This window comes from Bubalus bubalis, chromosome 16 (assembly GCF_019923935.1).
Source record: "Bubalus bubalis isolate 160015118507 breed Murrah chromosome 16, NDDB_SH_1, whole genome shotgun sequence".
NCBI classification, from domain to species: domain Eukaryota; kingdom Metazoa; phylum Chordata; class Mammalia; order Artiodactyla; family Bovidae; genus Bubalus; species Bubalus bubalis.
In genome coordinates, this window is record NC_059172.1 from 38,401,544 (window position 1) to 38,545,094 (window position 143,551).

The following is a 143,551-nucleotide window of genomic DNA, read 5'->3' on the forward strand; positions in this document are numbered from 1 at the left end:
GATGCTTACTCTTTGGAAGGAAAGCTTTGGCAAACTTAAACAGAATATTAAAAAGTAGTACATCTCCTTGCCAATAAAGGTCCACCCAGCCAAAGCTATAGTTTTACCAGTAGTCATGTACAGATGTGAGAGCTGGACCATAAACAAGACTGAGAGCCAAAAAACTGATGCATTTGAATTGTGGGGCTAGAGAAGACTCTTGAGAGTCCCTTGGACTGCAAGGAGATCAAACCAGTCAATCTTAAAGGAAATCAACCCTGACTATTCATTGGAAGGACTGATGCTGAAGCTCCAATACTTTGGCCACATGATGTGAAGATCTGACTCACTGGAAAAGACCCTGAAGCTAGGAAATACTGAAGGCAAAGGGAGGAGGGGGCAGCAGAGGATGAGATGGTTCGATAACATCATTGACTCGAAGGACATGGATTTGAGCAAACTCCAGGAGAGAGTAAAGGCAGGGAGTCTGGCATGCTGCAGTCCATAGGGTCACAAAGAGTCAGACACAACTCAGTGACTGAACAACAACAACAATATACGTAGATATAGAGATTTAAATAGATAGATAATCTAAATATAATGTTTAAATATATATGCTTGGAATTAGCTAGCTGGACTAGGTTTGCTGCTGCTGCTGCTAAGTCACTTCAGTCGTGTCCGACTCCATGCGACCCCATAGACGGCAGCCCACCAGGCTTCCCCGTCCCTGGGATTCTCAAGGCAAGAACAATGGAATGGGTTGCCATTTCCTTCTCCAGGTTTCCTTCTCCAGGATTAGGTTTAGATGATCCCAATTTTATTGGCAACATCCAACGCACCATAGTCAGGAGTCAGTAGAACATATGCCTTCTCTCCATCAAGCCAGATCAGGGTATTCACTTTGGCCACTTCGGTGTCATAGAGCTTCTTCACAGCCTGTCTGACCTGGCATGTGTTGGCCTTGATATTCACAATGAACACAAGTGTGTTATGTTCTTCTATATTATTCATGATTGACTCAGTAGTGAGAGAGAACTTGATGATGGCATAGTGATAAAGCTTGCTTCCCCTTACAGGTGTTCTTCTGAGGCTGCCTCCAGAGACTCAGTGTTTTGGGTCATCAGAAAATGGGTGATATCTGGATCTTGTGTGTGTGTGTGTGTGTGTGGCTGTGGACTTCTTTCTGCCCTGCTTTCTTGGCCTTCAAAGCCTTTGCTTTGGCTTCAGTTTTGGGAGAGGCATAGGCTTCCTTCTTCAACTTTGGCTCCATCTTTGTAAAAAGCTATATAATGATTAGCATGCAAAGCCTTCCACAATCCCACTGTTACTCTCTTCTCTAGCTTCAGTCCCCTTTAGGCACTCTAGCACAGCTGAATTAGACCATAATCCATTCTCCACACAAAATCTGAATTTTCCAATCTTCATAGCTTTGTTCAAGCAAAGTTTAAATATTTATCATCTGGGAAGCCTTCCTCAGGTTCAAATTCTGAGTTTTTTTTCCAACTTTCTGATTATTAACAAAGAGCAGGTTTTTCACATCTCAAAAATGTAGCCATATTTGTGAAATGAACTATTCATTCTTATTTTGCAAGGATTAAATTAAATACTTTCTGTAAACTGCCTGGCATAGAAAAACTAAACACTAGTTACTGTTATCAGGCGAATGAGTACTGCTTAATAAAAAGACTGCTGCTGCTAAGTCGCTTCAGTCTTGTCCGACTCTGTGCAACCCCAGAGACAGCAGCCCACCAGGCTCCCCCGTCCCTGGGATTCTCCAGGCAAGAACACTGGAGTGGGTTGCCATTTCCTTCTCCAATGCATGAAAGTGAAAAGTGAAAGGGAAGTCGCTCAGTCGTGTCCGACTCTAGTGACCCCATGGACTACAGCCTACCAGGCTCCTCTGTCCATGGGATTTTCCAGGCAAGAGTACTGGAGTGGGGTGCCATTGCCTTCTCCAAATAAAAAGACTAGAAATGCCTATATTTAGAATTTCAAATGTGATAAAGTTGGGACTTCCTGGTGGTTGAATGGTTCAGACTCCACCCCTCCACTTCAGGGGGAATGTGTTCTATCCCTGGTCAGGGAACTAAGATCCTGCAGGCAGGAGAAACCAAAGAGAAGTGGAGGGAATATGACAAAGTAGCATTTTAACTTAGTGAAGAAAGGAAGACCTATTCAGTTAATGGTATTGGGCTGTTGGACTACGTTACTGTTGTTAAGGAAATAAAATCAGTTCCCATCTCAGTAAAAAACAGAAATTCCAAATAAATTAAAGATGTACTTGTTTTAAAAACTACAAAAATGTTAAGAATTAAAATTAAGACCTTAAGAAAAAAATTAAAAGAAAATGTCTGGGAGGTTGGAAAGCTCTTCCTGAGATAATAAAACCATATTTCATAAGCAGTAACAATTGAACAATTTAATTATGCAAAAATGTAGTCAAACATAAATAAAAGTCCTAGGGAAAAAAGTTACAAAGCATGTAATACACTAAAAGTTAACATGCTTAAATACCAAAGTGTTAGTCGTTCAGTTGTGTCCAACTCTTTGAGACCCCATGAACTGTAGTCTGTCAGGCTCCTCTGTCCATGGGATTTCCCAGGCATGAATGCTGGAGTGGGTTGCCATTTCCTTCTCCAGGAGATCTTCCTGACCCAGGGATCAAACCCAAGTCTCCTACATTGGAGGCAGATTCTTTATCATCTGAGCCACCAGGGAAGCCCGTGAATACTAAAAGTCGGCATAAATGAATAAGAAAAAATAGGAAATGTGCAAAGAATCAAAATAGGCAATTCAGACTAGAAGAAAAACAAATGGCCAATATATGTATGAACAAATGTTCAAAGATAAAAAAATGAAAATCAGTATCATATTAAAATATAGTAGTTTTGTATTGTTTGGAAAACATAAAAATAAATGATCAGCCTCCAGAGCTGGTGGTTCCACATGAAAACCTATAGATATATCTATAAGAATATTCATTGCTACATTGTGGCAATAGTAAAAAAAATTTTTACAACTTCCATGTTCATCAATAGGACAATAAATGAATAATGGTACACTTATTACAGTGAAATGTCTTGTTTCCATTTTTTGAAAAGGAGTAGAATTGATGCTTTCAAATTGTGGTGCTGAAGAAGACTCGAGAATCCCTTGGACTGCAAGGAGATCAAACCAGTCAATCCTAAACAAAATCAATCCTGAATATTCATTGGAAGGACTGATGCTGAAGCTGAAGGTCCAGTACTTTGACAACCTGATGCAAAGAGCTGATTCATTTAAAAACAACAACAACAACAACAACAAAAAACCCTGATGCTGAAAAAGATAGAGGGCAGGAGGAGAAAGGGGTGACAGAGGATGAGATATTTAGATAGCATCACAATGGACATGAGTTTGCACAAACTTCAGGAGATAGTGAAGGACAGGGAAGCCTGGCGTGCTGCAGTCCATGGGATCACAAAAAGTCATATATGACTTAGTGACTGAATAACAAAAATTAACCATGCATATAGTTAAGTGAAAAAGCAAATTGAAGATTAAAATGCATAAGATTTTTTTACTGTGTTTATTAATAAGACACTTTATGTTATAATTAAGAGAAAATCCAACCCTGATTTGGCTTGAGCAAGCACAAAGGGAAATGTCTGTTCCTGAAATTGAAAAGTATGTTTCTAGTATCAGATTTATGTAAAGATTCAAGATATCAACCAGGGTTCCATTTCTTTATGACTCTCTGCTCTGCCCTCCAGATGTTGACTCTTAAGGTGAGGTTCAGTACAGGAAAGGTGCACTGAACCACATTGGAACCCAAGACAAAAGGAAAAATGGGAGCCCTTATGTAGAGCTGACCTTTGAACAACTCAGGCATTAGGTGCACCAACCTACCAAATAGTAGAAAATCTGTATGTAACTTTACAGTGGACCCTACCTATTGGAGAAGGAAATGGCAACCCATGGTAAGTGGAGGCACTTACCTTGGGTGCAAAATTTACAAGGGTATCCAAAAATCAGTAAGCTAGATAAATACTTTAATACAATCTTTTTTAATTTTTATTTTCAGTACATTAAATTTACTCATAAAAACATTCTAAAAACATACAATTTTTCCTTTATAACCACGTCTAATAAAACATAAAAACACCCAAAAGAGAATACTTGACACTTACAATTCAAAATCAAATTAGCAGAACATTAAATATTTACAAAACTATATCATTAAAAATATTTATAAAGTTACATGCAATTTTGTAGAATTGACATAAAGTGAAAAGTGAAAGTTGCTCATTAGTATACGACTCTTCTGTGACCCCATAGACTGCAGCCTGCCAGGCTCCTCTGTCAATGGAATTCCCAAGGCAAGAATACTGGAGTGGGTCTTTCTGACCCAGGGATTAAACCCAGGTCTCCCTCATTGCAGGCAGATTCTTTACTGTCTGAGCTTCCAGAGAAGCCCTGGGAAGCCCTCGAGTTACATGAAATTTCATAGAATGGCATAAAAGAATGGCTCAAAAATGGGAGAATTTTTTTTCATTCCTAAAAAGGAACTATGTCCAATAGAAGCTGTGAAGATTCTCAAGCACATGAGGTCTTCAGTTTTAGTACCAACGCCTGTCTTTGTGCATCTAAGAACTTTACCCTGAGAGGGGCTTCTTACAACACCAGGATGGACTGGGTGGTGTGCTCCTCCCTCCAATAATTGTGTAGAAACATTGACCTTTGGCCTCAGCCAGCACAGCACGAAGTTTGCAGGTGTTGATTAAAGGTACGCACTTTGATTCAGAATCTCAGGACTTTTCTGTAATTGAGCCTTTTCAGAACCTATGGTTTTAATTTTTTTAATAAAAATTATATGAACTATCACAATGAATAAAACATCAGAATTTTAAATAAAGATTGGACTGATAATGCTGTACTCAACCACATTGGAACTCAAGACAAAAGGAAAAATGGGAGTCCCTACATAGAGCTGACCTTTGAACAATGCAAGCATTATGTGCACCAACCTACCAAATAGTAGAAAATCTGTATGTAACTTTACAGTGGACCCTCCCTATTGGAGAAGGAAATGGCAACCCACTCCAGAGTGGGCAGAGGAGCTTGAGGGGCTATAGTCCATGGGGTCGCAAAAGAGTCAGACACAACTTAGTGACTAAAAAACATCCATGGATTCAACCAACCATGGATGGTTTTGTACTGTAGTATTTACTATTGAAAAAAAATCTGCATATGAGTGGACCTGTGCAGTTCAAACCTGTGCTTTTCAGGGCCACCTGTACATGTTTTCTGTGGTTTTAATGGTTAAATGTTTCCATAATTTTATTTTGAAAAATATTATTTGAGTTTCTTCTATTGTGGGCTTCCCTAGTGGCTCAGATGGTAAAGAATCTGTCTGCAATGCAGGAGACCCAGGTTCAGTCCCTGAGTTGGGATGATCCCCTGGAGAAGGGAATGGATACCCACTCCAGTATTCTTGTCTGGAGAACTCCAGGGACAGTGGAGTCTGGTAGGCTACAGTTAAAACCAGTAAAATTGTAATACTTTCTAGTTTTCATATAAATATTTCAACTTACACTAAGTTGTGAGTTTCACTATACCTACTTTTCAATGTTCCACTGTTTTTTATACTACTGTAATATTCTGGGGTGGGGGCGGGGAATTTAGCTGTAGTCCCAGCACCATGTACCAAAAATGCTTGCAGCAGTTCAATATGTCAAGATATACACACTTCTGAATAGTGTATATTTATACTACTTTATACAGAGGGCCTGAGAAGACAGTGTCTGGATCAACAGTTTATTGGATTTTATTCCAGGAAAACCTAAAAATCCTATGAGACAAATATTTATTCCCTTCCCAGAAACTTACCCCAGTTTCATGCATGCTTCCCCAACACATGACAGGAGATGCCAGATGCAGACTGTGGAGTGAAATAGGACAGTATTTATACCGCAGCTGCAGGAATCCCTTAGGCAAGGAAAGAGTTTCTACCCTACTAAGTCTTTAGGGAGCATCTCATTTAATTGGACGAAGCAGATCCCCTTAGGAATAGTCTCCAGACGTCACTGACCAGAGAGGGTGGGTAATCTATTCCTAGCTACAGCAGTCTGTCCAAACTCCACCTGCTAACAATTCCATTTCTCTGGCTAACATACAGACACAGAGTGGACTAGTGGATATAATTGCTGCTAGTCAGTACACAGAATGTTAAAGCCCTGCCGATATTACTGGACCTCAATGAGCATAGAAACCTGTGGGTATATAGAAGAAATAGTAGGTCAGGAGGAGCTAAGCAGTGTGTGTGTGTGTGTGTGTGTGTGTGTGTCCAAATGATTCTCAGTCATAAAATTAGATACTACTTAATAATGAAAGGTCCAAAGGTCAACGACCTCACCAACATTTTAAATTAATCAATCCATTAATATACACAGTGACCTCTATGCCAGATTCGAGAACCATAATAATGAATGAGACAAATTCTCTGTCCTCACAGAACTCAAGTTCTTGTGGTTTCATAGAGTGATTAATAATTAACTGAAGCCATAAATACCATTGCTGTGAGACCCAGAGAACAAGATGATCACCTCTGAGTTGGGGGAGATTGGCAAAGACTTCAAAGAGGAGTTGACATTAGGGCTCTACCATTTGCCAGCTGGGTGGTCTTGATTATTTATCCTAGCTGAGCTTTTGGTGCCCCATGTATAAAATAGAGGTAGCAACAGTACTATCTCATGAGGTTGTATGAGGATTAAATGAGTTAATGCAGCAGAGCACTTAACATGGTTCCTAGCATACAGTGATCTCCTACTAAACATTAGCTTTTGTTATAATTATTATTATCATTAGTATTACTATATTATATATTAATGTACTACTACTACATGGTGATGTGTTTTGAGGTAATGATAGAAAAGTAAATCAGGGCTAGGTTATTAAATTAATATTTAGTCTAGATATTACTCTATGGTCCTATGACTTCCAAATTGTGGCTGATCAAACACTAGGTTACTTTACCAGTGTAAATTGATGTGCTATCAAGAAGTTATTTAACATGAATACAAATATCTATGGTCACAAATGTGTGGGAAAGGCTGAAAACCAGCCCTCTCTTGGATAGCCATGTGCATGACTCACAGTGTCAGCATTTTTCATGCTTATTTGAGTACGGAACTTTTCTGTAAAACATCCATTATGATACCTATTATTTCTACAGAATATTCTGTGGAAAACACTTCTGTAAGTAATGAAGACTAGTTGAAAATATTTGACATAAAGTAGTATGATTGGCCAATGGCACCCCACTCCAGTACTTTTGCCTAGAAAATCCCATGGACGGAGGAGCCTGGTAAGCTGCAGTCCATGGGGTCTCAAAGAGTTGGACACGACTGAGCAACTTCACTTTCACTTTTCACTTTCATGCATTGGAGAAGGAAATGGCAACCCACTCCAGTGTTCTTGCCTGGAGAATCCCAGGGACTGGGAAGCCTGGTGGGCTGCCATCTATGGGGTCGCACAGAGTCAGACACGACTGAAGCGACTTAGCAGCAGCAGCAGCAGCAGTATGATTGGCCATGCCTTTTAGAATGCTTAACTTTGGGTCAATTTATAGTTTAGGTTACACTGTAAAAGATTAAAAACATTGAAATCAATTTAAAAACTAATGCAATATCTGATGTGAAAGATGACAGGGGATATAAGTAATGGATAGAAACAGTGTTAAAAAGAAACCTAACAATACTGATAGCCTTAGTGAACTATTTCTCAGATACGTATTACTATGAGCTAAAAATAAGTGCTGTATATATGGTTTATTTCATTTAATCTTCTCAACAACCCCACAAGTTTCTCTTTCCACTCTCATTTTACAGACTTAAAAATTGAGGACTAAAAACATTGAATAAATTTCACAAGTTCACACAGCTGGAAAATGATGGGGACAGAACTGGAATCCTGATACAACTCCAAAAACTACCCAGATATCTATTTAGTAATAGAATCAATATCAGTAACAACCAATTCTTGGGGAGCAGGCTAGAGAGGAAGAAGTTGAGTAACTCCCCAGGGTTTCCAGCTCAATGAAGTTGATACAATTATCATAATCTAGTTTCTAAGAAAAGGAACAATAAGAAAAGCTACCATGAATGGTACTTCTATATCCTAGAGATGATAGGATATAGATCCAGTCAGTTGATAGGTGGATTTTTACGCATCTGAAACTCAAATGAGAATTCTAGGATGGAGAGAGAGATGGGGGACCCATTAGCACAGTTTGTGGTTGAGGAAATGAGTATATATGGCCTTTTCTGAAAAAGCATGAAAGAATTAGAGCCAAGATCGGTAACTTCAAGAAACTACTCCAATTTTGCCAACCTGGCCAGGAACAATGCGCTATAATTCCTAATATTGAGGTTAGCCAGAAGCCAAGTATAAGAGAATATCAAGAGTACCCTGTTTCCTCCACCCTTGTTATTCCCTGGTCTCTGAGATATGGCAAAGGTGTGAGAAGTAAGAAGAACTGTGCTGTGTCAGCAGCTTATTTGTCTCTAAGATGCCAAACTACCTTTGTAAGGAGATGGTTTACCAGTCACTGGGTTTGTGGACTAATTTAGCAGATCATTCAGTGCATAATAGAGATGCACTTTCTAATTTTGAGGAGGTAAATGTGCTGTCATTCATTTTTCAAACATTTATTATGTTCCAGGCATTTTGTGAAGTACTGAGCATACAAATATGACTGACACACACTCTTCTGATTTCAAAGAGTTTACAGTCAATTAGGAGTACAAATAAAAACCCATAATAACTCAGTACATACATTTTGAGATCTGCACAAGATTCAATAGACGTACAGAGACAGGAGGCTTGGAGTGTCTGAAAAACCCAGGAGGAAGATGAAGAAAAAGGAAGAGAGAGAGGAAGGGAAGCAAAAGCTCTCTCAGTCCAGGAAATCTTGTGCTTCACACCTAGTTTCCTTGGTAAAGCTGGGAGTGAGGAGTCAAAGGAAGCCGTTAGCCCAGAGAGGAAGCAGAGCACCAAGCCATAATACCAAAGAACCGGTGGGCTACCCCATCCTGGATCTGCTTAGTCTTTACACCATAGACAATGGGGTTGAGCATCGGTGGCACCACCACATAAAGATTGGCTAACAGGATATGGACATGTCGAGGTATGTTACGTCCAAAGCGATGGGTCAATAATGTAAAGAAGGAGGGGACATAAAACATGAGGATGACACAGAGGTGGGAACCACAGGTGCTGAGGGCTTTGTGCCGAGCATCCTGGGAGGGCAAACGAAACACCGCTTGGAGGATCAGTGAGTATGACACCGCGATGAGGATCACGTCCAAGATGACCATGACAATGGGCACTGAGAAACCATACCAGATGTTAATGGTGATGTCAGCACAGGCCAAGCGGGCCACTCCAATATGCTCACAGTAGGAGTGCGGGATGACATTGGTCCAGCAGAAAGGCAGTCGATTCAGCAAGAAGATTACCGGGAAGATGATACAGAAACTTCGGGTGACAATGGCCACAGCAATCCTTCCCACCACAGGCCATGTTAGCATTGTCTTGTAATGCAGGGGGATACAGATGGCCACAAACCGGTCAAAGGCCATGGCTAATAGGATGGCTGACTCCCCCACAAACATCATGTGGACAAAGAAAACTTGGGTGACACAGGCATCAAAGGCAATGTCATGAGCATGGAGCCAAAAGATGGCTAGGGCCTTGGGGACAGTAGTGGTGGACAGCAGGATGTCCGTGATGGCCAGCATGGAGAGGAAGAAGTACATGGGCTCATGAAGGTTATGCTCAGTGATGATGACCGCTATCAGGATACTGTTGCCCAGAACCGCAGTGATATACATGAGGCAGAAGGGTATTGACAGCCAAACATGATAAGCCTCCAACCCAGGGATGCCCAGTAGGACAAAAACTGCAGGGTGGAAGATGGTGAAGTTGGTGTGAGTCATGATGTACTTTAGGATCACCTCTATAATGACAGAAGCGAATGAGTCTGCTGAAAGACATAGGAACAGAAAGCACCTCTGAGTACATCAGAGATCACAAAAGATAGCATTGGTTTCTGAACCATGGGACTCTGCAGGGGAATGTTCTCCTAGACAATGCTCAGTTGGGTGTAGAAATGACTTCTGACCCTTGATGCTTGATTTGCAGGGAGAGCTTCTGTGGTGATCACTCTTCAAGAATCAATAGAGGCTTCACCCTGCATCCAGCCACTCTGCTTCCAAACTTTGGTCCCATCCTACCTTTCTGACCTCATTCTACCATTTCCACCCAACCAGCATTTGCCCTCTTACCTGTGTTGTACTTTTTTCTTCCCACAAGGTTTTTTCCCCTTCTGTGTTAACCTGAATTTCCCTTCCCTTTCCTCTCTGCTTACTCAAATTTTAACCTTAAAATACTTTCTTAAAACATATCACTTTGTAATGGCCCATGTTCATAACAATACATTTCCTTCCTGAACACCTATTAGCTAAACTATATTTAACTTGATTATATTTAATCACATTAAACTTATCTGGCTATTACTTTGAACATTTCACATGAAATTTGCCTAATATCCTGACACTCATGGAAATGGAGCAGCAAATGGCAATCCAGAAGGAGTCTGAAAAATATATTCCTTCATTCTGACCCAAATTAAAACTTTCCCTAAAGGCTGTAAGGAGTGGAGCAGTTGGTGAAATTGAGAGGGGTTCATATTCATTGCTTGCTCTTCCCCAAAATGATTCCATAAAAGTTGTGTTTAAATCTCCTTATCCTTAAGAGCACCCAAGGAAAAGTATCCTGAGTACAGGAAATCAATACACACCTCTCTGGCTCTGCTAATATAGCCCTCCTTTTCATCCCACTTGTTCCTTCACTCTCAAAAAATTCAGATTTCCCTTTGGCTAAGAAAATTTAGGCAAAGGGCTTTCTTTGCCTTCACTCCTCCTACCACTCAGGTAAGATTTATTTCCTTCTGAAGCTGTGGACTGTCAGCTCTTAGGATTAGGGAAGGAATGAGTGATTTAAAATCTGGAAGGGAATATGGAGGAAAGAGACCATAGAGAGAATAAGGGAAGAATTTGGGGTATGGTATACTATTAATAGATGGACCTACTGATAATGGCATTCAGATGGTCCCAGTGAGGAGGGCATCCAAAGGAATGAAAGCCCCAGTTTATGAGTCCATCCCCCTGCCTTTATGCAGATACACTTGCTCAGAGCATAATGGGCTGTGGAGAGGATGCAATAGGACTCCAGTTGGGCATAGGGAAGGGACCAGGGCCAGATTCAAACAAGTAAGGGCCTCAGAGGAGTTAATAATTTGACATCCTTCCAGCACCATATATTTTAGATACTCATTTTACTTCTATTCAGAGGAGAGGCTGAGCTTTCCCGGGATAAGCACAGAGATGAAGGGCCACTGGTAGCATTGCTCTGCCTCTATTCTGAAGCATGAGCCCCAAATTTATATAAACAAAAGACCCATCAGAAAGGCTGAAGAGGGAGGGAATATATATATATATATATATATATATATATAGTTTTTCATGTTGTCGTACAGCAGAAATTAACACAACATTGTAAAGCAATTATCCTTCAATTTAAAAAAAAATAAAAGAGCCCCACTAGAAAACAAATTCATTTTCCTTAGAAGGAAATTTACTGAAAATTTTTCTCACCATTTCTCCCGACCCTACTAGTTGTTAACAGACACCTTTTCAATAAATGATACCTGATATATGACCTCATAACAACCTGGGCTCTCTGCCTATAATTCTAATAATGTCTTATGACCTCAGTAGTGAGACACCAAATTCAAGACTGGAAGAGGGACTGTGAGGCCTGGTTGGCTGTTTATGAGGTTCTGGAAAAGGCATCTGCCTGTGTGAAGAAGGACTTTCATTTCATTCAGTGCCTTCCCAGGGCTCTGTCTCATCTCTGCTGAGGGTTCTAAGCAGGAGAGGTTTAGACTCATTTAGGAAAGAGTCAGAGATCACAGGCACAAGGCACACATCGAAGTCTCACAGTGAGAACCTGCTCAAGCACTCAGAGTATCCAGATGCAGATGAGCAAGAAAAAAGAACAGCAGAGATGAGGCAAGGAGCCACGGTGAGTGGGAGAGAATATGGTACTATATTTGAGGACCCTGACTTCTGGAGACAACTTCTGGGTTAATTTCCCAGTTCTTCCCTAACTAACTTGATGATCTTAGGCAAGCCACTTTACTTCTGCATGTTTCCATTTTCTCCTTTGTAAGATGTGGATAACAATGAACTTGATGAGGTGAAAAGTGAAAGCTTTAGTCACTCAGTCATATCCAACACTTTGCAATCCTATGGACTGTAGCCTGCCAGCCTCTTCTGTCCATGGAATTCTCCAGGCAAGAGTACTGGACTGGGTAGCCATTCCCTTCTCCAGGGGATCTTGCTGACCCAGGGATCAAAACTGAGTCTCCTGCACTGCAGGCCAATTCTTTACCATCTGAGCCACCAGGGAAGCCTTTATGAGGTAATTAAGAGGATTAAATGAGTTAATTCATATAAAGGGCTCAGAATAGTAGATCATTATTATTTATAAACCTGTTTGGCCATCATCCTATTGTATTATTTTCATTAAGCAAAACACATTAATGAATATTCAGCAATATTAAATCATCTAACCCTAACCAAAGGAAGGGTTTCCTTTCTAGGGATAAATAAGAGGGAAAGGGATGAGAGAAGTGCCCAAGGAGAGAAAAAAGAAAATATATCTCTCAGATAGTATCTCAGAACCAAGACCTGGGGGACTTCCCTGGTAGTCCAGTGGTTAAGACTCCACACTTCTGCTGCAGGGGATGAGGGTTCAATCTCTAGTCAGTGAAGTTCCACATGCCTCTCAATTCAGAAAAAAAAAAAAAAAAAAAAAAAAGGTCTGAGGGCTGGGGTGGTACACCAGGAAAGTCCACAGTGATGGACTTAGTTGGGTCAGAACTTCCTGCTAGGCTTCCCTCAAGTGCTTTGAAAAACATGTATCTGTCAAAGCAGAAACAGAGATTATCTCCATTATTTACAGAATCCCCAGGGATATGGCAGAATGATGGGCATCAGAGCTTCAGCTCCAGGACCGAGTAGAACTAGGAGTGGGAATTATAGGGAAGATTCAGTACAGGCAGGAGAAGTTAAGCCACTTCTTCCCTGCAGTCCCTGACCAGACTCTGCTCTCTCTCTTCCTAGTGTCTTCTTTTCTTCCAATGAGTCCCACCCAACTCTATTTTTTTGGTTATGCCTACTATCTCTCTAATAGATGGGGAAACAGTGGAAACAGTGTTAGACTTTATTTTGGGGGACTCCAAAATCACTGCAGATGGTGATTGCAGCCATGAAATTAAAAGACACTTACTCCTTGGAAGGAAAGTTATGACCAACATAGATAGCATATTAAAAAGCAGAGACATTACTTTGCCAACAAAGGTCCATCTAGTCAAGGCTATAGTTTTTCCAGTGGTCATGTATGGATGTGAGAGTTGGACTGTGAAGAAAGCTGAGCATCAAAGAATTGATGCTATTGAGCTATGGTGTTGGAGAAGAGTCCCTTGGACTGCAAGTAGATCTAACCAGTCCATTCTAAAGGAGATTAGTCCTGGGATTTCTTTGGAAGGAATGATGCTAAAGCTGAAACTCCACTACTTTGGCCACCTCGTGTGAAGAGTTGACTCATTGGAAAAGACTCTGATGCTGGGAGGGATTGGGGGCAGGAGGAGAAGGGGACGACAGAGGATGAGATGGCTGGATGGCATCACTGACTTGATGGACATGAGTTTGGGTGAACTCTGGGAGTTGGTGATGGACAGGGAGGCCTGGCTTGCTGTACTTCATGGGGTTGCAAAGAGTTGGACACGACTGAGGGACTGAACTGAACTGAACTCTCTTTCTAAGGGGTTATATAAAAGCCTTTCATGTCTTTATGCATCTTTATTTTGGAAGATTCTTCTAACTCTCATAACAACATACTAAAATGCACCCACAAACCACATCAGATATAATTGTTAGATAAATGTATAGGAGTTGAGTCAATTACTTTTTGCCTAGTTGTATTATCTAGACATTTACTTCAACAAGTATTAATTTTATTTTGCCATTTTTCTGGGGCATGTGTTTCAGATCTCATGTGCTTTTCACCACTCTCAGGTTCTTTACAGTGCACAGGGTCTAAACACTGAAGCCATGTATCTAACAGATAGAATAGCCTTCTCCCTTCTACTCTAGATTATAAGGCTGGCCTCTGTGTCCAGCACAGTATATGGAAGCATAGTTGGGGGATGTGTCACAAGAAGTTTGTTTCTAATAATACATAAAGTACCAACATTTATAAATGGCTCACTATTTTAATAAATTGGAGCAAATTCAGATTTACACCTCTAATAGCCTCACTCTTGCTCATGTGCACTGAAAGCTGGCATGTAAAATGCTTCATAATCTAAAGCCAGTGTTATTTATGTTGCAGAGACACTGATAATAGAGACTCATGTTTTTTTAGTAAATAAACATCTCAAGAAAAATGTCCCACTATCCCATTTGTTTCACTCCTCATAAGCATTTTGAGGATTTTGTCAACATTTAAGTAATCATATAGTGGGGTATCATGTGTAAATGTTGCAATAGTCTTATGATGTGATGGCAAAAACAAGGAAGACCCCAGTTCCAAGACACAAGCTCTTCTCCCAATTTCTGTATCCATTCTGCAGAATGTAGGATGGCAGAATGAATGAGAATTTTTCTGCTTTATACACACCTGACACCCAGATTACCTGATAACCTTTCCTTAAGAGTCCTCCTTACTTTGGGATTTGGGAGTTCATAGTACTAAGCACAGCATCTGGTTTAGTGGAACTTAGAAAACATTTTAACAAATGGACCATGGAATTAGTCAGTTAACCTTTCACCAGTAACTTTGGTTGTTTTTCCAAGGTGGTGCTCAAAATCTGAGCCATTTTCATGAACAGCCCCACTTATATCCTCTGTCCTAGTACAGTCTGATTCTGACTGCTGTATGAACTGCCTTCAAAACTTTCAAGTCTCTCTTCTCCCATATTCTTCTGGTGCTTTTCCTGGCCACTTTCTGCATTCACATTCCTAACCAGTGTCACCTCCTTGTCCCACTGACATCTCCCCCAGCACTCCCTACCCTGAGCTCTGTCATGCTGCAGTCTCTCTCTCATCCTTTATCTCACTGACCTCTTTTCTCCTACACACCCATCTCCTCTCTCCCAATTCATTTGTGTCCTTTACTGATACTCCTAAATAGGCACATAAACATACTCTCCTGCCAATCCCTCCCCCTACCACTCTCAATGAAACTCACCTACAATACCACAGTATCTGGTGAAGAATTGAGAAAGTAGCAGAGAACAATTGAAAACCTTGTTTGCTCTGAGAGAAGAGGAATGAGATGAAAAGAGAAAGTTGGAGCTTGACCATGTTAGCATGAGGGGTGTCACTAGTCCTGCTCTGTATAAAGTGCCTATATTTAGAGACTGGAGACACCACATGCTTCTTTCTTCTGGAGGCAGGTGTTAGAGGCACCCCTGGGATCAGTTCTCCTTCAATCAATGAAGCAAAGGAGAAATTAAAACCCTTCCCCTCATGCCAAGAGGGAGCAATAATTCTAGAGATCATTATTAGCTCCAAAGTACACACAAAGTATTTGAAGACACAGCATAAGAGCAGTGACAGAAATCCCAGGCATAAAAATAACAGCTAATGACTGTTGAGCCCTTACTAAATCCCTGCCAAATATGGTGTTAGAGTTTAATATAAATTACCACATTTAATTCTCGGAACAACCCACTGAGATAAAGCATGATTCTTATATCCACTTGGTAGATGAGAAAACAGAGGCTTGGAGAGACTAAGTATCTGATAAGAAGAGAAGAAAAAAGCTCACTCAGGTGAACATTTCAAAGTATTCAGATTCAGTCTAGAAACATTGATTAAGGGAGCTGAGAGGTAGAATTTTGGAGCTACCCTGAAAGGTCAATCACTTCAATTGTCAATCTGCCAATCACAGAAAAAAAGAGACAGAATAAACGAAAGTTTGATTAAAATTTTTACACCATTAAAGGCAAATTTCACTTTGTGTGAGCACTTAACTAAAGTACTCTAACACTGTTGGGAGGAGAGTAATTCTTCCCAGCTATCTTGCAAATTTTGGAGCAAATATGTTGCTAGGAACTCTATAAGGAAAAAAAAAAAAAAACCACAAACCCGTGCTTTAGGTTTTTATCCAAGTGAAACAAAAACACAAATTCACAAAGCCTCATACAAAAATCTATGTTCATAGGAGCTTTACTCATAGTAACCCAAAACTGGAAACAATCCAGATGTTTATCAAAAGAAGACTGGATAAGCAAATTGTGATATATTCATATAATGGCACACAATTCAGCAATTGAAAATGAAAAAACCACTAAAACAGATGGAAAAAGATATTCCAAGCAAAAGAAAATCAGAAGAAAACTGGAGTAGCTATACTTATATCAGACAAAATAAACTTTAAAATAAAGACTGTTACAAGAGACAAAGAAGGACACTACATAATGAAAAAGGGTTCATTTCAAGAAGATATAACAATTATATATGCATCCAACATAGGAGCACCTTAATATATAAGGCAAATTCTAACAGCCATAAAAGGAGAAATTGACAGAAATACAATAATAGTGAGAGACTTTAACACCCCACTTTCAGCAATGGACAGATCATCCAGACAAAAGATCAATAAGGAAACATAGGTCTTCAATGGCACATTAGACCAGATATACTTAACTGATATTTGTACAGCACTCCATCCAAAAGCAGCAGAATACACATCCTTCTCAAGTGCACATGCAACATTCTCCAGGATTGATCACATGCTGAATCACAAAGCAAGTCTCAGTAAACTTAAGAAAATTGAAACCATATCAAACATCTTTTCTGACCACAACACCATGAGATTAGAAATGCTCAAAATTCTCCAAGCCAGGCTTCAACAATATGTGAACCGTGAACTTCCTGATGTTCAAGCTGGTTTTAGAAAAGGCAGAGGAACCAGAAATCAAATTGCCAACATCCACTGGATCATGGAAAAAGTAAGAGAGTTCCAGAAAAACATCTATTTCTGCTTTATTGACTATGCCAAAGCCTCTGACTGTGTGGATCACAATAAACTGTGGGAAATTCTGAAAGAGATGGGAATACCAGACCACCTGATCTGCCTCTTGAGAAATCTGTATGCAGGTCAGGAAGCAACAGTTAGAACTGGACATGGAACAACAGACTGGTTCCAAATAGGAAAAGGAATACATCAAGGCTGTATATTGTCACCCTGCTTATTTAACTTAGATGCAGAGTACATCATGAGAAACGCTGGGCTGGAAGAAACACAAGCTGGAATCAAGATTGCTGGGAGAAATATGAATAACCTCAGATATGCAGATGACACCACCCTTATGGCAGAAAGTGAAGAGGAACTCAAAAGCCTATTGATGAAAGTGAAAGAGAAGAGTGAAAAAGTTGGCTTAAAGCTCAACATTCAGAAAACGAAGATCATGGTATCCGGTACCACCACTTCATGGGAAATAGATGGGGAAACAGTGGAAACAGTGTCCGACTTTATTTTTGGGGGCTCCAAAATCACTGCAGATGGTGACTGCAGCCATGAAATTAAACACGCTTACTCCTTGGAAGGAAAGTTATGACCAACCTAGATAGCATATTCAAAAGCAGAGACATTACTTTGCCAACAAAGGTCCGTCTAGTCAAGGCTATGGTTTTTCCTGGGGTCATGTATGGATGTGAGAGTTGGACTGTGAAGAAGGCTGAGCGCTGAAGAATTGATGCTTTTGAACTGTGGTGTTGGTGAAGACTCTTGAGAGTCCCTTGGACTGCAAGGAGATCCAACCAGTCCATTCTGAAGGAGATCAGCCCTGGGATTTCTTTCTTTCTTTTTTTTTTTTTAATTTTATTTTATTTTTAAACTTTACAATATTGTATTGGTTTTGTCAAATATCGAAATGAATCTGCCACAGGTATACATGTGTTCCCCATCCTGAACCCTCCTCCCTCCTCCCTCCCATACCATCCCTCTGGGTCGTCCCAGTGCACCAGCCCCAAGCATCCAGTATCATGCATCGAACCTGGACTGGCAACTCGTTTCATACATGATAGTATACATGTTTCAATGCCATTCTCCCAAATCTTCCCACCCTCTCCCTCTCCCACAGAGTCCATAAGACTGTTCTATACATCAGTGCCTCTTTTGCTGTCTCGTATACAGGATTATTGTTACCATCTTTCTAAATTCCATATATATGTGTTAGTATACTGTATTGGTGTTTTTCTTTCTGGCTTACTTCACTCTGTATAATAGGCTCCAGTTTCATCCATCTCATTAGAACTGATTCAAATGAATTCTTTTTAATGGTTGAGTAATACTGCATTGTGTATATGTACCACTGCTTTCTTATCCATTCATCTGCTGATGGACATCTAGGTTGCTTCCATGTCCTGGCTATTATAAACAGTGCTGCAATGAACATTGGGGTACACGTGTCTCTTTCCCTTCTGGTTTCCTCAGTGTGTATGCCCAGCAGTGGGGTTGCTGGATCATAAGGCAGTTCTATTTCCAGTTTTTTAAGGAATCTCCACACTGTTCTCCATAGTGGCTGTACTAGTTTGCATTCCCACCAACAGTGTAAGAGGGTTCCCTTTTCTCCACACCCTCTCCAGCATTTATTGCTTGTAGACTTTTGGATCGCAGCCATTCTGACTGGTGTGAAATGGTACCTCATAGTGGTTTTGATTTGTATTTCTCTGATAATGAGTGATGTTGAGCATCTTTTCATGTGTTTGTTAGCCTTCTGTATGTCTTCTTTGGAGAAATGTCTATTTAGTTCTTTGGCCCATTTTTTGATTGGGTCATTTATTTTTCTGGAGTTGAGCTGTAGGAGTTGCTTGTATATTTTTGAGATTAGTTGTTTGTCAGTTGCTTCATTTGCTATTATTTTCTCCCATTCTGAAGGCTGTCTTTTCACCTTGTTAATAGTTTCCTTTGTTGTGCAGAAGCTTTTAAGTTTAATTAGGTCCCATTTGTTTATTTTTGCTTTTATTTCCAATATTCTGGGAGGTGGGTCATAGAGGATCCTGCTGTGATTTATGTCGGAGAGTGTTTTGCCTATGTTCTCCTCTAGGAGTTTTATAGTTTCTGGTCTTACATTTAGATCTTTAATCCATTTTGAGTTTATTTTTGTGTATGGTGTTAGAAAGTGTTCTAGTTTCATTCTTTTACAAGTGTTTGACCAGTTTTCCCAGCACCACTTGTTAAAGAGATTGTCTTTAATCCATTGTATATTCTTGCCTCCTTTGTCAAAGATAAAGTGTCCATATGTGTGTGGATTTATCTCTGGGCTTTCTATTTTGTTCCATTGATCTATATTTCTGTCTTTGTGCCAGTACCATACTGTATTGATGACTGTGGCTTTGTAGTAGAGCCTGAAGTCAGGTAGGTTGATTCCTCCAGTTTCATTCTTCTTTCTCAAGATAGCTTTGGCTAATCGAGGTTTTTTGTATTTCCATACAAATTGTGAAATTATTTGTTCTATCTCTGTGAAGAATACTGTTGGTAGCTTGATAAGGATTGCATTGAATCTATAAATTGCTTTGGGTAGTATACTCATTTTCACTATATTGATTCTTCCAATCCATGAATATGGTATATTTCTCCATCTATTAGTGTCCTCTTTGATTTCTTTCACCAGTGTTTTATAGTTTTCTATATATAGGTCTTTAGTTTCTTTAGGTAGATATATTCCTAAGTATGTTATTCTTTCCATTGCAATGGTGAATGGAATTGTTTCCTTAATTCTTTGGAAGGAATGATGCTAAAGCTGAAACTCCAGTACTTCGGCCACCTCATGTGAAGAGTTGACTCATTGGAAAAGGCTCTGATGCTGGGAGGGATTGGGGCAAGAGGAGAAGGGGACGACAGAGGATGAGATGGCTGGATGGCATCACTGACTCAATGGACATGAGTTTGGGTGAATTCTGGGAGTTGGTGATGGACAGGGAGGCCTGGCGTGCTGCAATTCATGGGGTCGCAAAGAGTCAGACATGACTGAGTGACTGATCTGATTTGATCTGACAAGAAAAAATAAAAAATGCAGACATGTAGAGATTAAACAAGATGCTACCTAACAACCAATGGATCATTGAAGAAATAAAATGGGAAATTGAAAAATATCCCTTCTGAGAGAAGAGGAATGTGAAGAAAAGAGAAAGCTGGAGCTTGACTATGTTGGCATGAGGAGGTGTTACTAGTCCTGCTCTGAACAGGGTGTTTATATTTAGAGACTGGAGACACCACGTGCTTCCTTCTTCTGGAGGCAGATGTTAGAAGCACCCTAACTCTAACATTTTCTTCATAGAGACAAATAATAATGAAAGCACAACAATCCAAAACCTATGGGATGTGGCAAAAGCAATTTTAAGAGGGAAGTTTATACCAATACAATCTTACTGCAGGAAGTAAGAGAAATCACAAATAAACACCCTAAGCTTATACCTAAGCTTACACCTAAGGCAGCTAGAAAAAGAACAAACAAAGCCCAAAGTTAGTAGAAGGAAAGAAATCATAAATACCAGAGCAGAAATAAATGAAATAAAAATAAATAAAACAATAGAAAAGATCAATGCAACTAAAAACGTTCTTTGAAAAGATAAACAAAATTGATAAAACGTTAGCCAGAGTCATCAAGGAAAAAAAGGTGGGGTGGGGAGGGCTCATATCAATATGGTTAGAAATGAAAAAGGAGAAGTTGCAATGGACACCACAGAAATACGAAGAATCATAGGAGACTATTACAAGCAACGATGGGCTTCCCAGGCGGCACAGTGGTACAAATCTGCCTGACAGTGCAGGAGCTGCAAGAGATGCGGGTTCAATCCTTGCATCAGAAAGATCCCTTGGAGTAGGAAATGGCAACCCACTCCAGTAATCTCGCCTGTAAAATTCCATGGACAGAGGAGCCTGGAGGGCTACAGTCCATGGGGTTGCAAAGAGTCAGACACGACTGAGAAACTAAGCATGAATGCTTACCCATATATGCAAATATATGCCAATAAAATAGACAACCTGGAAGAAATGGACAAATTCTTAGAAAGATACACTCTTGTAAGACTGAACCCAGAAAAAATAGAAAACATGAGCAGACTAATCACAAGTACTGAAATCAAAACTGTGATTTAAAAACTCCCAACAAATAAAAGTCCAGGACCAGATAGCTTCACAGGCAAATTCTCTCAAATGTTTAGAGAAGAGTTAACACCTATTCTTCTGAAACTATCCCCCAAAACTGCAGAGAAATGAATACTCCCAAACTCTTTCTATGAGGTCACCATCACTCTGATACCAAAATCAGATGAAGATATCACCAAAAAACATGTTTTTTTGTGATTAAAAACGTTTATCACTGAGAAACATAGACACAAAAATCCTCAACAAAATAGTAGCAATCCAAATCCAACAAAATTAAAAGGATCATATGCCATTATCAAGTGGAATCTAACCCAGAGATGCAAGAATTTTTCAATATCCACAAATCAGTCAGTGTGATATACCACATCAACAAATTGAACAATAAAAACCATGTGATCATCTCAATAGATGCAGAAAAACTTTTGACAAAATTCAACACCCATTTATGATTTAAAAAAAAAAAGCTTTCTAGAAAATGGGCATAGAGGGAATGTACCTCAACATAATAAAGGCCATATGTGACAAAGCAACAGTCAACATCATATTCAATGATGAAAAGCTGAAAGCATTTCCTCTTAGATCTACAAACAGTAAACGCTAGAGAGGGTGTGAAGAAAAGGAAACCCTCCTACACTGTTGGTGGGAATGTAAATTGGTACAGCCTTTATGCAGAACAGTATGAGTACTCCTTTTCAGAGAAGGCAATGGCAACCCTCTCCAGTACTCTTGCCTGGAAAATCCCATGGATGGAGGAGCCTGGTAGGCTGCAGTCCATGGGGTCGCTAAGAGTCGGCCACGACTGAGCAACTTCACTTTCACTTTTCACTTGCATGCATTGGAGAAGGAAATGGCAACCCACTCCAGTGTTCTTGCCTGGAGAATCCCAGGGACGGGGGAGCCTGGTGGGCTGCCGTCTATGGAGTCACACAGAGTCGGACACGACTGAAGCAACTTAGCAGCAGTAGCAGCAGCATGAGTATTCCTTTAGGAACTAAATATAGAGCTATGATGTGTGTGTGTGCTAAGTCACTTCAGTCATGTCCAACTCTGTATGACCCTATGGGCCATAGCCCGCCAGGCTCCTCTGTCCACGGGATTCTCTAGGCAAGAATACTGGAGTGGGTTGCCAGGCCCTCCTCCAGGGGATCTTCCTGACCAAGGGGTCAAACTCTCATCCTTATGTCTCCTGCATTGACAGGGAGGCTCTTTACCACTAGTGCCACCTGGGAAGCCCAGAGCTACCATATGATCCAGCAATCTCAATCCTGGGCATATATCCAGAGAAAAACTTGGTTTGAAAGGATACATGCACCCCAATGCTCATTGCAGCACTATTTAAAATAGCTGAGATATGGAAGATATCTTTTCCAAGATATCAATTGCAAGATATGGAATTTAAATATCCACTCATAGATGAATGGATAAAGAAGATGTGGTACACATATACAATAGAATGTTGTTATTGTTGTTTAGTTGCTAAGTTATGTCTGACTCTTTTGCAACCCCAAGGACTATAGCCCACTGGGCTCCTCTGTCCATGGGATTTCCCAGGCAAGAATACTGGAGTGGGTTCCCATTTCAAAACTTCTCCAGGGAATCTTTCTGACCCAGTGATCAAACCTGCATTTCCTTCATTGGCAGGTGGATTCTTTACCATTGAGCCACCAGGGGAGCCCACAGTAGATGACTCAGCCATTAAGAAGAATGAAATAATGCCATTTGCAGCAACATGGATGGAACTGGAGAGAGTCATATTAAGTGAAGTAAGTCAGACAGAGAAAGACAAATGTTGTATGATATCATTTATATTTGGAATCTAAAAAATGACACAAATGAACTTATTTAAAACACAGAAACAGACTCACAGACTTAGAGAACAAATTTATGGTTACCATGGGGGAAGAATCAGGGGAGGGATTGGGAGTTTGGAATTGACATGTACACACTACTATATTTAAAACAGATAACCAACCAGGACCTACTGTTTAGCACAGGAAATGCTGCCCAATATTCAGGAATAACCTAAATGAGAAAAGATTTTGTAAAAGAACACATACACGTATTGGTATAACTGAATCACTTGCCGCGCACCTGAAACCAGCACAAACTAGTTAATCGACTATGCTCCAATGTAAATTTTTTTTGAAAACTGCTAAAACATACAACACAGGTTAAACTCAGGGTCATTATGTTGCATGGAAGAGACCAGATACAAAGGGCTATATATTGCATGATTCCATTTTCATGAGGTTCCACATAGATAAAAACCAGCCCATGGTGATAAAAATCAGAATAACGATTGCCTCTAGGGTAGGAGGAAGCAGAAGGCACTTCCTCTGGTAAAAAAACATTCTATATATTGAGGGAAGTGTGGGTTACATGGGTGTCTACATATGTTAGAATAAAGATTTTTTTGGAGCATCAAGAAGGAATAAAGAATAATGAAAAAACAGGAATGTGTGTAAATGCTTCTTCCCATGAGTTTTTTATATCATATGCAATGATTAAAACAAAAGTGATTACACCATCTGACACTCAAGACAATAATATTTTAAAATAGGAAGAGTAAAGGGACCTAAATGGAATGAAGGTTTTACCACTAAAAGTGCCAAAATGTTGTTGCCAGTGGACTATGAATAATTGTCCACAATAATTTTTAATAGAGCAACCACAAAGAAAACTACACAAAGCCATATACTCAAAAAGTAAATCATGAAAATAATCCTAAAAATGTTCAAGCAATCCACAGAAAGGCAAGAAAACAGAAACAGAGGGCTGAGACAGAGAAACAAACAGAAAACAAATAATAAAATATCAGATTTAAGTCCCAACTCATTAAAAACTACCTGAACTGTAAATGGTCTAAACACACAAGCTAAAAAACAGAGATTGGCAAAGTGGACTAACCAAAAAAAAAAAAAAAAACCGAATTCTATTCTGTTTACAAGAAATTCACTTCATATTCAGTGACATAGTTGGTTGAAAATAAAAGGAAAATATATATATATATATTATGCAAACATTCATTTTAAAAAAAAGGAGTGGCTTATATTAATAACAGATAAAGTACACTACAATGAGTTTCCCAGGTGGCTCAGTGGTAAAGACTATGCCTGCCATTACAGGAGATGCAGGAGATGACGGTTCAATCCCTAGGTCAGGAATATACCCTGGAGCAGGAAATAGCAACACACTCCAATATTGTCACCTGGAAAATTCCATGGACAGAGGAGCCTGGCAGGCTGGAGTCCAAGGGGTTGCAAAGAGTCAGATGCAACTGAGCAATTGAGCACACATGCATGCACAAAGCAAAAATATTTCTAGTGACAAAATGACATATTCAGTTCAGTTCAGTCGCTCAGTCGTGTCCGACTCTTTGCGACCCCATGAATCGCAGCACACCAGGCCTCCCTGTCCATCACCAACTCCCAGAGTTCACTCAGACTCTCGTCCATCGAGTCAGTGATGCCATCCAGCCATCTCATCCTCTGTCGTCCCCTTCTCCTCCTGCCCCCAATCCCTCCCAGCATCAGTCTTTTCCAATGAGTCAGCTCTTCACATGAGGTGGCCAAAGTACTGGAGTTTCAGCTTTAGCATCATTCCTTCCAAAGAAATACCAGGGCTGATCTCCTTCAGAATGGACTGGTTGGATAAGTGACATATTACATAACAATAAAAGTATCAATTAGCCAGGAAAATATAATGATCCTAAGTATGTACACACCAAACAACAGAGCCTCAAAACACATTAAGCATAAACTGAGAAATGGAAAGAAAAATGGACAAGTCACAATTATAGTTTAGGACTCTAACAGCCCCCTCAGTATTGAAGTTCTTCTATCTCTACAACTGATAAAACTACTAGACAGATTATGAACAAGGATGTAGGAGAACTGATCAACACAATCAAATAAGATCTGACTGACATATGTAGAAGACCACCCAACAAGAGATCAAACTTTTTTTTTAATCAAGCATCCATGGAAAATTACCAAGATAGCCATTATTATGAACCATAAAACAAAACTTAGCAAATTTTTCCAGTTTTATGGAGAAATAATCAACATACACAACACTAAAGTACACTGCATAAGGCAAACAGCCTGATGATTTGATTTACATACATTGTGAAATGATTATCAAATAGGTTTGAGTAAGATACATCTTCTCGTACAGATACAATAAAAAGAAAAAAAAGGGAAAAAAATTCTCCTTGTGATTAGAACTCATAGAATTTACTCTCAACTTCCCTACATATCACACAGTTGTATTAGCTGTGGTCATCATGTTTTACATTTCATCCCCAGGACTAACTTATATCTAAAAATTTGTAACTTTTGACCACCTTCCTCCAATTTCTCCTGCCCCACCCTCCTCCTCAGGTAACCAAAACTCTGATCTCTTTTCCTATGAGTTTGGGGGATATTTTCTTTCTCCTTTTGGTTGCTATTTTTTCTTTAGATTCCACATATAAGTGAGATCATATAGTCTTTGTCTTTGAGTTATTTCACTTGGCATAATCCCTTCAAAGCCATCCATGTTACCACAAATGGTAGGATTTCCTCATTTTTATGGCTGAATAATATTCCAGTGTGTATCTTACAACTTCATCCATTCATTCATCAACATGCACTTAAGTTATTTCCTTGTGTTGACTATTGTAAACAATGCTGCAGTGAACATGGGGCGAGATATATATATATATATATATATATATATATATATATATATATATATATATATACACACACATACATACATATACATACACACACACACCAGTCTGTTGTTCCATGTCCAGTTCTAACTGTTGCTTCTTGACCTGCATACAGATTTCTCAGGAGGCAGGTAAGGTGGTCTGGTATGCCCATCTCTTGAAGAATTTTCCACAGTTTGTTGTGATCCACACAGTCAAAAGCTTTGGTGTATTCAATAAAGCAGAAGTAGATCTTTTTCTGGAAGTTTCTTGCTTTTTCAATCATCCAACATGTCAGGAAGCATTTAACAGGAGGCTTCCTGTGTGCTGTTTTGGATCTGTCAGGAATTCTCTGTTCCTTGGAATTAAGAGGAGGGGCTGAGAAATCCAGGCATTTCCTTCATTAGTGCTTCTATATGGTGATAAGTACCCTCTTCCTTCTTGTGAACCATACGGTAAAAGTGATCGTTTACAAATCTCTGTCTTTAATATGGATTGCCTATGTTTTGTAAGTCTGGAATTTTAATCTTTTATCTTTGCTGAGAATAACTACTTTGTAAGACGGTATATATGCCCACACCATGTTGATTAAAACACCTTTGCTCCATCAGAGCTCTGGTCCCCATGTCTTTCTTTCTCTCTCTCTCTCTCTCTCTCTCTCTCTCTCTCTCTCAGGCTGATCCCCTGGAGCGCAGAGGCCCTCTGAGTTCACTTTCCTGCTCGGGCTTCTAAGACCCTCTTGAGAAGGCACTCTGCATCTTCACCCCATTGAGAGGGCGCCTGAGGCCTCCGTGAACAGAGCAAGTCCCATGTCAGGGGCTTTATTGGCTTTCTGTGTAAACCAAGGAATATCAGCCTCTTTCTCTCCTTTACTTTCTTATCGTCAACACCAGACCACCAAGTTCCGTCCATTAAAGGACCTCAACACCAACAGATGTTGGCAATTTGATCTCTGGTGCCTCTGCCTTTTCTAAATCCAGCTTGAACATCTAGAAGTTCACAGTTCACATACTGTTGAAGCCTAGCTTGGAGAATTTTGAACATTACTTTGCTAACTTTTGAGATGAGTGCAATTGTGTGGTAGTTTGAATATTCTTTGGCATTGCCTTTCTTTGTGATTTGAATGAAAACTGATCTTTTCCAGTCCTGTGGCCACTGCTGAGTATTCCAAATTTGCTGGCATATTGAATAAAGCATTTTCACAGCACCATCTTTTAGGATTTGAAATAGCTCAGCTGGAATTCCATCACCTCCACTAGCTTTGTTCATAGTGATGCTTCCTAAAGCACACTTGACTTCTCATTCCAGGATGTCTGGCTCTAGGTGAGTGATCACACCATTGTGGTTACCTGGGTCATGAAGATCTTTTCTGTATATTCTTGCCACCTTTTCTTCTTATCTTCTGCTTGTTAGGTCCATGCCATTTCTGTCTTTTATTGTGTCCATCTTTGCATGAAATGTTTCCCTTGGTATCTCTAATTTTCTTGAAGAGATTTCTAGTCTTTCCCATTTTACTGTTTTCCTCTATTTCTTTGCACTGATCACCAAGGAAGGCTTTCTTATCTCTCCTTGCTATTCTTTGGAACTCTGCATTCAAATGGGTCTATCTTTCCTTTTCTCCTTTGCCTTTGGCTTCTCTTGTTTCCTCAGCTATTTGTAAGGCCCCCTCAGACAACCACTTTGCCTTTTTTCATTTCTTTTTCTTGGGGATGGCCTCCTGTACAATGTCCTGAATCTCCATCCATAGTTCTTCAGGCACTCTGTCTATCAGATCTAATCCCTTGAATCTATTTGTCACTTCCACTGTATATCATGAGGGATATGATTTAGGTCATACCTGTATGTGTGTATGTATGTATATATACAGCTGATTCACATTGTTGGACAGCAAAAAACTAACACAACATTGTAAACAAATTATACTACAATTAAAAAAATAAAGAAAATGTCAATGTATGGCCAAACCAATACAATATTATAAAGTAATTAGCCTCCAAATAAAATAAATTTATATTTAAAAAATAAAAAATTTTAATGAAAAAAAATAACAGTATGATAGTGGCAGAAAAGTAGACAAATAGATCAATGGAATAGAATTGAGAGCATAGGAATAAACCCAAGTATATACAGTCAACTAATATTTTACAAGGAAGCTAAGAATACTCAGTGGAGAAAAGATAGCTTCCCACTACCTAGCTTTTTTACACATGGTAGTGTATATATGTCTATACTACTCTCTCAATTCTTCCCACCCTCTCTTTCCCCAGTGTGTCCACTGTTTTGATAACTATAGAGTATAGCTTTATGATCTTCTTTCTCGGGATGTCTTTAGTTATTCAAGGTCTTTGTGGTTCCTTATAAATTTTAAGAGGTTTTTTCTACTACTGTAAAAAAAAATGCTATAGGAATCTTGATAGAGATTGCATTGAATCTATAGATGACTTTTGGTAGTAATGACATTTTAATAAAATTAATTCTTCCAATCCATGAACACATTTCCCATTTATCTGTCTTGTTCAATTTCTTTCATCAATGTCTTATATCAATAGCTTTTAGAATATTCTATTTCTCTTTTCCTCTTCTTAGTCAAATTTTTTCCCTATTTTATTGTTTTTGATGCTATTGTAAATGAGATCAATTTCTTTTTCATAAAGTTTGTCATTAGTATATAAAATGCTATTGATTTTTGGAAGTTATTTTTGTATCCTACAAGTTTATTGAATTCATTGGTCAGTTCTAACAGCTTTTTGATTGTTTTCAGGATTTTCTATATGTAAAAATCATGTCATCTAAAACTAGAGACCGTTTTGCTTCTTCACACTTCAGATACCTTTTATTTCTTTTTCTTGCCTTCTTGTTCTAGCCAGGACTTCTAGCGCCATGTTGAAAATGGGTGCTGAGAGTGGCTGACAGTGGTGAAACTGTCTTGTTTTGATTTTAGAATACAAGTTTTCAACCTTTCACCATTGAGTACAGTGAAAAGTTGATATAAGCTTGTCATATATGGCCTTTTTATGAGATATATTCCTTCTATGCCTAATTTGTTACGAGTTTTTATCATAAGAGGATGCTGAATTTTGTCATGCTTTTTCTGCATCTATTTAAATGATCATGTGATTTGTTTTTCATTTTATTAACATGATGTATCACATTGCTTCATTTGTGTTTATGCTGAATCACCCTTGAATCCCAGGAAAAACCCTATACTTGATCCTGGTTTATGATCCTTTTCATGTATTGTTGAATTTGTTGCTAATATTTTATTGAGGATTTTTGCATTTTGTTCAACTGACCTATAATTATCTTTTTTGTGCATGTGATATCTTTGTCTTCCTTATCCTGCAAGATTTTGGAATAGTTTGATTTGCTGTACTTTACTGAGAATCTTTGCATTCATATTTATCAGGGATACTGGCCTATAGTTTTCTTTTCTAGTAGTGTCCTTTTCTGATTTTGTTATCAGAATGCTGGTCTTATGAAATGAGTTTGGGAGTTGTCCCTCCTCTTCAACTTTTTTGAAAGAGTTTAAGAAGGCCTGGGTTAATTCTTATTTAAAATATTTGGCAAAAATTTACTAGTGAAACCATCCGGTCCTGGACTTTTCTTCATTGGTAGAATTTTGATTACTGATTCAACCTCCTTACTAGTAATTGATCTATTCAGATTTTCTTTTTCCTGATCCAGTCTTGAATTATAGGTTATGCTTCTAAGAATTTTTCCATTTCTTCTAGGTTGTACAGTTTGTTGGTATAGTTCATTCACAGTAGCCTCTCATAATTCTTAGAATTTCTGTGGTATCCATTCTAATGTCTCCTTTTTATTTGTACTTTTATTGATTTGATCTCTTTTTTGTTTCCCTTGGTGAGTCTAGCTAAGGATTTATTAATTTATCTTTTCAAAGAACTAACTTTGGTTCATATTTTCTATTTTCCTGTTCATGTCTTTCTGTTCTAATCTTTTCTTTCTTCTGGTAACTTTGGGCTGTTTGTTCTTTTTCCAGTTCCTGCAGGGGGAGAGTGAGGTTGTTTAAATGGAATCTCTCTTGCTTTTTAATGTAGGCATTTATTGCTGACATTCCCCCTTAGAACTGCTTTGGCTCATCCCACAAGTTCTGTTACATCCTAACGGTTTAACATGTGTAAAACAGCACTACCACTTGTACTAGGTTCACATTCTTTCTCAAATGTTTCACTGATGAAGATTTTAATGTTATGTCCCTACTCCTATTTTTTCCATAGTCCCTGTGATTTTGTTATTTTATCTTACATACTGTGGTGATTTTTAGAGTATGTGTCATCATAGCAGAAAGAATTTTACTCGGTGGACTTGTGGTAAATGGTGAGTCTTTTTCATTTCCATGGATACTGGAGGCTTCTGAAACTGTAGGCACCACTGTTAGCAAATGCTGTCTGGGTGGCCGTTTGGGTCAGCAGTTTTGTCCCACAATTAAGAGCAATAAATATTTATTTATTGACAATTAACTACCAGATATTATGATAAGTGGTGGTTATATTGAGGCTAATAAGAAACACTGCCTGTAACTCTTTCAGTCTAGTGGAGGAAAGAGAGACAATTACAATAGAGGGGAACTGATGCTATTAAAGAAGAAAGCAAGCAAGGTCTTATCTCTCCAGACATCAGTGAGTCAGCAAAGACCTCCCAGAGAAAGTTTCCTCTAACCCAGATCTTTCAATGCCAAAAGTCAGTCTCTTTGATCATTGTCCCCATCTCTGCCTCTTTACACTACTTCCTGAGTTACCCAGGCTACCAGACACAGTACAAGGAAGAGTTAATATGGCCCAGGTGGGAGGGGTAAGGGCCCTGAGGGAAGCAGGTAGAACAGCCACATAAAGGGCCCCACAGGCAGCAGTCAAGGTGAAGAGAAGTTGCAAACCCATGGTGCTTAGGAGCTTTCCTCAGTCAAGTCTTCTGGGGCTTTTTTCCTCCTTCATTTATCCATCCAACCTTCACTAAGTTTCTGCTGTGGGCTAGGTTCTGGGAGAAACTGGTTCTACTCACCCTGCCTCCTCCAACACCAGAGATACTTCTTCCTCCTCTGGCTGCTAGTCTGTGTTGAGTGCCATTTCCTCCCCCTCTGTCACCTGCTCTGCCCCTGGCACCCCAGGAAAGAGACTCAATTCTGGAATGTGACCCCCCTTCTGGAATGTGAAGGAAAGGAGACAGAGAAGTTCCTTTCTTTACTGCCGTCTCTCTTTCTCCGTTGCTTGCGCAGCGTCAATTCTCCAGCCCATGTTCAAGTTCATTATTTCAGCATGGAGTGAAGAATAACAGAAGAACCCCACACCCCAAAAGCCCACCAGGTTTTCTCCCATCATATCAGCCTCCCTACTTTGCTCCAGGCCCCTTCTGCCTCCTCCTCCTGTTTCTCCCTTTCTCTCTCTTTTCCTTTCTTCTTAGAGGGCTGGTGACCAGAATGTTAAAGCTGGGCAACACATAAGATCATTGTGCCTACCCCTGCTGTAGAGCTGAGGAAGCTGGGCCCAGGAGTTCTGCCTAAGATACAGTCAGGAACAGGACCAGCCTGAGGCCTGATCGCCACCCAGTACTGGCTTTCTCTCCATCTACAGAGACTGAGACTGACTCTACTTGGACTCTGAGGAAGAAAAAGTCATCTCAGCTGAGCCCCAACTGGAGGGCTCCAGCTATTCTAGCACTGCAGCAGTGACACCCCCACTTCACTTCCACTGTCTCCCTTTGCTCCCCCAACACTCATGGACTTTCAGGCAAAAGGATTCTTCCACCCTAGCTAGGGTTGTGACCCTGATTATCCAAGGTTATATCTATATAACCCCAATCAAAGGTTATACCACTGCCTCCCAGCCCTGCATGACTCCTACACATATGGATGGATCTGTGCCACTGTGACACCCCCAAAATCTCTCCCTTTGTCCTTTACCCATGATGAGTCATGCTTCCATGAGCCCAAAAGCTCTGACCCCACAGGATGACAGAAGCTCCACAGCCCAACTCTACTTTCTCACGCCCAACCTTCTTCATACTGACTGGCATCCCAGGGCTAGGGGGTGTGCAGGCCTGGCTGACACTGGTCTTTGGGCCCATGTATCTGCTTTCCCTGCTGGGCAATGGAGCACTGCTGGCAGTGGTGCAGACAGACTCCACACTGCATCAGCCCATGTTTCTGCTCCTGGCCAGCCTGGCAGCCACAGATCTGAGCTTAGCCACATCTATAGCTCCAGGGCTGCTGGCTGTGCTGTGGCTCGGGCCCCGGCCTGTGCCATATGCTGCCTGCCTAGTCCAGATGTTCTTTGTTCACGCACTGACGGCCGTGGAATCTGGTGTACTGTTGGCCATGGCCTGTGACCGTGCTGTGGCAGTAGGGCGTCCATTGCACTACCCCATCCTAGTCACCAAAGCCCGTGTGGGGTATGCAGCCCTGGCACTGGCACTAAAAGCTGTGGCTATTGTTGTGCCTTTCCCTCTGCTGGTTGCACGATTTGAGCACTTCCAAGCCCAGACCATAGACCATGCCTACTGTGCACACATGGCAGTGGTGGAGCTGGTGGTGGGTAACACACGAGCCAACAACTTGTATGGGCTGGTGCTTTCGTTGGCTGTGTCAGGTATAGATATTCTAGGCATCACAGGCTCCTATGGGCTCATCGCCCATGCTGTGCTGCAGCTGCCTACCCAGGAAGCCCGTGCCAAGGCCTTTGGTACATGCAGTTCCCACATCTGTGTCATTCTAGCCTTCTATGTGCCTGGTCTCTTCTCCTACCTCACACACCGCTTTGGTCGTCACACCGTCCCCAAGCCTGTGCACATTCTTCTCTCTAACATCTACTTGCTGCTGCCACCTGCCCTTAACCCTCTCATCTATGGGGCCCGCACGAAGCAGATTAGGGACCGGCTCCTAGAAATCTTCACATTCAAGAAAAGCCAGTTTTAATGAACAATGAAAACAAGGGAGCCTGAGGGTGGGAGAGGGGGGACATTCAGAGGAGTCTGTGGTCTGGAGGTGTGGTGTCCTCTTTGTCCCATGATCTGTGTATGACTGTGACAACCACTCAACAGATATTTGCTGTGAAGTCTCGGTGTACCAGTGGCTCTGTAGACTGGTCTAGCCATGCATCCTGCTTGGGAGGAGACAGGAGATGGGCAACCATGTTGCCATGCAGAGATAAGAAAAGGTGCCAGGGAATAAACCTGGGATCACAATACACACGATTTAACTTAAAAACACCCTCCTCCTTCTCCCCCAGCTCTGCTCCATCATTTTAACCTGTCTGCCCACGTTCCTACACCAAAGCTTCTCTACAGATCCTGGACCCAGGGGTCTGGAAAGAGGGACACGGCCTCTGGAAGTCCTTGGGCACCTGTCTGGGATTATAGCCTTCCCTCCATGCCTGGAGCCTGATTCTGTTTTCAGCCTATCCTTCGGGAAGGAGTTAAGCAGGCTTATTCCCCACTTTCTAATAATTGGGATAAGGCGCCCTGGATTCCCAAATTTTTCCAAGACCCTGATCCTGAAGACATTCTCAGTTCAGAGAACCTTCTGGGTCTCTATATGTAAACCACTATTCCCCCTACCCTCACTGCTCTGCCAAAGTCTCAGATATTGATGACTAGAACTTCTCTCCCTGGGCCTATAGCTTCAGGGGTCAGGGGTTCAACTGAAAGAAACTTTGATAGCCCAGAAAATCATTGTAACCACTTCACCTGTTTGCCAGAGATCATTATCTTCTCTTACCAACATGCCTTTTTGTGCACCCTCAAACAAGAATATAGAATTCTCAAATAAAATTTTCATCAGCACCTCCATTTGTCCTGGCCAGCATCATGAGAAACACACGATGTTGGTGCAATATGATGAAATAGGAATACTTCACACTGTTGTGGCTGCCAGAGAACAGAGATATTAAATAGGAAGTGTCGTGGTGTTGCCTAACATGGGATTCACTTTCTGTTAAAAAAAAACTCCAAACTGCAAGGACCTTGCACAGAAAGATCTTTCAAGCCAGCATTAAGTCTGGGTGCGTGTTCAGTCATGTCCAACTCTGCGACCCCAGACACTCTAGCCCATCAGGCTCTTCTGTCCATGGGCTTTCCCAGGCAAGAATACTGGAGTGGGTTACCATTTCCTCCTCCAGGGGATCTTCCCTACCCATCTCCTGCACTGCAGGAGGATTCTTTACTGCTGAGCCACCAGGGAAGCCCGGCGTTAAGTCTAGAATGAGTATATTCTCACATAAAAGGTAGGGAGACACTGTCACGCAGTCAGAGAAAGCTGCGGGCTGCACAGCCAGACCTAAGCTCTCCGGGAAAATGATCATAACAGTGGGTACTGGAGTTAATCACAAAGACCTGAACCAGGAGCAGTCGGACCACTCAGCACAGGCAGCTGGACCGAGCATCATGGGATGCCACACGGGAGGCTGTGGATCTGAAGAAAAGCAAGTGATGCCATCTCCAGGTCCTCATCAACAAATAACTACAGAGACAGCCCAGAAGCTGTGTGATTTTCAGAGTGCTGTCACACTGAAGCCAAGTGGACAAGGAGCAAATCCAGTTTTTCTCAGCCCAAGTATGGACTCCGTCTTTCTCAAGGCTAACCTTTTTCATGAAGTTCTGAGGTAAAGAACCATCCAGGCAGTAATTTTGCAGATAACTTTGATAAAATTCTAACCCTAATAATGGGTCATCAGTCTTTTACATCTTTCTCTTAGTGAAACCTCCTCAAAAAATCTATATTGACAAAATAATTAGAGATGTGAACAAACATGTATGCAGTCAGATATTTATTACAACATTATTATAAAGAAATATAAAGATATGTGTGACAGTCCTGTGTCACACACACACACACGCACGCACACGCGCACACACACACACCTTCCCCCTCTGGTACATGAAAAGGGAAATCATATGCAGCCAATGTTCAAAAGCAATGAATCCTGTTCCCCACCCACCACAGGAAGCCTCTCTTCTAAGGCACCTTCACTCTGTGGTTGTGCACAACTCCCAAGGCAGCTGGGTCCAAAGCCGTACATTGTCCACTGTAAGTCAAAAAGTCCACCCCCTTGGACATTTGTATTTTGTTTTGGATTGAGATTGCATATATACCTACCATGTGGTGTGTTTAGAAGGCTTTTCTGGCACGCTTACTCCTCCACAACAACCTGAGAACAATTATAAGCCCATAATCCCTTATCTATAATTCCAAAATAAAAAATCTCTGAAGAAACAATAGTTTGTTTATAACTCTGACCCAAAATCTGGCCTGACCCGTCACGATCATATTTATAATATCTATTTATCTCACTTAGTGTGAATATTCATATATTTAGCTACAGAAACACTGATAGATTTGGTTACAGTAGGGCACTGCCCTGAATCCCACTGGGGTATTCCTTTACGTATCATAAAGGCACTATATTCCCTTTCTAAAATCTGAATCATCCTGAATGCCAAAACACACCCATCCCAAAAGATTTCAAATAAAGGATTAGGGACCTGTAGGATCATCCCTGTAGCCCAAGAGAAGTGAAGAGACCTGTTAGGACTCTTTGTCACTCTGAAGTCTTTGCTCCCAACACCATTCTATACTACCCTAGAAGTTCTTGCAGAAAGCAGCACTGTTCTCTGGATAACAGCCCCCACCTGTTTGTTCCCCTCAGGCTCTCCACTCTGGTCACTCCTTAAATACGCTGACGAGCTGTGCCCTTTCGCAAGGGAGACCACAGAAGGTGCTACAGTGGTGGCAAAACCCATGAACAGGATATGGCCCAAAGAGCCCAGTCCTTGGGCTCAGCAACTCCACCCAGAACTCAGCTGTCATCTCTTTTCCTTCAACAATTTTCAGTCTCAGATTCTATGTGCCAAAAGGAAAGACAGATTTACTTAGGGTAGGGCAATAAGGGATTAGGGAGTCTGGAGAATCATGGTAATAAGACAGCAAGAGAAAGAAGACAGAGGCATAGGATTCTGGCCAAGGAGTTGAACTGTACACCGTTTTACCTCTGAGCCCCGGCTATGAACAAAAATCTGAAAAGAGAGCCTCATCTGATTTCACCAACAGCACATCATCCCTGCACCTGCTTCATCCACCTGCTTCTCAATCTGGATTCCCCCCTCAGGAGACAGATGTGTATTACTCCCTGCCTCTGTCTTCCAGCAGCTCTCACTGTCTCTGTCCCTCTGCCTCTGTCTCCTTGCACTGATGGCCAGCCTTCCCCCAAGCATCTTGTCCTTGTCTGCTCTCTACCTCTGTCCTCCTCACTCAGAATTCCTTTCTAAGAGAAAACAGGTGCCAACTATACTTTATAAGGTGACCTCTCCTCATCAACCATAATTAAAAATGTGCCAAAGGGGCATTAGAAGGAAGAGACTTGGTTTCTCGTAACAAGAAACTTGGGATTTCTGGTTTGGTCTACTGCATCTCTTCTCTCATCCTACCCATTTCCTTTTCTCTACACCACACTGTACTTCCACCTGCACAAAGCTCTCCCAACACACTCAGGTGAGCAGAAGGAATATGTTGATCTCTCCCTTCACCAAAAAAGAACTACTGGTTAATGGTTAAAGCTGGAGTCAGGCAGGCATGAATTTGAATCTCAGATCCTCCAATAACTCACTGTATGCCTTGCACTAAATTTATTTAACCTCTCTGAGCCTGTTAATTCACCCATAAAATGGAAATGACACTATCTACTTCAAGGATTACTAAAAGGATTCACTAAGATAATTCATTTGAAGTGTTTGGAATAGTCTCTAACACAATTTTAACAAATATTTGACTATTAATTCTTCTCCTGGACCATGGCGCATGCTCAGTCAAACCTTTGCTCAAAGACCTGATATCCTAGCTCTGTCTAGGAAGCTAGACCGACCCTCTCCTGTGGCCAGTCACTGCTCCTCTAGGAAACTTTTCCTGGCAACACTCTCCCACCATGGTAGGACCCTTCCTAGTGCCTCATACTTATATCACCTCAGCCAGCTCAGACAATGGCCAACTTCGTGGGGTAACCCTACATGCTGGGGAAGGATAGGGGAGGATGCACCCCACATGCCAGGGGTCTTCGCAGGCACACAGGAGTGGAGTGGGAAAGTAGCTACTAGAAAGACTCTCTAGAGTGGTTCTTCTCCAGGGGAAAAACCACTCTTCTTCAGCAAAACAACAGGTTGAGATTTTGTGGCAGAGACACAATTGAAAACCAAAGATTAGGGCCATAAAGAGCATCCACCAGATACAAAGCAGCCTAGGAAAGGGAACAGAGGATGAAGAAAATTCTTCTTAAATTCACCTGGGAAATTCTGGCTTCCTGAAAATTCTCTCCAGTTACTAAGGCAACACTATCCCAATTCAATTCTTATCCTCCACACTGTCACTGCTCAGCTTGGCACCCTCCTACACACATTTGGTTTTTATTGCAATTGTAACCCACTCATTAATAAAGGGTTTCAACCTAGGCTGCACATTAGAATTGCCTGGGAGCTTTAATAATTCCTGATGCCCAGGCATATTCCTGACGCCCAGGCATATTCCTGACCAATTAAGTCAAAATCCTTGGGCATAGGATCCAGGTACTAATAATTTCTAAAGCTTTCAGTTAGTTCCAAAGTACAGCCAAGGTTCAAAGCCACTGCTTTGTTCTCAGTTTAAGTCCTGATCTGTGCTTCTCCCATGTCTTTCAAGACCCCAATCCAACCTCACAAAGAAGTCATTTGCAACTGACAACAGAGCATTGCAAATTGCTTTAAGGAGGAAAGGCTTGACCCTGTTTCCTTAAAGATTTCAAACCAAGAACTACACACACACATAAACACATCCTAATGGATACCTGAATCTTCCTCCCCCGCTAAAGCAGGAGAATGAAGGGGTTGACTAAAAAATATGCACTCAGGCTGTGGGTACAGTAGGGTTATGAAAGTGATTGCCCTCTCCCCACCCAAGGCCCCAACACCCAGCAGGACCTCTATGACCTCATGCTGCAGTAGGTCAGAGTCTGGCACCGGGGGCCTCACCTCCCTGGGCAGCTTGGGGTTCCTGCAGCAGCCACTGCCCAGCCTAACCCCTCCCACACCCCATCATGTTGGTTGGTACCCCCCACCTGCTGACACTGGATGAAGCTGATGCCACCTGGACTCTCATCAAAGATAAGGTAGGAAAAGAGGGCAAAAGAGGAAATAACACAGTGTAACCTACATAGGTCTCAGCAGCTTGTAAGTAAGAAGAGGTTGGAAGGGTGAAGACAATAATAACTAATATTTACTCAGTGCTGTCTCCTGTGAGAGGTGCTGCACTAAGTGGCCAATTTGATTACAATTGCAAATATAGTACAAAAGCTTCCTTGAAAGACAATGGATGGAGAGCTGAGAGTAGGAAGAAGTGCTATGTTGGAGACAGACTTAGGTCAGGAAGGCTTTCTGGAGTAACATTCTAGCTCTACAAGTAGTTATTCACATGGAGGGAAGAGGAATACCTGGCACATAAAGAGTGAGTACGCTACGCTACGCTAAGTTGCTTCAGTCGTGTCCGACTCTGTGTGACCCCATAGACGGCAGCCCACCAGGCTCCCCCGTCCCTGGGATTCTCCAGGCAAGAACACTGGAGTGGGTTGCTATTTCCTTCTCCAATGCATGAAAGTGAAAAGTGAAAGTGAAGTCGCTCAGTCGTGTCCGACTCTTAGCGACCCCATGGACTGCAGCCCACCAGGCTCCTCCGTCCATGGGATTTTCCAGGCAAGAGGACTGGAGTGGGGTACCATCGCCTTCTCCAAGAGTGAGTAATAAACACCTAAATGGGGGGGAAGGGGGCAGGAGTGAGTGAACAGTGTACTAACTAAAGGTAGACTATGTGCAAAAGCCAAGAAAGGGAAAATAAAAATGTGTATTAGTGAACTGCAAATAGTCCTCTGGAATAGAGTTCAAAGAAGTAGTGATGAAAATGAGGAAGAAGAGGTACAGGGGCTAATGGTGAAAGGCCTTTTACATTTTCTAAAGAACCTGAACTTTACCTTTGACCTCTTCACAGATATTCCCTCCAGTTTAACTTCCACAGAATGATAAACTTGGGTTTTGAACCAAAATATACAGATTTTCAGGAGCAGGCAGATTTCAGCTCTATCTGAGTTGCCAGTGTCCAAAAAACCACACCAAATTTAGATGGCCACTAATTTCTGAGATTAGAGAGTTTAGGGATCAATTCTGGTCATGTTATCTGAATTAAAGTGAATTTGAAGCATTTGCAGAAGGCAACTCACCAAGTTTAAAACAATCATCTTGAAGTATCCAGTAAACTCAAAGCAGCCTTAATGGCATGTAACTCCCATTTGAAATGGAGTACTTGCTCACCACAGAGGTCAGCTTCCCAGGCAGAAAGAGAAGAGCCAAGGTCCTCCCAAGAATGAGAGCAACTAGTCTCAGCAATGGGAAAGGATGGTCCTGATCAATTGGGGTGAAGTAAATGAGCTCTTTAACTATCAGAAAGCTACACCTCCTCTGACAATCAGAAAAACTCCCTGTTCTATTTAAATGGAAAATTGTCAGGAAAGTCAGGGTAGAGACATACAGGATAAATCACTGGTGATATGTGACAAATTCAAGGAGTAGGACACATTTGAGTGACCTGGTTTCCTCTCCAGAACTGCTGAGTTAGTGGGCACTCATAGGACATCTCACTAAACAGGATGTGGCTCAAGGGCTCCCTATTCAGAACTCAAACCACCAAGGTACCTCCAGGAAGATAATCTTCCACCATCACTTTCATGGGCTGCCCCTGGAAGAGGCTAACTTTGCAGGCCTCTAAGTCCTCAGAACTTCCACCCAGAAGTGCAGTGGAAGCAGGCAGTGGTCTCAAATGATGACTCTGCCAAGAACACACTCACCCTAGCACAGAGCTGAGCACTTTAGGATAACATTGGGGCCCTCAGGGTAAGAATAAGGGCCTAATAAATTTTCATGGCAAAAACCAAGCACAAAAAGGCCAAGACAAGAAGGACCAAACCAAGAGGAACTGTGATCCATAAAAGCCTACAGGAACTAGTACTAACAACATGAGGCCTCAAATCCACACAAGAACTATCCTTCAGCTCAGGCAGAAGGTGTATACTAAGGGGTTATAGACATAGTATAAGCATGGACTTCCAAACCTATTTTGTGTATCCACTCTTGGTTAATAACAGCACGCATTTAACCAATCACCTAAGAATAACCGTTGAGGATGCCTTTTCCCTCACCCCTTAAGTGACCAAGTCCTACTAATTCTATAACCTAAGTATCTTCCCCCAGGGTTTTACTTCAGGGCCTTACCATGTCTTGCCTGGAATTTTACAATGCTCTTAACTGACTTTTCTCTATTTTATGCCTTCTTAGATAAAATTAACTTTCTAAAATGCCTACTTGAATCGTGCCCCTCCTAACCAGAGCCCTTCAAGTGGCTTCCCACTGTCCTCAGGATAAAATTCCCATCAGTTAGCACATAAGGCCTTGAATAATTAAGCTCCTGCATTCTTGTCCCTCTCCATACCCTACACTTAATATGAAATTATATGTTCCTGATTATGCCCCTCTTAGTTTGTAAGTTCAAGTTTTTTCACTGGCTGTTCCCTCTGCATGGACTGACCATTCTGTTAGCTTACTAATTCCCTCAAAGCTAAAGTATTATCACCTAGAAACTATCTTTGGTCCTCTTCAATCAAAAACAAAGGCTGTTAAATCATCTGCTCTGCAGTTTGCTCTCTGAGCTGTTTTAGGACAAGGACAAAGTCTCTTGCATCTAGCAGAGTCTGGCACACAGGAGACATTCAGGTTTTGCTACAGGGAAGAACTGGGAGACAAGCAAGAAGCACCACACTTTGAGCATGTTGTGGAGTGTAAAGAACACTGGCAGAAGGAGGGTCCATCTAGAGCAGGCTACCAGGTTAACTAACTCCTAACCTGGCCCCTAACTCAGTCTCTGACCTATATACTGACTGCCCGCAGGTTATCGAGGAGCGCTTTGGGCCCAATGTAGTGGCAGTACCTTTTCTGTCTGATGCAGCGTGCTATGACCTTCTGGGTGTTTTAGTGAAACAGTCCCGCCCAGCCCACAGCCGCCTGGCTCTGCCAGGTAGGCAGGGCCGGCGGGCACTACAACCAGTGGGGCTGCTACCAAACCTCCTGGAACAGGCAGGCTCTGAGGGTGCCTTCGCGCACTGCACTCGAGAATACTCACCAAACAGCCGAGCAGAGATAACCTATGAAGAAATGCGACTGCTGGATGGGCAGCCCTGCCGGATCCGCTTACACATGGGGGGTCTACGCAAGAAGATGGCCTTCCTGCTGCTGCCACCAGGGCAGGTGAGCCTACAGCCGTCTCTTCCCTGGCTCCGAAGCACCCACAGCATCTACATCATCTACCAGGTCTTCTCCTGTTCCTGGCTACAGCTGGGGCTGCTGCCGACAGCCCATGAGCCCCAGCTGCTCCGGTTACAACGGTCACTGCCTATTGCCTTCTCCTGCCTCAAGTTTTCACTGCAACCCAAGGGAGTGCTGGGACCACAGAAGCCCCTGATCAAAGACCCACTGCCCCAAGGGGCCAGCTGGGCCAGACCCAACCTCAGCATCATGCCACCTCCGGCCCCTACATCAGCCTCTGATGATATCCCCGAAGCTGCTGATGTGCCCCAACCTGTCCCAGCCCCACCTACACCACCTCCCCAAGAAGGGCCAGAGTGCAGACCAACCAGATTCTCCTACAAGGGCCGAAACCCCTTCCGAAGGGGGCCCCAGATGCTGTCAGGTACTGCTAGAGGAAATGAAGATGAGAGGGCTGGGATACGGTGGAGGGAAAGTGCATGGGGAGTATAGCCCAGGAATGTGTGGGCCACACATAACTCCACACTGGACCCTGGTCAAGGGGATGGAGTAAGGGAGCCAGGGGAGGGTGAGACGGAAGCATGGTCCTGGTGAGGGGGTGGGTACAGCACAGAAGACCAGAGGGAGGGATCAGGGAGGCAGAAAGACCAGGGCATGAGTCAAGCTGTGACTATCCCCAACCCTGGCAGAGAACTGGCTGTTCAGCCCCCGCAGCCCCCCACCAGGAGCCCAGGGTGGGGGCCCCGGGGACCCCGACCGGCACTCCATGTCCCTGCCCCTGCTGCAGGGTCTATCCTCGGAGTTCGACAGCGACGAATGAAGCTGAGGCGAAAGATTCAGGGGGCGAGGCCCCCAAGATCTGACATGGGGTACTGGTCCCTAATAAACATCAACTGCTGCTCCCCCAAACATCCTGGGCCCATGCTGCTTCTTCCTGTGGGGGTCTGGAGGAGGAAAGTCCCAGCTTTTTTCCCTAGGCTTCCTTTCCCCTCACCCTCTAAAGGCATAAGAAGTACCTTGAAACCTTGGCATCATGTCCTCACCAGAGAGAACACACCCTGACCACTTCCCCATCTATTTACAACTTTCTTGGGGCCCCAGCCCCACAGATAAAGGGTGGGAAAGAAAAATGAGCACAGAATAGAGATTTCCCTTTTATACATATTGCAACAAGTTCTCCAGAAAACATTCATCAGAAATAAATTAAAAAGTCCTCTTGCCACTGCCTCCAAACATAAAAAGGAGCCTACACCCTGGCCCCAGCCCAGGCCACTCAAGGCCCTGATTGTCCATGGAAGAAAGTTAAGGATTGAGGGGCCCAAAGCCTGAGACAGGAGGGCCAGACCCCTCCTCGGAAGTATCCAACAAGAAAGGCGAGGTGACAGCATGTGCCTGGGAGATGGCAGCCAACTCCTTGAGAAACTCAGGGAAAATGACTGCACAGTAGACAGCATTCTTGACTCGCAGAGCCTCACCTTGGCGCTCAGGGGCCCCACCCCGGGCGGGTAGGACCGGCGTCGAAGCCCCAGGGGAGCCCCCACCTAGACCAAGTCCTGCGCCACCATCTCTCCCAGGCTGGAGAACCATCTGTGCCGCCTGCCGAGCCCTGGTTGGACTGTGTGCATGCCGCAGGAGTAGCTCCCCCAAGGACGGCCTCCGGCTCTTCACTGGGAACAAACAGGAGTGTCGGGAAGGTGCTGAGGTCAGGCAGAATCCCTTGGCCTGGGAGAGGAGAGGTCCCCACCTTACCCTACCCCCACCTCCCAGGTTCATGAACTTTTCAACTAGGACTCTTAACACCTAAGTGCTGCCTGCTCAGCCTCCTTCCCTCTATCCAGCCATCCTACCAGTCAACCATCAGGCTCAGTCAACCCTTCAGACACTTCACTCCCTTCAGACACTGCACAACCCTTCAGACACTTCAGACAGGACCACTCCCTTCTCCAGGTCCCTTTACCTTAAGGGGTTCTCTTACTGCTCCTCCCTTTCCAATCACTATTCTAGATCATTAAGCTCTTTCTCCCCTGTCTGTAACATGCCCTTACTTCCTGCTGCCCAGCATGCTCCTGTACTGGAATCAAACACTTCCCCTTTCCCCCTGCCCATCTATGACACCTCAGCCACATCCTCTGCTCCTTCAATACCCACAGGGGCTATATATGCAATCAGAGTTCAGTGACTTTATCAGATCTGTCACATACTGCTATCCCTCCAAGATCTACTCTCCTGTGCTACCATTTGGCCTTCCACCAATTCCTTTCCTATAACCACCAAAGCTACCCTCCCACTGGTTGTGGCCAGACAACTACATGTCAGTTCAAATGAACCACTGAAAATACTGCCTTTTTTCCTCTAATTTCCTGCCGACACTGCTGGCCCTGGATGTATTCTTGTCCCTTCCAAGACCTAGGGCCAAGACTCTGGGGATCTAGTCTCCAGATCATGATATCATTCCCATTCTCTCCCTCTAATACTGGTGACAGATATACACTAAACAGATACATTAAATGTGGCTTTTAGAGCCCATTATAACCAGGTTCACACACTTCCTCCCACCTCTTCTTGAGACTCTACAGAGCCCCTGGCTTTGGCATCCACATCTATCTGCTCCCCCCTGGAACCCTCCAGGCTCTTCTCATGCTTCTGTAGCCCCTTCTGCCTTAATTTTGTTCTCCTTGTTTTCATCCCTGGCCTAATCCCCCTAACCCCAACTCTCCTCTAATTTGGCCTCCACCAACTTCCCATTTTACTGCCCTATCACATTGCATTTCAATAACTTGTTCTCATGTCTTCTCCTCAAACATTAATCTGTGAGTTTAAGGGCTTGCACTCTGTCTTATTTACCTCTATATCCCAGTGCACATAGTACCAAGACTGTGGAAGCAAGAATACTTCCTGGCACTAGACCATGAGGAAATCATGCTAAGAAACTTCAACTGGGCCTTCACAGCTATATACTAACCCTCCTGGTACTCTTCCCAACCTACACACTTTCCTCCGAAAGCCCTCATCTCACCTCTGCTTTCTTGCTCAGCGTATTATTCTGCCTCCTACTTTGATTAACAAATAAAGGATGACTTCAATTCCCTAAAATTTCCTCTACATCTCAAAACTCCACTGGTACATATCATTTCCTCCTTTGATTTCTCAACTGCCTCAAAGGGGGAAAAAAATTTCCCTGGTGCTCTGGATCCTACTTACTTCCACCACCTTTGGGACCTTGCTCCCTCAGTTATGACAATCCTCTAGTCCCCATCTAGATTATCAGCTTTTTCAAAGTAAAGATCTCATCTTGTACCTCCATGAGTCTCCTGTACCAAAGACAACACCACATGGCAAGCACTCAGATGCACTGTGTGCTAAGTCACTTCAATCATGTCCAACTCTTTGCAACTCTATGGACTGTAGCCCACCAGGCTCCTCTGTCCAAGGGATTCTCCAGGCAAGAATACTGGAGTAGATTGCCATACCTCCTTCAGGGGATCTTCCCGACCCACGGATCAAACTCGCATGTCTTATGCCCAATGCATTGGCAGGCAGGTTCTTCACTACTAGCACCACCTGGGAAGCTCAAACACTCAGATACTTGCTGATAAAAGATCTAAATTTAAAACATCATATGTAACTCTTCATATATAACTCTTCCTTCTTCCTCATACCTCACAACTACTCACCAAACTCTGCCAATACTTCTTTCCCACTTCCACCTTATCAAATTCTTCCTATTTCTACTGTTCTAATTCAAGCCTCACAGGTCACATCTGCATTATGGCAGATGCTTCCTGATTGCTCTTCTGACTCCATGTTCTCCTAACTCCAGTGCACCTAGCACATGAACTTACATACTTATCTCTCCACTCCCACATATAGGACCTCCAATTGGTATCTCACTGCCTAAAAGTTTACAACTTCCACCCATCCCAACTTCTACTCTGAGAACCTTCTGCTGTGATGAAATCTTCCCAGCCTTACTACCAACTGTTCCACCACCTTCCAAATTCCGTGCTCCAGCTAAACAGTTCATGCTATCTCCTGAACAAATAATAAAGTCATCCCACTCCTTTGCCACCCAAGTCCTACCCATCTCTCAAGACCCGTGTCAAATGTAATATCCTTTACCAAACTTTAACAATATTGCAACCTAAAAAAAAAACAATCTCAATCTAGAAACTATTCTGTCCCCTTGCCTGTCCCCAGATTCTAGAGTAGTTTTTGCTGGTACTGTTGATTTGGCTCTCAGTGGACATAACTATTTTTCCTCTGACCAGAAACTTGAAGATAAAATCAAGAGTCCATTCTCTGCAACTCTCCAGTTCCCACCACAAGGCTTCAACCTTAAAAGAATTCAATTAACCTGAGCTAGTTAGTTGCCTAGGGAAGATGGGGAAGCGGTGGCAGGGTAGACCTCACCTAGGGAATCAGATCGGCGGGGGGCAGGTCCTGCTGCAGGGCCCTCGGTCCAGTCCAACTTGCCACGGGCAATGAGGTACTTCTTGGCTTTGGATAGCAGTGCTGGGAAGTCCTCCTGGGAGGCTGCAAAGCTCTCAATCTTATTCTTCACAGAGCCCAGCACCTATGAAGCACAACTTCATGACATTTCTGGGTGGCTTCAGACTGATACAGTCCTTTCTAGCCCCACCGGGCCTGTTCCCAGCACCCCCAGGGCTACTCCAGCTGTGGGCCTGGCCCACTGTGGAGCCTGGACGCACCCATGCACGCATGCATCGCACACCTGCAGCAGGGACTTGACACTGGGCTGGAAGACCATGTTGGTGTTGAGCAGGAAAGAGCGGAGCAGGGGCTGGGGGTGACAGGCCAGCTGGGCCACCAGCCCCGTCAGCAGGAAGTTGACATAGACGGAGTTCTGCAGCATATTCTCGAGTTTGGCAAAGAGCACAGCCATGAAGGGGCCTGGGGAGGTGGGCACAAGGATACAAGGCCTGAACACAGTGCACATCACACACATTCCTCCCCAAAACGAGATCCCCCACTAGGTGAAAATTATTTGTATTTCAGTCTCTGGGAATGTTTAAATATCCTGTGAACACCTATTCTGGACAAGATAAAATGGCAGACACCACATGGACCCACAAGAGGGCCAGATGCCAGCTTTATACACATTCTAGCTGAAGAGCCAGACCACAGGCTCTGGAATTAGACAGACTTGATTAAATTTGAGCTCTACCATTTACTAGTAAAATTACTAGATGAATCAAAACTCTCCAAGCACAGTTTCCTACTTGTTAAAATAAGAAAAACACCCACATCACAAGGTTATTAAGAGGATCAAAGAGAGACTGATACACAGCATTTAGGTCAAAATCTAGCAAATTTTAAGTATTCAATAATAACTATAAGCTATATGATATTTCTCAATTTTTAAAAAGCTTAACCCAAGAGAACAACTGAAGAAAGAACAAGTGACTAAGTGATTAGAACCAAAAGAAGAAACAGAGTTACACACAAGACAGAGAATAACACTAGACCTGAGTCAAAAATAAAGCCACAAGAAAGCATAATGAAGGCAAAGAAGGTGACTATATTGATCAACTTAAAAGGGGAGAAATCTTTGGAGAACCAAAGGAATAATCAGGTCTGTTCAAGAACTGGGAACGAAAGTAGTAAGATAGAATCTGTAGGAAAAAAAGAGCTTAGTTCAGGGCCAGAGAAAACTGATCCAGGACAGACTCTTTGGTGGAAACGAGACTAGCAGAAGGGATTAGAATGACCTTCTAGAAGAACTGGCCTCAACTGAGCCAGGTCACCAACACTAGTACAGTGGAACCATCACAGTCTGTCTGGTCAGGGATTTGTGGGAGAAAGGGACTATGCCTATGAACTGCCCTAGGAATTAAGCCAGGAGAACAATGAAGGGCAAGAGACACTGAATCCTGAAAAAGATACTAGAACAGTCTTCACTCCACACACACATGACTAGCCTTAGCTCTAAATCAACTCTTGGTTTAGCAAGGTCCTAAGATATCCCTTATCATCTCCAGGGGACTTTTTTGCAAGACAAAAAGCTCAGATGAGTTTATGAAGAAGAAAAAAGAGAGCTTCAGTTAACACTTCAATAAAGTGGTAAAACCTGCACACCACCTTCTAGTGGCATAGAAAAGGAAAGAGCAAAGCAGAGGCTAAGTAAATGAATACACCTATTCTCTATAGTCTGCAAGAGTTGTTATTACTCCAGAGCAAAAGCCCTGATGATGTGCAAGCAGTGTGGCAGTATATCCCGGGCCCAGTTAGAACATGTACTGACTGTACTGATCAATGCACAATAACCTCACTACAAACATGTGAGGAAGACATGTGGTGCCTTGGTCAACTACTATCTGCCATCCGCCCAAGATAATAATCCTAAACTACCACATGCTGAGTTCTCACAATATACCAGCATCACAGTAAGTGATTTACACGCATCAAAGACATAGATGGGACACTAACTCAAGGAATGTCTAGTCCAAATCACTACACAGCTTCCCAGAAGTGTCTCCCCAACAACCCCCAGGATGGTATGTAGAGGAGGGACAAGAGCCAGGTACGAGCTGGGCTGGGTAAAGCAGGGTCAAACAAAAACAAAATGCAGTTAGCCCAGCCACTCAGGCCAGGTCTAACCCCTAGGTCTTTGGAAGAAACCAAAAGAACTTAACTGGAGGAGTCAAGGCCAGCGTTGTCATTTTCCCTGATTGCGGTATGTCACTGATCTAATTTACCCAGACAGAGGTATTTCCCTCTATCTGCTGCAATTCTTACCACTACCCATAAACCCTTAGAAAGGCTTACTGAGCAGTCAAGGCAAGGTACAAGGATAGGAAACAGGAGAAACTTGAAACTGAGCCCTTCTCTAAAGGGGCTGGGAGAAAGGAGGCCAGGGCTGAAAAAGGAAACTACATCAGAGAGCTGACTGTGGGCCACAGAAGAGCTGACAGGAGACCCAACATCCAGACAGATACACTGGTAGGAACAGCATGGAACAGCATGATTTACAGGTGCCTCACAAACAGGACAGGCCATGTCTTCCACATGATTCAGATGTATTACTGTGATTTACCAGGAAACACCAAACACAAAATATCCTGATCACACATCCCAGGAAATGGCCAGACTGAGGAAGAATTGGAACATGCACATAGGACAGACATATAAGGCTGAAACAAAAGTCAATACTCAAACCAGCACAAGCATGGAAGATGTACAGACAGACACAGAGACACAGTATGACATGATATGTATCTAGAGGGGACCCAAGCAAAATGGATGAGGAGCTAGGCAAGTACACAGGAATGACATGGCCAAGAAGCCTCAGAAACTAGCACAAACAGGTCGAGAACATGCAAAGAGTACACAAAGGAGAAGACCTAGGCTAAGTAGCTTACCAGTGAAGGGCTGGCTTGGCAGCTGGTTGAGAGTCCGCAAAGGGCTGCTGAGGAAGGGGCCAGGGGGCTCAGGGGAACAGGTGAAGCTCTCGTAGGCCTCCTCCTCCTCAAGAGGTAGTGAAGGCTCTAGAGGAGGCTCAGAGCCAGCACCCCCATTGCTCAATGCCACCTCCAGCTCCCGAAGCTCTTGCCCAAAGCCCTCTAGTCCTGCCATGCCCTCAGAAGTGTCCTCTAGTGGTTCCCCAGCTCCCTCCTTTGGCACCCGACGAACCTTCTTGGCCCCCTCAGGCCATGGTCCTGGCAGCCCATTGAGCTGGGGAGGGGGCAGGTGGCCAAGGCTTTCCCGTGCACCCCCAGCCAGCCCCCCACTCCCCAGCTCTTCCTCCTCCCCTTCCCCCGCATTGTCCCTGCCCTCCTCAGGCAGTAGGCTGCGTTTCTTAGTCCGGGAGCCAACTGGACTAGGCTCAGGAGGGGGCCGCTCGCCATCATAGGGGGCAGACCAGGTACGGCAGGCTTGGACACAGCGGTCCACACCACGGCGCGCCTCACGCAGATACTCCAGGTAATTGTCTTCCAGCTCACCAGGCTCCTCCACAGGGCTGGGCCGGCGGCCAGGGCTGGAGGCTGGGGACGTAGCAAGCCCTGGTGAGCGAGGGGCTGGGGCTGGGGACTCAGAGCCACCCAGGCTCTGCTGTCGCAGGAAGAGGGCTAGACGAGATGGTGTGGAGGGCCGGGGTACAGTCACCACAGAAGAAGAGTCAACACTTGGGCTTCCAGGGCCTGCCGAGGGGAAAAAACATTAGAGGGATCAAAGAGACAGAGGTGCAGGAGGAGGGATGACACAACATGGGTAACTACAAGAGAAGCCAACAGAGCAGCAGAAATGTGACTGATTTGGACAGCTGACTCTCCACCACTGAAATTAAGCTTTTCCTCATTCAACACCACCCTCACCACCATCACCATGAAAACAACAGAAACAGAAGAGCATGACCAGAGTGAAAAAAAGGAACAGCTCTGCTCAGAAGCTAAATTTCTCTGGTAGAGTTAATGATCCACCCTCCAACACCTCTCACCAACTTCCCTAAAGATGGAATGCCACTCACAGCCACCTCCCTCCTTCCACCCTGGCCCCGCCTTCTTGCTAGGCTCCCCCAGGACCCAGGCCATACCCGTTGTGTCCTCCCTTCTCCCTGCCTCTCTGCTAGGCCCACCTCGTGCCCACGAGGCATGCTCTGCACGAGGTGGGCTGGAGGCATGGTGCCGACAACAGCGTGGGATTAGGGAGAGAAACTTGTCTGCGGCTCGTCCATATAGGTCCACGTCACGCACAGCCGGCTTCTGGCTCAGCATCACATGGTTACACGGGACAAGATACCTGGGAAAGACAGCAGAAAAGAAAGGACAGATCAGGAAGGAAGGACAGGGTTTGAGAGAACATCGGTGGAACTACATGGCTAAGCCAGGTTTCAAGAGGACATGCACAAGCAACCCCCATGCAACCCATCACCCCAGCAGTGCACAAGGCACTGACAGCCCTGAAGGTTCGGGATCAGCCATCCCTCAGCCCTGCCCCAACAGCTACCTGAGAACCAGCTGCAGCAGGACATCCTCACAGCTGAGGTTCAGAAGGGTCCTGAAGAGACTCAAAGACACCATGCAGAGCTGGGGGGGAGGGAGGGAGGAGGGGGTAGAGATGAGTCACTGTAAGAGCTCTCAGTCCTTCAAGATATTTAACAAATGGGAACCGCCCCCCACAACCTGAGGCCCAAGCAACCACTCCTAAAACAACAATGGCACAGGGTTTGGCATGTAACAATCATTCAAATATTAAATAAATAATTACACTATCTTTGTGGTCAAGATATCATTATTTACAGATAGGAACAAGCCTTGTGCCAGATTTAATGCATTTCTACAGACCACATACTTGTCATCAAACTCTGGCTACATATACCTGGCAACAGAGATTCTAGCAACACCTAAATGGAAGGAATACCCATGAAGAGACCCCAGGAAATACTGGGTCTGAGTGAATGTCTAACAGGAGACAACACAACATGATAACTAAGTGAATGCCAGTCAGCAGACTATAGCAGCATAGTAACTGAATGCCTACCAGCAAGAAACCAGAGAGAACCTGGAAGAATCCCAGCTGGGAAGTGGGTGGGGCTGTGAACATGGAGTGTGAGTCACCCCTCCAACACCAGTGTCTCTCGGAGAAGGTAGGATAAAGAAAAGTTCAAGGGCAGCTGACAGGAAAAGGAAAAAATAGGTGGGTCCAGAACAAGGGAAATCTTTTGTTTTAGAAAAGCAATAAGGGTGGTTCACCTCCAGCCAGGCAAAGACAGCAGACACATGTAAGTTCTCCCTTCCTCCGCTGAATCCCCAAGCGCTGTCTCCGTACTTCCCTTATGACAAGTATACTTGAGCTCCTCGAAGACAAACACTGGGTCTTAGTCTAGGGCACTACCTCCACAGTCTAGGTGTTCATCCTTTACCAAATGACTGAGGGGAAGTTAAAAGCCAGTCATGGTGGCAAAGAGATAAGATAGCAATTCATATTTTAGTCAGCATGGATATTTACCCTAAATGACCATTTTAACTAGCACTCAGACTCATTAAAACATGAGTTTTAATGAAAACACTCAGACTCATTAAAGATTGTGTGGTAGGTAGAAAAATGGCCCTCAAAGATGTACAGATCCTAATCTCCAGATCTTGTACCTTTTTACCTTACATGTCAGAAGGGACTTTGCAGGCATGATTAAGGTTATTAAGGAATTTAAGTTGAGGAGAGCAGCCTGGATTATCCAGAGGGGCCCAATTAAATCACATGAGTCTTTAAAAGCAAAGAATATTTTCTAGTTGGGTCAAAAAGAAAGAGATCTGAACCATGAGAGGGACTCCATCCACCACTGATGGTTTTGAGGGTGGAAGGAGTCATAAGTCAAGGATTTAGCTGATCTCTAGAAGCTGGGAATGGTTCCCAGCTGACAGCCAGCAAGAAAATAGTAATCTCATCCTTTAACTACAATTAAGTAAATATGACCAAGGACTAAAATGATCAAGGAAATGGATTTTCTCCTGGGGCCTCCAGAAAAGACACTGCCCCACTGACATTTTGATTTTAGTAGGGTAAGGTCAGTACCAGATACATGACCTACAGAATGGTAAGGTAATAAATTTGTGTTGTTTTAAGCCACTATGTTTGTGATAATTTGTTATGATAGCAATAGGAAACTAATACAGATACTCAGGTACTCAGACTAGCTAGCCAGAATTACTCACCTTAGGCCATGAAAGTCAGGCTATAGTGGTTACAAAGTCAGGCCAATAGATTAAAGCTTAAAAGGGCCAAACACAGGAAAGGGAAAGCACCTGCATGTTTAACATGGGAATCCTGACATCAGAACAGATTTGGTTCCTCCAAGAACAGAGAGCCAAGAATAAATACCCAAAGACCACGAAAGGCTCCTGAAACCAGAGGACCAAATGCAATACTAACAGAAATATGTGCTAAAGACTAAAGACACTGAGGGAGAATCAAAGAAGTTAGGGTAAGATTAAGACAAAAACAAGATGGACAGAGCCCAGCACAGGGGAAAAAAAAAAAAAAAATCAACCCTAGGAAGGAAATCAACATTCTCAAAACATGAACAGGACATTCTATGAAGCCAAATAGATTTAAGACAATGGTCGAACTTCAGCATAATTAGAAACAAAACTTTTTCAGTATCTTTGTAAAATTAAAGCTTTGGCAACTATTTCCTATTGGTTTATACCAATAATTCTTAAGCTAAGGCATGTATCATACTTACATTTTGGAGTATTATAAAAGTTCACATGCCTTGGGCCTACTTCCAAAGAATATAACTCAAGAGACCTAAGGCAGAGCTTAGAATCTGTTGTTGTAGTTATTGTCATTTTCCAATTTTAGGGTGTACACTTGGTTCAGAAACTCTGGTCAAATCAGAGTCAGTCTAAAAATCTCACACATACCCTAAACTTAGCCATTCAGGAGAATGTCAAGTATACAAAACATAGCTATCCAGAAATCCTACCTACCTCAAACCCTACTACCAGGTATCTCAGGTAACTGGAACAACTTTCCAGAACCCTTAGTGATCCAAGACCTTCTACTTCAAACACAAAGACCCAGAGAACTTCAATTATTTGTAATAAAAGAAGGAAATAAAAGTGGTGATAGAGCCAAAATAAATGCCATAAAGTGCATGGCTAAACAAATGCTTTATTTCCCCCAGAAGGACAGCAGGTCTTTATTACTTAGACAACTTACTCCTATTTTATATATATTTCTATTGGTTAAAATCTAACCTTCTTACCATGGTCTACAAAGCCATGCATGATCTGAATTTTACCCACCTCTCCCTCCTTTCTTCCCCATGCTCACTACACCTCCAATCACACTAGTCTTTTATCTTCTCAAATACATTTCATTTCCTCTCCCCCACTGTGTTCTTTGCAAGCACTGCTCCCTCTCCTAGACTGTTCTTCTGCTTGCTCTTTAGTAGGCTAGCTCCCTCATGACCTTTAGGTCTCAGTTCAATGTCATCTCCTCTGAGAGGTTTTTTGATTACCCTACTGGCTTAGATGGTAAAGAATCTACCTGCCAACGCATTTTCAAATTTTAATCCTGGGTTGGATCCCTGGGTCAGGAAGATCCCCAGGAAAAGGGAATGGCAACTCACTCCAGTATTCTTGCCTAGAGAATTCCAGGGAGAGAGGGCCTGGCAGGCTACAGTCCATGAGGTCACAAAGACTTGGATATAACTGAATGACTATCACTTTCACTCTCTGTTTTCTAAGCAGCCTGTTTTTTATAAAAATGACCTCAACTTTCAATTATTTCAGTTATGTGTTTGCTTCTCTACCTACTCTGTGAAGGAAGCTCCATGAAGTCAGCAAAAACTGCTTACCATTATATCCTCAGTACGAGAGACCAGTACAGTGAACACAGTGAACATTAGATTAAAACCTTTAGGAGGAAGGAATTGTACTAGGTAGGTAGGCAGATGGGTGCCCCAAGTTACAGCAGTTCAAATACAGAAAATTCAAAAGGAAGAACAGGTAAACACACTAGTTATAAAGCAGGCTCAGAGCCTGAAGAGGTGATCTCGAGTCACCCACAACAAGCCACAGAGCACTACACAGCTGAAGAGACTCTCAGGTCAATGCCATATTACAAGTGCTGCACAATGGCAAAACTATAGCCATGAGTGGCCAAAGTCATTCATAAAATTTAACTGTCCTATGTATATCCAGATATTACAAAAGCAGGGAAGCACATTGAAAATGTCCCCAAAATAGTTAAAAGTTTAATACTAGAAAGAAAATGCCACCTAACTTTGAAGTGATTACTAGAGACAAAGGCCAAAGAAGGGCAGAAACACCCTCCCAGAACAAAGGTTGGAGAGAGGAGATGGCTCACCCAGGTAAGCCAGGACAGAGGTAGGGGCCATACCCGGGAGTTGCTGCCAATACGGGCAACAAGGGTGTCAAGGATGGTGTGGGTGTCATGCCGGTGTAACAGCAGGAATCGCAGGAAGGTACGGAGCAAGGCGGGCTCTGAAATACTCCGTAGGAAAAGTTCCAGATAGGCGGTACTGGCGATCATCTCCTCCACAGAGGTCTGCACGAAGGGAAGGTAAAGTTTGGAAATTTAGGGCTTCCCCACATATACACAAAGCCATTTTCCTTAAGTTCTAAGGAGGTACCAGGAACAGACAGGGAAAAAGGGAGGAGTACCCTGCCCACTGCCACCCACACTGGTCCTGGCATTGAGGTAACCACTCCTCAGCCTAATCCCTTAATCTGCCTTGCCACCATGACTCTCACCTTGTGCAGGGCAGGGCCCATGACTGGCACCAGGAACCCATTATGGATATAATCAACCAGCTGCTTTTGCACCAGAGGATGAGCCACCTGTATGGGTACAAAAAAGAGGATGGAGCATTTTGAAGGGGGCTACTGTCAGAAAGGGAGCAAAATGTTAGAATATATATATGCACCCTCCCCTCAAGCTGAAAGAAAATCAGAACTCCAGAGATTGTACCTTCTCCCACCCCATTTCCCCAGATGAGCAAGGGCCAGAGCTCCTGGGAACCCCAGTCCCACCTGAATGACTGCATTGCAGAACTCTAGAGAACTCATGAAAAGCGCAAGGGCTGGCACTCCAAGCCAGTCTTCCCGTCGCAGGCAGTGCCAATCATCCCCTGGAACTTCAATCTTTCGGGGCAGTGACGAGTACAGGGCACTTAGCCCTGTGGCCAGCACCTGGGGGCCATCCCCAAGGACAGGTTACCAAAGGCACAGACAATATAAAAAATGAAAACAGTGAACTATTAACCCAGAGTTTTTATGGAACAGGGATAAAAGCTATTACCAGAGCAGATATTTAGTTACCAAAGGTGCCAAGACATCACCTGGGAACACTGGCCCATGAAAAGCCTTCATACCTGCCTTATCCACATAAGCCCAAGTTTCATCCCCACCCCAATTCCAGGTGTTACATTCAAACCCAGGGGGCTACTTGCTAAAGGAGAGGGCCCCGGTGCATAGCCCCTCCACACCTCCTAAATAGGAAGGTGCCTACACCATACCCTACACCCATCCCAGGAGGTGCTGACCGGGCAGAAGTAAGAGTGATCTGCGATGTAGCGGCCCACAGTGGGACTTCCAGCTGATAGAGCCATGAGCAGGAGTAGGGCGTCGCGGGCCTGCTGGCCCAGGGTGCCCTCTCGATGGACAAAAGGGACAAGGCGAGAAAAGAGGAGAAGACGGGGAGCAGCTCCAGGTTCAGGAGGTGGCTGCAGGAAGAACTCGAGCAATGAAGGCTCCCGGGCCAGACACACGCACAGCTGGCTGAGAAGTAGCACCAGGCCTTCATCCAGTGCTGGGCTACTGGGCACAGGGCGGCCACAGGCATCCAGCAAGATCAGTAGAGCCTCACGAACTGGACCATGCCGCAACAGGGGCTGGCGAGCTTCGCTCACTAGCATCTCAAAGAGTTTCAGTTGCTCAGCCCGCCGTTCCTCAACCCCATCCCCAAGCTCATCCCATTGAAGCTGCCATGTCAACACACGGGTTAGCAGATCCTCACGCAGAGCAAACTCAAGCAGGGGCCCAGGAGCTGTGGGGACCAAGGGCACTGCGCGATCCTCTGCCAGGAGTGTCAGCATCTGGTAAGTGTGGTTGCGCACGGCACTGAGATCATCAGCACCCCCAGGAGCTGCCCGAGGCCCTTGCCGTTCCAGGATTCGCACCACCTGGGGAATCAGGACAGATAAGAGAAGGAATCTAAGATAAAGTGACTAGATGATAAGGTGAGAAAACACAGAAATTTAGAGGGACTCAGGCAGGTAGCAGACTGGGCCCTTTGGTATACAGTCTCCTACCTGGGACCAGTGATTCTTGAAAACCATGAGGCAAGTCTCAGGGTCAGCCATGACAGGGGTCTGCAGACTGGCCCCTTGTGGTACACGGTGCCCAGGGCCCCGGGAGGCCAGTCTGCTCAGCCAGTTCATCCTCTCCATAAGGCAGGCTGGGCACGGCCAGCGGCCAGAGAGTCACACTCTGAGAACTTGCCAGCTGGAGGTTTTCTCCACCTGTGTCTCTAGTCTGCTTCATCCGGTCTGTAGGAGCCAACAACTGTCCATGGAGCCAGAAGATACACCAGGCTGGAACAGTGAGCCCAGAGGTCACTGCCCAATCCAGACCTACAAATCTAATTCAAAGAGAAAGAATAGAGAGGTTAACAGAAGTTTGCCTCTTTCTACCACCCAACAGGAAGAACTTAGAACCACCACTCCACTGAAAACGACACACACAATCAGCACTTTAAAGTCAACACGTGTAAAACAGAACTCATTCCAACACCAAACCTGTGTTACTTCCCCAGCCTTCTCCACCTTAATAAATGATAGCAATATTCACCTACTTGCTCAGGTCAAATACCTGGGCATCATCCTTCTTTCTTCTTGTTATTACCTCCAATATCCAGTTCATCAGCCTATAATCTATACCCTCCAAACATGCCTCACTATTGCAATAGCTTCCAATCTGGTCTTCATGCCTCCAGTCTTAGCCCTCTGACAATCTATTCCCCACAAAGCAACTAGAGTTTTAAAACATAAATTATACTACATCTCTCCTCTGCTGAAAACCCTCCAATGATTCCCTATCACACTGGTAATAATCCAAGTCCTTTACCTTGGCCTCTAGGGCACTATCTAATCTAATCTATATAACTTCCTACATGCCCCTTCTCACTCGTACTTCACTCATAGGAGCCTTTCTTGAACACTAGCTCTTGCCTCTGTCTGGAATGCACTTTTCCTGATCTTCACATTGTTCACATCACTCTTTCCAAATGCCATTTCCTCAAAGAGGACTTACTTAACAATTCTATCGAAACTGCATTTTCCCACCTTCACTCTCTAGCTTTCTAATCCTTTCTTCTGCACACTTTTTTATTTTCTGAAAATATTTGTCTATTCATTTATCTATCTTCCCTACTACAATGTAAGCTCACTGAGGATAAGGTTTCTCTGTTGCATCGCCAGTACCTAGAGATCAATAAATTATCTGCTGAATGTTTAGATGCTCAAGTGAGTGAATGAATGAATGAATGAACGAACGAACAATGAACTATCAGGAAATCCAGTCTAGATCTGACTCTAGTCCTCTGGGACTTCTGAGGAAGAAACCTTTTTCTATTACAGGTCCCTCCCTAGAAGCCCACCCAATAGGAAATACACAAACAGATCTTTAACTTGCTGAATAATCTTAAGAGGTAAAAATTCAGAACCAATCAAAAAAGCAAAAGAATTTTAATTCTAGAAAAAAATACAAGGATACACTCCCATAAACATACATATACCCACTCCTGTCAGATGCATTCAACATTCACTCCTGCGGACATGACAGAACACCCTCATTAGAGAAAGAGCTGTTGTTCAGTCACTAAGCCATGTCCGATTTTTTGTGACCCCATGGACTGCAGCATGCCACGCTTCCCTGTTTTTCACTATTTCCCAAAGTTTGCTCAAACTCAAGTAAACTGAGTTGGTGACGCCATCCAACTATCTCATCCTCTGCCACCACATCCATACAAGACTACTGGAAAAACCATAGCTTTGACAAGAAAGACCTTTGTTGGCAAAGTAATGTCTCTGTTTCTTAATATGCTGTCTAGGTTGGTCACAGTTTTTCTTCCAAGGAGCAAGCATCTTTTAATTTTATGACTGCAGTCACTGTCTGCAGTGATTTTGGAGTCCAAGAATATAAAATCTGCCATTGCCTCCACTTTCTCACCATCTATTTTGCCATGAAGTGATGGGACTGGATGCCTTAATCTTAGTTTCTTGAATGTTGAGTTATAAGCCAGCTTTTTCACTCTCCTCTTTCACCCTTATCAAAAAGCTCTTTAGTTCCTCCTCACTTTCTGCCATTAGAGTAGAATCATCTGCATATCTAAGGTTGTTGATATTCCTCCCAGCAGTCTTGATTCCAGCTTGTGATTCATCCAGCCCAGCATTTTGTATGATATACTCTGCATATATAAGTTAAATAAGCAGGGTAACAATATACAGTCTTGACATACTCCTTTCCCATTTTTGAACAAGGCCATTGTTCCATGTCCGGTTCTAACTGTTGCTTCTTGACCTGCATACAAGTGTCTCGGGAGGCAGGTAAGGTGGTCTGGTATTCTCATCTCTTGAAGAATTTTTCAGTTTGTTGTAATCCACACTGTAAAAGGCTTCAGCATAGTCAATGAAGCAGATGTAGACATTTTTCTGGAATTCCCTTGCTTTTTCTAAGATCCAACGGATGTTCACAATTTGATCTTTGGTTTCTCTGCCTTATCTAAATCCAGCTTAAACATCTGAAATTTGTGGTTCGTGTACTGTTGAAGTCTAGCTTGAAGGATTTTGAGCATTACTTTGCTAGCATGTGAAATGTGTACAGTATATGGTAGTTTGAATTTGACATTGCCTCCCTTTGGGATTGGAATGAAAACTGACCTTTTCCAGTCCTATGGCCACTGCCAAGTTTTTCAAATCTGCTGGCATACTGACTCCAACACTTTAACAGCATCATCTTTTAGGATTTTAAATAGCTCAGCTGGAATTCCATCACTTCCACTAGCTTTATTTGTAGTAATACTTCCTAAGGTCTACTTGACTTCACACTCCAGGATGTCTGGCTCTAGGTGAGTGACCATACCATCATGGTAAACATCTGTTGGCCTCAGCCATGGCTCACAGTTCCTTCTTCATCACATCTACCACCCTCTCAGCAGTAATGGCTCTCAACAATACCTCCTGAGTATAAAAACTTCAGAGGCAAAAAAACAACAACAACTTCAGAGGAAAGGCATGGTTCAATCATCCTTCCTTTTTATACTCAACAAGGCCTAAAGGAACCCAGAGACCTGCCAACAGACCCACACTTTGCCCTCCAGTTACATTAACCACCACCTCCTTCTACCCATATACACAGTCTCTCACCACTATCTGCTCACAACTAAAAGGCAGCAACTCTGCTTGCTTAAGGAAACTTTCTTGAGAACAAAAGATAAGTCTTTTTTTTTTTTTTTTTTTTTCTCCCCAAAAAGACATAATGGGAAGAGTCAGTCCTAAGGAGCAGGAAGGGCCCACTCATTGATTAATTCAGTGTACATCATACCAGTACTGGGGCACTGTGCTAAGGAAGCACTGGAAATACAAAGATGGATAAAAACAGTTGGAGGAGCATAAACAAAAACTTCAATAAATATTATAAAGAGGTATTTACAAAAATGTCATGAGGGCACTAAGGAAAGAAACTAAATCTGCCTGGAAACCATAAGAGGATTCCAGAAAAGAGGTGATACCTGATGTAAAACGTTAACAATGAGATACTGGTCACAAGGAGAGCAGAGCAAAAAGTCTTCTTCATATTAAAAACATTATGTACAAAAATACAGCACTGTGAAAGAACATAGTAAATTTAAAGAAGAGTTGCAAGTTTGGTGTGGCTTAAACACAGACCATTTAGAGAAGAGAGGACAATGTTAAGTTAAAAGGTAAACATGGGTGAAGGTTATAAATATCACTGAATATCATGCTGAGGAGTTTTATTTATGAACACCCTGGAATAAAGGAGCTTTTTAAACAAGAAAATGGTAAGATCAAATTTGCCTTTAAAAATATGTCAGCTAGCAGTACAAGGTAGAGAGAGACTAATGGCAGTAGACAATTTATAAAAATCTGTTTCAATAGTCCATTTTAAAAAAGGAATGTATGAACTAAAGTCATAAGAGCAGAATTAGAAAAGGTAAATCTGAGATTCACCTCTATGTCCCACAGCATGTCCCCTGTGATAATGAAAGTGTTTACACCTGTAATATCTGTCACTAATAGCAAGCTCCTTGACAAAAGAGACCATATCATTCATTCTTCTCTGAAAGTCCAATGCCAACATAGTAACTGCCATTCAAAAACATTTGTGGAACAAGATGCTGAATTTAAAAATTATAATAGCTAGCACACATTGAGCACTTATATATGCCAGTCTCCATTCTAAGCACTGCATGTTATTGTTCATTTAAGCCTAATAAAAACCATAGATGTATTATTATCTCCATTTCACACACAAAGAAATCAAAGCCTAGAAAGGTTAAGTAGCCAAAGGTACCCAGTTGGTAAGTGGCAAGAATGAGATGCAAATGCAGATAATCAGCCTTCAGATTTAACTTAACCATGAAGTAGAAGTAATAAGATCTACCAAATGAATGGAGGATGACAGAAGACCCTAATATGAACTATAAAAGTCTCAGTAAAAGGTAATTCCACTAACAGACTAGGAACACGCAACAAAGGAACTGTGTTTTAGAAGAGAATGAGTACAGTTTTGGACATGTTAAGTTTTTAGACACCGATAAGATATCCACGATGTCCAGAAAGCAAGTAGAAATGTCAAGCTCAAGAGTAAAATCACGACTAGAGCTATAAATCCAGGAGTCACCAGCTTATATGTAGTAGATGAAGCTAAGTAAGGGGATGGAATCATCCGAAGAGATCAGTAATCACAAAAGGAGCCAAGGGTGACATCTTGGGGAAAACCAGGATTTAAAAAAGCAAAGGAGGAGTCTTTAAAAAAGACTAGTGAAGGTAGCCAGAAATGGAAGGAGAAATCCAAGAAATAACCATAATCAAGAAATCAAGGAAAGGAAGTTTCAGGAAACTGGAGGTTGTGCATAGTGCACAGTCTACAGAGAGATAAAATAATGAAAACTAAAAATAGTCAGTTGATTTTAGCCGGTCAGATGGGGAGCCTCAAGGGCAGTTGTCAAGTGAGGAAAAGAAGTCTGAACAAAGTAACAGGTTGTGGATAAATCAGAAGGGGATAACTGACCAAAAAAAAAAAAAAACAAGTATAGTACTAGTCTGAGAAAAAGAAGTACACCACTTTCTCTGAGAAAGGAAGAAAACAGTAAAATATAAAGGATGGGTGCCACTTCCGGTAAATCTGAAAACAAAAAGAAGAAAGCTAATATCTAATACTACCCCCTACCCAACTACTCTTCCCTCCCTCACTCACCCAAGAGAGTCGGGGTGAGGGAGAGAGCAGAGGGGAGAAAATGGAAGTGCCACAGAATGGATACTCAGTCTTCCCCACATGGTTTCCTATAAACCATCAAACACAACCACACTGACTTGGATCACCAGCACAGATGCACTAGAAAAAGTACTTACGCGTCTGTCCTAGTATTTAAGATCCCAAGTAGTCATGGGCTGGAGAAGGCAAAGCCAGCAAGTGCGATTACTGGGAAGAAATCTCCCCTGTTCCTAGACCTGTCATTTGTCACATTCTTAGCCCCGGGATACTGCATCATCCTTTGTCAGTTTCCTTAAACTCTGCCCATGCCTTTGTATATATTTACAAGCTGTTTGTTAGTCTTTGGAATTAGGTTCTGGAAGCTGGAGGCAGTTTAGTTTTGGACACGTTAAAACCTTACTTTGCTGAGACTGGTTGCTTGGCCCTTCCTCAGCTTCCCTGGGGATTCAGTGTGAGGTGGTGAGGATGGAAGTGTCAGAGTAGGTTAGATCTCTCCTTTCTGTCAGAGATGACAGCCCATTTATCATTAAATTCTTTCCAAACCTAATTTGTGCCATCTGCTACCTTCAAAGACCCTGACTGATACAACAGCATTTTACTGGTTACAGAATGTTTCCTCAGACATACCTCATCTGAGGACTGAAAACGAATAGAGGTCCTTAAGGTCCAGCAAGAATAACCCAAAGTAGTAAATAAAGCATGAACTCTGGAGTCCCTCAAACAAAGGTTTGAATCTCAACCATTTTCCCACTGCATGACTTAAATAAATCACACATCAGAGCCTGTTTCCTCATCTACAAATTCCTGATGAAATATATATTGTTACTGTTTTAAGATTTAAATAAGATAGCCTATGTAGAAGTCTAGGTGCTCTACAAATGACATTTTCCTTCCCACTTCCGTCTTCCATCTCTCAGAGATCCTCATCTCTGACAGAAAGGAGAGATCTAACCTACTCTAACACTTCCATCCTCACCACCTCACACTGAATCCCCAGGGGAGCTGAAGAAGGGCCAAGCAACCAGTCTCAGCAAAGTAAGGTTTTAATGTGTCCAAAACTAAACTGCCTCCAGCTTCCAGAACCTAATTCCATAGACTAACAAACACCTTCTACCTTGTGATGTACCTGGGGAACCACTTCTGCTCCACTGCTTGACTAACATAAGGCACTAATCACAGACCCAAGGGGAACTGGTCTCCAGGACTTTCCCTCCCCACCCCACCCCCATTTATTTTCAAAGACCTCAAAGAGAAGAACCACACTTAAATCAGTGTCTCAGAATCAAAAGCTAACACTTAACCTGGACCCTCTTCACCTACTTCAAAAGCCTGAAAGAAAGCCAAGTTCAGTGTTCCTGTCACCTATATAAGACTCCCTCACTCCCTGTTAACCCTGAAAAGTTCAGAACAAGACAAAGAAGAGAATGGAATCACCACCCTATGACTGTGCCTGTTCCTCCCATAGCAAAGTCTACAGAAAAGGAGACCTCTCTTCCCAAATTCACCTACAAGCTCAGTCACAGAGAAAAAAGGAGCTGATCTTTCAGACCTCCCAAATGGCCAGAGCCAAACACTCACCATAGGGCCCCCGATTCAGACATACAGGCACACTCAGCAAGAGTGTCCACCAACAGCAGGAACAAGGCAGGAAGTGGCTCAGCCCCACTTATGAACCTTTGCCCTGGGTGAGGCAAAGAGAGGGAGAGAGCTGGGGGCAGGGATACACCTCTAACACCTACAGCTGACAGAGAGAGACCAAACAACCTTCTAAGAACAGGTCAGTGAAGTTAAGGCTTCTCATCCCCTTACAAATGTTCTTCCTAGGCTCTGCCTCTTACTGACCTAAGAGGCAGCAATGTGCTGTTACCCTAGATGCTTAAAGTGGGAAGATCTGATTAAAACCTCATAGGAATACAAAAGGAAAAAACAAACAAACCCCACCTCATAAGAGCCTGCAATCTAGAGCTGAGATTACACATATCCTCTCTGCTTGTCTATCACTCAGTCTATACCTATAAAACAAATGGGATATCAGTGTATGGTCCCAACTCACTCCTCCTCTCCCCAGTACCACCTCTGCTTCTTGCAGGCATCTCCCCACCTGACTCCAGCAGAGCCCTCATAACTCACAACATGAACTCTATCACATGTTGACTCCCCTTACCAAAGTAAATCCCATGTTGCACATGGCTTTCTCCAACCTCTTTGTGGGAGAGGGTGACAAAGAAGTCAAAGAGGAGGTACAACTGAACCAGATCCTAATGGATGAGGAAAGTTCACTGGGCAGAGAAGAAAAGGCATTCCTAGAAGAGAAAGGAGAAATTACAAAGATTTCAAGGCTTAAAAAAGTAACATGTTTGCTAGGGAGCTGTGAACAATTTATTCAAGCTAGAACACAGAGTGGAGAGTGGCAGAAGATGAGGCTAGTCATGAGTCGAGGCCAAATGATGCCATATTAAGGAATTGGATGTCATCCTACAGAAGACAAACAGCCAAAATTTTTAAGCATAAGAGCTCCATTAAATTTGTATCTTTAGAAAGATCATTCCAGGGATGGATTAGAAAAGAGAAAGTCTGATATATATACTACTATGTATAAAATAGATAACTAATGAGAATCTACTCTATGGCACAGGGAACTCTCCTTACTGCTCTATGGTGACCTAAATGGAAAGGAAATTCAAAAAAGAGGGGATATATGTATGGCTGATTCATTTCGCTGTATAGGAGAAACTGACACAGCAGTGTAAAGCAACTATACTCCAGTAAAAAAATAAATAAAAAATAATAAAAATTAAATGACAAAAAAAAAGATCCGAAGGCAGGAGACTATCAGGGGGAAAAAGTCCAGATAAGAGACAAGAAGGAAGTAAACTAAAGCCTTAACTGTGAAGCTATAACAGAAAAGATGAAGCAAATAGAGAGACTATAAAAGGAAATGTATTAAGATTTTAGTGATTGACTAAATAGAGGGGGTAAAGGAGCAGAAAGATGGAAGATGACACTGAAGTCCTTGCCTGGACTGCTATATACCATATGGCACAAAAGAAGACATTCAAAGCAAAGACAATGAGTCCTGTTTTGAACATGTTAACTATGATACCTGTGAACATATACAGGAGATCACTGAGTAAATATGACCGGAACATAGAGAGAAACTAAGACTAGATACAGAGAAGTAATCATCTAATTATGATATACTTTTACATTTCACATTCTGTCTCTAAATTGAAATTATCTTTTCATGTGTCCACCTCTCCCAATCAGATTGCAAATTCCCTGAGGATACAGAGGACCACGTCTTATTTATTGACATCTTGTTGTCTCATAAAATGTGAGCATCGTAAGGGCAGACTATATGCTGAAGTATCTGCTGAATGAATAAATGAATTAATTCATAAATGAATGAATTTGTCCTCCCAGCACTTAGCAGAGTGCTGGCACACAGCAGAGGTGGAATAAATGGTTACACACAGCACTCCAAACATGTTTCTATCTCTACATCATCATCCTCATCTATGTTTCATTTTCTCAGATCTATCATTCAGCTATGTATCATAAAGCAAAATCCATTACACTTAAAGCACTACAATTCAATAGAGATTCAGTATAGCAAACAGTAAGCTTACCAACCTAGTGCTTTCTCCAGACGATCAAGAATGCACAGTCCCTAAGAACCCTCTGACATACGACTTGATTGACCTACCATTATCGCAATGTGACCCAGGTATTATGGACAATTGTTCCTGTTTTTGCCACATTATTAAACAAAACCTTCAAACCTATGTCACCCTCAAAGTCTCTTTAACCTCTTTTGGAAACAGAACTATAAATCTTTTAAAAAATATATTTTGCCAGTATAATGTCCTCCATGTCATCACAACTCTTCTTATAAATCACATACTTTTTATGCCACATCACCTTCACTCTATGTTACAAACTATTTTCCACCCCAAGTCACTCTCATGAGACCAAATCTGGAGTCCAGACTTTGCCACTTTATCACTGTGATCTCTGGCTCCCCAGTTTGATTCTCCATCTATAAAATAAGAATTCCTGCCCTTACATACTTCACAGGGAAACTATATAATTCCAGCAAAACCTGAGATCACTATGCAATCCATATCAGACAGTAATTCTGAGGAAGCATGTGCAGCATGCTTCCTCAACATAATACAGCAGCCACACCATCCCTCTAAATTTCTGAATTTCATGACCCAATGGAAATAGATTTTAAAGTTTTTAAAATAGAATCATTACTTTTTATTTTGACAAATAGATCAGTTTTTTTAAACCCATCAATTGCTGTCACCACTACTTCATCAGTGAGAGAGCACTTAAACACTAGAAGAACAGGAATGATAATCTAAGAATAAATTTATCTTTATGGAAAACTCATGTTCCATATGTTTTCTTTCTCTCCTTCCACCTTGAATAGATAAAAACTTAACGCACTGTTTTTAACCCAACGTTTAGGAATCACTGCCCTAAAACTCTTTCATTATACATGTACGTTTTACAGGGTTCTGTCTAGGTAAGATTGCCAAGGGTTCCACTACCATGAAAATCTGCTAGGTCTTCAGAGAGAAGCAATGAAAACATACCACAGAACGGTTGTTTCTAAGGCTCAGATTCTTGAATAGAATGGGGACTTGGGCTGCTCCTAATTCTCAGAGAATGGTCTGTTTAGGGAAGATGAACCTCTTCCTGAGGTTGGGAAGGTATCTGCTCTGTGGCAGACTGTCAGTAGAGAGGGAATTTTAATAGTGTGGAAGTGGCAATTATCTGACTGCCAACCCAGCTTTCTAGAACATTCAAAATTTTTATGTGCATGTGGGTTGGCAGGGAACATGGGACCTATAAAACGCTAATAAACTGAACCAATTAACATGTCGTGAAGGGAGGAATGATTTCAAAGGGATAAGAGAAAAACTTTTGAGGGTGGTAGAAATGTTCAGTATCTTGAAAATGGTGATGGTTTCACAGATGTAAACATATGTCAGAACTCATCAAACATGTACATTTTAAATATGAGTACTTTACTGTACATAAATTAGTTTTAATTTAACTGTAAGTCATCCTGTTTGGAAGTCTAAATACAGCGTTGTATGTAACAAGCCATATTATTTTCATGAAAGTAGAATTAGCAACTTTAAGCAGCTAGTCCAATATAGAAGGCAACCGTCAAAGCCCCACAGCTCAGCAGAGATAAGGAGCAGCAGTGGAGTAAGGTTGCCCAGAATCAGGTGAAGAGGAAACAAACATAGGCAGTCTTAGCCAAAAAAAATCTCTATGAGAGGGAACATCGCCAAGTCTTCAGTCCCAAGGAATAACTTGAGGAAATGAGGAATTCCAACGATGACTCTGTTAAAGAGTAAGTCTCAAAAATTATTTTCATTACCATTGTTACTATTGTCCATGACATCTTCATGTTTCGATCCTCCAAAATATGTAGAGCCTATGAAGCAGAAGAGCGAAGTGCACATTTCCACCCAAGCTATCCTAACTCAACCTAAAACTATTGCTCTCACTGGGCAGGACACTCCATTCAGAACCGACCTTTCATCTTTACCTAGGTCTCACAATCCTTGTTCCTCCCTCCATGCCCTGCCTTCAGCTCCCTCCTGATTCACCAGCTGTCGGCATGTTCCCGCCTTAGCCCTCTCTATTCTCCCTCCCAGCACAGGCCTCAACCCCTCCTCACTCTGGTCCAGCCAGGGCTGTCCCTCACTCCTGCCCACAGGAGCCCCAGCTCCTCACTAAACCGTGTTCACAAGTCCCTTTCACTTGGCCCCTCAGAAAGCATCCCGGCCCTTCATACAACCCAGCTCCTTACTTGCCCACTCACCCGAGGCTCTAATCTTGCTCCCCTACCTTAGACACTCACACTCGGCCCCTCACCACATTCCAGCCCCTCACCCTGTCCCCTCACAAGGAGGGCAGTCACCAAACCCAGTGCCGTCATTCCCCAGTCCCTCATCCCCTCTCGCGCCTCTCCGGGCCCTCTGGCCCTTACTTAGTGTTCACTCACAGAACCCCGACCCTGACCAGGCCCGGTCGCCACCGCGGTGCTAGGTGAGCTCAGGCCGCCATCGCTCCTCAGGCGCACCAGCCGCGCCCCGCCCCGCGCCACACGCAACTCGCGCCCCCGCGCACCACACGTAACCGCCCAGCGACGCACCGCTGGGCAGCGGCGTGCCAGCTCATTGGCTGGACCGGGCCAAAGCCAGAGCGTCGATGCTTGTTTCCTGGCAACGGCCGAGCGCAGGGGCGGGGTCGCCGACGGCATTCCGAGCAAGGACTACCGCCTCTTCCCTCCAGGTTCCGCCCCCTCGCACTTGCAAACCCCGCCCTTCTGAAGGACTCCCGCTTGTCACAGGGGAAGACCTCTGGGGAGGAGGAGGCCCGCGGGGTGGAGGCGGAGCCTGAGGAGGAAAGGTCAAACCAGAGGGCAGAAGGCGGGACCTAAAGAGCGACGTGACTAAAAGAGGCAGGGAAAGGCCGAAGGGCGAGGCCTAGGACAGAGATCCGGATGAAAGAGTGACTAACGTGGTAGGGGCGGGGTCACAGTCCTAAAGGAGCTTACAGAGGGAGAGGAGGCGTGGAGGGGGTGGAGCTAACGCTGGGGAGTAGGTCTAAGGGGAGGAGTTAGCAGGTGAGCTAGACCTGCGGAAAAGCAGAGCCTTAGAGAAGGCAGACAGCGAGTGGTCTAGCTCATTTCTTGCACCACCTGCAGGCTTGGATAGGACCCAGGCGATGACTGCCCTTCGTTGGCTCGCCAACACCTGCTGCCTTTTGATACCTTGAGCACTATCGTTTTCAGTCTCAAGGAACATGGAGTAAGCGCCTCCTTGTCAGGCAGAATTCCAGATCAATTATAACCAGTCTCTTCCCTTCAGGATCTCAGCCTTTATAGACAATTGCAACGTAGTGTAATTGCCATCAAGGAGCAGTACTCCTCACACAACAACACACATCGAGGAGTAGCACTCCTCACACACAAGTCCTATGAGTGTTTAGAGAATGAGGGGAAAGAAGAGCAAAGGGGCCTAGGAAAGCCATCTAGGAGAAGATGATGTCTGAGCAGTCTTTAGAAACAAGCAAGAATAAGACTGAGAAATGAAAGTTTCAGATAAGGTCTGCAGTTTAGTTGCAAGTTTTACATCGATGTTAATTCCCTGGATTTGATCACTGTGCTCTAGTTAAGATGATAACAGGGGAACACGAGTAAGGAGTTTACAAGGACTTTCTGTCCTATTTTTGCAACTTTTTTGTAAGCCTAAAATTAGTTTAAAAGAAAAAGTATTTAAAAAAAAAAGTAATGGAAGTTTCAGCGAAAAGGATCAGTACATAACAAGGCAAGAAAGAATGGACAACATGTGGGAGGTACTCTGAAAACTATCATTAGTACAGCTTGTCTGGAGCCTAGGGAACATGCAGAGGAAACACTGTGAGATGAGGTCAAAGACATGGACCAAGCTTTGTAGACCATGTTAAGGAGTTTAGATTTTCATCCTTGGGATAATAGAGAACCATAAAAAATGTTATGATCAGATTGATAAGATCCCAACTGGAATAGTAAGGATGTAGAAAAAATGGATACGTGGTTATTAGGTCACCAGGGCTTGATGACTGGATGAATATGAGAAAAAGTAAGAGGAAAGATTAAAAATTGGAGTGGTTTGCTATTTCCTTCTCCAGGGGATCTTCCCAACCCATGGATCCAATCCATGTCTCCTGCATTGGCAGGCAGATTTCTTACCACTGAGCCACCTGGGAAGCAAATACAAGCACTGCTAAGTCACTTCAGTCGTGTCCAACTCTGTGCGACCCCATAGGAGGCAGCCCACCAGGCTCCCCCGTCCCTCGGATTCTCCAGGCAAGAACACTGGAGTGGGTTGCCATTTCCTTCTCCAATGCATGAAAGTGAAAAGTGAAAGTGAAATCGCTCAGTCGTGTCGGACTCTCAGCGACCCCATGGACTGCAGCCCACTAGGCTCCTCCGTCCATGGGATTTTCCAGGCAAGAGTACTGGAGTGGGGTGCCATTGCCTTCTCCAAATACAAGCACAGGAAAAACTAAATGATAGGATTAAGAGTCAGGTTAGTGATCACCCTTGGAGAAGCGCTGCCTAGAAAAGGGCGGAGTGGGGCTCTTGATGTGAGTGCCTGTTACATGACTGTGTTCACTCTGTGGAATTCATCAAGCTGTGTACTTAGGAAATATGTACTTTTCTATATGTATGGTCTAGTTACTATGCACTGAGTGCATGATAAGTCACTTTAGTCATGTCTGACTCTTTGCAACACTATGGACTGTAGCCCGCCAGGCTCCTCTGTCCATGGGATTCTACAGGCAAGAACACTGGAGTGGGTTGCCATGCCCTCCTTCAGGGGATCTTCCTGACCCAGGGATCAAACCCTTGTCTCCTGGGACTCCTGCACTGCAGGTGGATTCTTTGACACTGAGCCACCAGGAAAGTCCTCTGGTTACTATGCTATATAACAAATCATCCCAAACTTAGTAGGGTAAAACACTGGTCATTTCATTATGCTCACAGATTCTGGGAATTTGAATAAGACAGGGCAAGAATGGCTTATCTCTGTTCCCTGATGTCTGGGACCTCATCTGGAAAATTCAAACACCTGGGGGTGACTTGAAGCTGGTGACTAAAATCATCTGGAGGCTTCTTCACTCACATGTCTGATGCCTGAGACAACTGGGATAACTTGAAGGCTGAGCTCAGCTGGAACTGTCAAAGTACAGGCACATGACTATTCCTGTGGCTTGAGCTTCTCACAACAAGGCAGCCAGGTTGTAAGAGGCAGCATCCTGAGAGAGCTTCTGGACAGTGAGTGTTCTAAGAAAAGCAGAAGGAAGCTGCTTGGCCTTTTATGATCTAGTCTCAGAAGCCACACAACATCACTCCTGCTTTACTCTATTGACTGAAACAGTCACAAGGAAGGAGTATCAGAGAATTTTTGAACATTTTTTAAAACTGTCACAATATTATACAGTTGTAATAGTAACAATACTGGTGCTAAGTATTTTGCCTGAAAGGCCAGTGATAGGGATCATAAGAAAAAGAGCGGATAGGGAAGATAATGAGCTCAGTTAAAAGACCAAATGGGCTACAGGTGACTGTGCAATATCTGAATGGGGACATCCTGTGAACACTTAGTGGTATAGATAGGTCTGTAGCTCAAAGAGAGTTATTGGGAGTCATTAGATGGGAAAGGAGATCCTGTGGGTGACCCAGATTGACCACAGAGAGTTGGGAGGAAAGAAAGAGAGTCCATCAGAGTCCAGGAAAACCTCACCAAAACAGGAGGGATAGGCAGAGGGGCTTATGAAAGAGACTAAGAAGAAATAAACAGAAAACCAAGAAATTATGGTATCAATACAAGTCATGGGAAAAGCAGTTTTCAAGAAAATAAAATATACTGTTGTAGACCGTAGATGTTTCTTCCAAGACACTCTCTGAAAACACAAATCTAGCCATATCACTTAACTGTGCAAAACATTTCATGAATTCTCCATTGCTTTAGATAAGCTATTAGCTTTATAACATGGCTGACAAAGCTCTCCCTGAGCTGTCGTCTGTCAACCATTCAGCCTCATCTTTCACCACTAGGCTCTCAGATTTGCTACAAAAACCAATTGACATTCCCCTAGTCACCTATGCTTTTTGAAATCTCTGTGCCTTTCTGTGCTCTTTGCTCTTTGCCTGTAGCACTCTTCACTCTTCCATCTCTACACTTAACTAACTCCTATTCATCCTACAGAACCTAGTCTCAATTGGGATCTTTCCTGTGCACTGTAATAACTCTCTGTGTACCCACCTAATTGAGTACTCATCAGACTAATATATAATTGCCTATCTACCTGCCGCTTCCCCCTACTAGGCTTCGAGTTTATGGAGGACAAAGAATGTGTTTCATTCATCTTTCATCCCCAATACTTTGCATAATTTTGATGTGGCACATAGCAGGTGTTTTGATTATGACTTTTTGAGAACGATGATATTAGTGAAAGGGACATCAAGTTGAGGGAGAATTTTTAGGATTTTTTTAAATAATTTTCTGGGATGGGAGGTTTAAGCCTGTTCACAGAAAGGGAAAACTGAAAGAGGTTAAGGATTTAGAAAACACAGGAACTAACTGGTGAGATCAGGCACAAGAGGTAACAGGAGGGGGATGAGGACCAAAATGCCACAGGATGGCCCCCATCACACTCATGCAGCAGGAAGGACGTAGACGAGGGTGCAAGTAATGGAACCAGAGCTCACATTGATATGAAAGGCATTCTCTGTCCCCGGAGACTAGTTCAGCACCTGATACCTGACGCACCTGACAGTACATAGATGTTGAAAGAATAAAAAATGAGGTTCAAGCTGGGAATTTGCACAAGGTAAAGCAGAATGAATTCCTAAACCTACACAGGCAACCAAGTCTCCCCACTAGAAAGCCCTTATGTAGTTCAGCTTTGAGGAAGGTGGAGGGAGACAAGGTTTAGCCTTACCTCTGAGGCATACACCCCCACCATCTCCAAGGACCTCATTAGAGATGTTTAGTTGGGTAGGTGTAAACCCGGGCCCTAGGAGACAGGGTGGAGCGCTGGAGCCACACGGGTTCCACCACTTCGGTAGCGGCTGGCTCTGGTGGCGTTGCTAAGAGCTTCAGAAGCCAAAGAGGGAGGAATTGCAGCTGGAGACCAAGGGCAGCTTCTTCTGGAAAGGCAGGCCCTAGCCCCCACTTCCTGAAACCACCTGCAGGCAGAGGCCCTGGATATCTCATCCCCAGGCAGCAGGCCACAGAACCATGAGCCAGGACAGCAAAGTGAAGACGACAGAGTCCAGCCCTCCTGTCCTGACCAAGGCCAGGTGAGAAATTCTGGTCCCCTCTGTCTATCTGTCTGCCTCACCAGATGGAGCCTGATCCCTCCTTGCTGCACTGGGTGGCAAGGGCAACAGCGAACCATGGATAAATGAAACCCGACTTCTTTTGCTCACAGGAAGTCTCTGCCAGTCCTGGACCCATCTGGGGATTACTACTACTGGTGGCTGAACACAATGGTCTTCCCAGTAATGTATAACCTCATCATCGTGGTGTGCAGGTTTGCCGCTATGGGAAGGGCCCTAAGCAGAGACCAGGGATAAAGAGTGAGGCCCAGGAAGAGGGCGGGCCCTTGCTCAGGGCTGGTGTGGGGGCAGCGCCAATGCAAGGGCCCAGGTTTAGTGCTCAGCGGCTTGGGAACAATACCTCACACACAGAAGGATCCCTTAAGCCAATCCCTTCTGTCCCTACCACGTAGAGCCTGCTTCCCCGACTTGCAGCATGGTTATCTGGTGGCCTGGTTAGTGCTGGACTACACGAGTGACCTGTTCTACCTCCTGGACATCGTGGTGCGCTTCCACACTGGTCAGTGAGTCTCAGGACTGACCTTCCTTCCACGTTCCCTTCCTAAGGAGAGCCTCTTAGTAACAAGAAAGCGACCCCCTCCCTCATAGCACTGTCACATGTCTCTGTGTTTACAATACCCCAGTGCTCACCCCAGAAACCCTGGAGCAGGGTTAGGCCCAACCCCATCCTGTCCCTGTAACTGTCTCCCTGTGCTGCCCTGGCCTACCCACCCTCAACCTCATTACTGTACCCGGAAGCAGGAAGGTGCCCCGACTCCGCCCCATACCTAACCCCACCCACGACTGAGCCCCGTTCCCCACCAGGATTCTTGGAACAGGGCATCCTGGTGGTGGACAAAGGTAGGATCTCGAGTCGCTACGTTCGCACCTGGAGCTTCTTCTTGGATCTGGTTTCCCTGTTGCCCACGGATGTTGCCTACGTGAGTCTGGGTCCACACACACCCACGCTGAGGCTAAACCGCTTTCTGCGAGTGCCCCGCCTCTTTGAGGCCTTTGACCGCATGGAGACCCGCACAGCTTACCCGAACGCCTTCCGCATCGCCAAGCTGATGCTTTACATTTTTGTGGTCATCCATTGGAACAGCTGCCTCTACTTTGCCCTGTCCCGGTACCTGGGCTTCGGGCGTGACGTCTGGGTGTACCCCGACCCCGCACAGCCAGGCTTTGAGCAGCTGCGGCGCCAGTACCTCTACAGCTTTTACTTCTCCACGCTAATCCTGACCACCGTGGGCGACACGCCGCTGCCAGCCCAGGAGGAGGAGTACCTCTTCATGGTGGGCGACTTCCTGCTGGCAGTCATGGGTTTCGCCACCATCATGGGTAGCATGAGCTCTGTCATCTACAACATGAACACAGCAGATGCAGCCTTCTACCCAGACCACGCGCTGGTGAAGAAGTACATGAAGCTGCATCATGTCAACCGCAGGCTGGAGCGGAGAGTCATTGACTGGTGAGGATGCTGGGGTTCTAGACCAGGACAGGAAGAGGTGTGTAGGATAGACTCTGAGGAAGGTAGCTGGGTTCTTACTGCCTGGTGGGTCAGGCAGGGCACTTAGGATGTGGTATTCATTGGAGGGTTCACTGGGTGGAACTTGGAAAAGGATGCCCTCCATTAACTGGGTATGGACTTAAGGAAAGGGTTTGGGTAAGAGATTGACAGGGAGATGAACTCATACACAAGGAAAGCTAACCCAGAACCCAGGGAATAGGAACTGCCACCACCTGGTAGGACTCAGAAGGTCCTGGAAGGTGTAAGAGGTAAGAGCAATACTCCTCAGGGGATGACCAACAACAAGATGGTTGACTATGTCATGGAGTCCATACTGTAGGGTGAACAAGGGGAAGTGTCACCAAGTTAGGGACATAGAACAGAAGACCTCTAAAGAAGATGGGGCTTGGTGACTGAAGTAGATATTTTTAGTGGAATGGTACAAGACATCATGGAATGGTGGGTGGGTAAAGCCTGACGGGGATTAAGGCTCTGTCCACTGTGTAAAGGCTTCCAGGCCCTGGATGGGAGAGAAGAGGTCAAAATATGTCTGTGACTAGGAGATAGTGGACTAAAGATATTTATCAACCAACTGTCAAGTATTAGTATGACCCTTGTGAGAGCTCAGTGTGGTTGGGTTCTTGGCTGAAGCTGAGCTGAGAACCCTGATGGAAAATGTAGAGGGAGGCACGTAAGGGGCTGGTGAGGACTGCTACTACCATTCCCCCCAGGTACCAGCACCTGCAGATCAACAAGAAGATGACCAATGAGGTAGCCATCTTACAGCACTTGCCTGAGCGGTTGCGGGCAGAAGTGGCTGTGTCTGTGCACCTGCCTACCCTGAGCCGGGTACAGATCTTCCAAAACTGTGAGGCCAGCCTGCTGGAGGAGCTGGTGCTGAAGCTGCAGCCCCAGACCTACTCGCCGGGTGAATATGTCTGCCGCAAAGGGGACATTGGCCGAGAGATGTACATCATCCGAGAGGGTCAGCTGGCCGTGGTGGCCGACGATGGTGTCACCCAGTATGCTGTGCTTGGTGCAGGGCTCTACTTTGGGGAGATCAGCATCATCAACATCAAAGGTGGGCACCTCAGCATTTGTTCTGGAGACCGGGCTACGGGAGGGGAAGGGGGACAGCAGAACCCTGTGCTGAGACCAGATGGCACTTCAGGGCCCACAGATTAAGGACAGCTGGCCCTTGCCTGAGTCACTAGAGGGCTCAATAGAGAGGCAGGACACAGAGGGTCTCTTCCCTGAGAAGAGGCTGAGTCAACGTCCATGAGAAGGTTGGGTCCTTGGAAGAGAGAGCAGACTTGCTCTGTGAGTATTCACCCAAAGCACCAACAAATCAGTGAAAAGTGCCGAGATAATAGCAATTAGTAATAATAATGGCTAATACTCTCATGTGTACCAATTCATTTAATTCTCACAGCAGTTCTATAAAGTAGGTACTATTATTCACAATTTAAAGGCAAGGAAATTGGAGCACAGAGAGTTTGGGGAACTTGTCCAAGGTGACATGGGTGATAAGTATACACACTTGAAGTCAATATGAGAAAGAGCTTTCTCATAGCCAAATGGAAAGGAAGGTAGAAGGAATGAACTCCTGTTTACTCCATCAACTCCAGTCCAGGCTAGGTGCTGTACACCGGCTCATTTATTCTTCTTATTAGCCTGTGAAGGAGGACAGCACAGGTAAAGACACCAAGGCCACAGGAGATGGGAAAAACTTAAAAGGGGTAAGCACGCTGTCACTGACTAAGACTAGAATGTGCTCTCAGCCTGGGGATCCCACTCTCTAGTTGTCTTAAAGGTCTCACACTTGTCAGCCAAGGACCCCCTCAAGCCCTGTATCTGGTATGCAGTTGGCCTATCTACCTGACTTTGGACAAGTCACTTCCCTCTTTTAGGCCTCATTTTCCTCACCTACCCAAGAGGGGTGATATTCAAAACCCATAGAGTTATTTGTAAGAATTAAATGAGCTGTATGGGTGAGCCACCCAGTGCGGGGCCTGGCACGTGGCAAGAGTTCAACAAATGGTGGCTCCCTTGCCCTTTCTAAGGTCCTTCTAGCTCCGAGACTTCGCAGCATTCAGAACCTATCTTCCCACCAGCCACCCACCATTAGCTTTCTAAAATGCAAATGATACCATACAGTTCCCCTGCTAAAAATAGTTCAGTAGTTTCTGTCCTTTAGCTAAGGTCTAGACTCCTTGCCAGGGCTGTGGGCCTTGACCTGGCTCTCTCCATCTCTCCCCGGCTCCTCACACGCTGCACTCTGGTCTCTCTGCCCTGCCTGCTGTACTCCGTAACCACCCAACTCTTTCCTACCTCCTTCCCTCTGCTCCTGCTCCTCCCTCTGCCTAGTTGCCCTCCCTCCTCCCCTAGTTACCTCCCACTCAGTCTAGGCATCAGTTCCTCCAGGCTTCCCTGAATTCTCTGCCTTAAAGCTTGTCTGGGGCTCTTTGCCTGTCTTCCCACAGTACCAGATGCTTGTCTACACTGCATTGACTGTGCTGTTAGGTAACTATTCCATCAAATGTCTATTTCCTCTAGACTGAACTCTTGGAGGCAGGTCACTGATACCCACTCAGCACACGGCCTAGTCTCCACCCAGTACATTACAGAATGAAAGAATTAATGAGACAGAAAGAGAGGCTCAGAAGCACACATGTGGAGGTGGGGGTCCGGGTTCAGACGGGAAATACCCCCTCACACCCACCCTGACTAACTGTCCTCCCACCTGTCTGCTCCTCGGCCACAGGGAACATGTCTGGGAATCGCCGCACAGCCAACATCAAGAGTCTAGGTTATTCGGACCTGTTCTGCCTGAGCAAGGAGGACCTGCGGGAAGTGCTGAGCGAGTACCCGCAGGCCCAGGCTGTTATGGAGGAAAAGGGCCGTGAGATCCTGCTCAAAATGAACAAGTTGGATGTAAACGCGGAGGCAGCCGAGATCGCCCTACAAGAGGCCACGGAGGCCCGGCTGCGAGGCCTAGACCAGCAACTTGATGATCTGCAAACCAAGTTCGCTCGACTCCTGGCTGAGCTGGAGTCCAGTGCACTCAAGATCGCCTATCGCATCGAGCGGCTGGAGTGGCAGACCCGGGAGTGGCCAATGCCTGAGGAACTCATGGAGGCTGATGACGAGGGCGAACCTGGGGAGGGAACGTCCAAAGATGGAGAGGGCAGAGCTGGCCAGGAGGGACCTCCAGGCCTAGAGTGACCCCATGTCTATCCCCAGGACTCCCACCACCAAGTGAATCCAGACTTGTAGGGAAATCTGCCTGCAGAAACTCTGCCATCCTGTGCTGGGTTACAGAGATGGGCGTGAACTGGGTCTGTAGATGTACCACCTAGAGATGCAGGAGTGTAGCATACATTCAACCTCTGCTCACCAGAACTATACACACACACATGCATGCACACACACACACATGCACACATACCTATTTGCACATATGCACACTGACCAGGAGACTGTGAAATCCATATTAAATGCTCTGGAGTTCCCCTTCTCAGAGCACACATCTTTCTCACCTACATAAGTCTTATACCAACACCATATAAGTACATTCAGTCACACACCTCATAAACACACGTATACTGAGAGTAACACATCAATACACACAGATGTCCTCCATGGATCTGCACACACTTGTGAACACACAAAAGCATATCTATAGCCCTCTTGTTCCAAGGTATCTTTTAAATGCTCCTCCACATGGGAGGTTCACAAGTGTACCCTGCAAACAGCACTTCAATAAAGTATTTGCTTCCTCACTAAGCATTTATGGGGTTGATGAAAAAAACCAAAGCCAATGTGAGCCAGCCAGGATAAATTCTGTCTGAATTCTGGGTTACAGGGGCAAGGGGCACAGGCTGTGTAGTAGCTGGCTTCAAAGAGATGAGAGGACTGATGAATGAAGAATCATTGTGCCACAGTATAGCAAGCTTATGTATCACACTGCTGTAAGTATGCACATGTTTTCATAGACACATTCACATATACACCCTGACCATTGCATCTCACAGCAGGTTTTGTATCCTCAACCTCATGAGCTCTGAGGGGTTCGATCTTACTTAGTAAGCCAGAGTAAATATCTGCTCCTTTTTCCTTCCTTCAGTTCAGCCCTGGAACCTAGGACCAGATATACCTTACCCTCAGAACTGACCCTCAGAACTGAGCTCTTCCAAGAGGAGAATAGTTTCCAGGACTGTAAACCTGGCCCTATCCTACCATGATGGTTCTCAGAGCTGGCCTTGGTCCTGGCAGAAATCCAGTCCTCCTTCTCTGTACAGCATTCCAAGACATAGGGTGGAGAATGGAGGCTCAGTGGAGCAGAGTATCATGATTGGGGACAACTGGAGATGAGTGTTTGGGGAGTTCTGGAGAAACTTTGACATACTTAGAAGAAGGTCTGCAGGTTTGGGGCAGAAGAGGTGTTATGGGGTCTGTGGAGCAGAGTCAAATGTCATCTCTGAATCATATTCACCCTTGCCATAATTTTAGCTCCTCCAGGGCCTGGCGAGTCTTTGGGTGTGAGCTGTGCCAGGCAGTACTTTAAAATGTGCTTGGAATTTAATTTACCAACATTTAGCTGATAAATTTATATTACATTGACTGAGTGATAACATACTCAGAGATCAATGCCACTGAAAGAAGATTTATTACTTACAGTCCCCAACAGGAAGTGAGCACACTATGGCATACAGGAGCACATGAGGAAGCACCAGGGTTGCTCAGGAGGCAGAAAGGAGCAAGAAGAAAATATGGGTACAAAGTTTTTATTTCATAGTGGTAGCAAGTTTTTAGGTGAGAACGTCTCCTGTTAGGTGGGAAGCAAAACCCAATTTTGGGTTTTGTGGTTGAAAGGTTCATAATATGACTTTTAAGCACCCACAAAAGTCAGACCACAGGGGAAATGTAAACAACATTGGTCTTTAATTTTCTCATGATTTCAAGATGCTGAATCATCAGTTACAGAATATCAAGAATGATTATTATAAATGGTACACGAATGTAGGGTAGGGTCTCCAGGGCTCTGAGGGCAGGATATGCTGATGTGTTGTCATGGAGACAGTCCCAGAGTTGTTGGTGTCCTCTACGACGACCAACTTTTTGGTTACGATACAGGTGACACAGAGGGACTCAGACACGAAGGACTTGAAACAAAACTTCTTCAAATAGGCACAGAAACTGAGACTGAGGCTGGAGCCGAGGTGTCAGGAGAAATTATGAGGGTTACTGCACTTTCAATCACTTCAAAATCTGTGGTTATTTTGTGATATCCTCCTCACCAATTATGAGAACCATAGGGCTGGCATGGGGTCTCTTGATTATTGCTGGGTCCTCAGAGCTAAAACTATGCCAGGTTTTAGGTACCTAAATATTTATTTGGCAAACAGAGATGAGAGTTGAAGCAGGCAAAGATCCAATTTTGGAGGAAGATGTGTCAGTTTCTCAAGAGGTTTTCCTACCATCTCTGCCCTCCAGTCATGCTGAGCTAGAATGGGTAATGAAGGCCACTTTGGTGGTCTCTGATGGATTCAGGGTGCTAAAAATAAGCTTTTCATTTATAATGTACACACTTGTCCCAAGAGAAGGCTCTCCTAGAACAGGTGGCTTCTGCCACCTGGCAGAATTCTGAGCACAAGGAGGGTGATAACTGGCCATCTTGCCTATCCTAGAAGCAGGAGCAAAATTCTGGAGTCAGCTGTGCATCTTGGCATCTCCGCTTTTCCAGGATGGGAAGATGGTGGAGCAACCATACCACAAGACATCTTGAATAACCATGTTGAGGTCCTCTAGTTGCAGACTGACACCCCTCCTGTGTGGGAAAAAGCATTTTGACAATTAGGGAACAAGTTGGATAGAGTTGAGCCAGGATGGGCAGCAGGGAACACAATTTTAAGTTCCTGGAATCACAACAAAAAAACATCAACAAAAACAATCTTTTAGTCCAAAGAGTGTAATTTACTGTATGTCAATTGCTAGGCTAAGCATTTATCTATGTGGCAGGAAACTTCACAGAGGTATTCATTTCGGTTTTGTTCATTTTATCCCTCCTCTCATCGTAAAAAAGTACCTAAAGTTTTGTATCCCCTAGACTTAAAGCTTTTCAAATTGCAGTGTCAAAACAGAAATGTTCAGAAACTCTCTGCCCTAGCTTTTGTTTATAAAAACAGGGCTCCCAGGAGGGAGGAGACATATGTACACTTATGACTGATTCATGTTGATGTTTGGCAGAAACCAACAAAATTCTGTAAAGCAATCATTCTTCAATTAAAAATAAATAAATTTAAAAATAACAAAACAGAACAATTATAACAATATACTATAATAAAAAAAGAAAAAAAACAAGGCTCCAAGGTTTTCACAAAAAATTCACCTAAGGGTGAATTGTGCCCAGCTGTCTGTGAGGGCTTAGAGTTGAAAAAGCAGAAGTGTCTGTACTTCTGAGGAAGGAGATTCTCTAAGACTAAGGAAGGAAATGGAATTCTTGAACATTATATTAGTTTCCTTTTATTGAAGTAACATATTGCCACAAATATAATAGCTTAAGACAGTATTCATTAATTATCTCCCAATTCTGAGTCAGAAATCTGAGCATAGTGTGGCTCAACTGGGTCCTCTGGCTCAACTGGGCCTCCCAAAACCAAAACCAAGTTGTCAGTTGGGCTGGGCTGTTATCTGAAGTCTCTGGGAAGAGTCTGCTTCCAAGAGCATTCAGGTTGTTCGAAGAATTCAGTGTCTTTTGTTCGTGGAACTGAGATCTTTATTTCCTTGACACTTGGCCCCTTTATCTTCAGGCCACTAGAGGCATGTTAAGTCTTTCTCATTCTCCAAATCTCTTACTCCTGCTTCTAAGACTGAGAGAGACCTCTGCTTTTTAGGTTCATATTATTAGATTAGGCTCACCCAGATAAGCCAAAATAATCTCCATATTTTAATTAAGGTCAGCAGGTTATTGACCTTAATTATATCTGTAAAGTCCCTTTTCGCCATAATCACAGAAATAACACCAGAGGGCAAAGATAATGGGAGCCAAAATTCTACCTATCACAGGGCTACTGGGAAGGAAAGCAGCCTGGACCACACTTTCAGCCTAGGCTTAGAAGGAACCCTAAGGATCTAATCTTTGGAAACTGCAGGAAGATCACTTTGCCCCAGGACATACTGGAATCTCAAAGCAGCATCCACTAGAGGGAGCTCAGGCTTGAGTGAATGAGGTGCAGACCTGCATTACCAACATGGTCCGACTGCCACAGAGCCCCCTGGTCTCCAGATACTCTGTCCAACATAAAATCCACAGATATTTTTATAAGACCCTAAATGTGGAGGACGAGAGAATGGAAAGAAAGTAACAAAACACAGGGAGATTAAATCTTTCAGTAAGATAGGTGGTTAAACGTTTAGATGACAATTGTCTAATTTAGAGAATTAAGGAAAAATCCAATTTTTTATACACAGTTATGACACTAGTGGTAAGGAATCCACTGCCAATGCAGGAGACTTGGGAGACACGAGTTTGATCCCTGGGTGGGGAAGATCCCTTGGAGGAGGAAATGGCAATGGACTCCAGTATTCTTGCCAGAAGAATCTCATGGACAGAGGAGCCTGGCAGGTTACAGTCCATAGGGTCATAAAGAGTCAAACATGACTGAGCACAAATGCAGTCATTTTTAACTGCTATATGTAAATTATATCATTTGGTTCTTATAGCAATATTAGGAAACTTACATTGCTTTATGTTAATTTTTCTAAATAGGAAACTGAAGCCCACAGAGCAGCTAAAAAAATTACATAGGATTTTGTAAAGTTGAACTTACCCAGTGACTCAGCAGTAAAGAATCTGCCTGTAATGCAGGAGAATTGCAGGAGATACAAGTTCGATCTTGGGATCAAGAAGATTCCCTAGAGAAGGAAATGGCAACCCACTCTAGTATTCTTGCCTGGGAAATCCCATGGATGGAGGAGCATGGCAGGCTACAGTCCATGGGTCACAAAAAGTCAGACACAACTTAGTGACTAAGCAACAGCAACAAAATTGTAAAGCTGTTTATGCCAGGTCCTGGGCTAAGTGCATTGTCTCAGCTAATCTTTATAACTATAAGAAACATGCTATTATTTCCCCATTTTGAAATGAGGAAACAAAGGCTCTGGGAGATTAGGTAATTTGTCCAGTAACACAGGGCTCCTAAGTCACATGGAATGAAACCTAGGTTTGTCTGTTTCTTCTAGGGAGTTAAGAAATGAAACTGCCTCAGCTTGAGGCCAAGGCCAGGCAAGCTCCTTCTTTTCTTGAGAATGACTGTTGCAGGCTATAACGGTGGTAACCAGGTAGTAACCAGGGGAGAAGGAGCTAGTCATGGTGCAGAGCGGCGCCTGTGAATCACCAGCAAGCCAGTGTGCTGAAGTGTGATCTCAAGGCTACATAACTAGACAAGGGACCACCCACTGTTCTGGAGAAGAGCTGTTAGTTCCAGCTCTCTGCCCTCATGCATGCATGAGGGAGGAGTTCCGGAGTCACGACCAGATTCCTTCAGGGGTTTCAAAACTGGGCCCTTCTGCTGATAGCTCAGCTGCTTCTGGCTTAGCTCTTCCCACCCCACCTCCATCCCCACCTCTGTAGGACCCATTTCCCTCGCTGGGTCACTAACCTCAGAACACCTTGGCCTGGCTAAGATTTGAGATGTACATTCCTCCTCAGTGCTCCCAATTAGCCATTTCCCCACAGGAGTTTCTTCAGCCCACCCTGCTTCACCTTTTTCTTGCTGAGAGTTTGACTGCTAATGGCAAAGACAGATGGAAATAAAGTAGCCAGCTTGGGAGGAAATCAGATTCACAGGGAGTCTGGCCATCCAATCCAGGGAAGATCTGAATTTTCTTTCACTAGGAGCCAGGAGCAGGAGGAACAGGTGGGTGGATCCCAGCTTGCGGGTGAAGCTAGGGTTTGGCTTGAGGCTTGGATCAGAGGTAGATGATCAAGCTGGGTTGAAACTTGGGTCAGGGCATAGCCCAAGTCAGTGCGGGTATTAACCTGGCCTAAAAGCACAAAAAATAAGAGTTTGGGGGCAAAATGTGCTGATAGTCAATCAGAGTCAGATGGTAGTTCTGAAACATCACTTAGTAGCTGGGGGACTCAGCCTCCTACAAAATTGAAAGAAAATTGAAAGAAATGCTTGGAGAAGTAAAATGTAAATGAGATTATGAATGTAAACTGTCTATCAGTGCCTGACAGAAAGCAACTGCTTGACAATGAATAATAGTTAAGACCATCATTCTTACCGCTCTAGCAGGTAAGAATGGGAGCAGGCAATGGCAACCCACTCCAGTACTCTTGCCTGGAAAATTCCATGGACGGAGGAGCCTAGTAGGCTGCAGTCCATGGGGTCGCTAAGAGTCAGACGCGACTGAGCGACTTCACTTTGACTTTTCACTTTCATGCATTGGAGAAGGAAATGGCAATCCACTCCAATGTTCTTGCCTGGAGAATCCCAGGGTCGGGGGAGTCTGGTGGGCTGCCATCTATGGGGTCGCACAGAGTCGGCCACGACTGAAGCGATTTAGCAGCAGCAGCAGCCGCCGCAGCAGGTAAAAATATGCCTTTGAGGGCCCTGGGGCTCATGGGTGTTGTGCAGCCCTCCTTGGCCTTGGGCCTAGGGGCTGTGCTGGCAATGCTTAATCTGGCCAGCAGAGGGCGAAGCGCTTTCTTTCTCTCACCTCCTAGCTCCCTCCCAGGCCTCAGGAGTGCTTTCCTTGCACAGCTGGGAGAATTACCCAGGGAGAAATAGAATCTTAAAATCCGAATCTTGACTGATTTAAGAAAAACCTTATTCAAATTTTCTAGCGAAGACAGCAGTGGTGCGGCTGAAAGACATTACTGAGGAAGTTATGCTAAATCAGAGCCCAAGGTATGAATACCTGTTGAGGGCAGCACAGGGAATGGCTGGGATCATTCAGGACTGCCGTCTCCCAGTTTGAAAACTCATGTGCTTTTCACCCAGAATGCATGGACCCTCTCTGTGTCTGCCACTGCTTTTCCATTTTCAGTACCTTGGCTTGTTGTCCTCAGCCTTGCCCTCCACCAGCAGGTCTCACAGGGCCCCAGAGGCACGAATGTATTCCTAGACGCCTTCTCTGTTTAACCTCCCGGGTGAGCCTTCCTATGGCCCTTTTAGCCCTCAAGTAAGGCCCTGACCTGGGGTCTCCAGGACCCTGTAGCCTACCTGTGAAAGCCCACATCTGAAGCCACATGTAACCTTCTAGTGGGAGCCAGTCCCCAGTGTATGCTCTGCTCCCCACAGCATGAGCCCCAGGCTCTGGAAGGCTGGTCCTTCCCTTGGTTTCTTTCCTCTGCCCAACATCCCTACATGCTCTGGTTCTTGCCTGTCTGTCTTCTCAGCTCATTGCCTCTTTGTTTAATCATGCCAAGGGAAGGACCTTCAATGTGGGTGGGGAGTGTGTGGGCAGGAGCTCAGCAGAGAGGCATATCTGCACATCACAGAAATGCAGAGAAAAGAAGGCCTTGAAAGGTGAGGGGAGGAGGCAACCCACACAGTCACAGGGGAGAGACTGGGCCAGCAGGCTCCCCAAGGAGTAAATGACTGGTTTCCCTCCTAGCTCTCGATCCCAGCTGCATGTGTGTCAGAGTCAGGGCTGTGGAGGCAGAGTGTGTTCATGACCACTGTGCGTGAACACTGGGCTCCCCAGGGAAAGTGTTGATGTTTTGTGGACCTTCAGGCTACCTGGAATAAGCCCTACCTTATCAAGCAGGTTATTTGGCTGTGCATTCGACACTATGTGCTTTTCTCTTGCATTCTCTCCCTTGCATATTTACTGATGTATTGTTTATTTAAACATTCCCCTCTTATCTCAACTGTGATATAGAATATTGAAAGAAGGATCATGTGCCCACCTTGAGCAGTAGCATGGGTGGCTCAAACTTCCCCAAGGCAAAGGTAGATTGTTCTAAGCCACAAGAGTCAAGCAAGGTGGACCAGCACCCCCTGCAAGGCATACAAGGCAAAGGTAGATTGTTCTAAGCCACAAGAGTCAAGCAAGGTGGACCAGCACCCCCTGCAAGGCACACATGTGCATGCATGCGTGCACGCGCACACACACACACACACACACACGGGCAGACACCAAAAAACAGAAAACTGACAACCTTGACAGGACAAGGCCTGAGTCAGAAAGGCAGCTTCCCTGAGGACTGAACCTGGCCCTATTTAAGGGCCTCCTGCACTTGCCTCCTTGATCTAGCTTTCTGACTTGTTCTGAAATAAGGGTCCAGGTCTCTGCCCTCTGTCTACTCATATTGACTTTGAAGTTCTCCTTCTTCTGTGATCTAACGTTCCCCTGTTTCCTGGCCCTCAGCAATTCTCTCCAAATGCTGGCTTAATCCCTGGCACAGATGGAATCTCCTGATTTTGAGAAATGAGGTTTGACTCCCCTTCATGTTGCATTTTCATCTCTCTTCCTTCTTCCTTCGCTCATGGTATGTCCCTCCTCCCCCGTAAAAAAAAGTGAAAGCATCAGTCACTCAGTCATGTCCAACTCTTTGAGATCCCATAGACTGTAGCCCACCAGGCTCCTCTGCCCATGAAATTCTCCAGGCAAAAATATTGGAGTGGGTAACCATTTCCTTCTCCAGAGTATCTTTCCAACCCAGGGATCGAACCCAAGTCTCCTGCAATGCAGGCAGATTCTTTACCACTGAACCACCAGATAACCCCACTAGTATCTATGACTTTTTCCTCTTTACAAACCATCTTCTTGAAACAATTTACGCCCACAAACTCCTGATCTTCACCTCCCATTACCCATCTGCACTTGGTTAGAGGGGAGAAAATGAGCAAGGTACATAGGTGATGAACAATATGGAAGGCACCACAAAATTATAAGCAACTCAAGGTTCCTTAAGCATAAAAAAATAGAAAAGAAATGAGAGTAGTGTGGGGAGTGGTTTGAGAAACTGTTGGAGAAAAGGACAGATGCTAGACACTTGGAATACAGACAAGCAAAAGGGTGATTACAAGACATGTTAATTGTGGGACTACCATGGTGGTCCAGTGGTTAAGAACCCGCCTGCCAATGCAGGGGACAGGAGTTGGATCCCTGGTCCAAGAACTAAGATTCCCACATGCAGCGGGGCAATTAAGCCCATGTGCCGGGACTACTGAGGTGGCGCTCTAGAGTCTATGTGCCCCAACTACTGAAGCCCACTCGCCCTAGAACCTGTACTCTGCCACAAGAGAAGCCATAGAGAGTAGACCCCACTTACCCCAACTAGAGTAAGCCTGCATGCAGCAACAAAGACGGAACACAACCAAAAATAAAATAAATAAATTTTTTAAAGACATGTAATTGTGAGAATTACCATAATGAATGAGAGATACAGGTATTACAGAAGTCTATGGGTTAAGAGTCACCTAATCCAGATGTGTGGGGTTAAGGAAAGCTTCTCAGAGGAGTTTCAGCTTCCGTAACTCCTTTTCCAAGATTAGCAAACTCTCATATCCTCAATTTCTTTGAACACTCTTTCAATTGCCCTGTTAAATAAAGCTAGTCACTGCATGACTGAAGGTGGCTTATCCACACCCACAGTCACCTGCAAGAAAGGGCAACAAGGAAGAGAGAATCCACTCCTTTCCTTTAAGAACTTGATCTGGAAGCTGTACTTAAGGCTTCCATCCACAACCTCTGTCCAAAATGTAGTCATAAAGCCACACTTAACCACAAAAATCTAGGAAACATACTCATAATGTGGTTGCCATGACATTTTCATCTATATACTTGTAATCTGGTTGCCATGACATTTTCTTCTAAAATTATTCTTTTCTACTAGCTTTTTACAATTGAGTCTCTGCTGCTACTGCTAAGTCACTTCAGTCGTGTCCGACTCTGTACAACCCCATAGATGGCAGCCCACCAGGCTCCCCCGTCCCTGGGATTCTCCAGGCAAGAACACTGGAGTGGGTTGCCATTTCCTTCTCCAATGCATGAAAGTGAAAAGTGAAAGTGAAGTCGCTCAGTTGTGTCCAAACCTCAGCGACCCCATGGACCGCAGCTTTCCAGGCTCCTCCGTCCATGGGATTTTCCAGGCAAGAGTACTGGAGTGGGTGCCATTGCCTTCTCTGAATTGAGTCTCTACTTACATCAAAAGGTAGAACCCTCCACATGTACACTGGGTTCCATACTTCGCTGCCTTTTCTCAAGAAACTTGCATTAGTGTCTCTATTTCTCTCTGCCTCTCAGTTTCTGTCTCTGTCTTTCTCTCTCCTTCAGTCTTTTCTACACATTGCAGTATTTTGATCTGCCACTAAAAAAGTTCTAGTTCTTCCATCTTTAAAATCTTTAATTCCACATCCCCCTCCAGTTACTACCCTTTTTCTTTTGCTTAATAACTACTATTCAAGAAGACTTGTCTAAAGTCACCTGCTGTACTTTCTCCCATCACATTCAGTGTTCAGTACATCAGATCCATCTTTTGTCTCTAGTGAAAAGTGAAAATCACTCAGTCATGTCCAACTCTTTGTGACCGCATGGCCAGAATACTGGAGAGGATAGCCTTTCCCTTTTCCAGGGGACCTTCCCAACCCAGGGATCAAACCCAGGTCTCCCACATTGCAGGCAGATTCTTTACCAACTGAGCCTCAAGGGAAGCCCAGGAACATTGGAGTGGTTAGCCTATCCCTTCTCCAGGGGATCTTCCAAGCCCAGGAATCGAACTGGGGTCTCCTGCTGTGCAGGCAGAGTCTATACAAACTGAGCTATCAGGGAAGCTCTAGGACCTCACCAAAATGGCTCTTTCTGTGGCCAAGGCTCTCCAGGTCCCTGAATTCTGAGTACATTTCTCATCCTCATTATCTTGGTCCAGAAGCAGCATTTGAATATATTCAGCGTGTCTCTTTTTGCTTTTATGATGCCATTCTCCCCTTGTTCTCCCCTCACCCCTCTAAATGCTCTTTCTTGGGCTCTTTTGCAGGTTGATCTTTCTCTATCCAGCCTTCAAACAATGGCCTTTCCCAGACCTCTCATCTGGTCCTCATTTCTCTTTATTCAACATACTCTTGTTAATTCTATGGTTTGCATTAATTCCTACAACCTATGTATTCAGCTTTCTACTGGAATTACTACCTATGTGTCTAACAGGCATCTGAAACTATACTTGTCCAAAGTGGACCAGATTCTCTGGTGGGAACTTCTGTCTGATAGCTATTACTTTCTCTATGAAGTCAGGGGCTGTGTTATTTGTTGTGAGTAAAAGTTGGTGTGTGTGTGTGAGTGTGTGTGTGTACAGGCACTCACCAGAGTTAGAGATGCAATAAGAGAATTTATGAATCAAGAAAATTTGAAAAAAAATTTGCAAAATGAGAAGACGGTGACCAGAGAAACAATAAAAATTCTACTCATTCTGGGAAGCAGCATACTAGGACCACCTGAATTCTAATTTCCCAACTCCCTGGCTTTGAATTGTGGCTTTTTTATACCTTTATATCCAAAGCTTTGTGGCTTTGGATAAGTTACTAAAACTCTTTCTCAGCCAGTTTTTTCATTTAAAATGATAATCGATAATATTGTGCTCAAATTTGTAGTTTTTTTGTGAGGATTAAAGACAATATGCTTGGAACAGTAGGTGATTATCAAACTTTCACTAGAAATATTATTCATTTTAAATTTCGTTGTTCTCTGTCACTTTCCACAAACAAATGGCCTCTAAATTCTGTCTCTCAATCAGGCTTGCAAGGCAAGAGACACAGTTCGATCCCTGATCAGGGAACTGAAATTCTACATGCCCAGAGAACACTAAGCAGGCACACAGCGACCACTGAGCCTACGCGCCACAGCGGCACTGAGCCTGTGTGCCACTGCTGGAGAGCCCCACGCCACAGCAAAAGATCCCACCAGATGCCACAAAGACGCAAGGATGCAGCCAAATAAATAAATAAACATTTAATAAATAAATAAATTCTGTCCCTCTTCCTTCTAAGTATCTCTCAGAGCCATCTTCTCCACTACTTCCATGACTTTAGTTCAAACCACTGTCAATTCTTCCCTGAATTACTGTCATGGATTCCCAATTGATCCCACTCCTAAAGTTGCTCTCCACATCAGTTGCTACTGCAATCTTTCCAAGGTTTTCTAAATCTTAACAAATTTCCAGTGCCCTCATTTCTTCCTTGCATGGCTTGCAAGAGTCTGCATTTGCTATCTCCTGAGATGAGAGGTGTGTTACTTTCTAGGGCTACAGTAACAAATTATCATGAAATTGGTAGCTTCAAAACATCCATTTATTAGCTCACAGACAGTAAAGCTGGGTTCTTTGCTCAGAGTGGTTATCACCAGGCAGAACTCAGAGTGTCAGTCAGACTCAATTCTCTTCTGGAGGCTCTGGGGGGAGATCTGCTTTCAGGTTCATTCTTGTCATTAGCAGGATCCAATTTCTGTGGTTGTAGGACTGTGGCCCCTATTTTCTTGCTGGCTGTCAGCCAGAGGTGGCTCTCAACTAGAGGCCATTCTCAGGCACTTGTTGTATGCCCTCCTCCATCCTCAAGCTAACTACAGCCACCCCCATTTCTTGCCTCATTGCCCCTCCATTTTCAAGCTAGCTACCCTCTATCAAAACTTGTTCTTCACATCTCTTTGACTTCCTCTTCTGCTGCCAACCAGAGAAAACTTGTGGCTTTTGAAGGGATTCATATGATAAGGACAAACTGGATAATCTATCATAAGGTCAACTGATTAGCATTGTTAATTATATTCACAAAAATCCCTTTTGCCCACATACCATAATCTTAGGAGTAATGTCTTATCACATTCACAAGTTCCACCCACACCCAAGGGAAGGAGATCATACAAGAGTGACAGTCATTAGGAATCATCTTGCAATTCTGCCCACCCAAGAGGGAAAGCAGGGAGAAACACCCCTGAAAAATACTGAGAACTTGAGCTGAGATCAGAAGGATGAGTAGAAGTTAATTGGGTAAGGAAGGAAATCTTCCAGAGAGAATGTGCAGAGGACATGTAACTAAAAGACATATATCTGAAAACTGAACAAAAAGAAGGCCAGTGTCTTCAGTGGAGAGAACAAGAACCATAGTGATTTGAAACAAGGTAGTTAGAGAAGTCAGTAGTAGTCAGGCCATGCAGACTTCATCAGTTCAGTTCAGTTCAGTAACTCAGTAGTGTCCAGTTCTTTGCGATCCCATGGACTGCAGCACGCCAGGCTTCCCTGTCCATCGCCAACTCCCTTACTCAATCTCATGTAAGGGAACTTACTCAATCTCATGTCCATCAAGTCGGTGATGCCATCCAACCATCTCATCCTCTATCATCCCCTTTTCCTCCCACCTTCAACCTTTCCCAGCATCAAGGTCTTTTTCTCATCAGGTGGCCAAAGTATTGGAGTTTCAGCTTCAGCATCAGACATTCCAATGAATATTGAGGATTGATTTCCTTTAGAACTGGCTGGTTGGATCTCCTTGCAGTCCAAGACTTCACAGACTCTATTAAAATTCTTTGTTTATTCCCACAGCAGAAGTCCAAAGAATGGCATAATCAGATTTGTATTCCAAACATAGCACTCTGGTTACAAGGTGGAGGGTGGATATAAAGAGGCATCCATTAAAATGTGGACAACTTAGGAAGCTGGGAGAGTAGTACAAGAAACAGTGGGCAATGTCAGTAGAGATACAAGCATAATGGTTCAAGGAATACCCAGTAGCTAAAATCAACAGCACTTCGTGATTGATTGAACATGGGAGAGAAGCTGTTATGTTCCCCAGGAAGCAGGCTCTAAGACAGAGATTACTGTGGAGGATGTTTACTAAGGAGGGCTCTCGGAGTCAACACCTGTGTAAGAAAGAGGATGAACGTGGGATCGGGGAAAGGGAGAAGCTGAGCAGCCCAACAAAGACCTCAGTCAACCCCAGCGAGGAGCTGGGAACATCTTTCAAAGTTGTCCTCTGTCAGAGTAAGGGAAGTGAATCTTTATATCTTTCTGCTGATCAGTCATTGACTGTAGGATGCCTCAGAAAGGGAACCTGACCTTGAATGAGCTAGCTTTCTTCAGCTCAGGCAACTCTTGAAGGGACTGACAGTTGAGGGTTATCTTCCAGTGAAAAAGGAGACTAAATCCTTCTTTTTCTTTTTTTTTTCATCACAACCTTCACCATAGGGGTGCAGGAGCATAAGGGAGTAAGGCATTCAAGATGATCTGTAAATTTCTGATCTGTGCATCTTGATGGGTGCACTTATGACCATATGTTGTCATCATAGGTTTACCTATCATTTTCTCCTACTAGCTTGGGAAATTGGCACAGACTGTATTGGACAGCTAGTGTACAGCCCTATACCTGGCACATTGCTGAGTAAGTGAATGCCAGTCTATTTCTATTTCCACTCCCCTCCCCCCTACATTACCTTTGCTTCCCTGCCCCCACACCCTACCTTCATCCAATATGGGAAAAGTTCAGCAGGTTATCTGAGCCCTCACCTGTGCTGGAGCTGAACAAACAGCAAATCGGGCTGCTATGGTGGGGAAGGCAGGCAGTGCCAGGAGAAGGGGGGTTGGGTTGACGACATTCCCACTGACCTCAGGCTTAAATCCTCTTTCAATATCTTTAACCTCTATAAACTCAGTACTAGCTGGATCAGGTCCTCTTCCAAAGACTGACTGGATAAGTCTCTGAATTCCCCGTAAACTCAGACCTCGCCCCCAGTCTAATGTTCTCTTTGATAACTCCCACCTCTGACAGCTACTGCTGTCAGGCCAGAGAATGAAATTCCCAGTTAGTTGAAGTTTCTTTGGAATGAAGAAGAATGACATCGAGCAGGGGGAAAACATTAGTGGAGGCAAGTCCTACCCAAGTAGCTGAACCGACCGCAGTCCTGCGCCTGCCCCTTTCAGTTGTGTTCCTGGTGCACTCCAGTGCTCCCCTTCCAGTCCCCAACCCCCTCAACCCCCCGCCCCACCGTGGGAACCTGACTCCCTACACCGGCTGCTACACCTGCGCTGAGAACAAACAGGGAGCTTCAGTGCGTCGGGTGAGGGTGGGCGCTGCCTGGAGACCACAGAGAAAGCGAGCCGCCTCCTCCCGGGTTAAGCCTGCGCTGGGCTGGGAAGCGAACCATACCCCACCTTCACCCCACCTCACTCCTGTTTATCCCGGGGAGTTCTCGCCGCTACCCTGGCCGCCCCTCGACCCCCAAGTCACTCTTCCTCCAGGCAGCCCTTTTCCCCAGCGGGGCGGGAATGCTGCCCCATTCCACATCGTTGCCTGCTGGGGAGGGTTCCTTGGGCGCTTTGCGTGGAAGCCTGGGTGTTGGGCCTGATGTAGGAGGTGAGGGTGCGGGGAACAGATGCAGGGGCTACCCCTACCCCGAGGCAAAGAGCTGCAGGGAACGACCAGCGATGGTGTCACGGTCACTGCGGCCACTGCGGCATAGTTGGGTACCGTGGCGCTTCCCGCGGGCTAAGGTGTCTGCGACGCAGCCGGTGATCCCAGCGTCTCGGTGGCCACCTCCTGGTTCCCCGACCCACCAGGAAAAGATGCTAAACCCTGCGGCAGCCGCGCCTTACCCTGTCCCTCTTAACGCTGCCTTCTTACCCAGCCTCCCTCCCCGCAACTTCTCCATCCACTACTAACCTCTCCCCAACCCTCGCCAACACACACAGATACACACGCTCCCGAGAATTCCCGGGAACCGGGACGCTGGTGAAGGGGAGTGGGCGGGAAGGAAATCTCTAAGAGAAGGGAGAAATCTAGGGGATGGGGTGCGGACAGCCCCCCCGGGCGGGAGGCAAGACAGCCCCCGGGCGAGGGGCGGAGGGGCGCGGGTAAATCAGGAGCAGGAGAAGGGGGCGGAGAGTCACCTGGCTGGACAGAGGCGCTCCCGAGCTTGGGAGGGAGGCGAGCAGAGGCGGGGCGCGCAGAGGAGGAGCGGAGGGACAGGGGCCAAGGCTGGGGGCGGGAACCAGGCGGGGCGCGAGCCTCAGCCGGAATCGCGGCGGGAGCAGGTGGAGCCGCAGCGGGAGCTCGCCCGGGCGAGCACTGGGAGGCGGCGGCTGAGCCGTGGCCATGGAGCTGCTAAAGCCAAACCGGAGCGTGCTGGGATCCGGACCCGGGCCGGGGGCTTCCCTGTGCCGCTCGGGGGGCCCCCTCCTCAACGGCAGCGGCACCGGCAACCTCAGCTGTGAGCCCCCACGCATCCGCGGAGCCGGGACACGAGGTGGGTGCCTCCCTAAGCCCCCTCCGCGAGCTCCTTCTCACTGCACCCCACAACACTCACAGAGGCCCCCATAGCCTCCTCAAAGGGATAGCCCACACTATCTCTTCATAGTACTCCCTCCGTCTCCAGACAGCTCCCCTGACACATCTGTCCTCCACAGCTCATAAAACTCCATCCCAGCTTCACACTACCTGGTCAGAATCCCTTCACACCCTGGCCCCCTCGCCACCCCCAGAGCTCTTGGTCACCCCCAAAACGCATCACCTTCACCAACACACAGCCCACTGCTAGACAGAGACAGTGGGAAAGCAAGGACCTCCTCTGGCCAATCCCTTCCAAGTCTCTCCTTTCCTTTTGCAGTCAGTTCAGGGAGCCTCAATGGGAAAGGAAAGGAAGGAAGAAAGGCAAGATTGGGGGGATGAAGGGGACTGGCTGCGGGCAGAGGCAGTCTGAAAGACCTGAATGGGAAGTTACAGTCAATTACAAACAATTACAGTCTCCTGTGTTGCCCACCCCAACCCTTTGCCTTCCCCAAGAGATCTCCTAACCTGAATTAGGCTGGACATTGGATTGGGAGCTGCTCTCCATTGCCCTCTTCCTCAAATCTCCTTGCCTCCCAAGCTGGAGTTCTTCTCAAGGTTCTATACCCTCTCTCTTTTGGTGTCTCCAAGTAATGTCTCTAGGTCCCTTCCAAGCCCCCTCTCCAACCTGCCTTTCCTTAGGTTTCACCCTTCTAGAGCCTGGCTGCCCCATTCATCATCCCATCCCCTTGTGCCACCTTTCCCTCCCATCCCCAGGCCATTCTCACTCACCCAGTCCTGGAAATGACTTTCACTTTTCCCATCACTCAACATCTACATTTTCTTGATGACCCAGCTCCAGTCATATTTTCCCCTTCCCATACCTTTTCTTTCCTTAAGTGGTTACTAGACAGCTGCTACTATAGTTCCTAGGCTAGGTGCCAGGCATACAGGACTAAACTAGAGCCAGTCTGGACTCTCATCTTCAATGCAGGAAAGAGACAAAAGCCAGTGGGAGAAACCACAGTCAGCATTTAGAATTCCCATAAGAGGGACCAAATTGTGGGCACCCAAAAGAGATGGGATCTGAAAACTTCACAGAGGGGAACCTTGAAGTTGGAGTTCAGGAGGCAGAAAAGTAATAAGTGGGATTCCAGGACAGGGAACAGCATTAAGCAGAAGGAAATTATTCCATGCTCTAGAAGGGAAAGTAGGAATAAATTGTAATTGAAGGATTTATTTACCTCCATAAAATATCAAATACTTTCTCAGCTCATTGTTATATACTCTCTCATTTTTGCACTTGGATACTTTCACTCAACAAATATTTATTGAATCAGAGATTGTGCTAGGCACTAGGGACAGGAGTAAAACAAAAGTGACACAGTTCTTATTTCAAGGAGCTCACAGTTCAGCCGCAGAGACAGACAAGTAAGCAGGGAATTGCCAGACTAAGAGGGCCGTGCCTTGAGAGGGATGGGGGAACTCAGAAGAGGAGCACCTCTAGCCTAGTTTAGCCTTGGGAATCAAATTTGACCTGCTGAGGAGGTAAAGGGTAAACTGAAATAAAAATTAAAACGCTGAGGGAAGTACTCTGTGACAACCTAGAAGAGTGGGGGGCAGTGGGAGATGGGAGGGAAGTTCAAGAAGAAGGGGACATATTGTATACATGTGGCTGATTTGTGTTGATGTATAGCAGAAAATAGCACAATACTCTGAAGCAATTATCCTCCAATGAAAAATTTAAAAAGAAAAAAGCTGAGGGAAAGTCAGCCAAATGAAGGGGCAGAAAAGGCAAAAAGCATCTCAAGCAGAGGAACAGTATGTATAAACACCCAGAGTTTAAATCCATGGCACTTTCATTCAGTGTATCACAGTTTCTGAGTGCCTGGAACATGTACCATAAGAGAGGAATGATGAACACTCAGGATGAAGACCAGCCTAGAGAGATTCCAGAAAAATGTATGGAACTGTCTAAGGAGTATAGATTTTATCCCGAGGTCAGTGGAAACTGCTGAAAGGTGAAGTAGTGCTGCCAGGATTAGTTCTGTAGTAAAGAGGGTGGACAAGAGATGGGCAGAGGGGCATCCCTTTGAAGGCTATTATGTTACATTGGCCCTGGTGAAAGATGATACTGGCTTAGGCTAAGCTACTGGCAGTGGAGATGGAGAGAACTGGATGGATTGGAGAAACACTTCAGGAAGTGTAATCCATAGAACTTTATTTATTAGAAATGGAGAGGGAAGAAAAGGTCAAGGGACGACATCTAGGTTTTTGACTTAGACAACTGGATGGTTGTTGTGCTGTATATTGAGGATAATAAGGAAGCAGAAACAGATTTGAAGGAGGAGATTATCCATTCAATTTGGAACCCACTGAGTTTAAATGCCAGTGAAATATCCAGGTGGAGTTGCCCCGTAAGCTGTTGAATCCAAGGATCTGGGAGGTACAAGCTGGAAATGCAGACTTGAAAGGTTTTTGTTTGTCTAGAGGAGGTAATGAAAGCTATGAAACTGGATTAAATCATACAAAGATTTTGTCAGATTAAAAAAAAAAAGAGGTCCTGGGATAGGACCTTGAGGAAGACCAATTTTTAAAAGCCAAGCAGAAGAAGAGGAGTCCATGAAGGGGATCTAGACGAAACCATTAGAGAGACAAGAAGGCAAGGAAGAAAAAAAAAAGGAAAATTTCAAACAAGGTATCACATGCTGCCAATATAAGTCAGATAAGGTCAGAATAACATCCTTCGGATTCAATGGAAAGGACATCTTAGGAGGAGCTGTGGGGTTAAGGTTAGGGTATTATTACTGACTACGGTCGGTTGAAGTTTGGGCCATGGAGAAGGGGTTATGAGAAGTGAACCAAGGCATGCAGATAAAAACTTCCATATGTTTTGAAGATAGAGAGACAAAGAAAAAACAGGATAGTTCTAGAAATAACATGAGGTTGGGGAAGTGTGTGTGTGTGTGTGTGTGTGTGTGTGTGTACATGCACATGCACATATAGTTTGTCTTTTGAATGTGTATGTATTGCAGAGAAAAAAACATTTTTTAAATGTTGATGGGGAATGGGCCAAGAGAAAGGAAGGTTGAAGTGCAGAAGAGGGGCTAGCTGATAGAGTAAGGGACCTTGAGCAAGCAGAATGTGCAGTGATTCAGAGCCCAAGTCATCTAGATGCTGCTGCCTACACACACCCGGCAGAGACTGTCAGCCACACTCACTCAGCTATTACCCCTACAGACACATCTTACCCAGGCTCACCCAGTGTTACCAGTAGAAACGTGGCTGCTACCCACATTATTCTGATATAATCCACATACACTTAAATGTTTCCAATGTTCACTCAGAAACTACACACAGAAAGGACTTGTGGACACAGAACGAGAAGGAGAGGGTGGGACAAATTGCAAGAATAACATTGATAGATATGCATTACCACTTGTAAAACAGATAGCTAGTGGGAAGCTATGGTATAGCACAGGGAGCTCAGCTCTGTGATGACCTAGAGAGGTGGAAGGAGGAGGGGTGGGAGGGAGGCTCCAGGGGGAGAGGACGTGCATATACACACAGCTAATTCATGTTGCTGCACAGCAGAAACCAACACAACATTGTAAAGCAATTATACTGCAATTTACAAAATAAATAAAATGGGAAAAAAAGAAGCTACCCACAGAAAAACAGACGCCACCCACACTTACTTTAATATTGCCCACTGTCATTTCGATGTTACTCATCCATCAAACACACACACTTTCACTTTTTTATTATCCACATATAATCAAATATTACTCATGCTTTCTTTAGGAACCCATCTCCAGGTATTACCTATAAAGTCATAGATATAACTCTTACATATTCAGATAATACCTGCAAAGACTCAAATACTACCTGTGGTCACTCAGACGCTGTTATTTTACTCAATCAGGTTAACATCCTAATCTGTTAACATCTCATATTTACACTCACTTAAATATTGCCCACATACACTTTCATATTACTTCTGCTCAGTCATCTAGGACCACCATCAGCTGGATATTTCCCTCATTCACATACAAACCTCTGAATGTAACCCATGCTTCCTGTAGATGTTACCTACAAAATGAGATGTTATCTATAGACCCTGGCTCATTCAAATGTTACAACACTTATTTAGATATTACCTAAACTTAAAGGTAACCCACACTCAATCAGATATTACCTATAGACACATAGCTGTTACCCTTCTCCAGATATTGCCCACAGAAATATGTGTCAATCTCACCCACCCAGATATCATCTCTAATACTCAAGTATTCCCAAGGCTTACTCTGCTCTGATTCACAATCAGCTGGATGATATCCATGCTCACCACAGAAGCATGGGTACTACTTTGATGTCTGTGTGATGGGTAACCAAATCCAAGACACCAGTGAATGGCAGGATCTGAGGCATCAGCAGCTTCACTGTTCTGTGGAATCATTTCTTAGAAAAGCCTGTTCTTGTTTTATGTGACTCATCTGGATTTTTGTACCCACACTTGTATGCCCTCATCTGGACAGAACAAATGCAGATGCTCTAGACACCAGAAGCAGAACTGAACTGTTCCAGTCTTCTGAGTCCCCTGGTCTGATTTCTGATCTGCTGGTGTGGCACAGTGGTAAAGAACCCACCTACCAATGTAGAAGACGTAAGAGACTCAGGTTCAATCCCTGGGTCAGGAAGATCCTCTGGATGAGGATGTGGCAGCCCACTCCAGTATTCTTGCCTGGAGAATCCCATGGACCGAGGAGCCTGGCAGGCTACAGTCCATAGGGTCACAAAGAGTCCGACATGACTGAGTAATTTAGCACACACTCATCCCCAGCAGAATGACACCCACAGGTAGACTGTCAAGGCACTGATGGCTGTACCCCAGATGAATGAATGAGAAATGAGCTTTTCACAATTTAGAGTGTCATCCAAACTTTAGGTGTGGTTACTGAATCAAGAACTAGTAGAAAGGGAACTCCTGGTGGTCCACTGGTTAGGACTCAGTGCTGTCACTGCCAGGGCTCCACAGTGCAGCCAAAAAAAAGAAAAATCTAGTTGAAGAGAAACATCCAGAGGACAGAGGATGTGAGAGAGATGACAGAACTAGAGAGATAAGGGATGGGAGGAGAGGAGAGGAGAAGGGCGTAGAGGGGCAGTGGACTGAAAGGAGACACACAAAAATGCAAGATAGACCACCTGTTCTATTTTCTTGGGTCCAAGGACCTCTCTGACAGAGATCCCCCCTCCCAAATGTTCTTTATTTCCCCCTATATACACACATACACACGCACACCTCAAATTGTCAAACCTTCCATAAGCCTCCCCTGCAGAGAGGGATCCCAGCTTCTAAATGAGACATAGACAGTTTGTGCATAATAGTAAAAGTAACACATCCCAAATCACAGCCTGTTATTGACCCCTTCCCCTGTACCACCCAAACGATTCTCCAACATGGGTCTCCAAAGAAACAGAGGCAGTGAGGCAGCAAGGAGAGTGCATGCTGGAGCTTTAGAAGCACAGAGATGAAGGAGGGATGAGGAGAAGCAGAGCAGATGTGTTTATGTGGACAGTGACAGAGATCCAGTTAAGATTCATTAGCAAGCAGGTGTTAACACCTCCTGTACAGGAAGCATTATGCCAAATGCTAGGGACATGCTGAAGAACAAGGTGGGCACTGCCCCTGCCCTCAAGAGCTCATAGTCTAGTGGCAGAGACAGAACATGAACATCATAATACGGTAAGAAATGCCAGGGTAGAGTCTGGTAGTGGCAGTGTGATGAATGACAGAGAGGTGAGGGAGCAGCAGGAGACAAAGCATTTTGGAAATGTAGAGACAAGATTCTGTTCTGATTCGGCTCCTCACTTGCTGTGTGCTCTGAGAAAGTAATGTCATTCCTGGATTCAGGGAGGGTACTGTACTGCTTAGTCGCTCAGTCGTGTCTGACTTTTTGCGACCCCATGGACTGTAGCCTGCCAGGTTCCTCTGACCATGGGATTTTTCAGTCAAGAATACTGGAGTGGGTTGCCATTTCCTTCTCCAGGGGATCTTCCCAACCCAGGAATCAAACCTGCATCTCCTGTGTCTCCTGCATTGCAGGCATTTCAGGTAGGAGATTTCTTGTAAATAGCACTTCCTTGAAGTCTACAACAACTGGATAAGTATGTAACTATTGATATGGGGAAAAAACAGTTTAATTTGGGAGTTAAGGCAAAAGTCAGCCAATGTATGGGGCTATGGAGAATGATGCAGCTCTGGGCCCTTCCCTCTCCCCAACCGGGTAGGCTCTGTCCCTGCCCTCTTTCCTTCCAGCCTCCAGTTTCCCTCACACTGAGGCCATGGGCAGGGGTGACTGGGTCCAGTTTAATTCAATTCAGTTTTGTCTTGGTTGTGATATGGCAGCCCAGTGATGAATCCTTCTCCCCAACAGGCAATGACACAAGTGAACGGGGTCAGCCCTTTGTCTAGCCCAGCAGTGCTACGTGTCCTTCCTGTGAGCTCCCAGAGCATTCTGTTATTCTTCAACCTCACTTCTTATCACACTGTGTGACAGATATCTATTTATACGTCTGAGTTTCCCTCTAGACTTCTAGAATGTGAGCTCTCAGATGAGAGCTCTTGGGGCATTTGTCATGTTCATCTTTGTCCCCAGTGCCTAGTATAAAGATAATCCTCTGCAAATGCTTGTGGAGTGAGAGGGAATGTTTATAGATAATTAAAATACAAGGCAGAAAGTAAAGGCCATTCTAACAGGTGTGTAGGGAACATGCGTGGGTCAGAGGAAGGGGAGATTAGCTCCAAATAAGGTGTCCAGAGAGGCCTTATAGAGGAGGGAGCAGTCAGTCCTAGTCTTGAACGACAATGGTTAAGTAGTTCACCAGATAACAGAAAACAAGTTTAATATTGAGAGTCCTTCCCTGGTGGCTCAGACGGTAAAGCATCTGCCTACAATGCGGGAGACCTGGTTTCAATCCCTGGGTGGGGAAGATCCCCTGGAGAAGGGAATGGCAACCCACTCCAGTATTCTTGCCTGGAAAATCCCATGGACAGAGGAGCCTGGTAGGCTACAGTCCATGGGGTTCTAAAGAGTCAGACACGACTGAGTGACTTCACTTTCACTTTCAATGGGGGGAGGAGGGTATGAATAGTGGTGGGGGAACAGTGAAAGAGCAGTTTAGGCTGAGAAACCAACGTGAGCAAAGGAGAGTCATGAGTGCACCTGATGCCTCCCAGAAACTGAGTCATCTGGTGGCTTAAATGAGTGCATTGCAGGAATGAGGTGAGAGGAAGAAAAGGCCAGTTCTGGGAGAATCTTGATGACAAGCTGAAGACAGTTGAGAGTAGGTAAAGGGTCTTTTTGCTTGTCTGTTTAGTGATCATTGTTGTTTTTTAAGACAATAAAGACACGATCAGACCTGTGTCTCAAAAGATAGCAGTCAGCAGGGTTGAATGATACCAGGAGGTCATTAAGTAGAATAGGCTGAGAAGGGACCTTTGGATTTGGTAGTTAAAGCTTAGTAACCATGAAAAGAAGTGTAATGAACACTTATGAACAGTAATGGGGAAGAGGTCACTGGATTGTAATAGACTGAGGAGTGGATGAAAAGATGCAAATAATGTCTTCAAGAAGTTTGGCTGCAAAGAGAAGGAAGGATTTGGAGCAAAGCTTGAGAACAGACAGGGTTTCTTAAGGAAGGGTAGAGTTAGGCCACTTTAACTAGGCTTGTAGAGGTTAAAAGGGTAACAGATTCAAGTTCACCATTTACTGAGTGAGTCCTGGGCCAGTGGGGGAGGGGGAGGATTTGGGAATCAGGGGATCTGGCTGGGTAGTAGGGCTTGAAGAGTTAGGAATAAGTGAGACTGGACAGCCCAGCTGAGTGGGGGCCAAACCCCCTGCTGCCACCTCACCTCTTTCCTACCCAGAATTGGAGCTGGCCATTAGGGTCACCCTGTACGCTGTGATCTTTCTGATGAGTGTTGGAGGAAACGTGCTCATCATCGTGGTCCTGGGGCTGAGCCGCCGTCTGAGGACCGTCACCAATGCCTTCCTGCTCTCACTGGCAGTCAGCGACCTCCTGCTGGCTGTGGCTTGCATGCCCTTCACCCTCCTGCCCAATCTCATGGGCACGTTTATCTTCGGCACAGTCGTCTGCAAGGCGGTTTCCTACTTTATGGGTAGGTGAACAATCGCCCTGCCTCCCTTAGCCCTCTCCTCCCCTAAAGTCCTTGCCGAATGTAGGGGTTTGTCTTCGTCTGGAGTATGGAAGTCACACTGGGGAATGTGTAGCGCAAGTTTCCTAGGTAACCCTTTCCTCTTCCTTCCTAGGGGTGTCTGTGAGCGTGTCCACGCTAAGCCTCGTGGCCATCGCCCTCGAGCGGTACAGCGCCATCTGCCGACCACTGCAGGCACGCGTGTGGCAGACGCGCTCCCACGCGGCTCGTGTGATCGTAGCCACGTGGATGCTGTCGGGACTGCTCATGGTGCCCTACCCAGTGTACACTGCCGTGCAGCCAGCGGGGCCTCGTGTCTTGCAATGCATGCACCGGTGGCCCAGTGCGCGGGTTCGCCAAACCTGGTGAGGGTGCCTATTACCCATTCCTGAGAATTCCCTTCTCTTCTCTCCATCACTCAGAAGCATTACCCAGAATCTTGCTCCAACAATTATCACGACCCACCACCCTGGGATCCCCATTCGGGGCTCCTCCCCAGTTCTCTAGCCCTTACCAGCTGTACCCCGAATCCTACCTCTACCTCTGGGACATGGTCACCAGCCCTAGATACACCAGTTCAGTCTTCCTCCATCAGTGATTATAGCTGGACAGGGACCTGCACTGACTGGTCTGCGCTCTGTCTCCAGGTCGGTACTGCTGCTCCTGCTCTTGTTTTTCGTGCCTGGGGTGGTTATGGCGGTGGCCTACGGGCTTATCTCCCGTGAGCTCTACTTAGGGCTTCGCTTTGACGGTGACAGTGACAGCGAGAGCCAGAGCCGGGTCGGAAGTCAGGGAGGGCTGCCTGGTGGCCCAGGACAAGGTGTGTGAAATCCAGGAGAGGGCGGGACTTTGGGAAGGGGCGGGACATAAAGTGGGTGGGGCGGAAATGTGCGGGCTTTGGAGGATTCAGCCTCCAAATCTGACCGCCCACGGTCTGTGCTCAGGTCCTGCCCAGGCGAACGGACGTTGCCGGTCTGAGACCCGGCTGGCGGGTGAGGACGGCGACGGCTGTTATGTACAGCTTCCGCGCTCCCGGCCTGCATTGGAGATGTCTGCGCTGACCGCGCCCACGCCTGGCCCAGGATCCAGCACCCGGCCTGCCCAGGCCAAGCTGCTGGCTAAGAAGCGCGTGGTGCGGATGTTACTGGTGATCGTTGTGCTTTTTTTCCTGTGTTGGTTGCCGGTGTATAGCGCCAACACTTGGCGCGCCTTCGACGGCCCAGGCGCACATCGTGCACTTTCGGGTGCGCCCATCTCCTTCATCCACTTGCTAAGCTACGCCTCTGCCTGTGTCAACCCCCTGGTCTACTGCTTCATGCACCGTCGCTTTCGCCAGGCCTGCCTTGACACCTGCACCCGCTGCTGTCCTCGGCCTCCGCGGGCTCGCCCCAGACCTCTGCCGGACGAGGACCCTCCCACCCCCTCCATCGCCTCACTGTCCAGGCTGAGCTATACCACCATCAGCACGCTGGGGCCTGGCTGAGGGGTGGAGCGGGAGCGGGGCTGAGGCAGGACAGGCGGATTCCTACCAGCTCAGCCCCGTCCAAACACACAAGAGAGCAGACCAGCTGACAGGAGAGACTGACTAACCCCAATGGCCAGGAAAGGGTGGCTTACCTGATACTAAGGAAACAAACCAGACCCTCACACAGAAAAGGAGGCACTCAATGAGGGACTGAGCCTGGCACACAGAGCCATGGCACTGACCTTGGACAGACCCAGCGTCCCTAGCCGTGGACTGTCTCCACACTGTGGAAACCGACAGGGGCTGACCTGCCTCTCACATGTATAGCAGGGGCATTGAATCTTTCAGGGCTCTGGAGCCTGGCACAGGAATGACTCCTGAGATGCTCCGCTGTGCCCATAGTTTGACCTCACAGTGCCCTTCCCCAATCAGTGCTGCAAACACCAACCTGCCTAATCTCACACTTCCCGGACCAACGAGCTGTTTTGCACTAAGAAGTCCCTTCATTCCTTTCCAGTTAAATAATCCCCTCACCGGACTTTTTCAAGAAATGATAAATGACTTGGTTTCCCCCTCAATTTCCTTTTTGGACTTTTCTGGGGCATGTGAGGGGGCATGGGATTTGGGAGTCCTCTTTGTCAGGTCCCTCCCCCTGCTGCTCATGCTGATCATGAACAGGAGTTCATGACCCCCTGCCAAAAAGCCCATGGTCTGAGTCTAGATGAGGCTGTGTGAATTCTCTCTGAGTGGTCAACCTGGACCCACCTCACACCAGAGTCACGAAGCTGAGAATAAGGTTAGGGGTGGAATACGCATGGCACATCATCATTCCTAAGCACACTGTCCTAAAGTGGTCCCCTTGTTAGGGTACTGTATTAATAGATGCTTATTAAAATTTTAATGAAAAAAGAAAGCACTGTATGTTAAGACTCAGTTTATTCACTGTGTATTTGTAATAATATGGGGTCAGAACATAACAGATATACAGAATTAAAGAGTTGGGCCTTTTAATGCACTGTTAACTGTGGAAGCACCTTTTACTGGCCAGCAACAAGGAGAGGTGCAGTGGGAAAGGAGGTGGGGGGGGGGGGCTGAACCTAAATGAAAATCCCGGAAATCAGTCTCCCTGTTGACTATAAGACTGATCCAGCCCCAGAGAGAGGCAGAGATAGCAAATCACCCCTGCACACATACAGTGACAAACGAGGAAGAACAGATGATCTCACCGAGGGAACACACAGAAATAGACAGAGGTGTGGTATGCTAGGAGAGGGCTCCTTGACACTTCATCTTGTAACAGGTGGAGAAACTGAGACCCAGCACAAGAAAGAAAGCAGCTCAAGGTCATACAAGAAATTAAAGCAAGACAGGAATGATCTTATTGAAGTAGACACTGAGCTGGAGGTGGAAGAGAAGCCATACCCTCTGGTGTCAGACCCAAACTTTGTGGGCCTTGAGCTTATAAAATTGGGTGTCCCTTTTTTAAGAAAAAAAAATGCAAAATTACAGCTACAAAATTGCTAGGACATTGACCAGGGCCTTGGAAGAGATCCCTGCAAGTGAGGATCCCCGAGATGTAAGCTCCATTAGCTTCACAGCCAATAATACCTCTAAAATCCACCCACTAACGACATTGAACAAACACTGGATGGAGTGAAGGGCAGTGAGAAAGGAGAGTGGTCTGTTTACCAGTTCTGAGCTGCTCCTATCCATCCTTTCTGCAGGGCTCTCGGCTGCAAGAGGCAGGAGGAAGGAAGAAAATGAGGGAGAAGGCGTTCCAAGCTGTCAACTAAGACAGTACTGGTTAAAAATAGAATCCCAGCTGGTTGGAGTTGTGGAAAGCAAGATATTGAGCTTTGCTCGCTCATGCCAGTTTTTCCAGGGGGTGGGAGTAGGTTTGCCCACAGCCTTCGCGGCACTCCCTGATCTTCATTCCCACCATCCTTTCTGAAGGAGATACAGCCTTGAAGAGGCTCCCCCACTGTCAGTCCCTCCAGCTTGGGCCCAGGTTCCTAATGTCCGTCAGATGGTGGTGGGGAGCTCAGCAAGGGAGGGCTGGTACTCATAGCTCATGAGGTCATGGAGAGCTCATACTCCAAGCCTCTCAGCCTGGAATATGAGCTCAAGTATGGTGGTCCAGGGCTACCCTAGAACCTAGCACATAGGCACAGCCTGAATAATGTGATTTCCCATACTGCGCAGTCTTTTCTTCTACAGAATACTTACACATCCGTCACCCTGTGCCCAATCTAGTTACCTGATGTGGAATTTGGGGTCCTTCCATCTATTTTCCATCTCTGGAAATCTGACAGAACATTTCAGGTCTGGATTTTAATATCACTGTCTCCGTGAAGTCCTGCTTGGTCATCCTCACAAAGCTTGTCTGCTCATAGAGTACTTACTGCTTTCTCTCTTCTAGCATAGTTATTTATGTTCCTGCCTGATTTCCCATCCTGGGCAGGGAACAGCATGATGTCATGGGAAGATGACTGAGCCTGGGCCTAGAAGGTGGAGTGATGGAGTGGGTAGGGGTGAAATCCAATGCTTCTTGATTCTGTGTGACAGGAGTTTATATATACTAATTCATCTCATTCTCAAAACTCTTCTCCAGAACATTTCTCTTCATTTGACAGAAGAGGAAAGTGAAGCTGAGAAAGCTTAAGGGAGTTGCGTGAGGCCCTGCAGCTAGAAGGGAGACAGGAACTGAGCTCAGGTTTCTGCCTCTAAAGCTTTGTTTCCTTCCATTAAGCTGTTTTGCCTTCCTTCAAACCTTGAAGATCTGGGTACCAGTGGTCCTGCCTTTTAAAAGTTGTGTGATTTTGTGCAACTTATCTCAATGAGTCTCAGTCTCACCTGTAAAATGGGAAGAATTACATTATCTTCTGCAATATTGTGATTTATAAGAAATATATATTAATGTATTCAGTTCAGTTCAATTCAGTCGCTCAGTCGTGTCTGACTCTTTGTGACCCCATGAATTGCTGCATGCCAGGCCTCCCTGTCCATCACCAACTCCCAGAGTTCACCCAAACTCATGTCCATCGAGTCGGTGATGCCATCCAACCATCTCATCCTCTGTCGTCCCCTTCTCCTCCTGCCCCCAGTCCCTCCCAGCATCAGGGTCTTTTCCAATGAGTCAACTCTTCGCATGAGGTGGCCAAAGTATTGGAGTTTCATCCTCAGCATCAGTCCTTCCAATGAACTCCCAGGACTGATCTCCTTTAGGATGGACTGGTTGGATCTCCTTGCAGTCCAAGGGACTCTCAAGAGTCTTCTCCAACACCACAGTTCAAAAGCATCAATTCTCCGGCGCTCAGCTTTCTTCACAGTCCAACTCTAACATCCATACATGACCGCTAGAAAAACCATAGCCTTAACTAGACGAACCTTTGTTGGCAAAGTAATGTCTCTGCTTTTGAATATGCTATCTAGGTTGGTCATAACTTTCCTTCCAAGGAGTAGGTGTCTTTTAATTTCATGGCTGCAATCACCATCTGCAGTGATTTTGGAGCCCAAAAAAAATAAAGTCTGACACTGTTTCCACTGTTTCCCCATCTATTTCCCATGAAGTGATGGGACCGGATGCCATGATCTTCGTTTTCTGAATGTTGAGCTTTAAGCCAACTTTTTCACTCTCCTCTTTCACTTTCATCAAGAGGCTTTGTGTTGTTGTTGTTTTTTTTTTTTTTTTTTTTGATCCTTCAGAAGCCCCAGTTCTAGCATCTCCATGCCTGGAAGGAAGCCACCAAAGGGAGGCCAGTTCCACAAAACTTGAGGATGGTGGTTGTGCTGGAAATCTCATCCCCCTCAAACCTTCCAAGAAGGCAGGATTCCAGCTAAGTCTCAGATATGGGGACAAACCAGAAAAGAGGCAGTCTCACAGTGAACAGGCACAGGGGGCCTTGTGCCAGACAACTCTCACAGACAACTCAAGCCAGAGCCTTGGACAACCATACACTCTGGTTACTCAGGTCTGATTAGTGGAAAGCAAGGGATGCTTTAAGGAAAGACTGTTCCTTCAAGTTATCTCTGTGAGAGGAGAGGTGGGAGGGAAGAAAAGCAAATGGAAAGGGTGGAGAAGCAAGCAGGCCCCATCTGAGGTCAAAGCTTTGGGCTGGGATATAATGCCTGTAAGTGGAAGCGGCAGTCCCTATTGCAGATTCTAACCATGGTTCTCTGTCTGCTTCCTGTTCTCTGAATCTCATTCACTGTTCCCCAACCTTATGGGGCACTTGTTCAGTCAGATGCTTGGTCTGTTGTTAGCACCAGTCATGAAGATTAACACCTCCCTTTAGGTAGGGCTCAGTCTTTTGGAAACAATTCTAGCTCAGCCGTGTATCCACATCTTGAGAAAGGAAATAGTTAACCAAATAGGCCCTTTGTCTTAGGTACTTTGTCTTAACCAAACAGGCACATTGTCTTAATCAAATTAGGCACTTTGTCTTAGTAAAACAGTTTGGGGCTCCAGAATACTCACCTGACAGGTCAGTAGTAAGAGATAAGACATGAAAGGGCTCTTGAGGAAGTTACATTTATTTAAATGGTAAGGCTGGTTTGAGTAAATTTCCCAGGGTGAAACAAATGAGCTTCAAGTAATGAGGGAAAGGCAGAACACAGGACATTACCTGACAGGATACAAGATTCCATCTAAGTGTCAGGGAACAGGGCTAACATTGCACGTGGGCAAGGAAAGGCAGGTGCAAAGATTCCACCTGGACAGGGACAGAGCGTTCCAGGTGGGACTCAATCTGTAGGGGGGGGGGTGCGGGGGCAGTGCCGGGGGATCTTTTTTTTGCCTTAAACCAGAGATAATCCCTTGATCCTTCTAAATTTAGGCATATGGGTTTCCCAGATGGCTCCCTGGTAAAGAATCCACCTGCCAATGCTGGAAACGTGGGTTTGATCCCTGGGTCAAGAAGATCCCCTGGAATAAGAAATGTCAAACCACTCCAATATTCTTGACGGGGAAATCCCATGGACAGAGGAGCCTGGCAGGCTACAGTCCATGGAGTCGCAAAGAGTCAGACATGACTGAGTGACTGAGCTCAAGCACACACGTACAACCCTCCAGGAAGTAACAAGCAGCAATTCAGGAAATTTAAAGGCCAGCCCCTGGGCTGCCTATATGTGGGGATCTGTAGTTCATCCCAGAAAAGAGAAGCGTATAGGGTGGCTGAGGTAGGAAGCCTGGCTATAAGTGCACCCAGAGAGGTAGAGGGCCCTCACATTGTCAGGGAACAGCTGCACCCACCAACTTGAAAGGTGATGCAGGTCAAACCAGAATTAGGCAGCAAAAGTGGGGATCTGGCCAAAGGAGACCAATACGCAGCTCCAGGGTAAAGAGCTAACAACAGTTACTTGGTCTGAAAACCGATCTCACTGGAAGGATCTGGTACCCAGTACGCCCCAATGCCATTAACTATGGAGTGACTAGCTCTGACTGGTTACTCTCTATTTCTGAGCCTCACTTTCCCTCATCTGTTGGTATCCCTCACTTGGAGATATTTCATGACTTGCTATGTAGTTGTGAAGGCTACCTGAGCTGGAGCAGCTGTCTCCCAAGGAAATGCACAAGTTCAGGAAGATTATTAGACATCCTAGCATTGAGATCATGCTGGCAGCCACTGCCATAAGTAATCCAAAATAAAAATAATACTGAATCATAACATCATGTAATAAAGTCCAATAAACTTCTGCCTTTCCCATGAGGAGTACTTTACAGTTTTTTTTTTTAATCTCCAACACTGATTTACTTATTTAATATTTTTATTAGTCATATATACACATAGTTTGAAGGGAATTCCTAGGTTGGTCAGTGGTAAAGAACCCACCTGCCAATGCAGGAGATTCAGGAGATGTGGCGTCGATCCCTGGGTCAAGAAGAGCCCCTGGAGAAGGAAATGGCAACCCAGTCCAGTATTCTTGCCAGAAAAATCCCATGGACAGAGGAGCCTGGTGGACCTTAGTCTATGGTGTCACAAAGAGTCAGAAACGACTGAGCACACATACACATACAGTTTAAAGAATCATGTATTCTACGACATCAAGACAAACAGCAGTCCCCAGACCTCTAACTTGCTCGTTTCCCCTCCTACAGAGGGAATTACTTTCAAATCTCTTATCCATTTTTTCCTAGTATTTATTACCATGTCTTTTAATAGCATGCTAATATTACTTCTGGTTCTTCGGTTTGGCAGTATTATCTATTGGCCACTCTCCAAGGAAGATGAGGGTTTAACTCTCATTTCCATCAACCAGATGCACACACTCCTATACCCCCTTCTCACCCAATAAAATAATAAGATGTCACTGCTGTTGTTTAGTCACTAAGTTGTGTCCACCTCTGTGTGAGCCTAAGGACTATAGCCTACCAGGCTCCTCTGCAATTTTCCAGGCAAGAACACTGGAGTGGGTTGCCATTTCTTTCTCCAAAATAATAGCATAATTTTTGTTATTGTGACATCCAGGCACCCAGATGATCCCCAGTGATATTCACCTCCTTGTATTCCAGCCCTTTGTAGTCCTGTTTCACTTCACAGGGCTGTGTACGTAACCAACAAAATATCAGCGTGTTTAATAAAGATGGGATCCCACTCTGCACTTGTACAACTTGGCCTAACTCACTTCACCTTAATCCATCCCTGTTGGATTTTGTGTTTAACATTTTGATGTTTTTGTTCATCGTGGATTTTTTTGCATAAATTTTAACATTTTTAATATTGCACAATTTTTAATGTTGATCATTAAATTTTTTGATGCTCTTTTAAGTCTTTCACCCAAAACAAGAAAGCTTCTTAGTCTTGGCCCTTACATATCCTAATAGCTTCTTGAGAAAGAATGCATGGAAAGTAAACTTTAGGAAAGTAATCTTTATGTCTGAAAGTGTTAGTTGCTCAGTCATGTCCAACTCTTTGCGACCCCCATGGACTGTAGCCCACCAGGCTTTTCTGTGTGTGGAATTCTTCAGGCAAGAATCTGGAGTGGGTAACCATTCCCTTCTCCAGGGGATCTTCCTGGCCCAGCGATTGAACCCTGGTCTCCTGCATTGCAGGCAGATTCTTTACCATCTGAGCCACCAGGGAAGTCTTTATATCTATATATGTAATTCACCCTCACACTGGATTCCTAGTTTGGCCAGATATAGAATTCCAGGTTGGGAATTTTTTAACCTGTATTTTGAAGATATTCTTTTGAAGACCAAAGTCATTTGACTTCTGATCCTTTGCTCTACAATAGTGGCTATTGATTTTGGAATTTGGAATTGTACAGGTCCATCCTGCTCACAGTAGGGCAGGGCTTAGTTTTAACAGTGGAGGACTGATAGCTGATTGGAAGTCTGAGCAGTGAATGGAGCTTGTCTTCTGGGAGCTTCTTTATAGGGTGATATAGTTAAGCTATTTGTTGGAATCTCCAGATGTTAAGACCTTCAGTTCTTTCTTCATTGGCTGGTGAGATGTCCTAGAGAACTTCTCCAATTTCCTGGAGAGAATAAAGACCTGGTTTCCAGCATTTGGAGAGCCAGTGGGAAAAGACCTTGGCATGGGGGTAGGCCTGATGGGGCATTTACTGTGCATATGGATACTTAAGATTGTTTTATGGTATCCCTGCCTTCAAGTGTGCCTGAAGGGCCTTCAATTTTATCTTCTCCAGACAGATCTCCTGTCTTCTGCCAATGAGAAAAACAGTAGCGAGTTAGCTAAGGGATCTAGAAATCTTTTTTTTTTTTCAACAGCTTTCAACCAATCTTCTTTTATTCCCCACCCCCCAAACTTCCAGAAATATCTTGAACCACCAATTCCTAGGCCTTTGGAGGGTTCTGCCATTTAGGTGTGGCAGTTCTTTGGTTTCCCCTGTTATATCTGCTTACTTAGGTCAACTAAGTCATTAGACACCTATCTATCTATTTTTCAGTTTCCAAAATTTTCTCATAATCTCTTTTTTCTCACCTTTTCTGAAGATTTATACCTTAAAAAAAAAATCCCTTTAAACCCAGTTAAGGGATCAGACAAACCTCAGTATGCTGTCAGAGGAGGAACAGAGCATAGGAGATGCGGACACATTATACATAGATGGAGAAATCCAATTCCCTAACTTTCTCTCACTTTCAGGAAATCCCTTCTTTTAGAGGGGTTTGCAAAGAGAGCAACCTTTTATGCCTTTGTTCAAAATATAATCTTTCCTCGAAAGTGCCCTGCATGCCTGCATGCTCAGCCGCTCAGTCCTGTCCAACTCTTTGCAACCCCATGGACTCTAGCCCCCCAGGCTTCTCGGTCCATTCGATTCTCCAGGCAAGAATACTGCAGTGGGCTGCCACTTCCTCCTCCAGGAGATCTTGAAAACCCAGGGATCAAACCTGAGTCTCCTGCACCTCCTGCATTTACCACTGAGCCACCCAGGAAGCCCAGGTAGTAGCCTAGATCTCTGCTGAGTTTTCCATTGAGTTATCCAGTCCTGTGGGCTGCTTTAGGAGGTCAATTTCAGCCTTTAAAGGACAAATACTGCTAGTGCTTGTAGAAATACAATTTCAATTCAGTGAATTCCTTGAATAATAATTTTAATTACAGCAGTTATAATTTAACAATTACAAAAACAATTATTATAAAATAAGTTATTTTATAGAGAGTGCACAAACAAGAAGGACACTCCCTCCCATAAATGGGTATTGGGTTGGACTTGTGTGGTCTTTGCCAGGTCTTGTTGCCTCCCAGCAAGTCATTTCAAGGGCAGGTTCTGAAGGAGAGACCAACCCAAGCTAGTTCTGGAGGAGATGCAGACACGTGAGGAGTGCCCAAGGGAGGGGTGGTTCATGCGCCAGGCCCTGCTACACAGACACGCAAAACTTAAGGTTCAGGTTGATACCAACCTGTAAGTCACCTCGCTACGGTGAGCCCCAGGGAAAATCGGATCTGCTTGCTTCTTAGGGGCAGAGGCACCATCCTCCCTTAGCCCCGCCCCTTAGGCCCCCTTCCCGCCGGCGCACGTGGAGCCGGTGAGCTACACGTTTTTAACTTGCAACCTGAACCACGCACAGGAAACGGCTAAGGCCGTTGAGAACCTGAGCCACGCACAGGAAACGGCTAAGGCCAGGAAAGGCTGGGTTGAGAGGAGGGAGAGAGGCTGGTGCGCAGAGGTGCCGCTGGCTGCAATGGAATTTCGGGACAGGGAGGCCACAGAAAAGATCTACAAAGAAAACTGGCTTGGTCAGAAGGAGGGGGAGCGGCTGGGGAGACTAATGAGAGGAGGAGGTAATGAAAGGAAGGGGCTAGGATGAGAGGGAGGGGCTGCTTGAGAGAGTGATCAGTGGGGAGGGGAAATAGATGGGCAAGAAGAAGAAAGGGAAATAGATGGTAGGAACTTATCTTGGGGACGGGAGGGACTTAAGAGGAGAGCCAGTGTGCTCACTTAGTCCAGCAAGAAGGGACCCTCACCATGGACAGGAAGAACGCCTGCTGCTGTGAAGCCCAGAAGTAGCTGCCTGGGTAAACCTTAATTCTAACATGTTTTGATGACTGGCTGGCCTCCCACCCAGCAGAACTTGGAAGACACTGCTGTAACTGTTGGGCTGGGTTTTAACTGTTGTGATCTGACAAAATGCAAGTATTTAATAATCCTGCTTCATAGTCACATAATGTTTAATTAACCCTTTCAGAGTACTTTCTCTTGTTCTAATATGGTAATATCTTGAGATGGCTGCATTATCCCCATTTTACAGGCAAAGATGTTAAAACAGAAATGACTTGCTCAGAATCACAAATCAGCTTAATTATTAAGTAGAAAGAGATTAGTTGTGATATTATTGAAGCCAATATCTGCCAGTGTGGAATAAAATAACTAGAGTAGGATGTGACTTAGTGATAAGAGGTAACACAGAACTAGTGATCTGAAGCCACAAAAAGATGTCTCCAGATTCAAAACCCATCTTCTCCAGAAAGACCAATGCTCCACACCCTGGGCCTCAGGCCTCCTGGTTCCTCTGCAGAATCTAGGGGCCTGTCTCAGTCTTTTTAGGCTGCTGTAACAGAATGTCAAAAACTGGGTGGCCCATACACAACAGAAATTTATTTTTTACAGTTCTGGAGGCTGAGAAGTCCAAGACCAAGGTGCCAGCAGGTTTGGCATCTGGTGAGAACCTGACTCGTAGATGGCCATCTTTATGCTGTAACTTCACAAGGTGGAAGGTGCAGTGGCGCTTCCTTGGGCTTCTTTTATAGGGGCACTAATCACATTTATGAGGGTTCTGCTCAGATGATATAATCACCCCAAAAGTCCTCAATATGTAATGTCATCACCTCGGGGGTTGGGTTTTAGCATATGAATTTTGGGGTAATACATTTAGACCACAGCAGAGCCAAAAAGGACTCCATGGTTAGGAGGTGTTGGATATGCTTGGGTGAAACTATTGCTCCTTTGTTCTTCAGGAGCGGGGCAGTGCTACAGCCTACTCTCTGGTCTTCTAGACTGGCTTACCTGCCCTCCCTTATTGTTTCAGAAGATGTTTACATTTTCTTATTGGTGTGCAGGATCCATATAACTTAGGTGTTCATCTAATCTATTGATGCTGAATGCAAGGGAAGACTCACAGACTTTGGAATGGTGAGTAGGAGCCAGCTACCAGAAGGTCTAGAGGAAGAACTTTCCAGGCATACAGGAGGGACAGACTCCAGGAAAGTAATGACCTTAATGAGTTCAGGAAATAGAGGTCCCACAAGGCTGAGGAAAGTGGCATGAAAAGAAGTTAGAGTGAAAAGGCAGAGGTCCAACCACAATTGTAGGGGTGGTTGGCAGGACTTGAAGCTTGGGAATAAAAATCTGGGCAGGGCTGGGCTATCCAAAGAGATAGAAATGTTTCCTTAGAGACCTCAGTTTACTCCTGCAGAATAGCAGAGGAGTTAAAACAAGGCAATGTAGTCCAGCCTGACTGAGCTTCCTACATGAAGATGACATAGGATGAACAAGAGGAAACATGGACCAACAGAGTGCAACACAGAACGCCAGTGACCTAAGGACTCTCCATAAGAGCCACACCAACCTCCCAACCCAGAAAATACATATTTGAGAGGATATTAAGACCACAAACCCAATTCAGAACTGCAGAGTCTCTTAAGTGACTTCCATCTGAGGACTCTGTGGGGCGTCCACCACTAAGGGTGGGGATGCAGCTTCCCATTGTCCTCTCTGCAGAAAAATGGAAATCTTTTAAATTGTCACTGGTAGTACATAGAAGTTTATTTCTCACCAGTTCAGGGCTTGTCAAACCCTCTGTCTATATATAGGGTTTTAACTGATTATCTGATGGTGGGTAGGGTGGTAATGGAACCTTAAGTTTCCACTAAAGTGTAAAAAACACTGCAGTGTAACACCACCACAAAGTCTTAATGAGCTTCTATTCAACCCTACTTTACTTGGGAGAAAATGATAATATAAAACTCTTAAATGATTATTTTTAAAGGGCTTATTTTTCAATTATTTAGATATCTGGAGTTATTTTGGAGTTATCCAATTATTGAGTTTCTGCGTGTTGCCACCTTTCACCAAGCCACTACTGTCTCTCACCTGGATAGTTGTAATATCAGACTAATTTGTCTTTTTCACTTCCATGTTTGAATCCTTGCAGGCTGCCCCTCAAACAGTAATCTGAGTGAATCTCCTGCACACTAAAACTAGGACTTCTTTTTCCTAGTAATGGCAGGCTAGGTTATTTGGATCAACCCTCTGGCTGAAAATAACTTGAAAGAGGAAAACTGAACAAAATATAAGAAACATTTTCTTAAGATGAATGAAGAGATGATAAAACAGTAAGAATCAAGCTAAAATGTGAAGATTTAAGATGGGTAAGAAGGTATGGGAGCTTCTTTCACCCTGAAGGTATGCATATTCCCCCAAATTAGTATGTTAGTGTCATGGGTCCCAGTATACAGAAATCAAAGCCAGGGGCTGGCAAAGTGGGGAGTCTTATGGAGTCTCAGGTAAACAGGTTCTAAGGGATCCCCCTAAGTGTAGGAGAGGGGACCTATCTGACTTTAACCAAGAGCATATGGCAAAGTGAGAGAATGTCACTCTCATGGTACTTATATTATAAAAGTCTGTCTTATGAGTAGACAAATGGCAAGGAGCTTAGGGCAGCTTTGAGCAAGAAATTAAAGCCACAGATTTAAGAAATCCTATGAATTGCAATAAAAAAGAACCAACACCTAAAGTTGTCATAATGAAATTATTTAAAAACCAAAGAAAAGGGCCAAAGCTTAAAACTGGTTAGAGAAAAGAGTAAATTATGTTTAAGAAAGGTACATGGTACATGGGAGATAAATGGATAAACAATCTATTGGGGAGATTTTCTGCATATTAGCTTGACGACCTGTGTCACTTGATCTCTTTGAAACTCAGTCTCCTCACCTGCAAAATGTAGATAATAAAACCTACTTTATAGGGGAAATCATCAGGATTAACTTAATAATTCATTATATGTAGAACACCTAATAATCCGTAGTATATATTAGATGTTCCTGTTCTGGACTGATTTTCTCCCAAATTTGAGTTTGGGGTTTGTTCTATGCAAATTTACTAATTCAGATCTTCAGTTCAGGCTTTCTTCAGTTCCAAATACCCATCTCCAAATACTTCTATATCTAAAACATATTTCCTTCCTTCCCTTTTAAAGGGCTAGAGAAAAACAAATCCTATTGCAGTAACACCTGTTCGGCCACAGGATAAAAAAAGGTAAATGAGCAAACATCTAATTTAGGGTGCACCTGCTAATTCTCTGACCTAAATTATACTCTGTGGTATTTTCTGAATTTCTGTCATGATAACGATTACCTGGGGGCAGTTTTTAGTAATATAATTTTTGGTTCTCTTTGCCTGGACAATACTATTTTTTTAGATCTAAAGGTAAAACCGCAGAATTTGACTTTTTAACAAGTACCCAAGTGACTCTCACCTTCATAAAACAGTGGGAATAATGCCTAGGGAGTGAAGATTACAATATTGACCAAGCCACTGATTAACGTGAGTGAACAAATACTTCCTGCTATAGGAGAGAGAGAAGAAACTACAAACAGGAGGCTGGCTCTATGAAGGTGGATGCAACAGGGCCTGTGTCTGGACAGGTTCACCAATTTTCCAGAAGACATAGGGTACATGAAATATCTTATGGCAGACAGACCCTACTCCGGTTGAATGGGCAAAGTAGGGCCTTTGATTGTGGAGACCTAGGAAAGCTTTGTGAAGGAAGTACAATCTGAGTTAGACTACTCTCTAGAGTTTTTCCAAATGACTATAAAAAGGAATTCTGGAGAAGAGAAACAATTTTAAGCAAAATTGGTTCTAGAAAGAGCAAGAAAACTGAGCTATTCCTTCCATATCTTCAAGGAAATGCCTGTGCTCAAAGGGTCGAAGGTATAAAGGACTAGGTGGAACTGAGTAGACAGTTTAAAGATGCAAAAAAGCAGGATGGATTAGGAAACAGACTGGGTGAGAAGAGGTTAGGAGCCCCTGAGACAGAGAAAGTCCAGGTTCATTTCCTGCCTCAGGACCCCTATTCCCCACACCTTCAGGGGTCAGTTTCTGATTCCATAACTGACTGGAAGATCTGGAAACTTTGGTCCCCAAATGCCAGAACTCCCACTAATCTACCCTAATAATGTGTCGAGATCCTGAGATTCCCTCCTGAGACTTCAAATTCTTCCCTGCTTGCCCTGAACTCCGCCTGCCTATCTAGCATCATTTGTTCAAAAGTTCTGCTTGTTCTTGCATCAGGACCATTTTCTTTTTTTCATCAGCAATTTCCTCTGCCCCAGAATATTTTTCTCCTCCTCTTCACTTATTTTATTTGTCAGATCTCTGTTTATATAGTTCTCATTCAGACAAGCCTTTTCCTAATTAGCCTAAATTATCCTCCACCCTTTATCTCTAACACATGCTTAGAATTTTTTTTCATAGCACTTGTCAGTATTTCAGATTACATACTTATTTGTGTATGTGGCTCTCTCCCTTCACACAATAAACTCCATGAACCCCATCTGTTTCCCTCACCACTCTTGACTTGGTACCTAACTCAGGGCAATCTTTCACCATTAATATTTGTTTACAAAAGAGGGGGTTGTGACCTTAATAACTATTAGCCTGAGGCCTTGGCACATCCCCTACTATAAGATCCTATGCATTCTCAAGATCCTAATGCCTTTCCTGTCTCTTCCTCCAGAGCTTGTGCCTGGATTCATACTCTGATGTCAATATTCACTAGTTGTGGTCCACTGTTTACATTGTCTATGCTGTTTAAATCTCAGTTTCCTTTTCCTATAAAACTGAGATAATTTCTACTATGTAGAGTCACAAGGAGGATTATGGAAGAATCTGTGTAAAACGTCTAACAGAGTTACCTGAAAAATAGTGATTGATAATGGTTAGCTGCCATTATTCGGAGAAGGCAATGGCAACCCACTTCAGTACTCTTGCCTGGAAAATCCCATGGACAGAGCAGCCTGGTAGGCTGCACTCCATGGGGTCGCGAAGAGTCGGACACGGCTGAGCGACTTCACTTTCACTTTACACTTTCATGCTTGGAGAAGGAAATGGCAACCCATTCCAGTATTCTTGCCTGGAGAATCCCAGGGACAGAGGGACCTAGTGGGCTGCCGTCTATGGGGTCGCACAGAGTCAGACACGACTGAAGCGACTTAGCAGCAGCAGCAGCTGCCATTATTGTTGCTGCTAACAGCTAATCACCTCCAAGATTCAAACCATCGGCTTTTTCCCATAAGAAAGTTCTCCTTTAATTAATATCTATAAAGAGATCTTATAAATAAAATTATATATATATATATATAAGATCTTATAAATTAACAAGAAAATAGAAAAATGGATGAAGGTTATAAACATGCAGATTCACAAAAAATTCCAAAAATTTTAATATATGTTATCACAGTAGAGACAGGAGTAGAGAAAGGGACATAGTCTGGCTCGCAGATACCGCTCACACTTCCCCTCTTACAGTTTTTCCCCCTAGCGTTGGGAAAGAAGGAAAAGCAAGTGCCTCCTCCCTTGAAGGGGTGGTGACGCCATGTCACCTTCTGCTTCTCCGGTTGACACAGCCTGGCATGATGCCCCCGTGAGCACTGGCCACACCTCTGGTTCTTTACAGGGTGCCTCGTTCTCTGCCTCTTGGCATCCCCCTTAAAAACTCCCTCACCAGAAATGTATCTCTGGGGATTGCCAGGGACAACTCATGCATTACCCCCGTGAACTCTCCCAAGTGGCTCCTGCCATTGTCGTCCCCCCCACCCCAGAGCATTCCCACTGTCCAAGCAGCCTGCTGTCAGCTGCTGCCAGGGTTTCACTTCCCAGGACACGTGATGTTTTCCTCGAACTGTGAGGAGGATGCCCAACTCCCAACTCTGTCACACAGTTAAGATGAGTAGGATGATACCATTCTCATAAGGGGATTCTGCAGTGGACTCCTCTGAAGACGTTCAGTTGCTAAAGAATCTAAAAGGCCTCCCCTGGAAGTGGTGCCAGAGCATGACCTGGGGACATTATTGGACTTAATCCTCCATTCTACCTTCATTCCATGATATCCTCTTTACTGTTTTTCAATTTATTCCCTTCTTAAGGTATGATTCAGCAAGGTGAACATCCCCCAGGAGGTTGTTAGAAATGAAGAATCTCAGGCCCTTCTAAATCAGATCCTGCATTTTATAGCAAGACTCCCAGGTAATGACTATACACATTAAAGTTTAAGAAATTCTGATGAATGGGACAGAATTTTTGAATTCTCTCACTCCACTTACTTAGATCCAAGTTCATTTTTAGCCCCCATAGGTCTGTTTCTTCCTTTTTACATTCCCTGTTGCTAGCTAGAGGTGTTTAGGTAGTCAGCACATGGTGTCTACCACAGTAGCTCTGTAGGGATTCCATGAAAGCAGACTCACATCTGTTCATTGTAGACTCCCGAATAATTAAAGAAAAATAACCCAACCCAGTATGATAGGTTATCTATCACAGAGAGATAAAGGGTAGATTTTGAAGGAATATTGAAGTCATCTGCCCCTATAACTCTGTAATACCCTCTGTTTTAAAAGATATCTCAATACATTACTGAGGCAGGGGAATGATTATGATGGACCAGCTTTGTTAGCAAATGTACACATTCACTATGTAGAAATAAACAGCAAAGATTATATTGAAATTGTACATGTAGATGATAATGTTGTTGTTCAGTCACCAAGTGGTGTCTGACTCTTTGCAACCCAATGAACTGCAGCATGCCAGGTTTCCCTGTCCCTCACCATCTCCCAGGGTTTGCCCATGTTCTTATCCCTTGATTTGGTGATGCCATACAACTGTCTCATGCTCTGTCATCCTCTTCTCCTCCTGCCCGCAATCTTTCCCAGCATCAGGGTCTTTTCCAATGAGTCAGCTCTTCGTATCAGGTGGCCAAAGTATTGGAACTTCAGCATCACCACTTGCAATGAATATTCAGGGTTGATTTCCTCTAAGAGTGACTGGTTTTATCTCCTTGCTGTCCAAGGGACTCTCAAGATTCTTCTCCAGCACCACAGTTCGAGAGCATCAGTTCTTCAGCCCTCTGCCCTCTTTCTGGGCCAGCTCTCACATCCATACGTGACTACTGGAAAGACTGTAGCATTGACTATACAGACCTTTGTTGGCAAAGTGATGTCTTTGCTTTTTAACACACTGTCTTGTTTTGTCATTACTTTCCTGCCAAGAAGCAATCACCGTCTAATTTCATGGCTGCAGTCACCATCCACAGTGATTTTAGAGCCCAAGAAAAGGAAATCTGTCATTGTTCCCTTTTCCCCTTCTATTTGCCATGAAGTGATAGGACCAGATGTCATGATCTTAGTTTTTTTTAATATTGAGCTTTAAGCCCACTTTTTCATGCTCTTCACCCTCAACAAGAGGCTCTTTAGTTCCTCTTCAGTTTCTGCCATTAAAGTGGTATCATTCACATATCTGAGGTTGTTGATATTTCTTCTGGCAGTCTTGATTCCAGCTTGTAACTCATCTAGCCTGGCATTTCGCATGATATGCTCTGGGTTAAACAAGGTGACAATAAACTGCCTTGTCGTACCCTTTCTCAAACTGGAACCAGTCAGTTGTTTCATACAAGTTTCTAACTGTTGCTTCTTGACCCACGTACAGGTTTCTCAGGCAAAAGGTAAAATGGTCTGGTATCCCCATCTTTTAAGAGTTTTCTATAGTTTGTTATGATCCACACAGTCAAAGGCTTTAGTGTAGTCAATGAAACAGAGGTAGATGTTTTTCTGGAATTCCCTTGTTTTCCCTATGATCCAGTGAATGTTGGCAACTCTGGTTCCTCTGCCTTTTCTAAACCCAACTTGAACATCTGGAATTTCTTGGCTCACATAATGCTGAAGCCTAGCTTGAAGGATTTTGAGCATAACCTTTCTAGCATGGGAGATGAGTGCAATTGTCTAGTAGTCTGAACATTCTTTAGTACTGCCCTTCTTGGGAATTGGGATGAAGAGTGATCTTTTCCAGTCCTGTGGCCATGGGTGGGTTTTCCAAATTTGCTGACATTGAGTGCAGCACTTTAATAGCATCATCTTTTACGATTTTAAATAGCTCTGCTGGAATTTCATCACCTCTACTAACTTTATTAGCATATAGATGATCCTTGAAGGTAATTCTTTCCTCATCCCATGATTTGTATCGAAGATCAGTTTGAGGACATTATTGCTGTCAGCAGAGGTTGAAAATGGCCCTAGCTGGTGTCCACCTGCCACGCCAAGGTGGAAGGTCTCTAAAATTCACCCAAAGTTTCTTTGGCACACTCCTTCAGATAGAAGTCACACACAATACAAAGAACTGCCTTGTGAGTGAGATTTTAGAATTCATTGCGACTTCCTCGTGGTTTGATTTCTCTTTGGTTTTGATTCTTTTTTCCACTGATACTTTTTTCCTGCTCTGATTTTTCTTTAAACAGCCTTTAGCTCTAGAACTTTCTGTTTGATGAATCCCGTGGAATATTCAATGTAAGAAGCCAATGCTGGAAGACCCTTAAAAAAGCATCTTATCCTGTTATTATTTTCCTGCTTGGCTGCTGTATTCTTTGTGGTTGACAGGTTTCTCAGAGTCTGCATGGTCTTTTATCCTGGGGATGGTTCTACAGGGGAAAGTCCTGTAGAACCATTTTAGGGAGATCAGATCAGATCAGTCGCTCAGTCGTGTCCGACTCTTTGCGACCCCATGAATCGCAGCACGCCAGGCCTCCCTGTCCATCACCAACTCCCGGAGTTCACTCAGACTCACGTCCATCGAGTCAGTGATGCCATCCAGCCATCTCATCCTCTGCCATCCCCTTCTCCTCCTGCCCCCAATCCCTCCCAGCATCACAGTCTTTTCCAATGAGTCAGCTCTTCACATGAGGTGGCCAAAGTGCTGGTGTTTCAGCTTTAGTATCATTCCTTCCAAAGAACTCCCAGGGCTGATCTCCTTCAGAATGGACTGGTTGGATCTCCTTGCAGTCCAAGGGACTCTCAAGAGTCTTCTCCAACACCACAGTTCAAAAGCATCAATTCTTTGGCACTCAGCCTTCTTCACAGTCCAACTCTAACATCCATACATGACCACAGGAAAAACCATAGCCTTGACTAGACGAACCTTTGTTGGCAAAGTAATGTCTCTGCTTTTGAACATGCTATCTAGGTTGGTCATAACTTTCCTTCCAAGGAGTAAGCGTCTTTTAATTTCATGGCTGCAGTCACCATCGGTAGTGATTTTGGAGCCCCCAAAAATAAAGTCTGACACTGTTTCCACTGTTTTCCCATCTATTTCCCATGAAGTGGTGGGACCGGATGCCATGATCTTCGTTTTCTGAATGTTGAGCTTTAAGCCAACTTTTTCACTCTCCACTTTCATTTTCATCAAGAGGCTTTTGAGTTCCTCTTCACTTTCTGCCATAAGGGTGGTGTCATCTGCATATCTGAGGTTATTGAGATTTCTCCTGGCAATCTTGATTCCAGCTTGTATTTCTTCCAGTCCAGCGTTTCTCATGATGTACTCTGCATATAAGTTAAATAAACAGGGTGACAATATACAGCCTTGACGAACTCCTTTTCCTATTTGGAACCAGTCTGTTGTTCCATGTCCAGTTCTAACTGTTGCTTCCTGACCTGCATACAAATTTCTCAAGAGGCAGATCAGGTGGTCTGGTATTCCCATCTCTTTCAGAATTTTCCACAGTTTATTGTGATCCACACAGTCAAAGGCTTTGGCATAGTCAATAAAGCAGAAATAGATATTTTTCTGGAACTCTTACTTTTTCTATGATCCAGCGGATATTGGCAATTTGATCTCTGGTTCCTCTGCCTTTTCTAAAACCAGCTTGAACATCAGGAAGTTCATGGTTCACATATTGCTGAAGCCTGGCTTGGAGAATTTTGAGCATTACTTTACTAGCGTGTGAGATGAGTGCAATTTAGGGGGATAGTGGTTGGCTTATTAGAAGCTGGGAAAAAGCGTAGAAGACAGCTTATAGAAGACAGCTTATTAGAAGCTGTCTTCTTTGGAGCAAACTTGTACAACCATTATGTGGAAAGGGTAGCATCTGATAGGATGTGCTCTGAAAGCAACTTTAATTTTTTTCCTGCCCACCCTGCTCAGAGGCTAATTTCTTTCTTGTCTGTGGATGAAATCTTAAGTGGGTGTCTGTAGCTCTTCCAGACACTCATAGAAAAATATTTAAGTCCCTCCGGTCAATTTTAGACATAAAATAGCCTCATTTCAGTCATTGAAATGTCCAGTCCCATGTAACTCTGAACTTGATTTAAGACAAATATTTCCCATTTTTCTGCTTCCCCAGCCCAGGCTGATTCAGGCTGGAAGCATGAAGTGAGGAGAGGGAGGTAGGGGCCCACAGGGGCAGGGGAGGCACAACTGTCTTCTTTGTTTTCCCACCTAAGGCTTCTGCTCCTCCAAACCCACTCCCTCTAGGAGTAGGGTCCAACAGGGCTTGGGGATGGAGGCAGAAGGAGTGAGAGGAGGAAAGGCCTTACTTTAGGGAAACTGTAACACTTAGTGGTGCTGGTGCCGGCCCAGGATTTTGATGGATATTCACTATGGACTCCTCTTACTAGGCAGCTTCATGCGGCCCTTGGAAATGGGTCCACTGAAACACTGGACCTCCTGTGCTGGCCACCTGTTCCACTGACTTGTGCATCTGATTTGAAATCTCTGTTGCCTAGTAGCAAGCCCACTCAGGTGGGGTCTCCTTGGAAACAACCCTCAGGCTCATTCTCTCCCTTCCCTCATTTGGTCCACTCGAAGCAGGCACTTCTGCTCTGAGTTTAATGGTTTATGCACTCCTCCTCATCCTAGCACCTGACTCCAGCCACAGCCATCCACCCTTAATCCTCCTGGGTATGGGTCAGACACCAATTGTTTCGGTCCACTCAGTTTTAAGGGAACTGATTTTTCAAAGCCCTTTCTCACGAGATTTGAGATAAAAAGGTGTGCAGCCTTGGATAAGTGAAGGAGGTAGAAGGGAGAATGCTACAGGGCATCAACTGTTTTTTCCAAAATGTCTTTTCTTTGACCTCAAATCTTGAGGACTTGAGGGGTGAGTGTATCTCTAAAGATCACAAAGCTATCTCTAACTTGCTATTGTTCAGTCGCTTCAGTTACGTCTGACTCTTTGCAACCCGATGGACTGCAACATGCCAGACTTCCCTGTCATTCACTATCTTCTGGAACTTGCTCAACCCCATGTCCATTGTGTCAGTGATGCCATTAAACCATCACATCCTCTGTCCTCTCCAACTACCTCCTCCTTTGCCTGTCCATGAAGGTGGTCTCAAAACCCACTTTGAAGTAAGGGGACTTGCCACCTACTCCTTTTTTTTTTTTTTGCTTTTGGGCCTCAGCTGCATCAGAAGCAGAGGAGAACCCATTATAGCATGATGTCCTGTTTTCCAACCCCACTACGCACAGGGAAGTTGCATTTTAGAGCCCTCAGAGGAGAAAGCATCTCCTACCATTTTTTTGAGCACTATTTTAGATGTATGAGTGAAAGACTACCCGCTTCTTTCTTTTGGGGTGTTTTTTTTTTTTTTTTCAGTTTTTTACAGTATATTTTTGGAGGGTACTTTTTTCACTCTCTCTCTCTTTTTTCTCTCTTTTTTTTTAACAATTTAGAAATGAGATTAAATGATTCACCATGACTGAGTCAAAAAGAATTTTTACAGAGGGGAGACCTGCTGTTTTTTTCTTGTTGAAAGCAGTTTAAGGCAACTGCTTTTAGATTTCTGGATGTTTTCTTTTTATATTGGAAACTGAAGTTAGGGAAGTTTTAAACAAGTTAAAGTGTGGGTTTTTTAAAACAATTTTAACCTTTAGTTTTTCACATCAGGGTTTTAGAAACATGAAAAGAAGGTTGATTTTTTTTTTCCACTGTATGTGGCCTGGGTGGTGATATTGCAAGTGGTATATGGAGTGTCTCAACTGATTGAATGCTGTGGGATATTTGGGTCTGGAGAAGGGTTGTAAACATAATCTCAGAGCAATAAGATGGAACCTTGGGAGTAACTGGATTACAGACAAGTCCAGTAGGACCATATTTTCATAGCTTTGTAAGGAGTGGCATCTGCATCTCAACCTTAATGATAACCTTATGTAGGGAAAAAAATGAACTTCAGTAGACCTATGTATTCTCTATGTACACTCTTCCCATTATCTGATTCTGACACTCTTGAAGCTGTCTTGCTCCTTGAAGTTGTAGACAATAGCAATGCAAAACACCTCCCTTACCTCAAACCCCACCCCGCAAAAAACTCAGCTTGGGTTCCATATGCACATGCATTTTAATGTTCCTAATCCATGAAGGTGCCTGTTCTTTGGGTTCTCATTAATAAGCTAAAAAAATTCCTTTTAATACATATTTATATGTGTATTAGAATCATACTTTTTCAACTTTGGAAATGGCCTTTTAACAGTTTTGGGGGTCCTCCATTAAAATGCATAATGCATTCATCTGACAGAGCCAGGTAAACCTCATCACCAAAGATGTGGTTATGCTCAGGCACATCTCTCCTTGACTCTCAGAGGGGAATCCAAAGTGACAAGGCATCTTTGCTATTTTTCTGATTTAATTTTCCTCTCTACAAATTTTGTGTTTTGGTTTTGGTTCATTTATAGCCAATACTCATTAGTGGCAGCAGTGACTGAGAATTTGGTCTTTGACCGTTTGGTGATCTCTGTAAATGGACTAATGAGTTATAGAGATCCATGCTCTGCTGGGTGAAAGATGATAGAGAATTTGGACTGTTAGTCATTTTTGTTTGCCTATTTTGAGCCCAACTCTATTGAGCCCTTTGCCCTTTGAGAAGGAGAACGACTCCTTCATACCAGGATTGGTGAGATTTTACTCATGACCTGTGACTGAAATTTTAGAAAGCAAGCTGTAAGCCCTCTTTATCTGTGTGTCTGTAGTTTAGAAAAACCTTTATCCCTCATTCTGAAAGTGTAATATTTTCACACTTGCTGAGGGTATTAATAAATTTGATTATAAAGTCTCATGTTAATTGAGTTCTTTTCAGATTGGCTGATAGAGATAAGTGAAAGTAAAAGTCACTCAATCGTGTCCAACCTCGTTGCAACCCCATGGACTATACAGTCCAAGAATTCTCCAGGCCAGAATACTGAAGTGGGTTGCTTTTCCCTTCTCCAGGGGATCTTCCCAACCCAGGGATTGAACCCAGGTCTCCCACATTGCAGGCAGATTCTTTACCAGATGAGCCATCAGGGAAGACGGATAGAGATAAATAAGAGCTTAAATTAGGCAAATATTCCTTTAATTTTCAGAAAGTGGTGAAAATGAACTCTAAATATTTAAATGTGTTGCACTAACAAAACCCACTCAATAATATCTTTAAAATTCCAGTTTATGAATATAAGGAAATCTTTGGAAAATCAGTAGTTTAGCATTTGGGGTTTAAGAAAAACAGCTATATTTTCTCTAATTCATTGATGTTAAGTATAATTCCTAACAGTATTCTACTTGGATATGTTTTTTCTAAACTTATACAAGTTTATTAAGTCAGATTAGTTAGCATAACTCACAATGTTTAAGATTATGAAAAATGAAAAGTTGTGTTTCACTAATCAAATCATTATTCTGAAAATCTTTTATTTCACAGTAATAATTCTGAAAATAAATTTTATTTCAACAGTAATTCTGTTTTGTGGTATGTCAGCTTGAAGATAATTTCCAAGAGTTTTAGGTAGCTTAAAACCTTGGACTGATACTAAAATTAAGTTAAGTAATGGGTAGTTACTGCATACCAAGGTCATTCTTAAGTATGATAGAATACTGGACATTGATTACTAAGCATAATTTTAAGTTTAAATACTTTTGTGTCTTATATTTATATGCTGTGGACAGGCTGTATCTTTGAGTCTGTTAATGCAGCCTCTGGGATCTAATGCCTGATTATCTGAGGTGGACCTGATATAATAATAATAGAAATAAAGTGCACAATCAGTGGAATGTGCTTGAATCATTCCAAAGCCATCCCCCACCCCCCATCCATGGAAACATTTGTCTTCTGTGAAACTGGCCCCTGGTGCCAAGAAGGTTGGGGACCACTGTAAATTAGTATATTCATTTTTGCCACTTTGATAAGTTGTACTGTAAGGGATATATGTGGCTATGGAAAGTTGTATTATGTGTATCCATGAACCCTGCTGCTCTATTTAAAGGCTAAAATGTTGGTATGTGGGACTTTCCTGGTGGTCCAGTGGTTAAGACTCCATGCTTACACTGGAGGGGGCACAGGTTCAATTCCTGGTTGAAGACCTAAGATATCACATGTGATATAGTCAAAAAATAAAATAAAAAGCTGGTGTTTGACATAGTTCACAATTACCCACCTCATCCCTCCCCCTCAACCTCAGTTTTCTTTGAAATGGAAGTTTACTCTGATTAAAACTTAAAATTTATGTTAGTGGTTGATACTATATTGAGAAGTAATAGAAATACAACTCTGTATGTGCTCCTGCTTATGAAGAAAAAAAAAAAGAGTAGTGTTATCCTAAAACAATGGGTCTTAAGGGTTTATATGTATGATTTGTTTTGTCTCCAAAACCCCTTGGCACTGTTGAAACGTACTGAGGATGCTGGGGGGCTGTGGGGGTGGTGGTTAGGGGTTGTGTAATTGTTTACCATATTGGAAACTGAACTAGAAATGTTTATAATCCTTATTTATTGAGTCATTTGAAAATAGCAGCAATGACTTGTTTACATATTAATAACATCTTCATACTTTGAAATTCATTCTCACATTATAGATGCCCTGAGATATGGGTCCTAATGTAAAGTGTCAGTTTGTTCCAAAATATAAAAGAACACAATAAAAGGCAAAGCTTGTAATACTCTACCATTTTAACCGCTTTTAAGTGTAAGGTGTATTCACATTGCCAACTGTCACCACCATCCATCTCCAGAAAGTTTCAAATTCCAGCCGAAACTTCATACCTGTTAAATAATTAACTCCCCGTCCTCACCGTCTCCCAACCCTTGGCAATCACTAAATTTCATTTGCCTTGGTTTATAATACCTGAGTCTGAAAAGTTATGAAATGTGTTAAAATTTCACCAAAGTTTGCTCATTTTTGATGGTCTTGTTTCCATGTTACTTCTCATTGCCTTCACCTCCAATATGGAAAGTTCTTTTTATCTATATACTTTGCCTAGATAGCAAAAGATTCTGTCTTACAATACATTAATTGTATTATGTTCCTGATTATTTTTAAAAAGCAAAATTTCCTTACTTAGAAAAAAACTAAGATTCTTTACAATTGTGTTACATTTGTGCTTATCTTTAGATGTTTTATTGTCACCTTCAAATCATAGTATTTGAAGAAAAACAACAGTAATTTCTGAGGCACCCATAATCCTATCTTAAGAGTTTAAATCTCCTGATAACTTTTGATTTTTGCCTCCCTAAACCTATCTTTGATATTTCTAAGTGGGTCTCTCGAACTCCAAAAGATTTTTTCCTTAACTTATGAAAGAGGGATGTTGTTTCTAAATAATTAGGTTTTATTTATGTTGCTATTTATGAGTTTCATGGAAAGATTTGTCAAATCAGAAAAAATGCTTAGCCTTCCACAGGTTAAATTTGTATAAGTAAAATTTTATTGCTGTAACTATCTTGGGACTTGAATGATGTTGAGACTTGTTGATGTTTGTTTATCTTCATCCCAAGGATGCTTTGCTTGATGTTAGGCAACAGCAAAATAGTGTTACTAATCATAATTTTAGTTATTTAAAATGTTTACTTGGTTTAAATCTTTCTCCTTTAATGCAAAACCTGAGTCTTCTAAGCCAGTGGTTTTCATTTGGGGATAAATATCAGATTTATCTATGTTGCTGTTTGTTTAGTCGCTAAGTTGTGTCTGACTCTTTGCGACCCGTGGATTGTAGCCCGCCAGGTTCTTCTGTCCATGGAATTTCCCAGGCAAGAATACTGGAGTGGATTTCCATTTCCTTCTCCAGGCAATGGAGACTTATCTGTAGAGTTTTCTTAAACATATAAATGTTTAGAACCTACTCTGAATCTCTTAACTCGATATTCTTGATATATTATTGGTATATTTTAGTGCATTATGTATATAATGAGTAGGGAATTTTGCACATCTCAAGAATTTTTCCTCTGTAACAAGTATGTTCATTCATTTTTATAAATTGGTTGTAAAGTTCAATATCTTCTTTGAAAATAGCCTTAATCATTATGTACGTAGACATTTTGTCATAGCTTTATGTGTTTGTTTATTTGGATTAGCATTGTTTTGCATGACACAGAAACAACCAAATTTCCTTGTCAGTTACATCTTGCTTGATATGAACTCTCTCCATCAATTACCACAGTCATTTTAAGTCTGACATCTACAGATAGTTTTTGTATTACTTGTAAGATCCCCTGAAGCCTCTGAAATCAGCTGCAGGGGCCAGATCACGTCTTTGACAAAGATGCATGGTCCCCAGTGTCCAAGGAAAAGGACTATGCCAGTTACTTCAAACTACTGACACTTCAATGAATAATAGATCTTGGGTACAGGCTTCTGATGTCATCATTTAAACAACTTTAAGACTGTCCTGAAAAGGAAAGACCATGCTAATGGTCTAAATTAGGATCTACAGAACTCTTTTTAGTAAGAAGCAGATGGGTTCATGATACTGCTAACCCAAGACCCAGCAGGACAAGAAATGATTACATAGAATGGATGGACTAATGAGAGATGATCGTAGCTATTTGTTTGGAATATTGTTGATATTGTTTTAATGTTCTAGTTTTCTGGATACATAAGATACATTTCTTATTAACTTATTTATAATCCATAACAATTTAGTAAAATTTGATTTTGTAAACTGAATGAAACATCTTTAGATGATGTTTTATTCTCCCTACTTGACTCCCCTTCCAAATTCAGAAACTTTTATTAAATATTCTTACTTTTAAATGATAACATAGTTATTTGCAAACGTTCAGTAAGAATCTACCCTCCTTTTTACTAAATATAATTGGAAAAATGGTTATGTAACAGAGGCTTTGTCTGGAATGTTATATTTGAAAATGATGCTTATTTAGTTGGGTATGACAAGCCACTGTCTTTTTTCCCCAAAATTATTTTAAAATGTTATTGCATTCAAATGTTACCCCAAATTATGGAATATGAACTAACCATTTACACTTTCTCTTTTGTAAAATGGCTCTCCCTACAAAATAACTTTTTAAAATAATATTGTCAATAGGTTTTCATTTCTGTTGCTTCAGACACAAAATTCAAAATCAGCAGTTTTCCATCTCTCGCTTCTTTTGAACTGCTCCAACTTTCTCCATGCTGCTTACATGGGAAACAAAATACTGTTATAAAAAATGCTTCTTTATGTTTCAGTTGGTCTGTTAATTGTGAAGATTAGCTGTTCAAAGCAGTACTGTTATTTTGTCTCCTTCTTCAATATCCTTCATCATTGACCCAAAGACCTAAGTCCATTAGTTGGTGCTTTTCTACATCTGAGTGGCTGCAATACAGCAGCCACTGTGTGAGATTTCCAGTGTGAGATTCTCTGCCAGTTTATTTAGAAACGGTGTTATGTGAATAAAGTCTATCTGAAGGAAAATGTCTTCATATTACTGGAGGATTCTTATCCCACTTCTAAATAAATATTCCTCCCCATCTCTGCAAAATACATCCTGGACTGGACTGGCCAGATCAAGCAGAAGAGTGATTTGTGATACTGTGTGAAGATCTAATCTGTCAAGTATATGTCTAGAGTGAGACCATAAGACTACTTAATATGAAGAAAAAGAGTAAAGAGACTGCCCTCAAAGAATACTTCAAATGTTCCAAAATATATCAACATCTGGCTGCAATCCACACAGAAAAAGGCCAACTGGAATGACTTATGCATGAGATTTCCAATGAAAGCATCTACTGCTTCCAAACTGAGAATGAACACTACCACGATGAAGGACATCCCTTGGACATAACCGACATCAGGTCTGCAGTATGAATATCCTCCTAAGATACTATATAAAACATCGTGATATGGACCATCCACCTGAAAGATGTAGAAAGATGGAAAGGCAAACAATGCTGATGCTAAGTCGCTTCAGTCGTGTCCGACTCTGTGCGACCCCATAGACGGCAGCCCACCAGGCTCCCCCGTCCCTAGGATTCTCCAGGCAAGAACACTGGAGAAGGCATACAATAATTGAGCTTAATTCCAGACCAGCAACTGGACCATCAACAGATACACATTCTCTATCCTAGAAAAATATATATTTAGATAGAACTTGTTTCGCTGAAGCTTTCCCACCATCTCTTTCCTCTAGGGAGGAATATTGCATAAATTCAGGAGTGATATTCAGTTCACTTAATACAAGGAGACTCCAAGCTTTACCATGAACACTAGGGGGCAATCCCTGCACCTTAATTCTCCAACCTTTCTCTTAACTACAAATTACTTCCCAGCCTGGCAGTATTTCACTGGTCCAAATTACCATTGCATTTGAAATACTTTTTCTTAAATCTTTTTTCTTAACAAGCTGCTTTACTTTCTCAATTTAAGGCTCAGCTCAGAGGTCCCATGTTCATTTCACTGAGGTTAAAGTTTCTTCCACAGATCTGGCAAGAAGATTTTCTTGTAGTAGCCAAAATTTCAATGGGACACAAAAGCAGTATCAGTCATATGATGGCCCATACTCGAGAATCAGGATGGAGGTAGGAGGTGACTCGAATTCAGGTTTCTTAGTCTTAAAAATTGAACCAGTGATTTACAGGTCCTCCCTGTTCATTCGTGCTTTGTCCCTGCTGAATGGCTTTTGGATTTTCTAAAGATTCTCTCTGGGAGGGACTTTATCGAATGATTTCCAACCAGGAGCATCATGGACAGCCGATCTGAGCGCCTGTTAATCCTATTTGGAAAAGGTTTCAGAGAATCAGGGGCAGATAGAGGGACTGTTTGGAAGAGTAAGAGAATCACACCCTCTAACTCCCAGCTGCTTCAGGTCCTTGGTTTTTGACGTCTGCAGCCACCAAGCAGCTCCTTTGCAGAAGACTGGCTGCTCATGCTAGCAGTGACCTTGTCACCAGGCCACTCCAAGTGGGCACAACCCCAGGGACAAAGCAAGAAGATCTCAGGGAACTAAGGTTGCCTTCATGGGTGACTTTATTGCCAACAATGCTTTCCTGGTACCTCGCTTACAGGGTCTGGCTGGTAAGGAAGGTCACTTCCATGACAGGAGCCTAGAGATGTTTTGAAGACTTTGAGAGAAGTCACCACAATGTATCATAAGTCCTGCAGATGAAACCTGGTGGATAGTTTCTTGGGCAATGGCTTCTTAGCCTCAGGACAGCAAGTAATAGAGGCTTTTAGAATTCCAACCTGAGATTCCTTATGGAAACCTCCAGCAGAGTAAACTTAAAAGAAGGCCTCTGTGGTAACATTCTTGCTCTACCTATGCAAATAATCAGGCCATATCTAATAAGGCCACATTCATTTTGTGATCAGGATTCTTTGAGATTCTTTTTGATCAAAAGTGGGGAGACTGTAGGGAAAAAATATACATAAATGGAAAAATAAGTGCTTATTCTAAAGCACACCTGAGTTGTCTGATTCTGATTCTGTAAACTGTAGATAACTGATAGCAATGCCAGATAATTCTTGTCTATTGACATGCAAACAAATTCTGTTTCTAGAGAGAAACAGTCAAAAAATCAGTTTTGGCTCTATTTGTACATTTCCATATTCCTGACTTTTAACTGTGTCTGTTCTTGGTAATCTCCTTTGACCTGGTTGTATCACTTTTATTTTCTATGAGTTAAATCAGATCTTCAACTCATTTTTATTCTTATATCTGTATGAGAGCCATGATTTTACCTGCATTTAAAAGTGATCTTTTAATGCCTACTTGGAATTAAACCACCCTTTAATGGTTGACCATGTGTGCCCTGAGCTTTTGCTTCAGCCCCAGAAGGCCTTAGAGAGCAACTTTTCTGAATTTCCATTTTTGTGTATGTGTTTCGCATAGTAGTAGTGCACGCATGCTCAGTCATTTCAGGCATGTCCGACTTTTTGTGATCCCATGGACTGTAGCCCACCAGCCTCCACTGTCCATGAAATTCTTCAGGCAAGAATACTGGAGTGGGCTGTCATGCCCCTCCTCCAGGGGATCTTCCCAACTCAGGGATCAAGTCCACATCTCTTACATCTCCTACAGTGGCAGGCGGGTTCTTTACCACTAGCACCACCTGGGAGGTACATGCATATAATTTGCAAATATATACTGAGGTTGCATGTCCAACTTTTTCCTCCCAGGATGTGCAATCAAGATTAGAGAATAGTAGGATACATCATGAAAACATCTTGCTACATCGTGTCCTCACCAATTTGGTTTTGGGAAGGTTTGACCATTGTGCTCCTTTATTCCACAGTTCAGAAGAAGCACACCAACTTTCCTGATTATATTCCTGAGAATTTGACCTCTGAAATTAAGGCCTTTATTTTGCTCAATTCTCAATTTCTGATACCTAGAAATGTGCTTGGAACATAGTAAACACTAAATATTTAATGAATTTTACAGTGGTTTAATTCAATATCCTATGTTTAACAATCATTCCTCCTCTGTATTGGCCTTTCTGGCTTCGATATTGGAAACCTTATAACACTGATGTAGATGAACATATTCACTTAAGAGCTGTATGGAACTTTCCTTAAAACACGGGACCTCATAAATCTCATCAGTCCCATACCCTTTGATCAGAGCCATTTTCAGTTCTCCTTAGAGTGACCAACTGTCCCAACTTACCTGAAACTGAAGGGTTTCCTGAGATGGGAGACTAGGGATTAAAACAGAGACAGTCCTGAGCAGATAAGGATGGGTTGGTCACCCCAGTTCCAGTGGGTACCTGCTAAAGACTGTTACTTTTTCTCTAAAATAAGCTATAAGTGAGCAGTAGCACATGAACATCAGCTTTCTATGGATTCTAGAAAATAGATTTGTTGATCAATTTTCGTACTCTACACAGTAGTGCTTGGTCTTGTTCACAAGAGGACATGAAGTGAAAGTCACCCACTTGAAAAAGTCGTGTCCGACTCTTTGCGACCCCATGGACTATACAGTCCATGGAATTCTCCAGGCCAGGATACTGGAAATGGGTAGGGTAGCCTTTCCCTTCTCCAGGGGATCTTCCCAATCCAGGGATCAAACCCAGGTCTCCAGCATTACAGGCAGATTCTTTACCAGCTGAGCCACAGGGGAAGCCCTCACGAAATGATACTGACTTGTGAAGACATGATGGTAATGTACCCTCTCCCCAGACCATGAAATTAAGTGTGGGTTAGCTGCATATTTATAACTACCTTCCAACACAATAGCAACCCAAGCCTCCAGAGGCAATGGATAAATGATGTACCCAAAAAATACCCAAAGCAGGAGATATTCTTTCTTGGCAATTTTTGTTCTTCTTTTTCGTAACTGGGCTACCCAAATGAGCCACATACAGGAAATCAGAGGCTGTCCACATGGTGAGATCTGACTGAAGCTCCACCGTGATGTTTCGCAAGGGTGACGTTTCACAGGGTTGTGGCCTCCTACAGCCATAGCAGGGTGGGAGAGAACAACCACTGAACTCAGAGACCACTCTAGTTTTTTTAATCATGGCAAAACCATCCAGGAAGTGCCTGACAAGACCCTTGCCCTCCAGGCAGGCATGGCTTGTTAGATAACCCCTCAATTGTGAGCTAAATAGCCCAATCTTTGTATAAAGAGCAGCAGCAATGAAGCGAGTGATAGAAGCAGCTCTTTTTCTGGTGAGAAGTAAAGCTTATTCAGAGCCATAAGGATGGACAGCAGAAAAACCACTGAAAGGAGTGTCTTATTTTATTCTTATCTGCTCAGGTCTGTCTGGAGAGCTGGCCAAGGACCCACATATGCTGACTCAGAGCCATGTTAAAAAATATGAGCAGTATCCCATTATTCACTAGAAAGGCATTGGCTTCTGGCAGCTTCTAAGAAGGTTAAAGAATCCAGAAAGTGGCTGATTAAGGTTTTGCCCTGTATGCTTAACAGCTTCCCACGCTAGGTCACATGTTAGCCATCCCCCAACCCCTGCCCTGGACAACTGAAGTCCACAGGATATGTTTGGGTTCGTTACCCGACCGGAAAAACATTTTATTTATCCTCCATTCACCACCATTCTTTCTAACAGACCCTATAACGTTGACAACACATCTGCAACAAGCTTTGAATGACTTTCACATTTTGATGTGCTGGGTAAGTTCACGTGCCGTCTCCCCACCATGAGAACAATTCTTTGTTTGACCCTTCTCCAACCCACCAGAGCCAAATGTACTTCAAGTTTTATTTTAGAGTTTCTGGGTACCCTTCTGATCATTTTGGGGAATGTTAAAAACAAAATTCAAGGAAATATTCAGTAGCCCCAATATGATCCATAAGATTTTTCCAGCACATATTGCTTTCCAGAAATTGATCTACCTCCAGACAACCTTCATTGGGGTCCCAGATGCATTTCCCTATTTTCCTTTCTCAGAAGCTCTCTATGTTCCCTCCACTGGGTCCTGACTGAGCTGGACAATCCAGCACAATGGACAGTGACTTGGCTGCCTTGACAGGCTGTGCAGGAAGCCTTGACACAGTGACTACGGTTGTAGGAAGCATAACTCTCAAGTGGGAATGCAGCTCTGTCTTAAAATTCTGCTTGTTATTTTAAGGCAAACTGCTGACAAGCCTGGTCAGCATCCATTGACCTGAATACCCTTTTCTACATCATTAAGTCCCGTTTTAGCTTCCTGCTGTGATGATGACATGTAGCTTCACTAGAGTCAGTTTCTCTTTCCACTTTCTGTATCAACACACCTAAAGCACAATCAGAAAATAGTATCTAAAAATAATTGTTAAATGCCTATGAAAAATACTCATACATAAACATACTCTTGTCCTTTTCTTTCTTGAACTAAATATCACATCTGACAAATCTTAAGTAGTTTTGCTCACTTTTATTTCACTCTGCTGGTAGCTCTGATATTGTTTGATCTCGGTGCCTTTATGTTAATACATCCAAGAAGACATTATAACAAAGGCACAAATAGATGTCCTGATAATGGGTGCTAGTATTTCTGTAAAAGAACAAAATTTCCCCCAAGTCCCTATGAAAATGCTTCCACACACACCTGTGTTGTTCCTCTGTTTTTTGTTGTTGTTTTTTTTATTTTAATGTAATGTCTTTGGTTGGGGAAAAGGGGTTACCCTAAATTTACTTTGCAACTTTTTCCATCATGCACCATAGGCACAGACATATAGATTATAGAGTCTTCATCACTGCCAGAGCTGGTTCTGTATTACTGGATGTCAGGTTGAATAACAGGTTCATTTTGACTTGATAGTAAAAACTGTTCAATTAATGCTTCAACACAGTCTCATATTGAGTGCTATGGAGAAAGGGCCATAAAGCAAGTTAATTACTAGCTAAGGGAAAAAGTCTTCCTCTACCAAAAAATTTATCTGAATTAAAATTTATCTCATTATAGTGTTTTTATGAATTCTAGGCAATGCCTTGTCTCTGAGTCAGTAATAAACTTAAAGCTCCACCACTACGTACTTCATCATGTTCCAGGAGAATATTTTTCATCCACTTCTTCATTGTAGCTAACTGAGTAAAGAACAGCCTACATAAGATTAACAGTAGGGATCAATCAACTGTGAGGTTTAGCAACCTCAGCACTATTGACATTTTTAACAAGTTATTAATAATTCTTTGGTTGGGGAAGCTGTCCTGTGCTTTGTTAGATATTTGGCAGCATCACTGAGCTCTGTGTACTAGATGCCAGTCGCGATACTTAAAGATGTCTCCAGCCATTGCCAAATGTCCCCTGGGGGCAAAATCACCTCCAGTTGAGAACCACTGGTCTAGAGAAAAGACTGTGTTTTACCTAATTTGGATAGAATGCTTTGGCCTGACCAGGGGCCAGGGATCAGGAAATTAGCACATAACTAGCTGGATTTCCGGAGAAGGCAATGGCACCCCACTCCAGTACTCTTGCCTGGAAAATCCCGTGGACGGAGGAGCCTGGTAGGCTGCAGTCCATGGGGTCGCTAGAGTCGGAGACGACTGAGCAACTTCACTTTCACTTTTCACTTTCATGCACTGGAGAAGGAAATGGCAACCCACTCCAGTGTTCCTGCCTGGAGAATCCCAGGGACGGGGAAGCCTGGTGGGCTGCCCTCTCTGGGGTCGCACAGAGTCGGACACGACTGAAGCGACTTAGCAGCAGCAGCAGCAGCAGCTGGATCTCTATGGCTGCTCCTTTAAGGGGTGCTGGGAAATCCATCCACTAAGCATCCAACACATTGCAGAGATTCCACCTAGAGTTTGGCTTCTGTGGCTTTGTTTTTTGTTGACGAAGTTAAACTTTTTTTTTTTTCACTTTTGTCTGTTGGTATGAGATTTCTTGTCTTGTTTTGGAAGCATTCTTCTGTTTTCAGGTGTTTCTGTTAGCCTTGCAGTTTTAGTATTCTGCCATCTTCCAATAAGCCTTAAGTTGATTTTTGTTTAATCTAGATCAGTTCAGTTCAGTTCAGTTGCTCAGTCATGTCTGACTCTTCACTACCCCATGGACACCAGGCCTCCCTGTGCATCACCAACTCCCGGAGTTTACTCAAACTCATGTCCATTGGGTTAGTGATGCCATCCAAGCATCTCATCCTCTGTCATCCCCTTCTCCTTCCACCTTTAATCTTTCCCAGCATCAGAGTCTTTTCAAATGAGTCAGCTCTTCGCATCAGGTAGCTGAAGTATTGGAGTTTCAGTTTCACCATCAGTCCTTCCAATGAATATTCAGGACTGATCTCCTTTAGGATGGACTGGTTGGATCTCCTTGCAGTCCAAGGCACTCTCAAGAATCTTCTCCAACACCACAGTTCAAAAGCATCAATTCTTCCTCGTTCAGCTTTCTTTAGAGTCCAACTCTCACATCCATACATGACTACTGGAAAAACCATAGCTTTGACTAGACGGACCTTTGTTGGCAAAGTAATGTCTCTGCTTTTTAATCTAGATCAGAATTCCATTTTTCCTATTCAATTTCCTCTTATTAGTACAACCTGTCAACTTCCAGGCAAACACATGGGTCTTAATGTGTCTGTCCTCTTGGGGGAAAAAAAGAGAGTGAGACACAATGATCATAACCAAATACCCTCAGCTTACTTGCTTATATATCCTGGAAGTCTAGGGCCACATACGTGGCTAAATAGCACAGACTTAGAGGAGCAACCCCCTCCCTCATCACTAGGTTTAGTGTATTTAACAGTTTGTCGAAAATCACCAACCATGTGTCTATTTTAAGTATTCTGTTAAGTCCCCCAAACCCTGACCTGGATAGGAGATCAAGATCCCATTCCTTCCCTTGAGAGAAAAGTTGTACTTAGTATTGGTGGGACCAAAGAGAAACACTGTAACACAGTACCCTCCTTCCTAAACAAGAATAGTTGAAAGATCTGAGCTTCCATGGGTATGTGAGAGCAGTAGGATTCACTCTTAGGAAACCTTACCTTGGTTGGAGCAAGAGCAAGAAGGTTTAACTTTATAACGAAATATTGGAGCATTGGCAATGGATGGCAGGGTAGGAGAGGGCTTGAGGAGCAGAGGTTCCAGGAAAGTAAGCCGATGAAGCTGTATGGTGGTAACAGTATAACAGCAGTCATCCCAGAGTTGTGTGCAATTAAGAACTTGTGTTGGGGGACTTCCCTGGTGGTCTGATGGCAGGACTCTGTGCTCCCAATGCAGGGGAACCTGGATTCGATCCCTAGTCAGGGGACTAGATCCCATATGACCTGGTGCAGCCAAATAAACAAATATCTTTTAAAATAACCTAAAAGGGAAAGGAAATTGCTATTTAAAAAAAAAAAAAGAACTTGTGTCTGTCAAAGTGCAGAAGCTATATCTACTGGTGCTTAGTAGCAAATACATCATAGGAATCAGACTCCAACTAAGATGGAAGCATAGATATCTACCAACAAACAGGCAGTTATGAAAAGGGGATGACAACCCCTGTCTGTTTTGAATGGGCTTGTGGTAATCTATTTCCATCACTGACTGGTGATATAGTAGGAAGCAAATGCTCAGGAGATAAGTCTTTATGGTTCAGTGAGGAAGCATCAGTCTCATTTCTCTGACCTAAAGCATGCTCTTCGGAAGTTTCTTGGCACAGGGTAAGAAGAGAGGGAAACTAAGCAAATAATTATATACCAAGGCCCCAAGCGTTTTTCCCTGGACGAGAGCATGGCAACCCACTCCAGTATTCTTGCCTGAAGAATCCCCATGGACAGAGACTAGCAGGCTACAGTTCATGGGGTCGCAGAGTCAGAAAAGACTAAGCAACTAAGTACACTGCAAGTGTTTTTATGACTTCTAAGTGAACGAGTAGTATTGTGAAGGACCAAAAGATAAATTCAGTACACCCCTGCCCTCAAGGAACTTACAGTGCAGTGGGGAAGGGAATAATTACACAAATAGACTATAGCAAATATACAAGAATGCTAGTTATGCAACATTTCATAATTCTAGTCCCTCATTTCCATTTCATTGCTATTATCCTCACTTATAGTCCCATTGCCTCTGATTTGAGCCCCTGAAATCAGCTAAGAGGAAGAGGAGGTCATGAGTTTTGGGGAAAATCAAGATAGTGTTTTGACCTACCAAGTATATCAAATAGATTGAAGTAGGAACATTTAAGAGATGATTTCAGGGGCTCAAATCAGAGGCAATGGGACTATAAATGAGGATAATAGCAATGAAATGGAAATGAGGGACTAGAATTATGAAATGTTGCATAACTAGCTTCTTCAAGATTTAACTAATATACATATGGGAGATTATTGAAAGGGAGGAGACAAACTGAGCATTGGGAATTGGGAATGGAAATACAGTTGACAGAAGTAAGGGGGGGCAAAGGAAATGAGGTGGAAGATGGCACGTGTACTTTCTGAGATGCTGTTTTAAACACCGTATACAAAGGTTAGTGATTATATACAGTGTGGCCATCTTGTCTGATTTTTCCCCAGAGGAGACTTCTGTCTTTTCATTCTGTCTGTTCAGCCATATCCTTGGTTTGTAGATACTCTGTGCAACATAAGTATTTATGCCTTGAAAGCCAGTTCTTAGGATCCATGCCATCGCCATCCACCTCCCCAATGTCACCTCTTTATTTAGCTTTAGCTCCCTATGAGTAAGTCAATGCTTGCAGTTTAATTCTCCTCTCTGTGCTGATGAGATGGAGAGGAGCCTGCCCAGCTGGCATGTAGGAGTGCTCCATTATTAAAGCTCTGTCAAGGGAGCAAGGACTGCCTGCAGACACTTGAGCTCTAACCAGAGATTGTCTATCTTATTTTTTTCCTCTTGGCTTCTCAGCACAATCTGAAAATACCTTATTTGGATGCTGGAAAAATAAGTTTACAGTCTCAAGACACCATTCCCTATAAATCAAATGAGGCACTCACTTAACTGAGTCTCTTCAACTCTTCTCTGAATTCTCCACATGTCAGCATAGAACTGTTTAAGTCTTCCTACCTCAACTTTACACTCATAAGTTTCTTTCTCATTTCTGACAGGCTTTATTTACTTGCAACTTCATTGTACTGTTGTTTAACATTTTAAATTTTTACTTTTTTCTATTTGCCGAAGTAATATGTGCTTATTGCAAAAATTACTTGATTTGGTAACTAAGAAAAAAGGTTAAAGAAGAAAATATGGAACTATCCTCTCAATCACTATTAACATTTTAGCCTAGGCTTTTTCTTCTTATGCATATTTTAATTTTAAAACATAACTGGGTGGTGCAACTAAGATAAGATGCAGCCAAATAAATAAATAAATATTTTTAAAATAAATTTAAAAAATAAAACATAGCTGGAATCCTACTGTGCTAAAATAGTATCATTTTCTGATATTTTAACCATTATATTTTGAGAATTTTCTTACGTAATTAAAATTATCTTATCATTTTTGATACCTGTTTGAATTTTCATAATTGTAGATGTTATATTTTTCTTTGTGTAAATCTCCTATGCTGAGAGCTTAACTCCTTATAACAAAAATTTCCTGGGCTATATATATGCCTATAGTCACAAGAAAAAAAGCCAATTTTTTATTTGTTTTTCAATGTTCAAAAGTCAGTGTATTTTATACTTTTTGTTGCAATGGTAAATGGGACTGTTACCTTAAATTCTCTTTCTGATCAGTTGTTATTACTGTATAGAAATGAAAGTGATTTCTGTGATTAATTTTGTATCTGCAAATTTACCAAATACATTGATTATCTCTAGCAGTTTTCTGATGGCATCTTTGCTGCTGCTAAGTCACTTCAGTTGTATCCGACTCTGTGCGACCCCATAGACAGCAGCCCACCAGGCCCCGCCGTCCCTGGGATTCTCCAGGCAAGAACACTGGAGTGGGTTGCCATTTTCTTCTCCAACGCATGAAAGTGAAAAGTGAAAGTGAAGTCGCTCAGTCGTGTCCGACTGTTAGCGACCCCATGGACTGCAGCCCCCCAGGCTCCTCCATCCATGGGATTTGCCAGGCAAGAGTACTGGAGTGGGGTGCCATTGCATCTTTAGGATTTTCTAAAAAATTACATGATTCTGAATTCAAGATTTTTGCTTATACTTCTGCTGTGATATATATATATATATACAGTTTGATTAAGAAATATAAAATGTTATTTTGACATTTATATAAATATAAAAGTATATATGTATAAAAGTATTAATGTATATGTTTAAAAGAAAGAGAAAGCTATTACATTTATAGGCTAAGGGCTTCTGAGTTTGGTAGAATTTTGCCTTTCTTATCAACAAAATTAATACATATTTATAAATCCAAATAGTTGGAAAAGTATAGAATATAAAAAATATAAGTTTATGTTTTTCCATTCCACTATCAAAAAGTAAAATAGTTTTCTATTGCATATATGTTATACATTTTATGTACTTAAATTTTTTAATGGACTTACACAATTTGTATTATTCTACATTTGTTCTACAACTTAACATTAATGACACCTTTCCACATAGTTGCATATTCCATATTTAGATATTTTTTCTTCTTTTATTACATTAAGTAGAACTCTCAGCATAATACTGAATAACAATCACACTGGACTTCATTGTCTAGACACATGAAAGGCCCTTTACATTAATATGCTCAATATGTATCACCTGTTTACTGGGCAGAAAGGAGGATGCTTTGGTTGTAGAGAACAATTTTTCACTCTTCACAAATGTATTTTATGCCTGCCACAGTTTTTACTGTGACCTCTGTTGAGTCTGAGGAAAGGAAAGTCATCCAGGAGTTGGGGGCAGGAGAGGGTATTCTGACCTTTAAATTGTGAGAGAACATTTCCAAAATGTGTTTGCTCTAAATGTTTGAAATAGTTAATTGGGAACATGAAATTTCCATTCATAAATAGGAGAAACTCCTTTTTGAAACATTTCTTGAAGAGTATATTTTGACCAGAATGAATGTGTGAGTTATATGTGTGAGAAGTTGAGAAATTGTAAATTTTATCAGTCCTTCTTAAATGTGTGATTTGCCTGTGAAACATTTTTTTACTATCAGCTTTGTGGATTCCAAAATGATCCATGGTTCTCGAGTATATTGAAGTAAGATGGACTCTATTCAGGGAAAGTAAAAATGCCATCAGCAGTTAAATCATGTCTAAAACCATGACTTTTTTGTCCAGAATAGTTTCTTCATGAATTTTCTCTTTCAGGATAAGTATGATATTGATAGACTGAAACAAGCAACAAATCAGGGAGAAAAATAAAGATACTTAAAACATATACCCAAATAATTATTGAGAAGTTTCTCCCACACATAAATTCCACAGAGAGAGACAAGGATGAATGAGGTCTTTTCAGCTAGTTAAAACTTCTTTGCACTTCCATTGCAGGGGACACGAATTTGACCCCTGGTTACAGGACTCATATCCCATTTGAGGCATACAGCCATAAATAAAAAACAAACAAAAATTCTACCTAGAAACTGCTGCTTCAGAATCAGGAATGAGAGGGAATCGATTGCAACTCCTATTTCAGTAAAATTCCGATATGAGTTTTCTTGAATTAATTTGTATAATTTCTAAGTTTTCAGTATTCTCAGTGATTTGTTTTAAATCTAAAAATATAGTAGTAAAAGTATATAGTATATTAATAATAGAACTGTAAGATGTATTACCTCTTGATTTGGGCGTTTCCTTATTTGATGTTGTTAATTAAAATAGGAAAAAGTCATTTATGAATTCTATGAACAGAAGAGCCTGGCTGGCTACAGTCCATGGGTTCGCAGAGTTGGACATGACTGAGCATGCACACAAATCATCTTAAAGATGATCATATGTTTTACCTCTGTCAAAATCAAGAAAATTACTATAGTTAAATGTATTTGAGGGATGTGGAAATGGTATATTTTAATCTATGCAGAGTCGATTATTTTACTAAAGCTGAAATGACTGAAGTTGCTAATGACAAAAGTTTTCTAAATGTTCTCTATTTGCTTTTAAATAAAAAAGTCATAATGTCTCATGCCCTGATATTTGGAGAACTAAATATAAATGATAATATTGGATAAAAGCAGAAATATTAATATCTTTTGTAAACTGATTTTGTGAAAATTAGCTGGAAATCCAGATATTATTCTATATAAACTTTCTCATTTATGCTTCCAGAAATGTAATTTTATTTTTAGTATGATTTGATTGTGATTTAATGTTAAATTAATTTAGTTCTAACTTGACATTCCTAACTGGTTTTTGGAAACCTACAAAATGTAACACTGAAGTAGAAATATATGTGTATGTTTGCATATGTATTTGTATACATATATGTAATATACAAGTGTGTGTGCGTGTGTGTTCACAAGTATGTGAGTATAGATATCAATGAGCTTTCCTGATGGCTCAGCTGTAAAGAATCCACCTGCAATGCAGGAGACTCAGGAGATAAGTGTTCGATCCCTGGGTGGGGAAGAGCCCCTGGAGAAGGAAATGGCAACCCACTCCAGTATTCTTGCCTGGGAAATCCCATAAACAGAGGAGCCTGGCAGGCTACAGTCCAGGGGTCACAACTTGGTCGTACACAACTTAGCAACTAAGCAACAACAACAAAGACATCGACAGAGAAGTCTCCAAAGGTCTGCCTAGAAACTGGAATTCAACTAAGGTAAATATTTAAATGTTTGAAAATTTCTGTGTGTGTGTGAAAAAAGTTGTGACTCTACGAGAAATTTAAGTCTATACTTTTTAATCCCCCAATATTGTAAAAGCTAGACAATTTTAAATAAAA

General features: G+C 43.6%; 6 protein-coding genes, 2 long non-coding RNA genes and 1 pseudogene across 18 annotated transcripts; 4 read left to right on the plus strand and 5 right to left on the minus strand.

The window, feature by feature from the left end:
• Positions 1 to 7,473: 7,473 nt before the first annotated feature.
• Positions 7,474 to 11,468, minus strand: LOC102394908 (olfactory receptor 52B2). The gene has a single exon (XM_006042087.3). It carries the CDS (start codon positions 9,954 to 9,956, stop codon positions 8,988 to 8,990), a length of 969 nt encoding a protein of 322 aa, XP_006042149.1. The 5' UTR covers positions 9,957 to 11,468; the 3' UTR covers positions 7,474 to 8,987.
• A 20,448-nt stretch (positions 11,469 to 31,916) lies between these two features.
• LOC102395216 (olfactory receptor 52W1) lies at positions 31,917 to 32,891 on the plus strand. The gene has a single exon (XM_025266543.1). It carries the CDS (start codon positions 31,929 to 31,931, stop codon positions 32,889 to 32,891), a length of 963 nt encoding a protein of 320 aa, XP_025122328.1. The 5' UTR covers positions 31,917 to 31,928.
• A 5,140-nt stretch (positions 32,892 to 38,031) lies between these two features.
• C16H11orf42 (chromosome 16 C11orf42 homolog) lies at positions 38,032 to 42,119 on the plus strand. The gene is made up of 3 exons (XM_006042096.3): positions 38,032 to 38,103; positions 40,925 to 41,723; positions 41,989 to 42,119. Exons 1-3 carry the CDS (start codon positions 38,032 to 38,034, stop codon positions 42,117 to 42,119), a joined length of 1,002 nt encoding a protein of 333 aa, XP_006042158.1.
• A 321-nt stretch (positions 42,120 to 42,440) lies between these two features.
• On the minus strand, positions 42,441 to 67,486 carry FHIP1B (FHF complex subunit HOOK interacting protein 1B). Of its 11 annotated transcripts, none has more exons than XM_025266534.2 (13): positions 67,334 to 67,426; positions 66,704 to 66,760; positions 56,097 to 56,425; positions 55,329 to 55,967; positions 54,817 to 54,975; positions 54,538 to 54,624; positions 54,131 to 54,331; positions 50,264 to 50,343; positions 49,851 to 50,056; positions 48,679 to 49,458; positions 46,032 to 46,210; positions 45,710 to 45,872; positions 42,441 to 42,966 (listed from the first exon to the last, which is right to left on the minus strand). In XM_025266534.2, exons 3-13 carry the CDS (start codon positions 56,232 to 56,234, stop codon positions 42,602 to 42,604), a joined length of 2,997 nt encoding a protein of 998 aa, XP_025122319.1. In that variant the 5' UTR covers positions 56,235 to 56,425; positions 66,704 to 66,760; positions 67,334 to 67,426; the 3' UTR covers positions 42,441 to 42,601. The 11 variants fall into 11 exon arrangements, with proteins under 11 accessions (XP_025122319.1, XP_025122318.1, XP_025122317.1 ...); XM_025266533.2 differs by having other exon boundaries at positions 67,319 to 67,420; XM_025266532.2 differs by lacking the exon at positions 66,704 to 66,760 and having other exon boundaries at positions 67,334 to 67,486.
• Positions 67,487 to 72,084: 4,598 nt separating this feature from the next.
• On the plus strand, positions 72,085 to 77,523 carry CNGA4 (cyclic nucleotide gated channel subunit alpha 4). Its single transcript, XM_006042097.3, has 6 exons — positions 72,085 to 72,184; positions 72,316 to 72,417; positions 72,616 to 72,722; positions 73,028 to 73,673; positions 74,444 to 74,793; positions 76,477 to 77,523. The coding sequence occupies exons 1-6, from the start codon at positions 72,123 to 72,125 to the stop codon at positions 76,935 to 76,937; spliced, it is 1,728 nt and encodes a 575-aa protein (XP_006042159.1). The 5' UTR covers positions 72,085 to 72,122; the 3' UTR covers positions 76,938 to 77,523.
• A 1,114-nt stretch (positions 77,524 to 78,637) lies between these two features.
• On the minus strand, positions 78,638 to 81,605 carry LOC102397761. Its single transcript, XR_326142.2, has 2 exons — positions 81,545 to 81,605; positions 78,638 to 79,542 (listed from the first exon to the last, which is right to left on the minus strand). It is a non-coding gene; the product is annotated as an uncharacterized LOC102397761 (long non-coding RNA).
• Positions 81,606 to 89,449: 7,844 nt separating this feature from the next.
• On the minus strand, positions 89,450 to 92,725 carry LOC123329762. Its single transcript, XR_006545317.1, has 2 exons — positions 92,596 to 92,725; positions 89,450 to 90,572 (listed from the first exon to the last, which is right to left on the minus strand). It is a non-coding gene; the product is annotated as an uncharacterized LOC123329762 (long non-coding RNA).
• Positions 92,726 to 92,783: 58 nt separating this feature from the next.
• On the plus strand, positions 92,784 to 103,567 carry CCKBR (cholecystokinin B receptor). The gene is made up of 5 exons (XM_006042098.3): positions 92,784 to 92,951; positions 100,902 to 101,153; positions 101,305 to 101,554; positions 101,837 to 102,009; positions 102,134 to 103,567. Exons 1-5 carry the CDS (start codon positions 92,801 to 92,803, stop codon positions 102,670 to 102,672), a joined length of 1,365 nt encoding a protein of 454 aa, XP_006042160.1. The 5' UTR covers positions 92,784 to 92,800; the 3' UTR covers positions 102,673 to 103,567.
• Positions 103,568 to 129,555: 25,988 nt separating this feature from the next.
• On the minus strand, positions 129,556 to 132,609 carry LOC123464975 (annotated as a pseudogene).
• Positions 132,610 to 143,551: the final 10,942 nt, after the last annotated feature.

Bases quoted from the DNA above. Each gene is read 5' to 3' on its own strand.
- LOC102395216 (XM_025266543.1), top strand. From the start codon at position 31,929: ATGACAGAAGCTCCACAGCCCAACTCTACTTTCTCACGCCCAACCTTC.
- LOC102394908 (XM_006042087.3), bottom strand. From the start codon at position 9,956: ATGACTCACACCAACTTCACCATCTTCCACCCTGCAGTTTTTGTCCTA.
- C16H11orf42 (XM_006042096.3), top strand. From the start codon at position 38,032: ATGTTGGTTGGTACCCCCCACCTGCTGACACTGGATGAAGCTGATGCC. The intron at 38,104-40,924 runs GTAGGAAAAGAG...GACTGCCCGCAG, and splicing joins GGACTCTCATCAAAGATAAG to GTTATCGAGGAGCGCTTTGG. The intron at 41,724-41,988 runs GTACTGCTAGAG...CAACCCTGGCAG, and splicing joins GGGGCCCCAGATGCTGTCAG to AGAACTGGCTGTTCAGCCCC.
- CCKBR (XM_006042098.3), top strand. From the start codon at position 92,801: ATGGAGCTGCTAAAGCCAAACCGGAGCGTGCTGGGATCCGGACCCGGG. The intron at 92,952-100,901 runs GTGGGTGCCTCC...TTTCCTACCCAG, and splicing joins CCGCGGAGCCGGGACACGAG to AATTGGAGCTGGCCATTAGG. The intron at 102,010-102,133 runs GTGTGTGAAATC...GTCTGTGCTCAG, and splicing joins GCCTGGTGGCCCAGGACAAG to GTCCTGCCCAGGCGAACGGA.
- FHIP1B (XM_025266532.2), bottom strand. From the start codon at position 56,234: ATGGAGAGGATGAACTGGCTGAGCAGACTGGCCTCCCGGGGCCCTGGG. The intron at 49,459-49,850 runs GTATGGCCTGGG...TCCCCTCGGCAG, and splicing joins GAGAAGGGAGGACACAACGG to GCCCTGGAAGCCCAAGTGTT. The intron at 42,967-45,709 runs GTGAGGTCTACC...GTTTGTTCCCAG, and splicing joins CCGCCGATCTGATTCCCTAG to TGAAGAGCCGGAGGCCGTCC.
- CNGA4 (XM_006042097.3), top strand. From the start codon at position 72,123: ATGAGCCAGGACAGCAAAGTGAAGACGACAGAGTCCAGCCCTCCTGTC. The intron at 72,723-73,027 runs GTCAGTGAGTCT...GTTCCCCACCAG, and splicing joins CGTGGTGCGCTTCCACACTG to GATTCTTGGAACAGGGCATC. The intron at 73,674-74,443 runs GTGAGGATGCTG...CATTCCCCCCAG, and splicing joins GAGCGGAGAGTCATTGACTG to GTACCAGCACCTGCAGATCA.